The sequence below is a fragment of the Salmo trutta genome, chromosome 33 (genome assembly GCF_901001165.1).
Source record: "Salmo trutta chromosome 33, fSalTru1.1, whole genome shotgun sequence".
NCBI lineage: Eukaryota > Metazoa > Chordata > Actinopteri > Salmoniformes > Salmonidae > Salmo > Salmo trutta.
In genome coordinates this window covers 10,378,828-10,523,006 of record NC_042989.1, presented here as the reverse complement: position 1 = coordinate 10,523,006, position 144,179 = coordinate 10,378,828, and the positions used below count along the sequence as shown (strand labels likewise).

Sequence of the window (144,179 nt, the reverse complement as noted above, 5' to 3'; positions counted from 1 at the left end):
TTTGTCAAGCTTGTGTACGGGGAGTTCAAGCCTTTGAATCAACACCTCTGAAATCTATCAACAGCCAAGAATCTTCCAGGCTTTCTCCTGGTGGCGAAGTAGCTAACACTTCCCCCAATCCCTTCTCACCCAGCACCCCATACTCAAACCCAGTCACAGAGTGTGACCAAGACGCTCGGCTCGGCAGAAGGGAGCACGCTGCCAATGAGTCTACGGTTCCCAGTTACAAGCAGAGGTATGAAAAGGAAATATAATGTGAGAATACGGCACAACAAACGTCAGCTGCCTGGTACGCCAGCGAGACAGAAGCGAGAGCGATGTTATTTTATGTTTCTTTAAAAATATGTATATTTTCTCAGGCGGTCTACCGAATCTCCCAACGCAATGTTCTTGAATGAATGAGCACAATGTTTGACAAACATGAATATCTACTGTGGACAAATGTATTTGTTCAAGTATAAAAAAAGAAGAAGCATAGTTGTGTCATGTTGACAATGGAAATGCATAACGGTAGGCTACTTATGTGTTGGGAAAGATTACATTTGGATCATACCAACCACATCAGTGAAAGCAAGGTGAAAATAATGCACAGCAAAACACAATGTTGGGACCTCCCCCAAGACACCCTCCAATCTTCCTCCCCTAATAAACGTCTGGTAAAGAAACTGCCCTTTGGGCCTGCCTCCCCCAGCCTTCCTCTGCCTCCCCAGCCTCCCCCTACCTCCTCAGCCTCTCCTGTCTCCCCAGCCTCCCCCTACCTCCTCAGCCTCTCTTGCCTCCCCAGCCTCTCCTGTCTCCCCAGCCTCCCCCTACCTCCTCAGCCTCTCTTGCCTCCCCAGCCTCTCCTGTCTCCCCAGCCTCCCCCTACCTCCTCAGCCTCTCCTGCCTCCCCAGCCTCTCCTGTCTCCCCAGCCTCTCCTGTCTCCCCAGCCTCCCCCTTCCTCCTCAGCCTCCCCCTACCTCCTCAGCCTCCCCTGCCTCTCCTGCGTTCCCCTGCCTCCCCTCGCCTTCCCTGCTACCCTCTGCCTCAACAACATACACTGGAGTCTTTGACTGACATCTGCTTATGTTGTTGTTGGTGCTGCTCAAAAATATATACGTGTGTGTTTATGTGGGCAGTGTGTGAATGGCAGTACAACTCCAGGAGCCATGGGACCAGAGAGAGAGCATCCTCAGCTCAGTGCTGAGGCCTCACTCTAATGAAGAAGAAGCGATGTCTCCATTATGTACTGTAACCCTGTGGAACTGTTGCCCTTAACGCGTGCGTCCCCGACGCCACTTAGCCATATCACTGGTGTTGAGGAAGTTAGTAGCATATGCTGTTGGGTGCCCTAGGATGGATGGGAGCTGAAGTAGTGTGAAGATCTGGCATTTAAAAGCGAGGTCTAATTATAAAAACAACGGTTCACTTCTCTCTGGGTGTAAGAGAAGTGGACCTCTTGCTGGTAATGGAGATGAGGGACGCCACTTAGCTTCTTGTTTGAGGTCAGGAAGGAAATTATGGGAGAGGAAATGTGTGGCTGGCTGCATGGGCTGCTTTGGTGTAGACTTTAATAATACTATGTAATTTCTCTCCTCTAAACCTGATATGTATGCTACCAAGTACCTAAACACAACAACAACAAACAAAATAAGAGACAATTGTATAGTGTCTCATATATGCTTTTATTATGAGCAAATGGCTAGACAACCTTCTTGCACTAAACGTAATGGAAGTCAGGGGTTAGCATGACTGCCCATGCATGCACAGTATATATATATATATATATATATATATATTCAAATGATACTGAGTTGAAAGATACACAAACCCATGGTTTATTTACTGCACATAATGAAAAAGGTATATATATCTTTATTCTATTTCCACAATTACACTAATATTCCAATATACTGTATATTGAACCAATATCCTGTTTACAAAAGCCCCCTATTGACCTAAAGAGCCTCTATATTCTACTACATTTTACACACGCAACTTCCTAACCCAACCAATCGACTGGAGCAATCCACACAATCTCACCTTGGAGACCTGAAATTCCACCAGTCCACTTACCAGGACTGGCAGACTGATACAAAGCCTGTTCAGTGCTGCTTGTCTCAGGGAGCCCGGACCAAGCCCAGCTGTTGACTGACAGGCCGCTCCAAGTGCCAAAGGGACTAAAAGCAAGCATGGCTTTCTTCATTCCTCTATGTCAGAACCCAGAAACTCAACTGACAGGGAACCACTATGTGTGTGAAAACAGTGGATATTTTGACATTGAACCCACTGTAGTACTATAGTACTACAGTGGGTTCACAGAGGGAAAACTGACTTCTGCTTGCTGCGTGCTAAAACATCTTGTTTGTTTTTTACATCAAGTTGCTGGTATACCTGTGTAGTAAGACAGAAATGACAACATTGTTAATTCTGTACTTAATTTTGTACTTAATCCTTAGTTACATGATAAGATCTTCAGACATATTCCACCATCATATCATGGAAAAGGACTCTCAGACTAAATAGTGTCAGTAGAGTATACAATAAACTGTAAATCAATAATCTATTCACTTCCGCTATGTGCATCACTCATGATGACATTTATTAAGATAGTGAAGAAAAATCAATATAAAGAAGAACAGTAGCTAAAATAATAGAATTAGGTCAACCACGTGGGAATTTTCATACTAGACTAGAGGATATTGACAGTTGGCCTCTAGCGTTCTCTGAAAAAACGAAATACTAATGAAACTAAGCTGAATGCAAATATGATTAAACTGCAACGTCCAATGGCTGCAAATAGAAGCTAGTCTAGCACAGGAGTTTTTCATTTAGTTTCCAAGTTGCAAGCAGATACGTGTACCCCTATAATCTCTAGTGGAGAGACAATATAACATAAATGGAAGCATAGATCAGTCATGATAAGATAGGACGTGTAAAATAACGAGTAGCGTTAGTTCCGGTGCTTTGGACAAATCCCGATTTCGCAGGTGTTAGCGTCTTTTGAATTTCGTACGAGAAGGGTACATTTGGCCCTATAGACTTGCCGTAACATGCAAAGAGAGAGAGTGGAGCTCTTCGTTTCTGTTTCCGATCCTCGTTCTATCTCTTCTCATAACACGTATGGACCCCAGAACTTAATCGAGCATCTGACCAATTACTCAAGACTTTAGCTACAGATTGTACGCCAGATATGTGATAACTATGTTTCCATTAGTGGGCGTTACAGGTTAGCTCATTCAAAATGGTGCCGTAGGAGGCTCTACAAAAACCTGAGAAAACTCAGAAAGATATTAAATCCGTGTTTTGCACTGCGTGAGAAGGTTCCTCGCCATCTTAGCTGCCGCACATCTAGCGTTTCCAAGCATCTTTGGAGGAACTAGTCCTTTCTATACGACGTGGCCACATCCACATTTAGAAGTTGATGACAGTGTCACACAGTTCAACCAAAACAAAGATCTACACACATGCAAGAGGCATTTCTCACTCAACACAAAACATGGTTTTAATATCTTATAGTTTTTCGTAGAATCACATGCAACTGGACACAGACATTTATAAAATAACCTTTCTCCCCCAAATTGAGATCAGAGAAAGCATTGCAAAGTGCTGGTCAATTGAAACATCTATGGTGGCGTTTTATATAAGTTCACCTGTTATGCCCAGTAATGGAAACACAGTTATCACATATCTGTTGTACAATCTGTAGCTAGCGAGACTTGAGTTCTGGGTTAACCAAGATTAGTACACCTATGGCAACAGGAACTCATCCAAGACCAAATGTCTGCCATGGTGTGTGAAGGTAGACACTCGGGCCTTATTGTAAACAGTCATCATTTATTTACAAAGACATCTCTTAAACAAGCAAGTGTTTTGAATAACAGTACTCAGTGCTGCTCGGCCTAGGCTCAATGTTTCTCCTTGAGAGTCAGGCAGCCGCACACAAACACAGAGGTGTCGCTCATCACAATTTAATGTAGGGTGAGAAATGGTAGCGATGACACGGTCGCCTGTAAGGACGAATCACTCTCGAGTATTTTCATAAACACATAAAAATGTCAGAGGAATTTGGAGAAACTCAAGCTACTGAAGACTGCCAAAGAAACATTGGCTAGTAGAACAAAAGGAGAGAGAGAGAGAGAGAGAGAGAGAGAGAGAGAGAGAGAGAGAGAGAGAGAGAGAGAGAGAGAGAGAGAGAGAGAGAGAGAGAGAGAGAGAGAGAGAGAGAGAGAGAGAGAGAGAGAGAGAGAAGGAAGCCTGCAAAGACAGGTCCAAGAGACCGATGTCACTTACTAAGAGGCCTTCATCCATCCCTTGAGGGGCCAGGAGAAATCTTTCAGTTGAAGGAATTGAAACATTTCTGTCACAGACTGTGGCTGGAACAGGCTTGAGGCTGGTGTTGTCTATGTATGTTTACAACAACTGTCATTAAAGGCACAAGAAACAAGAGGGGCTAATGTAATTTGATCCCTCCCCTTTGTTGAATATTTAATGCCAGGCTGAAGGGAAGAAAGGCACATATACTCTTCCTTCCCCATCGCTTGGCTCTCTTGCCCTCCTCTAAATGTCTCCAGGGATGGATGGGTTTCCTTGCTGGTCACCATGAGTACCCATTTGCTGTCTGATCTCTGCTCCTTATTTCCCCACTCCCTTCCTGTCTCCTGAAACCAAATTTGCTTCGTTTTAGCCACCTCAAAGCAGACTTGTGTGTATATATTTTCAGGGGAAATTTGATTGTCGATATGGATTTTTAAATCAGTTTTCAGATCAGGTTCTAGAAATATGTAAACTGTTGTGTTATTTTATCAGGCCCGGGCCCAGTAGTGGAACACATACCTCAGATGGGGAAGATCCAATATGGAGGAGAGATCTTTAAGCAAGACAACTCAGACATAAATGGATTAAAGAAACCATAACGGGAAAACAAGTGCCCATTTCAAGTGCAGTTGGACGAAATTTAAGACCAGGAAAGTTGCATTATAATGTGTTTTTATCAAATTGAGGATATTTTCACACTCACTGATGCCTGAAACATGAACCTATATTTTCTGTCTTTGGTTTCCTTTCTTGAAGTACCCTTAATGTGCCAAAGATGTAATACTTAAGCTCGGGTTACTGTTGTTGGTTTGTAAGTTAATGTCTAAAAAGTTCTGATTGGATTTGAATCGACCAATGTGCATTAAAACCACCGTTCTTTAAATCAAAATCGTATGATCTAAAAGTGAATGTAACAAAACCTTCCCATTCTTTCAACATCCTGCTCATTTTGGCCAGTCTAATTCAGTTGTGGACTGAAGGCATACTGTCTTCTATTACAGCAGTAGAGAGTTGCAGTACTTTGCGAGACGGACACATTAGCTTGCACACCTCTCTCCTCGAAGTGTTACTGAACATTGCTGCACAGACAGTGGCTTATTATATGGACTTGTACAAAAAACGGAAAAGTTGAACACACTCAACTTCCCTGTTTCATCCACGATACTGAACAGTTGACAGTAACGTGGATACAATGACACAGAATGATTTTTATAACATATAAGGACATGTAAACGTTCATTTAAAGTATCCTAAGCTAAGTCAGGTAAGTATCGATAAATGTGAGTAGAGTGGTCTCAGTATTCTTAGTACAAAATGTTAGAATAAATGTATTGAATAACCTGTAATCATAGGACTGTATATCTACTGTGAAGGCATGTACCACTAACACGTGAACACGGAGTACTGTATACCGTTCATGACAGATTATTCGTTATTGTGTTAATCAGAGCTAATGTTATTATTTTTGTCATCAGAAATACACAGAATCTGTTAAGTAGTGGGAACATCAACGTCACTGAAGACACGCTGTCATTTTCTGTGACAGAATACTGAGAAAAATACCACTGACAAAAGACAAAGAAATACGATGCCAGACAAAGTAGCAGTGCTAATTTCTATCATTACTTTTTAGAATAAAATAACTTGAGCCTAGATAATATTAAGATTGTATTGCGATTCAGAGCAATTTGCCTTATGAAATAATCCTTCATCTGTGACACACTACTGAACACCAATACTGTCGTGCAGGCTGGTTAACAATCAATATTTAGAAATAAACTTTCCCCAAACAATCAATCATGACGCGTCCCAACAGCACTTCATTTTCATAATTTGACCGCCCTTGTCTTGCTCTGAAGTCAATGTTTTGGTGTCGGGGCTTGGATGGCAATATAAGTGTGTTTTCTCTCTGACAGATGGGGAGTGTATCATATTGGGAACACTTTGTGCATTAAGCACAAATTCCCCATGCAGAATTCTAAATGAACACGGGGCCCTACAGCAGCCACAGCAAGACACTTAAACTGACACACAGGAACTTGGAGAGATTACTTAACGGATCGGTTACATCTAAAATGATTGAATCAATATCAATATTTTCCCTTGGACCCTATCTCACTGATAAGCAAAATCCGTCCCCTTAAAAGCCTTACATTAAAATTTAATAGCGAGCAGTTTGCTTGCCGAGATGTGTAATATCTGGACAGCTGTCCTCTGGTGTGTTCGAAACTTGTTTTCTTGGCCGTTTTAGTGTCATCCACTAATTGCCCCTTCTTTAGGACATATGATCCTATTGAATTGAATCATAGGAGTATAAAACAGGAAAAGGCTTTCTGGAGGTCAGAAGAAAACAAGACGTCAGTTCTAAAGCACTTTCTTCTGTCTCTCTACATTTGTCTGTGCCATCCCCAAGTGGCTCGGTTAAGCATCTGATTTCAGCCCATCAAGGGCTGCTTGGTCGTTGGTGGGCTAAATTAGCAAGTAGAACTCCATTCTGAGTGCATGGTTGCAAAAAATTGCTTTTCTTCTTCATATACTCAGTGGCATCTTTCTCTTGATCACTTGAGAACATTTCTGCAGTTTTTCTCTTTAATTCATCATAATGGGGGGCACTAAATCATTTTAGATTAATCTATTTTGCAAATGTACAGTACCAAATAGATAAACACAATGAATGTATACAGCAGTCTAACAACAGGGAAAATACATTCTAAAATAAATAAATACATGTATTGTATTTATTGTTTAGTTTTTTTACAACTGGAGAAAATATAGACTGCAGTCCTTCCAATCACTGTTTTCATGAAATACAATGAGAGTCTGTCAGCGCCAGAGGACCAGCTCTGGATGGAAAACACCATACATCCACTAGCTCACACAGGCAACCCAATCAGTAACTGTATTTGCTTGAAAAGCAAAACTCAAAGAGAGCTGGCTTTGCCATCTCCTTCAGGCTCAGGCCAATGAGGCCATGCAAGCCCCTGATTTCACAAGTGCAACCCGAGCAATCACTGTAGTTCTCCTGATCCTGATTGCCTGGCCTAGCTGCCTGCATCTCCATCTCAGAGCGAGGATGCAAAGAGCCAAAGATTATCTTTCACTGTGAACTTGCTCTGATTACTGACTTGGAGAGGAATACAGGATAGGCGTGTAGCATGCCCTCATCAGCTAGCTACAGTAACATGTCTGTAGTCAGAACAGAACCCTGCATTCATAATGTAGTATTTATTAAAGACAGGCTGTTCAGACAGATAAATATGTTCAATCTCTGCTTGCACTGCCTGCCAGTGTCTCTGGGTCTTTGAAGGTAAGAATAGCTGACACAGTAGATATAATATAGTGGCTTGTGGTTAATATCCTTTGCTGGGCGTTTTAATGTTTGTATCCGAGCCAATACGGATTGCTCCATCTGCAAGAAAAGCCTGTCAAAAATGTATTTTGCCCAGTGGAGCTGTGTCTATCAGAATGTTCACAATATGAATTATTTAAAATGCTATTTGATCAGTGTTTATGGCCTAACACAGTGATTCACTGTAATTTGAGCTCGATACTTTAGCAATAACTAATAGCCTTCCGGTTGATATGTTATTATTAATACACGGCTCAATATGAATCTAGAAGAAGGGCCAAATTAAAAATATATATAAATAATTTGATCACTCTTTTGTTAATGAGAATTTTCCTGCACCACAGGAAATGGAGATGAACTCACTGAAAACCCACATTAACACACGGTTATATTAACAGTATTGCACTTTTCAGGTAGCCAGCTAATAGCATAACCACCGATCAAGCAACATTATGGATTAAACGTCATATTCTGTTTCTGCAGTATTATTTTGCTGTGACAATACTGGTCAAATTAAGATCCTACATCTGTACTGTGATATCCCCTTAGTGGGCGAAGCTATCCATGCTCCTTCGTGGGCCATCCAGGTAACCATATTTCTTGATTACCATCGTCTTTGTTTGTACCTGACAGCTGTCTTTAATAAGGATGTTTTTCCCTATTCCTGTTCCTATATCTACCTTATGGCCCTCATGGTCCTTTATGAGGTTATCTCTCTGTATCTAGCCTTTATCTGCTAACTTTGGTTGAGAGTATAACGTTTCCCATACAGCCCAGAATTCCCCTCAGTGCAAACCTCAATGGAAGCTCAAATTGAAGTACAAATAGGTCTAATTGGTCCTAATATTTCGCCTCTATTTTGACTCTCCCCCCTCTCTCCCTTCGGAGTGGAGCTGATAGATCGCTCTCTCTACCTGTCGACTCTTGACTGCTACTCCAGCTCCAGCCAGGTATGAAGATCTTATCAGGCCTCAGTGCCATCGCCCCAGGGCCCCCTGAGAGGAGTGAGACCTGCTCTCTCTCCGGAAATATCCACTGATATGTGTCAGTGTATCAGTGTGCAGCAGGAAGGGAAAGAGACTGTTCTCAAGGCCTAGTGTTCAAATATATTTTTTTAAATATATTTTTATCATGTATTTTTTTTAATCATGTATATTTTTATCAGTTCTGAAAGAGACAGTTATTTTATTACGAGATTGACAATGCTCTATTGTTGATTCATTAAACAATAATATATCATAGATATATTTGAAGACTAAGCATAAATATATTGCAGAAAAGCTAACTACTTCAATGGCAGAAATCGTTTAAATATCGTATTATTAATCATATAATTAGAAATTAATTAGACATTCTAATATCGCTTCTGTAAAAATGTCTATGGTTGAGTGACTCTGCTTGTCCATAGCTTTAGGCCAAACACTCAAACTCACTCAAATTCTTGTCACAGTGGTCTTCCCAAAACTCCTGCTGCATAGCTGAGCTCACCTGCTATAAACCCAACGGGAACATATCAATGAATCTCTCTCAGCCCAGCTCAAGTAGGGGGAATCCTCCCATTGGACTGTTTGAACTTTCCAGCTGTTAAACAAAGGGCCGGGATAATGGCTTGTTAGGAATTATCTTGTTTTGATGGAAGATCTTCAAGAGGTTTAGGCCCAAACTCCTTGTAGCTGCTATTTGTCTCTCCACATAGCCAATAATCCTGGCATTTGTCAGGCCATTAGTGCTTGATGACCATATTCAGATGCTTCAAGTGCCGGGCCTCTTTCCCTCCCGTCACCTGCACTTGAGATGTGACTTTCAGTAAGTGTCTGATGATTAAGTTGTGGAGGGGTTCTCTCTAAGTAGGCCCTGCCTCCTGTCATCAAGGTGTAACCTGAGCTGCAGTATAGTTAAGTACAACCCAGCTAGCTACAACAAGCAAGGTAACCCCATCTTAACCTCTCATCATGATCACAAACAGAAATTATCAAATTTCCTGCAGGAGCTCTCAGGAGCTTCGTCAGAGTCAAAGGGTTTTGTTTTCAACACGCAACAATAATGTTGAATCCTCCTCCTCCTCAGTCATGGCACTAGCTGCGTTGCACAGTACACTGTTGGCTGTCGGCAATTAACTGAGAGTTTAACACTTTTTTGTCTGGTGGCAAATTAGTATTCGCAGTGGTTTCAATTGACATATTTCTTCTTGTCTTGGTGTGTGTGATTCTAATAGTAAATGAATGATAGAAATGAACGAAGAAGCCCCTTGGTTCTCCAGCTGTGTTTTTTAGGATATACACCAATACATGAACCCAGCCAAAGCTTTTTACTGTTAAAGCTGAGAGGCAATGAAGTAATTAAAACACCAGGGGTTCAAATATTCAATATCATTTTCCAAAATGTGTTTAATTAAAATTAATCATCAGCTGCATTACATTGCTACCTGCGGTGAAAAGTGGTTCTCTCTCTAGTCGAGCTGTTTCTTCCAACTCAATGTAAAGACCTTGCCAAAGAAGTCGGATTGCTGCAATCTCTCACTTTAACCCCAGAATGGGGAATTCATTCATTCAAATGCTTTACATAAAAAAAATATGAAAACCACTTGACTTGAACCAGCACTCTCATCAAAGTTTGGCAGTACACATGATTTCTATGGTAAATTACATTCATCATCAAAGTCTTGAAATGAGGGGTTTTAAGTCTCCTTGTTTGAGCATTCTTGATAGGGTTTGAAACACTGATGTTATTTTCATGTCCTGTTTAAAATGATTTCATATTATAATATTTGTCATGGTATTGGTCCAAAAAGGTCTGTCTCTACCCACCGTCCCTCTCTCTCTCCCTGACACCAGACTGATTAACAACATTAAAGGAGATTCCTCTGCTTTCTTCACCTCTGCCACTGACCTCATGGGATCAACCCTTTAAAGTAGCTCTCTATCTGGAGAGGGAACCTATTGTTGAGCCCTGGCGTGTCCTGTGGTTTCCCAGACCCTGCTCTGTCCCCTGCCCCCCTGCCCCTGTACGCAGTAGCGGTGCGTGGGTAAATCACTGGGGAAGCCAAGCCCCCCCCCCCCCCCCATATGACAACCTATGTGTTGTGATAATTGCATTTTTTTGCTCTATAACCTGTTAATTCACATGCCTTGTGACGGTGATATATTGACCAAAAGGCAGAGACAATAAGAAGACACAGAATAAATTCAACGACACCTTTGTTTTATCACAAAACCGGTAGCACCCCCTGTCCAGTGAAGTCCACAAAGCATATTGCATGTACAGTTACATGACCTACAGCATGGTCAAGAAAGTTAATGTTTCTGACATTTTCGGACCAGTAAAAAACGATTGATTTAGAAACAGAGTTACCGCAGATCACAAAGAAAACAGGAGCTGCCTCCACTATTCCAGCACCATTTCAACATCTTCAAATCACCTCTGCTTAGTCTAATACAGTGACAACTAAAAGATACCAAAAACAATTTAGCCCAATCAATGTAAGCTAAATATGATGTGGCTGTCCATGGTTCTGATTTCTGTGTGCGTGTGTGTGTGTGTGTGTGTGTGTGTGTGTGTGTGTGTGTGTGTGTGTGTGCGTACCTGTTCGTGCAAATCAGAAAAACATGTTGACTCACCCTACAGCAATTGCCATCCTCCTCTCTTTCATGTTGACGAAACGGTCTATCGCTCTGTCATACAGTACAGTACCCCCTTTTATTTTTTGTTGTCCTAGGCCACCTGGCTGAGAAGCTTGCTCGCTAGCCTAAATTCCAAAGTGTTTTTATTTATTTTATTTAACTAGGAAATTCAGTTAAGAACAAATTCTCATTTAAAATGACAGCCTACCAGAAGACTAAAGGCCTCTCCTACCGGGATGGGTGCTGAGTTTAAAAATAAAATATAATTATAAGACAAAACACACATCACTACATACAGAGAGACCTAAGACGACAACATAACAAGGCAGCAACACATGAAAACACAGCATGGTAGTAACACAACATGACAACAACATAGAAGCAACACAGCATGGCAGCAACACAACATGGTAGCAGCACAAAACATGGTACAAACATTATTGGGCACAGACAACAGCACAAAGGGCAAGAAGGTAGAGACAACAATACATCACGCGAAGCAGCCACAACTGTCAGCAAGAGTGTCCATGATTGAGAATTTGAATGAAGAGATGAGTTACTTAGTTAGTTAACATTAGCCTTATAGGCCTACATCTAGCTAAATATTGAACTTCCACCCTTTCAAGCCAAAGGCACAACAATGTTTGAATTACTGGTTGGATCAGAATCGCCATTATAATCATTGGCCAGTACGCAGAATTAAGTAAAATCCCTATCTCCATCCATGGCTAATTTATGAAAGGGAAAATCTTAGCTAGCTGGGTTGCTAGCCAGCGGAGGACAACAACACAACAAGATGCAACAATTCATGTTTTTCTGTCAATGACGTATGCTCTCATTGGGATTTGATAGGAGTAACGCCACTCCTGGTTTCCCTTGAAGGGGAGGCCAGATGCTCGCTGCCTTGCCTTGCTTTCAATGCTACGGGCAGAAACAATGTCAAATTCGTTCGGACCAGACAGCATCAGATAGATGGCCTACACAGAGACACAGGGCGCTGTTTCGCTCGCTCAGATACTTTCTCCTTTGAGATACATTCAGCCTCTTGCGAATTGAAGGAGAATTATGAAACACAGAGAAATTAAAGATAAATTATTATATATAGATATTTTATCTTGGTAAATTTTTGGGGGGAAGCATTGCTTTCCTTGGCATACATGAATACATGCCACTACCTGTACCACTTTACCTTACCACCTGGTCCTGTCCCCTGCCCTGTGCACTACTAATTACACCCATTGTTTCCATCCCTAAATAACCCGTGTGCTACTAAACAGCTACAACAATAACAACAAAAACAACAAAATATAACACATTCAAATACTATATTAATTTATCAAAAACAAAGCTGCAAAGCTGTTTGGACATTTGACATAATAGTATATTTGTGGCCATACAGTATAATAGCCAGGTGAGCATTACCAAATAGATTTTTACGTATACAATTGAACAGATCAAGCAGTATAAGGGCAACTGGCCACACAGTAAATAAAAGCCTCTTAGAGAAGCAAGGAAACCTCCCTAAACCTCCTTTCGCGTTATTTGTAACTTATTTTGTACATAATGTTTCTGCAACTGTATCTTACGGCAAAAAAGAGCTTCTGGATATCAGGACAGCGATCACTCACCTCGGATTAGACAAAGATTTTTTCTTCAACAAGCAGGACGCAAAGGACATTCTCCTAACACCCGACAAGGCCAACTTCCCAGTTATTGGCAAGAGGAAGAGACGCAGGTACAGAGGACACAGAGCGGGATGCCTCGTGAGGATCCACAGAAGGCGAGTGGGAAAGCTGCCGTTACCGTCAATATTACTCGCCAACGTGCAATCATTGGACAAAAAATTAGACGAGGTACGATCGTGAATATCATACCAACGGGGCATCAAAAACTGTAAAATCCTATGTTTCACGGAATCATGGCTGAATGACGACATGGATTTTCAGCTAGCGGGATATACGCTGCCCCGGCAAGATACAACAGCACACTCTGGTAAGACGAGGGGGGGCGGTCTGTGCATATTTGTAAACAACAGCTGGTGCACGAAATCTAAGGAAGTCTCTAGATTTTGCTCACCTGAAATAGAGTATATTGTGATAAATTGCAGGCCACACTACTTGCCTAGAGAGTTTTCAGCTATACTTTTCGTGGCTGTTTATTTACCACCACAGACAGATGCTTGCACTAAGGACTTCGTCCCCACAGTGACTGTACGTACATACCCCAACCAGAAGCCATGGATTACAGGCAACATTCGCACTGAGCTAAAGGGTAGAGCTGCCGCTTTCAAGGTGCGGGACTCTAACCCTGAAGCTTACAAGAAATCCTGCTATTCCCTGCGACGAACCATCAAACAGACAAAGCGTCAATACAGGGCTAAGATTGAATCATACTACACCGGCTCCGACGCTCGTCTTATGTTGCAGGGCTTGCAAACCATTACAGACTATAAAGGGAAGCACAGCCGCAAGCTGCCCAGTGACACGAGCCTACCAGACGAGCTAAATCACTTCTATGCTCACTTCGAGGCAAGCAACACTGAGGCATGCATGAGAGCATCAGCTGTTCCGGATGACTGTGTGATCACGCTCTCCGTAGCCGACGTGAGTAAGACCCTTAAACAGGTCAACATTCACAAGGTTGCAGGGCCAGACGGATTACCAGGACATGTGCTCCGGGCATGTGTCGACCAACTGGCAGGTGTCTTCACTGACATTTTCAACATGTCCCTGATTGAGTCTGTAATACCAACATGTTTCAAGCCAACCACCATAGTCCCTGTGCCCAAGAACACAAAGGAAACCTGCCTAAATGACTACAGACCTGTAGCACTCACGTCTGTAGCCATGAAGTGCTTTGAAAGGCTGGTCATGGCTCACATCAACACCATTATCCCAGAAACCCTAGACCCACTCCAATTTGCATACTGCCCAAACAGATCCACAGATGATGCGATCTCTATTGCATTCCACACTGCCCTTTCCCACCTGGACAAAAGGAACACCTATGTGAGAATGCTATTCATTGACTACAGCTCAACGTTCAACACCATAGTACCCTCAAAGCTCATCACTAAGCTAAGGATCCTGGGACTAAACACCTCCCTCTGCAACTGGATCCTGGACTTCCAGATGGGCCGCCCCCAGGTGGTGAGGGTAGGTAGCAACACATCTGCCACGCTGATCCTCAACACTGGAGCCCCCCAGGGGTGCGTGCTCAGTCCCCTCCTGTACTCCCTGTTCACCCACGACTGCATGGCCAGGCACGACTCCAACACCATCATTAAGTTTGCAGACGACACAACAGTGCTAGGCCTGATCACTGATAATGACGAGACAGCCTATAGGGAGGAGGTCAGAGACCTAGCCGGGTAGTGCCAGAATAACAACCTATCCCTCAACGTAACCAAGACTAAGGAGATGATTGTGGACGACAGGAAAAGGAGGACCGAGCAGGCCCCCATTCTCATTGACGGGGCTGTAGTGGAGCAGGTTGAGAGCTTCAAGTTCCATGGTGTCCACATCACCAACAAACTAGAATGGTCCAAACACACCAAGACAGTCATGAAGAGGGCACGACAAAGCCTATTCCCCCTCAGGAAACTAAAAAGATTTGGCACGGGTCCTGAGATCCTCAAAAGTTTCTACAGCTGCACCATCAAGAGCATCCTGACTGGTTGCATCACTGCCTGGTACGGCAATTGCTCGGCCTCCGACTGCAAGGCACTACATAGGGTAGTGTGTATGGCCCAGTACATCACTGTGGCAAAGCTGCCTGCCATCCAGGACCTCTACACCAGGCGGTGTCAGAGGAAGGCCCTAAAAATTGTCAAAGACCCCAGCCACCCTAGTCATAGACTGTTCTCTCTGCTACCGCATGGCAAGCGGTACCTTAACGCCTGCTCAATGTCCGTGTCCAGCTCCCACACGACCGGCGCTACCAGGCAAGAGGCCGGGAGTATGGGAGTCTGATCCATGGGCCACTCCTCTGTGTCATACAGCTGGGACAGTGCATCTGCCTTCGTATTCTGGGAACATGGTCTGTAAGACAGGGTAAACACAAAACGGGTAAAGAACATGGCCCACCTTGCCTGACGAGGATTCAGTCTCCTCGCTGCCCGGATGTACTCCAGGTTGCGGCGGTCAGTCCAAATGAGAAAAGGGTGTTTAGCCCCCTCAAGCCAATGTTTCCACGCCTTCAACGCCTTAACCACAGCCAACAGCTCCTGGTCCCCCACATCATAGTTACGCTCTGCTGCGCTGAGCTTCTTCGAGAAGAAAGCACAGGGGCAGAGTTTTGGTGGCGTACCCGAGCGCTGTGAGAGCACGGCTTCTATCCCAGCCTCGGACGCGTCCACCTCCACTATGAACGCCAAAGAGGGATCCGGATGGGCCAGCACGGGAGCAGAAGTAAACAGAGCTCTTAGCTGCCCAAAAGCCCTGTCCGCGTCAGCAGACCACTGCAACCGTACGGGACCCCCCTTCAGCAGTGAGGTAATGGGAGCAGCCACCTGGCCAAAACCCCGGATAAATCTCCGGTAGTAATTGGCAAACCCTAAAAATCGCTGCACCTCCTTTACCGTGGTGGGAGTCGGCCAATTACGCACGGCTGCAATGCGGTCACTCTCCATCTCCACCCCTGATGTGGAAATGCGATACCCTAGGAAGGAGACAACCTGCTGAAAGAACAGGAATTTCTCGGCCTTGACGTACAGGCCATGCTCCAACAGTCGTCCAGGTACCTTGCATATCAAGGACACATGCTCGGAGTGTGTAGCGGAGTATATCAGAATGTCATCAATATACACCACTACACCCTAGCCGTGCAGGTCCCTGAAAATCTCATCTACAAAGGATTGGAAAACTGATGGAGCATTCATCAACCCGTACAGCATGACTATGTACTCATAATGCCCTGAGGTGGTACAAAACGCTATCTTCCACTCGCCCCCCTCCCAGATACGCACCAGGTTATATGCACTCCTGAGATCCAGTTTCGTGAAGAAGCTCGCTTGTTATAAGAGGTAGCGGGTAACTGTACATCACTGTGATTTGATTTAGACCTCTCTAATCAATGCACGGGCGTAGACCTCCATCCTTCTTCACAAAAAAAGAAACTCGAAGAGGTGGGTGAAGTGGATGACCGAATGTACCCCTGACGCAGGGATTCAGAGACATATGTCTCCATAGCCACCGTCTCCGCTTGCAACAGGGGATACACGTGACTCCTGGGCAGCGCAACGTCTACCAGGAGATTTATCGCACAATCCCCCCGTCGATAAGGTGGTAATTGAGTCGCCTTCTTTTCAGAAGGCGAGAGCCAAATTGGCATATTCTGGGGGGATGCACACGGTGGAGACCTGGTCAGGACTTTCTACTGTGGTAGCACCAACGGAAACTCCTACACACCTTCCCGAGCACTCTCGCGACCACCCCATGAGAGCCCTCTCTTGCCAGGAGATAGTGGGGTTATGCTGAGCTAACCAGGGAAGGCCTAGTGCCATGGGAAACGCAGGAGTCAATGAGGAAGAGACTGATTCTCTCCTCGTGACCACCCTGCGTCACCATAAGATGGTAACTTCCCTGATTAGTCCGGACCCTAATGGTCGACTATCTAGAGCGTGAACCGGGAAAGGTCTAACTACAGGAATAATGGGGATCCCTAAACTAAGGGCTAACGCTCTGTCGATAAAATTCCCAGCTACGCCTGAATCGACGAGTGCCTTATGCTGGGAATGCGGCGAAAAATTAGGGAAACAAACAGGTACAAACAGGTGGTCAACAGAGGACTCTGGATGAGTGTGGTGCAGACTCCCCTGGGGTGACGCCAGAGTGCCCTGCCTGTTGCCTCTACTCCCAGAGGAACCGACACGGCACCAACCAGCAGTGTGCCCTCTGCAGCCACAGATGGTGCACGTGATGGCTCCTCCTCCAGTCTCCCTACGCGCAGCCTCTCGCAACTCCATGGGCACCGGAGCGGGAGTGCTGGAAGATGGCACCGACAGAGCCTCCTCTGGACGTCCGCGGGTGACCAGCAGGTTATCCAACCGGATGGACAAATCCACCAGTTGGTTGAAGGAAATGGTGGCATCCCTGCAGGCCAGCTTTGTCGGACGTCCTAGCGTAGGCTGCACCGATAGTGGTCGATGAGGGCCCTGTCGTTCCAGCCTGCTCCGGCGGCTAAGGTCCGGAATTCCAGGGTGAATTCCATGGCACTCCTTGTCCCCTGCCTCAAATGAAAGAGCCGTTCCCCCGCCGCTCTACCTTCGGGTGGATGGTCAAAGATGGCCTGGAAGCGACGGGTGAACTCCCCGAAGTGGTCCAATGCCGCGTCTTCTTCTCCCCACACGGCGTTTGCCCACTCCAGAGCTCTCCCCGAGAGGCATGAGACGAGGGCAGACACTCTCTCCCTTTCCGAGGGAGCTGGGTGCACAGTGGCCAGGTAGAGGTCCAGTTGTTGCAGGAATCCCTGGCACTGTTCTGCCGTCCCATCATATTCCCTGGGAAGGGAGAGACGCATCCCACTGGGACTGGGTCCGGACGGGACGGGTAGAGGTAACCCCGGTTGCGCTGGTCGAGGCACTGGGGAGACTTCCTGTCTCTCCCAGCGGTCCATAGTCTGGACAATGCGATCCATCATGGCACCAAGATGATGTAACATAGCAGAATGTTCTTGGACGCGCTCCTTGACTCCTCTAACCGGGGTCCCTGCTCCTGCTGACTCCATAGTTTGGTGTGTAATTCTGTCAAGGGTGTGTACGGGAGGCGAAGTCAGGTGCAGGAGAGCAGAGTGCAGTGAACAGGCGCACTTTAATTCCGTTCCACAAAATACAGCCCATAAAAACAATAACGTGCCAAGAACACGGAACATGGCAAAAGTAAAGCGCCTGACAATAATCCACATCACAAACAAACATTTACACGCAAAGACTTGGAGGGGAAACAGAGGACTAAATACATGCAGTAATTATGGAATGAACCAGGTGTGTAATGGAACAAGACAAAACCAATGGAATATGAGAAATGGAGCGGCGATGGCTAGAAAGCCGGTGACGTCGATCGCCGAACGAACAAGGAGAGGAGCCGACTTCGGTGGAAGTCGTGACAGTAGGATCTTAATTTGAGTCAGTTTGCTACAGCAGGAAAATAATCCTGCAGAAATAGGAAATGTTAATTATTATGTGGATTATAATTAATGGATTTTTTTGGTAGGGGTTGATACATTTTACGTTAGGGCAAATCAAGTCTGACATTTGAAAGTGGAAATTATAAACTTTAGAAGCCTTTTTAAACCTTGAATACATTACAAGTTTGCATTTCCTGCTAGGAGGAAAATTCTCACATACAAAAGACTGATCAAGTTAAGATCCTACATCTGTATTCTATAATATGCCACTTAGCTACATAATCTAAACTGCTCTATGGCATGCAGCTCCATCCCATCTATATGGCACAGCGAACTGCCTACTAGTTTCGCTTGTTGTCCCTCTATGCGCTCTCCGCTCCATTTAACCTATTGCTCTCCCCCGTATCCTCCTTTAGGAGCACTTTAGGAGTAATATGGAGGCATGGAAAATTACATAGCATTTTAGTTATTTAACTTTTTTTAATGTTTATTGGAATTATAAGGTGAAATACTAACCTCATATTGGTTGTAAATCGCGTGCTATGGTCTTTGTTCTAAATACAAAAGTATTATGAAAGGAGATTTGGTGAATGTGGAGTATGTGCACAGTCATAAAGTGGCAGTAAGCACTGAGCAGAAATCAGCACAGTTACATAGTGACTAATCTCCACAGCATCATCCCTGTATTCCTGATGTTGGAGGATTACAAGAGGTTTTGTAGGAGAGAGGCGAGGGCGAAACAATCAACTCAAACCAACACACAACCATGAGTCAGTCGGCCAGTCAGTACTAACCTCAGTACTAACCTCCTATCTCACTGTGTGAACTCCTCTCAAGCAATGACAGTTGTTTTCATAGACATACTGCGCTAAACACAAAAAGATTATGTGGTAGAGGTAGAACAAAAAGTAAATAATTGATTTTCCCCACTTCCTCGAGTCATTGACAGAGTAGAGAAAGAAAAGAGTGGCTGGCCGTTTGACCTTCTGTGTGCATTAAACAAACAGCAGATGGTAGAGATTCAGAAGCTCCATTATCTGGTGACCAGGAGTGCTGTTCCTCACAGAGCTTCCCACAGAGTCCCTCTCTCTCAAGGCAGCATACCTAGTTCCTATCCCTTTCTTCCCTTCCCTTCTTTTTCTTTCATTTCCTTTCCTTTCTTTTCCACTGCAGGCCGCATACCTAGTTGCTTTCCTTTCCCTCCTTTCGTTTTGTTTCCTTTCCCACTGCACCCATTCACTCCCATTCATACCTGTAGTCTAACCTGGCTACCTCACCCCTTCCTTACAAACAATTTATTAATGAGGGGAAAGACTAATATGGTCCAAAGATATTTTGTTTAATACAACTGGAGAGCTCAAGTAATCATCTGAATCTAAATGAACCAATCAGAATCAGAGTCTTGAGCTTGATGAATGATAGGGGTGACATCGCCGTGGAAACATTCCAGTCCTCCTCGTAATGCATTTTTTTCTATGACAGCCCATGTCAACCAGACAGGAAGGAATGTGTATTTCACCTTTATTTAGCTAGGTAAGTCATTGAGAACAAATTCTCTTTGGCAATATTGGTGAGGTCCTGGACATTCAGGTTCCAAGGAGAGGACTATTTCCATGCTGGGTCTCCGTTGTAAGGGCTCCAAAGGGAGAGGAAGGCCCAGGGTAGGGATGAGAATACTGGGGTAGAATAGAACAGCGGGGTGCTACTGGGTGTGGTGAACCAGCCAAGGCCCTGGAGAGGAAGTCTTTAGCTAGCTGCCCTCAGGAAGTTACCTCTCTGCACTTAGATGTTAGACACCTTCCATCTACTACAGCTAGTTTGTGTAAGAGCTTTTTCTGTAAGAGACATTTAAAATGTACACAACAACCATAACAAAGTATTATAATAGGTATCAATGAGCAGTCAGGAAAAAAATATTTCAAAAAATCATGGTGCATATCAGTCATATTACAAACTCAGTCATATTGTTAACGAGTAACTAACAGGTTGCACGGGTAACTAATTCATTTCCCATGACTACATGTTCTGTTTGGTAATGTCACACCTTCATGAATAGTCTAACTCTGATGTATGTATAGCCCTCCTATTTTACTTTTGCTGATAAAAAGTCTGAATAAGAGCAAAAAAAATATCAGCAAAGTTTCTATGGTCCCTGTCATTAATAGCACTTTGATTTAGCCAACCTTGTCCTCACACTCTCTTTTAATTGCACAGTGACCTCTGCAACTGGCTCTCTGTGTTGTTACTTTTTGATAATAATGCAGGGATTCACTGGACATTTGAAATGGCATACTGGTAATTACAGAGCTCTAATTACACAGCACCAGATGCCTGCCTTTCAGAGGCTACTGCAGAAAGCCTACTGACCCAGCTACAGATGTAGGAGCTTAATTTGATCACCCTGTTACAGGATAACTTTCTTGCAATGCATGACATTCTAAATGTGTCGTGTATTTGAGGTCTAAAAAGGTTTCTGAAGTTTGTAATTTCCACTTTGAAAGGATTTTTCCTTTTTCCGAAAAATGTATCAACCCTGACAAAAATGTCCATTAATTATAATCTACATACTAATTCACATTTCCTGTTGCTGCAAGATTATTTTCCTGCTGTAGCAAACTGGCTCAAATTAAGATCTTACATCTGTACATACCCTTTAAACATGGACAGAGACAAAAGTGCCAGGTCTATGTATGGGTTTAAAGTACTGTAAAGAAAGGCAGACCACTGAGCCACATAATTCGACTGACTGAATAAATAAATAAGATAACACTTAATTTAGATAGTCACCGATAGCTGAGTTGCATTTGATAGTTTGACCATCTATCATCTGTTGGGGACTATCCAAATAATGTATTACGGTAATTAAAGTATACTCTATATTGATCCTCAGTTATCTTCTTCGCATCTTCTTTTGATTAATAACTTTAAATCATCGTTACCAAGAGAAAGTGCTAGCTACGCAGTTCCTCGAAAGGCTGTGTGAGGAGAAGTGATCAACGGTGATTCAGTTGGCCCAGTTTTCTGTGGAGCAACAATGGGGGTTTGATCTTTATGCATTGCTGCAATCCTCCATCAATCCATCAACCCTTTTCATGTTCAGAACAGTTCCCAGTAAGTCGTGATCAAAACATTACCACAATTACATTTTTTGTCTCTCACTTCCCAGCGAGAGGCTGTGGCTGTCAATATAATTTTTGGCCTCCTTTATTTAAGGCAAACAGTAGGCGGTTCGTTAATTACTTCGACTTGAGTTACATCTGAAATCGTTCACTGTCTGTTATGCTGCTGATTTAGAAAATGAAAATGTTTTGCCAGTAACCCCAGAAACCACATTTAAAGAATAAGTCACTATGGCTGCATTTACAAAGGAAAAATACCATAATTGGGTATAAGATCAGAATTGGGCTGCCTGTGTAAACGCAGCTTATGTAATCACTACAGTGTATACTACTTTTTGAAGGTATTATAAAGCGCTTCTCTAAACTTCAAATCACATTATAACTTACAGGAGAGTAAAACAGATGTGATCTATGGCACTGAAAATCACTCTCTTACACAACATTACCCTCTTCGAAATAAAATGACAGAATTACTGAAGTAAATATGATTTAAGGATTCTCAAAATGACCATAGGAAACCATCTACTCAAAAACATTTCCATTTATTAGGGTGATGTATCATTGTGAAAAGCAATAACTCCTGATTTCTCTCAGGTTTCTCGCATTTGGAGCTTGTCCATCAACAGAGTCAAATTATCCCCTAGCCCGGCCACTCTCTGTTAAAACACTACGATGTTTACATGACTTTGGGTGCTGTTTACACTTGAAGATGCTGGAGACCCAAACATAACAGATATATATATAATTATACATAAGAAAATGTAAGAAAACTATTTCTGGATTGTGGAGCAATTAAAGGAGCTGTGGTTTGACTGTTGTTCTACCTTTTGTGGGGTGGTGATGCTGTTGCTAACCTCTTTCAAAGTAAATGGTGTCTAAATCTCTTTTTCCGCTATTGCTCCAGATTTTTCCCCTGGGAAGTGGATTAGTATGGAGGAAGGTTGCACTGACGGATGGAATTGGCTTAGATAGAGTTTCTCACTGAGAGAAGGAATGGCCCTGAAAACTCAACACTGAAAACAGACGGATTACCAGCAGTCATGCCTGCCTTTCTTTTTTACTACAATTTCTAAAATGGAGCTTGATTTAAGCCCCCCAAAATGTGTAAACAACATCTTCTTGAATAGTACTGGAACTGGAACATATACAAAACATTGTTTTTAATGTCTATGATGCTAGATGGACTATCTACAACAACTCTGAAAAGCTAAGAGAGAAAATCAAATGGCACTCATATATTGACGTGTCCTCTCAATTACCCTTAACATACACATTGGAATGATTGAGGTCACCCAGCTTGGACTATGGCCAGTATCAGTAATGATTGTGATTCTCAGATATCCTGTATTGCTTTTTAATCGGTATGTGTGATAATTGTGACCATTGATGTACATCGTAGGTCCATCTGCTTGGCAGAGAAGTAGATCCTAAACCATCTGTGCTCCCAACACATTGCTAGGGAAGTGATATGGATAGGTATTGTCTGGGAAAGATCACCTCGGGTGGTACGTTACTACTACTCTTCATCTGGGCTCAGGCACACACACACACACACACACACACACACACACACACACACACACACACACACACCCACACACACACACACACACACACACACACACACACACCACACACACATGCACACACGTACACACACACACGTACACGTACACACACACACACACACACACGTACACACACACACACACACACACACGTACACACACACACACACACACACACACACACACGCACACACACACACACACACACACACGTACACACACACGTACACACACACACACACACACACACACACACACACACACACACACACACACACATGCACACACGTACACACACACACACACACACGCATACACACACACACACGCACGCACGCACAGCTTCAGTAAAGTTTAGTGCTCTTGCACCATTAAAAATATACACTGGAGGTGAAATATTGTAGACAAAGAGTCTGTCAGTGTTTTCTCACTCGCCCTGATAAGACCAACAGGGACTAAAGTTATGTATTATTCATTTTTTCTGTAATAATGAACAGTCTGTTATTCTAAAATGTATATAAATGAACTAATCTGATCCTTCTAAAACAGTGTTTCAATTCCTCTTCTATTGATGTACTGATACTTTGATCATGTTGTAGTAAATTAAATAAAAATGTAGACTCTTTTCAATCACAGCTTGTGCAGGTATCTTCCAACAGCTGAGAGAGAGAGAGTCTTTGTTTTATTCCGGCCCTGCAGGAAACCTAGCAGCTTGAGTGGGCTGAAGCCCTCAAGGATGTTGTGATAGTAACACATACTTAATAAATAAAGAGCGTCATTAGTGATTAACATTGTGTCTATTTTAATAAATGCTTTGAGGATTTATTTTCTTAAGGATATCTAAGATGGTGTAAGTTTTGGCCGATGCGGAATGTTTGGAGAAGCACGAGCCAGCTGCTCTACAGGGATACATAAGCACCCAGGGTTGTTTATTCACAAGGCTATAACCATTAAGCATCGGCCCTCTCAGCTTCTCCCTCCCTCCCTTCCATACAGCCATGTTTGGGAAACCCATGGTTTCTTAACCTCCCAGTAACTCTCAGCCATAATCTCTCAGTCAGTCAGTCACTACGCCCGATTCTGTCTGAAAACGGATCATAGCTTTGACATGACGGTTGAACTACTCTCCAGACTCCGACATCCTGGAGTACATCAGTAAACATGAGGTAAATGGACCTGCGATAGTGGGGATCTCAAAAAAAACTATCCTTCCCCCTCCTCCACCAGCTACCTCCAGCAATTTTCCTGAAGACTGAAGACATCAAATGGATGTGCTAAAATCCCTGCTGAGCCTGGTCCTTTAGCTTTGGGTCTGATACAAAGCCTCACACCTCCCGATCTGCTCTGTGGCTCAGCGGCCCACAGTGGCTCTGGCCTGCCTGGCCCATCTCTGGCTGGCATCTCCCTCTCCTCTGACATCTGCTCGGGGTTGAGGTTTCATTCATGAGGGGGGCACGTGGAGTCAATCTGCTCTTTGGGAGCAGAAAAGGAGGCTTGTAGTTGCCTTCCAGGGTGGGGATAGGGATGATAGATGTGCAGAAAACACCACATTGCATCCTTCTTCTTCTCTTTTTGCTGGCAGCACCACCGGGGTGCTATATCTTCAACCTCTCACAGCACAAAACAGAAATTGAATGTTTTCTTTCATATCATCCTCCTTCCACCCCTCCTCTTCTCTCCAGATTGACAGACAGGCCTCAGACAGTTCAGGTGACGAGGAGGAGAGAGTGAGAATGGAGATCGAGAAGGTGCCATGTTGAACACTTCCTAAAGAAGGAGGCACCATGATGCTCTAGTCAGTCTCAGTGCAAAACTCTGGTCTCCCAGGCTATGTTGGCAAATCACTGGCGGCGACTATTTAAGGACATGACAGATTGTGTTAATGTGTCTATTTTGCCCATCAAACTTGAACCAGTTTTCTGAGTCTTTATTTATGTCTGTGAGGAATAACACATTTATTGATAGAGGAGAGCAACATAAATCATGTTCTTGTCATATACAAGATAATGCATGGTTTTGGTTTGAGCAATGCCTAATGCTGTAGATTCAAATCTTGGTCCTCACATGAGGGAGAAAATGTATGTGTTTTAAGATTTTTGAATAACATTGACCATGAACCGTTTATGATCATTTGTACAGTATATTAATTTTTTTAAATGTAGGTACACGAATGATTGAAGAAAATGCATCTTCAATAATGCAACATTTTGCACTAGTTGAAGTTCTTTTGGCCTAGATTTGAAGCTATTCAAACGTTTAGCCACCGTGCTTCTACATCGGCATTGCTTGCTGTTTGGGGTGTTAGGCTGAGTTTCTGTATAACACTTTGTGACATCGGCTGATGTAAAAAGGGCTTCATAAATACATTTAATTGATTGATTGATATCCCCAAAATACCCTCAATAAGAGGAAATAACATATTGGATTATGGGTTTATGGAAGACAGTCCCCTTCTTTGTATTTCTATAAAATATCAGTTCTCTTCCACAATTAACTTATCTTTTTGATGAAATCATTAAGCCTTTTTAAGTCGTTAAGTAGCTTCAGTAACTTGCTCCACTGGCATGTTATCGCCGGAGGGGGGGGGGCGCACAGAACAAGGATTGTTTCATCCCCATGTAATTCCAATCTAAGGCACTACTTCTAACCTAAACACAAGTGGCATTATTCTTCAAGATGAAATCGCTGTGAAACATTTGTGAGGCATGTTGCAGATTACAAGTGGAAAGAGATTAAGCATTAGTGAGTGACTTTTAGGAGTTAGTTCAGTTTTCTGTTCTAATTCTACTTCTCTGGATGGGGTTCAGATCAGAGACACAAAATTATTTCGTTTTAGAATAATGTCCCAACTTTCATTACTGCATTATTACTGTTCTTACTTCTACTAGAACTAAGATGTCCCCCTCTTTTTTTCCATATAGAACATTTATGTTTCTAGTTTCCGCTTTCACCATGTTAATACCTTTATTCCATTTTGAAATGTTAAGTGCCACCCATACATTACATGGTCATGTTCCTATAATATTAAGACTAGAACTTTAAAAAAGCACTTTGTCATTTTTTGATTCATGTTATTTTAGGTGTCCATTTCTATGATCTGAAAAGATCACTATGGCAACATAATGTCTACATAAAAGGATTCAGTCTGGACAAGCTGTGAAGCAGTGGTTGCACCAACGTTGCTACTTTACTGTAGCATTGCTTCATTAATGTGGCTACATCAAGACTCTTCCATGTTAGGGTGGAAACAGCTCCAATCCTCATGGTTCCACCTGCACAGCAAAAACAGCCGGGCAAATCCATTAGATAAAGATAGTCAACTACTGTAGCTAATTATTCTCAAGATAGAATTATCTAGGCAACGTGTTGATTACATGGGGAAATATCTTACAACTGCATTCATTCTAATTGACTTCTAAGTAATTAGACCAAAGGGCACGTCAAATCCAGTTATGATTCATTACAGACCAGTTAGTAAGTACATTTGCTTCCCAGTAAAGGATGTATGCCTGGGATATGCAGTTGCAGATATTTTATTTACTGCAGGGCTGTAGGCTGCAGTTTTACGATTGTTTGTTGGTGATCAAATAGAAGTACAATATAGGATAAACTTATTGATGCTTTTAACAGTACCATACTATGAGTGGTCACAATAAATTGTCATGCAGCTGCTATAGGGACACAAACAATCACAAGCAAGTCAATATAAAATCTTCATTAATGTACAGTAGTGTACATCGGCATCATCAATATACACCCTTATTTCAGTTTCTAAAATACATGGATAATAATATGGAGTTTTGCATGGATTATTTTGTATTTTTTAATGGTTGTTTGTTGAATTGTTGTTGTTCTCAAACTCTTTAAAAGTAAGCTAGATTCCCTCTTTGTTGAGGTCACTCGCTATATTTATATCACCCATCATACGGGGAGGCAGGCAGCCTAGTGGTTAGAGCGTTGGACTAGTAACCGAAAGGTTGCAAGATTGAATCCCCGTGCTGACAAGGTAAATATCTGTCGTTCTGCCCCTGAACAAGGCAGTTAACCCACTGTTCCTAGGATGTCATTGAAAATAAGAATTTGTTCTTAACTGACTTGCCTAGTTAAATAAAGGTTTTTAAAAAATCATGTTTTCAACAGGCATATGTTGACTAAAGTGAATAACATGTCACCTCCAGAAAATCAACGAGGCTCTATAAATATTCCTCATCAACCTCGTCAAGAAACTGAGAAGGCCAAATGTAAACAGAGTTGTTAGTGCTAAATCCTCTCTCTCTCTCTCTCTCTCTCTCTCTCTCTCTCTCTCTCTCTCTCTCTCTCTCTCTCTCTCTCTCAGCAATTTTCAGTCCTTCAACAAGGTACTTACCTGGAATTGTGTTGGTAAATATCCAGCTGCGTCTAAGGAGGCATAAGTCATATTAAACATAATCAATGTACGTTAGTCAGGGCTCTGGTATTTTGAAAGCAAGTTATTTTATTTCTCTGAGATGTGCCAGTTTGATATACTTTTTATATATAATTCCATTGGAACTCAATAGAAAGACATAAATGAACTGATTTTGAGGTAATTGATAATTGTATCCTTTTGTTTATTAGAATCTTAAATGGTTATTATATTTCATTCATCACCGTCAGAATTAGACGCTCATCCATGTTTCTCAAATGTCACATTTCTAAGTTGTTGCAAACGTCAAATTTCAAAGTGTTTAAGGTTAGGCATTAACTCTGAATGGGTTAAGGTTTGGGATAGGCTGAAAATACATCTCAAAAACAACTTTCTATCGCTGGATTCGAACAGGCAACCTTTGGTCCCAGAGGCAGATGCTCTGGTAACAGAGCTCACTGTTGCCTCTAGTGGCCAGTTTCAATGTCATCTCCTGACGTCCTCAGATATGGATGGACGTTTAATACTGACTTGTATCACGGGCGACCTGGCTGGTTTTCTCAGCTATACATCGTTCACCCTGAGGACTAAGACTCTTATAAGGGGATTTCATGAATCACTTGCCACGAGGAAGTGATTTTATGAATCCGTTTACATCGTCCCTAAACCACAAGATATTTGTATTTGCCCAAGAGTGCTTTTGGAAGATTAAATATTTGTTTTAATCCATCAATGATGGCTAAAGCTGACAACATAACCACACGAAAGTGAAAATAAAGACACACAAGCCATGCACTCTGAAGATTAGGCCCAGCCTCCATGCAGCTACCCCTCTGGGATTATGGAGTTGTAATCAAAATACAGAACGGTTATACTGAACATATCTGCTTTTAAAGCTGGAATCCGTAATGGTGAAACTGCCACGTCTGTTTGCGATATTACAACAACAAAGAAGTTACTTCAAACAACGGACAATGGTTTTTTTGCACATAATTGCAGTCACAATAGAACAGCAATGTACTGCAAAAATGTTTTACCACGATGCTGGATGCTCCTCTCCTCTGTTTCGTCAACAAAATAAAAACAATAACAAATGTGCTGGGGGCGAACAGTGGCGCTATTTTCCCTTGTGCAGATTTCAGCATTAGCATATTAATCGCACAAATTTTGCTTCTTGTTTGATCTAGGAATTTGTCTTTTAGAATTTGAGGTGAAACCATGAAAGTAAAAATGTCACCTCAGTATAATAAAAAATCTGAAGGTTTGTGTTGTAGTATTAATTGAAGTACTGTATCTTGTCATTAATAGGAGCAGTATGTAGCCGCTGCACACATCATAACTGGTTATTTTGGAGCTGCACATATAAACATGTTGTAGCCTTTCTGCAGACCTCGTGGCCTCATGGGTGGAATGTTATTCATCTTTTTCATAATTCATAAACATTCTTTTTTTAACAAAAATCTGGTGTTTATGTCAAACGGTTTTGTTATATTTCAGTCTTCTGTGATGTATATAAAGTGTAATATTGGGATGCAAACTCAAAATGTAATACATTTCATCTCTATATCTGACATGGTACAGGTGTCTTCTCTTTTGAAGCCCATAACCATGTGTGTGAGGTGCATACTTGGGTTTCAGAGTAGATTTGTTTAAGACTACCAAGAAACAATCTGTGTGACCCTGATTTAGCCCACTGCAGTAAAACGTTTTAATGGCACCTTATAAAAACAAACCCACTAGCTTACTTTAGATCCACTACCCCAACATTCATGGATCTGTCTCCACTCTCTTGTTTTAGAGATTGAGACAGGATCCCTGTGAAATATGTACTCTTTCCTCCATGCAATATACAGTATATAAAATAAGCTGGCTAGCTCCTTTGCAGTCAGCCCGATTCAAGTCAACAATATATTATCACTATAATCATAACCGTTTGCATTTAAGACCCACTCCAGCCTAGAACCTCATTTATCACCTGATTGACTTAACAAAAGTCACATCTCAATAGGTGGTCCAGGTGTCCTCTGACATGGCACAAGTGGGGGGGTGGGTCTTTCCTCTTTTGTCCTCAATTACTCCTCTATTGTTCCCCCGGGGGGGGAGGGGGGGGCGATGACATCAGAGAGCGCCATCAGACCAACTCCTTGAATTGCCAAAACCTTGAATTTTGCAATTGTGTCTAAAAAAACAACAAGATTTTGCTCAAAACATGTTTTGTTTACCCTTAAGCATGCGTACTTCACTGTACTTGGAATATATTTTTTCAACGGGAAAAGTTCAGAAAGACCTGGAGTAGGACTTTAAACTCTACAGTATGATCACGCTGGTAGTTTATACAGGTAGAAGACATCTATCCCTCTCGATCTATCTTCCCGTGCCTATTCCAAATCATACAGCCAGGCACCTGTTGCCCTGAGCACACAAACACTTCATTAGAACAACTGACAAGCCAATGGGGCCCTGAGGTTTGATGGCCTGGCTTGCTACAGCTCTGGTAGCGGTGTGGTAGTCTGGCCACGGCTGGGCCTATAATAGGCAGAAATTCAGCATGGTCTTGAAGAGCTACTGCCCCCTAGAGTTCATTCTGTCTCTGATGGTCACTTATAATATTGTTCTGTTGGCCCACAAAGACATTTTAGGTCCACTTTGATTTTACAAGAGAAATTGTAAATACTAGTGGTTCACTGTTATGTGTTAGTCATTACCAACTAATGTAGTAGCGCATGGAATAAACAGAGTCAATGATACTCTAGGTTCTGTGATAGGAAGGTCTTTCTTTCTTTATTAGAATCTGTACATGAAAAGCCTCAATGTACTCTTCAAGGTGTCGAAAGCGTTCCACAGCAATGCTGGCCCATGTTGACTCCAATGCTTCCCACGGTTGTGTCAAATTGGCTGGATGTCCCTTTGGGTGGTGGACTATTCTTGATACACACGGGAAACTGTTGAGCGTGAAAAACCCAGCAGCGTTGCAATTCTTGACACAAACCCACGTGCCTGGCACCTACTACCATACCCCGTTCAAAGGCCCTTCAATCTTTTGCCTTGCCCATTCACCCCTCTGAATGGCACACATACACAATCCATGTCTCAATTGTCTACAGGCTTAAAAATCCTTCCTTAATCTGTCTCCTCCCCATCATCTACACTGATTGAAGTGGATTTAAAAGGTGACATCAATAAGGGATCATGGTTTTCACCTGGATTCACCTGGTCAGTCTACATCATCAGTTCTTAATGTTATTTATACTCAGTATATGTAAATCGTTTTGAAGTTGAAGGGATATCTTCCTCCACAGAAATGTTAGAAATCTATTAATGCTTGCTCAATGAAGAATCCAATCAGATTTTCTTGACAAACCAGAAAGAATATACAACGAAAAGTCAAATAATTTCATTTTCATGTGTAAACAACAACCAGTCAGTGCTTTGTATGTTGGGGCCCCGTGGCTGTGCTTTGCTGTGTAAGTAAAAGAAGAGGCCTTGGTGCAGATGCCAGAGGAGAGAGGTGTCAGAACAGGGGCAGGAGGAGAGGAATGGAAGCAGCCGGTCCTTGTTTAATTAGTGATGGCTCCTTTACAATTTACCAGTAGAGAATTTGCCTTGTTTATAAACCAGATCCTGTTTTTCTAATTCTCCCCTCTAATTTTGTTTCTTGGACAGGGAGTGGATCTGGCTCTTTTTGGACATTAACTAGAAAGCTCTCTCTCTTTCTCTCTCTGGGCCCTGTCTGCCTCCATGCATAGCCTTGGCCAGACTCACTGAGGCCTTTTGTATCCTAGCCCTCACTACATGTGTCTTGCGGGGACGGATAATCGGCTTGGAAGAGTGCAGTGTGATGTGGTGGGAACTGGGGCTGCTCGAGGGTCCTCTCTGAAGGTGTTTGTTGTTAAATAGAACAATTCAGCTAGCTCTTTAGAAAGCCTGACAAAAGCAAATACTCCCTGCTGAACATTTTCTTAGCCCGTCACACAAAGGCTCAAGTTTGTTTAAGAAATTGCCGCTAAAGAAAGCGTCAACCCATTAAGGTAATTATATGGAACCTGTGTCGTATAAAGGCTTAATTGATGTTAATGTTTGTCTAATTGGGGATTCAGGGAGAGCAAAGGACTAAAGGTCTTCATAGCACTTTCAGGCGAGTCTCTGAAAAGGGTCCTTCTGGTTTTCACACTTTCCACAATGGCTGCCCGTCTTTCTCACATTACGGCCTGTTTTCAGCTCCTTCCAGCATTCTGCAGTACTACTTAGAGCACAAAATAAGGGTGAAGAGCCATTGTCTAGTGCAAGCACTTCTCAAAGAGTGTTCCTGACAGGGATTGTTAAGGGACTCATGTAGGAGACAAGGGGGTGTGAGGGTGAAAGCCACTGTCATCCACTCCTGTCATGTCTCCACTGCTGCAGCAATAGGCTCCTAATTGCTGCATCAGTTTTTTTTTCTCCCATTCCTCTATTCTTTTAAACAAATACTTCACCCAGGCTCCTCGTGTTCTTACACTCATATTGCACAAGTTATCTATTGTGTCCGCCAATGTATTTACATGTTTTTGTACAATGTTCATGTGTGAGTGAACATTTGCTTAATTAATTGAACGTTTTTTTTTCTCCTCTCCATATCTTCTAATGGGGAATGAGATTCCTGTAATCTAACAGAACAACAAGTCACAGAGAAGAACTCTCCACACAAACCAATTATTTTCTCTGATTGTTTATTTAAGTCTGAGACATTATCTGGCATAATGTTTATCTGCCTCTAGTTTATGACTACTCCATAATTGATATACACACAGTTATAGAGTGATTAGTGGGGGTATGGTTGTTCACAAACAACATACGCATCTTCCATGTGAAATATGTTGAATAGAAATAGTAGAGTGGGGCTAGAACTGAGAATTAGAATGCTGAACGGAGATAGAACCGTGAGTTTCGACCCAGAATTACAACCCAGAGTGGGGGTACAACCCATATTACACCTTACTCTTGTCTAATTAACCAGTTTCATAGTCTGTTATGATTGACAGAGCTAGAAAAGACAAAACAGATAAATGTTTCCCACATTTTATCCTAGCCTGTCCTCCTGATTCTGAAACACCTGCATGGCTAAATCCAAGACGCTAGCTTTGTCTCTTTCAAATATTTCCCCTCGGTCTAATTGCTATAGCATGTGTAAAAACCAACGCATGCCTTTCTATGTTAAGCTAAAATAGGAGCAGTGGTGAAAGGACAAGTGATTGTGCGGCTGTCAGACTCCCGCAGGAGTCTCTCTTTGCAGACGGGGAGGAAGTGTGAAGGGGAGGACAAGGAAAGGCACTTCATTTAACTTCCACCAAGCTGATTGGAGTGGAGAAGGCAATTCAGATCTTAAGTGGAGTTCCCATCACAAACCTGCCCCTCTTACCCAGCCGCACCCCTACCTCCACTCACCCCTCCCACACCCATTTCTGCACGCACAATGTCAGTCAAAGCTCACAAGGCAACCCTGGCCATATTCAACAGTCCCTCTACCACCACCACTAGTGAGTAATGAATGGCCACCAAAAACACACTGGGTGCTTCCCAAATGGCACCCTATTTCCTACATGGTGCACTACTGTGGCCAGGGCCCACAGGGCACTGTGAAGGGAATAGGTTTGCCATTTGGGACATAACTCCTGCCATCGAGGTACAGTAACCCTAGGCCCAGGCATGATGTCTCTGTTCCCCTTCCTGATTAACTCCACCCATTCGATGAAAGAAGGCGGTTGACAAGCAGCTTCCTTGACTCTGTGTGTTTGACTCTGCCCTTCCCCCTCCCCGTCCCTGGCCTTGCTGCTGGGCTGGCTGGCAAAACTCCATCTCCAGCCGAGGAGGGAATTAGAGCTCTCTTTGCATTGGCTGGCTGCCTCACCTGCGCCACCAACCCCTGTATTAGAAATATGTCAACTGCCTGACACCAACACAATGACCAAATAACCACTATACCTCGGAAGAAAAATACACTCAACTTAAAATGATTTTTTCCATCGAAAAAAGAGATTTGGTTCTTCACAAGTGTAGGTTTATAATAACAGGAACCTACTGACTATAAGTGACCGCTATTCATGCTGTACTTTTTCATTTGTCAACAAGCAAATGGGGCACTATATCTACATGTACACGGTGAGGACAATCTCTTGCCATGAAATGAATGAAAAACATGGAATTTCATCACAAGTAGTTTGCCCAATTCTGTGACAACAATGAGCCTTCTGATAGGGGCAGGCGGTGGTTTTACATGACATATTATTAATATTCCTTGATTGATTTGAAAAGTAATATTAAGTAAGTACTTAATACAAGTACTGTAGTTCACTTCCCCACCGAAAGAGTTTCTATCAAAATGTCATCCCTGGCAACGAGGCTTAACATAATCACAGCGTTTTGTTCAGACCAATTATCTGCAAACCCGTCTACAAAGGGTCATGTTACTCATCAAAGTACTCTGAGGGTGAATAATGACCACAGTTCGCGACCCTTGACCTATCTGGATGACCTCTGAGAATATGTGAGTCAATTTCCCCCCATCCATGCTGCTGCCTTCTCTCCTCTCTGAGCCCTACTGCACTCCGGCAGAAAGAAACTTGACTCCACAGCAGCCCTGTAATCACTTTAGTACTGTTTTTGTTCATGGTAAGTGGACAAAATATTTGGATAATCTTAAACAAGCATAATAATTGAATATGTGATTTGGGTAGTAGCAGGTGTTTGGAACCTCAAGCTTGTCTCCACATAATGAAGCATTCGGTAAACAAAAGCAGAGTTGTTATGTTGCTTCCAGCATGCTGGGGGATATGCTCAAATGAAACAACAACTTTTGTTGATAGCATACCGTAATCATGCCGTTCCTCTACCACGCACTGTGCTGCTCTGGCTGAGTGGAGAGAAAGCATATTAATTCCTTCTCCAGCAGCTCTCATGTAAAGAGAAAGAGGGCCCTCCTTCTAGGGCTAAGCTGCTATTAATCATTATACACCAACAGGAAGGAAGTGAACAATCAAGTTGGACTGGGAAGAATGAAATTATTGTGATTATTTATTTATTATGCTCACGCCCTATATGGGTTTGTGGGGGGGTTGCAGTCCACTTTTGACTGGGCAGTCCCCCTGATCAAATGCTATTTAGTAATGATCAACGTTGTGGAGCAGTAAACACGTTTGATTTAATTCAAGGTTGGTCCGAAGGTAATATTGTGGCTATTTATTTACCATGTAATTACAATCCAAAAAATAGCATTTAGAAACCGAAGAGTGGGCTGGTGCATATTATTAGTTTAGGAACACTTAGAAAAAAATTCTATTAGCGTTTTCAGATTTAGCGTTTTTTTATAACTGTTTTGTAGCTAAGCGATAATTAAGTCATCTGAACATAACAAATATAACTCATTATAATGTCAGTGATTGATTTACTTACTTGGACCAAGTTACATTTTTGATATGATATCAAAAGTGCATCTTTGGATTATTGTTTTTTAACTAAGTGATAATTAAATGATCTGAACATCACAAATATAACTCACCATAACATCAGTGATTTATTTACTTACTAAGAAAAATGTTGATTTTCTACAGCTATAAGATACCAGAATTTTCCATTAATCAAAGCCAGGTAGCCGAGAGTCATCTTTGAGAGATGAATGGAGTAGAGAGGGTTGATTATCTCATACTTCTACTTCTCTCCCTGTTTCCCAGTCTGTCCCCTAGTCCATAGCCGCCTGAGCAATGGAGCAAATGGAGCAGCTGCACCCCCACTTTCCAAATAGCAATGTTTTTGTGGGGGAGGTCCCCCCGTCTCCCCCCACCCCCACTTTCAGACAAAGTCAGGCGCCCATGCCCTATTCCCTCCCATGTCCAGTCTTTTGTTCCCCAGTCATACTGATGTCCAAGGGAAGGCCACAAGACAGCAGCACAAACTATACCAGTCGCAAGAGCAACATGTCTGCCTCTTCACCTCGGCTTTAGGATGTAGTTTAGGGAGATAACAATAACTCTGTGGCCACTTAGTACCTCCCTTGTCTTGCTCTTTGTCCTGCACCTGTGGAGAATGGCCCTTGTGAACCAGCGAAGGAACAAGAGTCAGGTCAAGGGTCAAAGGTTGGGTCACTGTCAAGAGGAAGTTGTCTCTCAGAATAGAGTCACTTATCATTCTCATATAATGTGACAGCCATCTGTCAATCAATGAATTTCCTCAAGCACTTGTTGTATACTTAATGTAGCTTTCTCACAATAAGACACACTTCCACATAGCTGTAATTCGCTACGTTAGCTCGACAACGTTTCATGCAACATGAAATAATGAATGTAATTTTTTTTGCTAATTAAAGATCCTCTTCAAACAACCGTAATATATTTTTCTAGCTAGTGTCAAATAAAATGTAATAAACTGATTAAAAAAAATCATCATCAATATATAACTAATAACCAATTTTCAATCCGAAGAATTTAGTTTGGAATAGGTGACCAACAGATGACCTCTTGGTGTTTCAACAAAAGGTAATACCCCATGTGGCAGGCTGTTCATCTAGATGCCCAAAATGTGATTTATTTGACCTTTAGTCTCACCAGGTAAGTTGATTGACGACAACACATTCTCTTTTAAAACAACGACCTGGGGTGTGGGTGCCAGTGGAGAGGTGAGGGTTGAATCAGCCAGTTCTAAACTGGGGGTTGATTAGACGGCCAGGATCGTATCAGACTTAAGGTTAACAGCACCTGGCAGGCTAACTCCGGAGTTATCACCCTTTAGCTAGTATGCCTACTCTTCGGATCCAATCTTTTTGAGACTTATTGACTACTGAGGACTACCCAGAGTCAATCAGGACCTCGGTTGGTCCTCAATCTCTGACGTTCGCCTGATGTCAAATACTGTCTGAACCCAGGTCTAAGGGGGAAGCTGTCCTGGGAATAAAATCCCATGTTGAGTGGAGTGCAGGCCAGTGGCAGCACGGCATAGCGTCAGGGGGGCCGTGGGAAAGCATCTGACTTGCCCACTCCCATCAGACAGCCAGTGTGACTGCTGTGACAGACAGGGGCTGAGGCTCGTTGAGGTGTGTGTGACCAGCCAGGTGTGTGCGTGACCAGTCAGGTAGACAGGAGAAGACAGATCAGCAGCTGGGCCTTCCTCCCTCCCTCTCTCTCCTCCTGTATTTGCTCAGGTGGCATGCTGGTGTCAGGTATCACCTTCACAATGCACCGTGTTTGGAAACAAACATGACTCTCCAGCTTCTCAAATGAACGCTCATTCAAAACAACCTCTGGTTGGGTGAGACGTGAATGAGAATCTGGGCATGCTCGTCTCGCTCTCAGTGCTTGTGAAAACCAGTGATGTGGATTCTAATACATAAATAGGAATAGAATAGTGGTTTTCTATTATCTTTCATACTTTCCATCTCACTGGGACCAAGAGACTGATAAATAGCTTCTATCTCCAGGTAACCAGACAGTTAAACAGTCATCACTAGCAGGCCTTCACCCATGACCCTGCCCAGAACCTTACTCACTGTTCTAGCCGGCTACCACCCGGTACTCTACCATGCACATTAGAGACTGCTACGCTATGTACATAGTCATTGACCACTGGTCACTTTAATAATGTTTACATAGTGTTTTACCAACTTCACATGTATATACTGTATTCTATTCATGGCTCATCCTATATAATTACTGCTGTACACACTGTCCATACTGTCTATACACACAATATATATATATATTATTTAAACATTTTATACACACCATACAAACACATATATACACCCACATACATATATACCTGCATACATACAGTACATATATATATTTAGAATCCAGACTCTGACATTGCGCATTCGGATATTTCTTTCTGATATTATGTGTGTATTGTTATTGTATTGTTAGATATTGCTGCATTGTTGGAGCTAGAAACCTAAGCACGTCGCTGCACCTGTGATAACATCTGAAAAACTGTGTATGCGACCAATACACTTTGATTTGACATTGGAATGAGAGTTGAATACTGAAATTATTAATCTCCCTTTGCTGGCATTTTTTTAATCGTGTTTTTACCAAATGCTCCTCAATTACAAACTATTTCTGCTCTCATCTCAATACAAATAGTTGATTAAAACAGGCACTAGTGTATTTATTATTGACGGCACCCATTGTCTGAATTTACATTCGCTGTGTCTCTGGAAATCAGAGAGGGAATTACTGTGACGTGTGATAATAACATGCAGATGTGTTTTCCCTCCATGCAGTCACTAATCAGAGCATTGAGAACACAGCTCGACAGTGCACACACATACACACACACTGCATCAAAACAAGCAAATAGCTAACTAAAATTAAACAGGTGATACTTTATGTTCTTGGCTGAAAGCGTCAACATAGAAGGAGAGTGATAATGTGTTATATCATGTCACATTGTTTTCTGCTTTTAATAGATTTCCGCAAACCCTGGATGTGACCCAAATGGCACCCTATTCCTGATTTAGTGCACTACTTTTGGCCAGGTTTCCTATATAGTGCACTAGTTTTGACCAGGGAATAGGCTGCCATTTGAGCACAAGCCTTGTCTTCCGAGGATCACAAAAACAAATTAGCCAACAGGTAAAGCAGCTCTACGTGTTTTAAATGAATTCATCTCACACACGAAATAAAAATCTGCTGAGTGTCATACAAGACACATGCATTATATTTGATCCAATAATATATTCTCGTATTTTCCCATCTGATTTAATTGTTACATTAAATTCTCTATTAATCTACAAAAGGGTGGGATCCGAATTGGGAGAGTGTGGTTTGGTACACCGACTCTCCCACCCATATCAGTCACCTTAAATTGCAGTTCATGAGGGAATATGTGGGGGGAGATCAGGCAAACACTTGCCCCACCATTATTTCACTTTCCCTCCGTTTTTCCACTATGTTATTCCATGTTGCTTGACAGCAAATGGAAGGAGGGGTGGGAGGTGGGGGGGGGGGGGGGGTGGTAGTGATGGGGGGCTTGGAGGGCTGTGACACCTGCAGCTCGTCTGAAAGGCATGCTGTTTCAGTGCACTGTGGAGCCTTCTGCAGTACATTGTGTTGAGGCGGAGAAAGGATCTGACCCCCTTTACCTGACCAGCTGAGGCATTCGGGCCGCACAGGGACCCTGCCAACAGATTGGTAATGAGCGCCCTGGCTGTATCTGGGGTTTGCTAAGGCATCGCAGGTCCCCCCCCCTCACCTCCCTCATCTAAGGGGACTGTGGTCGAGGATAATGAGAGGGCTGGGACTTTCAATATGTCCATGATTCACAGAGACCATCCGTGCGGATTACCTTTCTTACCATGTACACAATGTGGACGTGGATTCCCAGGGTTAGGAACAACAGCCCGATTGGCATGGCTCGGCCCCCGGGGGGAGAAGGTCCTTTCCCAGAGTACAAACACACACCAGTCAGTGGGCCCATGTAGTTTGATGGTAAACCATAAATACCTGTTGGCCCACCAAAATGGGACATGACAGATTCATTGGAACACAAACACAAACAGTACCTGGTAGATTAGTACAGCGGAGGGAACAATGGCATCACCTTGCAAGGCGTTCACTCTCAAGTTAATTTAAAAGGATGGTGAGAAACAGTCTAGTGCAGTACGTCAACCAGCTGTTAAGGCGTCATCCTTGTGTCTTGAAGTATTAGAAACATTGTCACTGTAGTGTTCATCACTCTTTTCTCACTAGCTTCTCCCACCTGATTTTCTCAAAGAAGTGCCAGCAAGAAAAACACAAGGAACTGAAGGTACAAAGGAATGTATAGGATTAAACATAACTCAATATGCCCCTTAGAACAATATGTTTAGCGTTTGTATTTTGTAAATAGAGGCATGTATTATCAAGGAAATTGCTTGTGCCGATTCTGGCCTTTGCACTCTAGCTATTAGAGTCGTTCCTCTAGACATTGGCTGCAAACTGTCATTATGTTTGAGATAAATTGGACTGTCGACCATCCATTGCTCTCAATTATGTCCACTTTCTCTGGGCTTCGATAAATGACTTGATTACCTTTACACAAATGTTTTTTTTGTGCGTGGAACATTTCACTTTGAAAATCTGGAGCAGGTCGTGTAGATCTGTAGGAAACAAATCTAATGTAATCCCTTTTTTGGATTGCATTTTAAGGCAGCAAAATGTGAAGACCGCAAGGGGTGTGTAGACTTCCACTAGGCAATGTAATGACCCTCCACCTTATATCATTATGCAAGCAGTGGAAAGAGAGAAAGCTATGAATAAATCTATGAATAGAATTACTTTGCATTAATCGTCAAATCTTCAGATAATGACAAATATCCACAGAAAAGCCCCAACCCATCTATTTATATTGAGCATATCGTTGAGAGCTATCCATATTTAAAACATGTAAAAAGATTTCCCCCTTCTCACAACAAATATCAAAGTGGTATGATATTCCAAGTAGTTAGAAGTATGAATGATAATAATGAATAGCATTTTCTCAGATTTAGTATTGGCACATTTGTGTATGCACAATCAGTGACTATCTAATGTAACAACTTCTTTAGCCCTTCTTGAATCTGTTTAGGCAGTATATCTTATGCATAAATACAATATTTCTCACAGCACCTTTTATTACGAAATAAATCAAAAGCCCCATTTCAGTTTTTACATACTTCAGATACAGTGTGATGTGATTGCATGGTGGTTTTGGCACTCGTTGTGACACACATTTGGTGAATGTGTAATAATTTACCAATCTACCTCAAGTAGGAAATGGACTCTTTGATTAGCACTGATTCGCACAGAAAGCACAGACAAGGGGCCAGTGTAATATTATGATGTTCAGACTACATACTCCAATCATTAAATAGCCCCTTACAAGACTGAGATTGGATTACTACCCTCCTCTCACAGTGCAAATTTCGGCCACATACAATACCTGTTTTGATCACAACACTTGGAATAACAATAATTCTACCTTGCAAGACTCTATCTACTACCTCCTTCTAACCAGCTCTCCTCTCGATGCAGTTCTAGCTGGACTACAACAGGTCTAGGCTAACCATTACAGCTGCTAGCTGAACTAGAGTAGGTCTAGGCTAACCATTACAGCTGCTAGCTGAACTGGAGTGGGTCTAGGTTAACCATTACAGCTGCTAGCTGAACTAGAGTAGGTCTAGGCTAACTATTTCAGCTGCTAGCTGAACTGGAGTAGGTCTAGGCTAACCATTACAGCTGCTAGCTGAACTAGAGTAGGCCTAGGCTAACCATTACAGCTGCTAGCTGAACTAGAGTAGGTCTAGGCTAACCATTATAGCTGCTAGCTGAACTAGAGTAGGTCTAGGCTAACCATTACAGCTGCTAGCTGAACTAGAGTAGGTCTAGGCTAACCATTACAGCTGCTAGCTGAACTAGAATAGGTCTAGGCTAACCATTATAGCTGCTAGCTGAACTAGAGTAGGTCTAGGCTAAACATTACAGCTGCTAGCTGAACTGGAGTAGGTCTAGGCTAACCATTACAGCTGCTAGCTGAACTGGATTAGGTCTAGGCTAACCATTACAGCTGCTAGCTGAACTAGAGTAGATCTAGGCTAACTATTTCAGCTGCTAGCTGAACTAGAGTAGGTCTAGGCTAACCATTACAGCTGCTAGCTGAACTGGAGTAGGTCTAGGCTAACCATTACAGCTGCTAGCTGAACTAGAGTAGGTCTAGGCTAACCATTACAGCTGCTAGCTGAACTAGAGTAGGTCTAGGCTAACTATTTCAGCTGCTAGCTGAACTAGAGTAGGTCTAGGCTAACCATTACAGCTGCTAGCTGAACTAGTGTAGGTCTAGGCTAACCATTACAATTGCTAGCTGAACTAGAGTAGGTCTAGGCTAACCATTACAGCTGCTAGCTGAACTAGAGTAGGTCTAGGCTAACTATTTCAGCTGCTAGCTGAACTAGAGTAGGTCTAGGCTAACCATTACAGCTGCTAGCTGAACTAGAGTAGATCTAGGCTAACCATTACAGCTGCTAGCTGAACTAGAGTAGGTCTAGGCTAACCATTACAGCTGCTAGCTGAACTAGAGTAGGTCTAGGCTAACCATTACAGTTGCTAGCTGATCTAGAGTAGGTCTAGGCTAACCATTACAGCTGCTAGCTGAACTAGAGTAGGTCTAGGCTAACTATTTCAGCTGCTAGCTGAACTAGAGTAGGTCTAGGCTAACCATTACAGCTGCTAGCTGAACTAGAGTAGGTCTAGGCTAACTATTTCAGCTGCTAGCTGAACTGGAGTAGGTCTAGGCTAACCATTTCAGCTGCTAGCTGAACTAGAGTAGGCCTAGGCTAACCATTACAGCTGCTAGCTGAACTAGAGTAGGTCTAGGCTAACCATTATAGCTGCTAGCTGAACTAGAGTAGGTCTAGGCTAACCATTACAGCTGCTAGCTGAACTAGAGTAGGTCTAGGCTAACCATTACAGCTGCTAGCTGAACTAGAATAGGTCTAGGCTAACCATTATAGCTGCTAGCTGAACTAGAGTAGGTCTAGGCTAAACATTACAGCTGCTAGCTGAACTGGAGTAGGTCTAGGCTAACCATTACAGCTGCTAGCTGAACTGGATTAGGTCTAGGCTAACCATTACAGCTGCTAGCTGAACTAGAGTAGATCTAGGCTAACTATTTCAGCTGCTAGCTGAACTAGAGTAGGTCTAGGCTAACCATTACAGCTGCTAGCTGAACTGGAGTAGGTCTAGGCTAACCATTACAGCTGCTAGCTGAACTAGAGTAGGTCTAGGCTAACCATTACAGCTGCTAGCTGAACTAGAGTAGGTCTAGGCTAACTATTTCAGCTGCTAGCTGAACTAGAGTAGGTCTAGGCTAACCATTACAGCTGCTAGCTGAACTAGTGTAGGTCTAGGCTAACCATTACAATTGCTAGCTGAACTAGAGTAGGTCTAGGCTAACCATTACAGCTGCTAGCTGAACTAGAGTAGGTCTAGGCTAACTATTTCAGCTGCTAGCTGAACTAGAGTAGGTCTAGGCTAACCATTACAGCTGCTAGCTGAACTAGAGTAGATCTAGGCTAACCATTACAGCTGCTAGCTGAACTAGAGTAGGTCTAGGCTAACCATTACAGCTGCTAGCTGAACTAGAGTAGGTCTAGGCTAACCATTACAGTTGCTAGCTGATCTAGAGTAGGTCTAGGCTAACCATTACAGCTGCTAGCTGAACTAGAGTAGGTCTAGGCTAACTATTTCAGCTGCTAGCTGAACTAGAGTAGGTCTAGGCTAACCATTACAGCTGCTAGCTGAACTAGAGTAGGTCTAGGCTAACCATTACAGCTGCTAGCTGAACTAGAGTAGGTCTAGGTTAACCATTACAGCTGCTAGCTGAACTGGAGTAGGTCTAGGCTAACCATTACAACTGCTAGCTGAACTGGAGTAGGTCTAGGCTAACCATTATAGCTGCTAGCTGAACTAGAGTAGGTCTAGGCTAACCATTACAGCTGCTAGCTGAACTGGAGTAGGTCTAGGCTAACCATTACAGCTGCTAGCTGAACTAGAGTAGGTCTAGGCTAACCATTACAGCTGCTAGCTGAACTAGAGTAGGTCTAGGCTAACTATTTCAGCTGCTAGCTGAACTAGAGTAGGTCTAGGCTAACCATTACAGCTGCTAGCTGAACTAGAGTAGGTCTAGGCTAACCATTACAGCTGCTAGCTGAACTAGAGTAGGTCTAGGTTAACCATTACAGCTGCTAGCTGAACTGGAGTAGGTCTAGGCTAACCATTACAGCTGCTAGCTGAACTGGAGTAGGTCTAGGCTAACCATTACAGCTGCTAGCTGAACTAGAGTAGGTCTAGGCTAACCATTACAGCTGTTAGCTGAACTATTGTAGCTCTAGGCTAACCATTACAGCTGCTAGCTGAACTAGAATAGGTCTAGGCTAGTTTCCTACTGCATGGCGAGGAGTTCTGTTATCCCAGAATGACTTCTTACGCCCCAAGGTCGAGGTTATCAGAGGTTATGAGACAGAGGAACAGCCAGCTCCTACACGACTCTTTATTTCTGTCTCTCTCTCTCTCTCTCTGTCTCCCCCCTCTCCCTCCCATTCTCTCTCCTTCTCGTTCTGTCTCTCCCGCCCTCTCTCTCTCTCTTCTCTCCTCAGGCTGAACTCATCGTGGGCCACCAGAGTGTTGTTTATCTTCTCTAGCCAGGGAACCAGTCTCTTCAAATACCTCTGCTGGCTGTTGATTAATACTGTTGGACCACTGGTATAAACAACCATGACCAAGTCAACATGCCTTGGATCAGAATATTTGTAAACAGTCGGGCATATAGATGACATAGCAGGTGAAATCCAGTCCAGTTGTCAGCAGCAGTGTCAGTTCACCTCTAGCTCAGTCAGCTGGGGAGAATATGGCTGCGCACTTCTCTTAGGTGAATAAAATAGCTAAAATATTTGATGTTATGCTCAGGTCAAATATACTTATTATTCAAAGATGCATGAGCAAAACCTGTAATGTCTACAATGATTTGATGTTAGATAATGTCAAATATAGCGTACTTGGTTCATTATTTAAAGATGCAGAGACTAAACTGGCAATCATGTGAGATATTCCTATACCATTATCATTACTGTAGGCAAATCATACCTACAACTATCAAATAAATATTTACAGACTAATAAGAGTCCATCGGAATATAACCCAGGTCACTTCGAATCAACCTGGGAAACTACTACAGGGAGGTTGTCAAAGCAGTAATTTGAAAAGGTGTTTGATGTGTTGAAACAGTCACAAAGCCCTTAAGTCACAAAGCCCAAATAATGTATTTTTCTGAGCCATGTGACGCTGCTTTAAATGAGGAACACAGAGGCTTACTTCATGTGACTGTCTAATTAGATTCCTCTAGGCAGAAGTAATGTCAGCTAGGCAAACTATTTGTGACACTTGGTTGAAAAAGAATGTGTTTCATGTAAATAGTCTGAGGACAATTACTTTGGCCAATTACATTGTCCTTAATTCATTTTCTTTTTTAAACTTTTCTCCTGAACATAAAATACAGAACGGTAATGCAGTACATAACAATAATAGAATGAGTAGTACAAACTGTAGCTCTGTAGCTTTAGCTCCCACCAGAGTAATGTAATGTATGTCAGTAATGTAATGTAAGTCAGTAATGTAATGTATGTCAGTAATGTAAATCAGTAATGTAATGTATGTCAGTAATGTAATGTAATGTAATGTAAGTAATGTAAGTAATGTAATGTATGTCAGTAATGTAATGTATGTCAGTAATGTATGTCAGTAATGTAATGTATTTTATTTTATTTTTTATTTTAATTTCACCTTTATTTAACCAGGTAGGCAAGTTGAGAACAAGTTCTCATTTACAATTGCGACCTGGCCAAGATAAAGCAAAGCAGTTTGACACATACAACAACACAGTGTTACACATGGAGTAAAACAAACATACAGTCAATAATATAGTAGAAAAATAAGTCTACATACAAAGTGAGCAAATGAGGTGAGATAAGGGAGGTAAAGGCAAAAAAGGCCATGGTGGCAAAGTAAATACAATATAGCAAGTAAAACACTGGAATGGTAGATTTGTAGTAGAGGAAAGTGCAAAGTAGAAATAGAAATAATGGGGTGCAAAGGAGCAAAATAAATAAATGAATAAATACAGTAGGGGAAGAGGTAGTTGTTTGGGCTAAATTATGACAGTAATGTAATGTATGTCAGTAATGTAATGTATGTCAGTAATGTAATGTATGTCAGTAATGTAATGTAATGTAATGTATGCCGGCCAGCCACAGATCATCTGTAGGAACTCAAGACAGGCTAAAGAGACATGGGCTTATGGGGCTGAATAAAATGATAGTGATTTTGTGAGGCAGACACCATCTCTTCTTGGAAAACACAGTATGGCTAAATAAACAAAATTCAACTGAATAGTGGCTAGCAATTTGCAAACAAATGCACTTTACATCCATTTCTACAAAGACAAGGTCATGTTACTAGGTTTTTGTGTACCCACAGGCAACCTACAGGATGTTATATTGCATTTACAACCAGACCTGGTTTCAAATACTATTAAGGGTGTTTCAATTACTGTCAAAAACATTTTGAAGTAAGATTTTGGATATTTCTTCTTAAAAAATACAAGTAGTTGAATATTGTAATGTATTTGGAAATACACTTGGAAAGTATTCTGCTGTAATGGCAGGTAAATGGATGTTGGAGATTAGTTAGTCCCCTACCTCATGGACAGTAGCCTCTACACCAGGGTTCTTGTCACTGTAAGGTAGATTTTGGGGTAGTAGAGTGTGCAGTGTATAGTGCCCCTTATTGGCCCCCCGCAGAAGTACACATAGATACTCCAGTAAACTTGATCCAGGCGTCTAGCCTCTCCTACAGTATATACAGTAATCCACATGGATGGTAAAGCACACTACAACCAGTAAGGGACAGATCCTGGAGGAGGGTTCCAAAATAGGGGAGGGTTGTCAAACTCTTTCCTTCTGCTTTGGGGAGGGTTGTGTGTATTTTTTTATTGGGCACAGGAGAGGGTAATGCATTTTTTCCCCTGGTTTACATTCACTCTTTTGCAGGTTTTACTATATAATTTCTTCCATCCTAGACACATTCCCCCATCTGCTTCATGCACCTCCCCTATATGAAGGTGTTTTGGTACATCCCTTATGCAATACACTTTTCCATATGCTAACTTTTACTATACCACAGGTCAATATAGTCTACCAGTCTAACTGTCTATCCTGCCCTCTATCCACCAGTCATAGCGACAATAGTGGTAGGTGGATCGTTTGTCCAGCTCAAAAAGCTCCCCTATTGGACTCGTATCCTACCTACGCTAGCCTACAACACCACAATGCAATGAATAATTGCATTATTGTTTGCAAAAGTGAGTATATAATTCTACTCTAGGCTGCAGTGGACATTTTATTTGAATACTGGTGCAAAAGCCCTGTGATATGAATGTTTCATTCCATTTGGATCAGTTTTGGGTCTACTCTGAACAGTTTGTGAAAGGCACAGTAAGTCATCCTATAATAATGTGGCCACTTGCAGTGAGCTCCAAAAGTATTGGGACAGTGCATTTTTGTTGTTGTTTTTGACTCTGTACTACAGCAACTATGGATTTGAAATGATACAATGATGATGAGGTTAAAGTGCAGACTGTCAACTTTAATTTGAGGGTATTTTCATACATACCAGGTGAACCATTTAGAAATTACAGCACTTTTGTACCAAGTCCCCCCGTTTTAGGGGACCAAATGTATCGGGACAAATTCACTTATATGTGTAGTCAAAAGTTTATTTGGTCCCATATTCCAAGCACACAATGATTGCATCAAGCTTGTGACTATACAAACTTGTTTGATGCATTTTCTGTCTGTTTTGGTTTTGTTTCAGATTATTTTGTGCCCAATACAACACATTACTGAGTACCACTCTCCATATTTTCAAGCATAGTGGTGGCTGCATCGTGTTATGGGTATGCGTGTAAATATTAAGGACTGGGGAGTTTTTCAGGATAAAAAATAAACGGAATGGAGCTCAGCACAGGTAAAATGCTAGGGGACAACCTGGGTCAGTCTCCTTTCCACCAGACACTGGGAGATGAATTCAGCTTTCAGCAGGACAATAACCTAAAACACAAGGCCAAATCTACACTGGAGTTGCTTCCCAAGAAGACAGTGAATGTTCCTGAGTGGCCGAGTTACAGTTGACTTAAAATGGTTGTCTAGCAATGATCCGGAACCAATTTGACAGCGCTTGAAGAAATTTGAAAATAATAAATGGGCAAATGTTGCACAATCCAGGTGTGGAAAACTCTTAAAGACTCTCAGCTGCCAAAGACTTGACTCAGGGGTGATCTTTATCGGCATTTCATTTTCAATACATTTGCAAAAAAAATCTAAAAACATGTTTTCACTTTGGCATTATGGGGTATTGTGTGTAGATGGGTGAGGAAACAAAAACGTTTAATCAATTTTGATTTCAGGCTGTAACAGAACAAAATGTGGAATAAGTCAAGGGGTGTAAATACTTTCTGAAGGCACCGTATATGTATAAAAGAAATCAATCAATCCAAACTGTGCAGCGGCCATTTGATGAATGGAAAGAGACATCTGTTACAAAACACCAAAAAGTTGAATGACATTCGGAGAGATTGTCTAGCCAAGTCTTCGAAACTGGGTAAGTCTACAAGGTAGGGAGGTATGTATATTCTATTTGTCAAGATTGACATAGTCTATTTATTTTGGTGTTGAAAATGTAAACCATGATAATGAAATGCCCGAAGTTGGTATGCTTTGTTTATTGGTTGTCTGGTGCATTGGCACAGAAACCTGTTAGTGGAAAATTCGATGCATATATTTTATATAATTATAAATATGGCATCAAAATATTTCCCCCTAGTTGATCATTGACGACAACTGGCTCTGATTGTATAGTAATGAAACAGCCAGTGCGAGTGAGCTCGTCCATGGTGGTCGGCGAACCCTCAACCTTCTGGCCCATAACCCTGCGTGAAATCACCCGTGCCACAAAAGCATGCTGAAGTGGCAAAGTCGATATCCATGTTTATAAACACAGGATTGATACAGTTATTATTACTTGTGGCCGTAAACATTATTTTGAGTTAATTCTAAGGGGGGAGGGGGGTGCAATTTATTTTACAGTACAAGGGGAGGGTCATGTGAAAATATTGTAACATTGGAGGATTTTTTTTTAATGACACCTTGAGTTGGACCAGCCGTCAATATATATATTTTTATTTAATCAGAAAGAGGAATCCCAATGAAATCAGTCTTGGATGACATTAGGGAAAAAAATGTTTTACATATATGTAGAATTACAGGCTGTGAGACTGCAATATGTCTTTCATATCGAACATTTACACATTAGAGGTGATAAAATCTAAGATTAAATCACAAAATCCACTTGCTCTCAACACCTCTAAAATGTCGTGAGAATTTTCTTCTCTCTCTGATTTAGGTCAAAGTAATACTCTCTCAGTCAGCCCTACTGTGAGAAAGTAGAACATTACGAAATCCATCATATACTGAACATTGAGATTATCATTCAGAACTATACAAGTTTGTTGCATGCCTAACAGGTATTTTACCCCGAAACCTCTTTATCCAAAGGACACGTGAGAGAGAAACCAATCAAGGGACTTTATTATTTTTCCTTTAGTTCCTGTTCAAATTGAAGCTATCCTGGGGTCTCTGTAATGGACAGTTATCCAATCTCCCTCACTCTGATTGAGATGATGATGCTCATATGAAAGTAACTCTCATTTCATGCCTTTAGAACATTGGTTTGTCATAGGGGCCCTTATTAAAGCTCTGGACTCTAATTTTCTCTTTCTCACTTAGGGGTCTTTTATGATTATGGTTACCAAGGTGACGTTATACACGGCTTCAGCATACACCACTGGTGTCACCGTTGTGAATAACAGAGAGAGCAAGGTGAGTAAGACCAGGAAAATTGCATGCCATTACTGTTAATATTTACTCATTAAAAAATCCAGCAAACTGGAGGGATGCTTGCACAATTCCTAATTCTTTAAATCAACCACTGAACATACCCTTCATTATGACCCGGCCACTCATTTTCGTATATTCCCTCTCTCTCACTCTCTCCCTATATATCTTTTTAAAGGACATTAAAAGTAATACGGAATTAATTAAGGGCATTAAATTAGGATGAGAAGAACTTTCTTTAAAAAAAGATTTTTTTTCCCCCATTGCTTTTTACATAGAAACAATTACTTTGATGGTGTTTTACTTGCCATCTAAATGATACAGTTTAATGGTTTTGGAAGAAGCTGGTTTAGGAGAAAATGTTACATCCTTTTTAAGAAATGTTATTGTGAGTCTTGTGTTTGGAGTCCATGCATTACTTGACAGCTCACTGTATATATACACTATAGTGTAAAATTAACATTCCACTAGGTACAAACTGCTTAAATCAATGTTGTTTCAATAAAAATGTTCTATGTATTGCGACATGGAATCTATGTGGAAAATACATTGGCTTTGAAAAAAGTAATACACTTTTGTTTTGAGGGTAAAATTTCAACCACAGGATTAGGTCATCATTGTAACCAGGGTTGGGGAGTAACAAAAACCCGGTTACATTACCAGCAAAAATATTGTAATCAGATTACAGATACTTTTGAAAAACTAGATGATTACTTGGAGGATTACTTTTGAATTCAGAAAGGATGTTTGTGAAAGAAAATCTGACACTTCTCTGTTTTCTCAATGACATTCAAATTAGCATTGAAAAAAAGGTGGAAGTTTATGTTTGTTCAACCGGAGGGAGTTTGACCACAAGTCAGAGACCACTATGATGACACACCAAATGTGTTTGATGGATTGCGGATAGGAGCAGGAATAGGCTTTTGTAGGCTACAGTCATTTTTTTACTAATAAATTATATATACAGTACCAGTCAAAAATGTGGACACACCTACTCACTCAAGGGTTTTTCTTCATTTTTACTATTTTCTACATTGTAGAATAATAGTGAAGACATCAAAACTATGAAATAATACATATGGAATCATGTAGTAACCAAAAAAGTGTTAAATAAATCAAAATATATTTGAGATTCTTCAAAGTAGCCACCCTTTGCATTGATGCCAGCTTTGCAAATTCTTGACATTCTCTCAACCAGCTTCAGCTGGAATGCTTTTCCAACAGTCTTGAAGGCGTTCTCACATATGCTGAGTACTTGTTGGATGCTTTTCCTTCACTCTGCGGTCCAACTCATCCCGAACCATCTCAATTGGGTTGAGGTCGGGTGATTGTCGAGGCCAGGTCATCTGATGCAGCACTCCATCACTCTCCTTCTTGGTCAAATAACCCTTACACAGCTTGGAGGTGTGTTGGGTCATTGTCCTATTTGAAAAACAAATAATAGTCCCACTAAGCTCAAACCAGATGGGATGGTGTATCGCTGCAGAATGCTGTGGTAGCCATGCTGGTTAAGAGTGCTTTGAATTCTAAATAAATCACAGACAGTGTCACCAGCAAAGCACCCCCACACCATCACACCTTCTCCTCCATGCTTCATGGTGTGAACCACACATGAGGAGATCATCCGTTCACCTACTTTGCATCTCACAAAGACACAGCGGTTGGAATCAAAAATCTCAAATTTGGACTCATCAGACCAAATGACAGATTTCCAAAGGTCTAATGTCCATTGCTCGTGTTTCTTGGCCCAAGCAAGTCTCTTCTTATTATTGGTGTCCTTTAATAGTGGTTTCTTTGCAGCAATTCAACCATGAAGGCCTGATTCATGCAGTGTCCTCTGAACAGTTGATGAAGCATTTATTTGGGTTGCAATTTCTGAGGTTGGCAACTCTAATGAACTTCCTCTGCAGCAGAGGTAACTCTGGGTCTTCCTTTCCTGTGGCGGTCCTCATGAGAGCCAGTTTCATCATAGCGCTTGATGGTTTTTGCGACTGCAGTTGAAGAAACTTTCAAAGTTCTTGACATTTTCTGAATTGACTGACCGTGTCTTAAAGTTATGATGGACTGTCGTTTCTCTTTGCTTATTTGAGCTGTTCTTGCCATAATATGGACTTGGTCTGTTACCAAATACGGCTATCTTCTGTATACCACCCCTACCTTGTCACAACACAACTGATTGGCTCAAACGCATTAAGAAGGACATTCTACAAATGTACTTTTAAGAAAGCACACCTGTTAATTGAAATGCATTCCAGGTGACTACCTCATGAAGCTGGTTGAGAGAATGCCAAGAGTGTGCAAAGCTGTCATCAAGGAAAAGGGTGGCTATATTTTGATTTGTTTAACACTTTTTGGGTTACTACATGATTCAATATGTGTTATTTAATAGTTTTGATGTCTTCTCTATTATTCTACAATGTAGAAACTTTTGACTGGTACTGTATGTATGTATGTGTATATATATATATATATCCATTGATTCTTGAAGAATATAACTTATAAATGCTTCAGGAGCTCAAATCAACTGTCACACTCCATAAGAACCCAAAATATAAGCTTGTTTTACTCCAATGTTTGTAAACATTGTAAATGTAAACAAACATTGTTTAGCCTCATAAACAATCATGTTGATATCATGGATGGTCAGTCCTTGCATCCATAGCTCTGTCTATTAATCTGAGAGTGGTTACATTTCTCCAGGCCCATCCCTCAGCTTTTTACCAAAACAGAGGCGGGGTGAGCGTTTTGTTATTGTTTCATCTGTGGATTTGCCCTTTAAAACAGCTGCATATTATCAAGATATTAAAGTGTCACTAAAAAAAAGGTAAACAATTGGCCTACAGCAAATGCAGCATATGGCAGTCCTTTTTCACATGTAAATAGCACTTTTCAGTAGCGCTCAAAGCATGCCATTCCATGAGCACAGTATTTATTTTCAAACTCGAATCAATGAGCCCAATCAGTCCTCCATGACAACAAAATCATAATCAACAGAGTAGGGCTGGCTAAACGGTCCTTAGTTTGGGGCTATGCTCAGGTAAAACAATTTGGCTAATCTATACTTCCATATTTCTATGTCCTATTCTTGAAGATCAAGAGGTATAACATTTATTGGAATGACTGGAATTCTGATAGACATTGGTTTTTAATGTTAAGATATAATGTAATCGTGTTATTATATGTAGTAGAAAGTGATAGTTTAGAAGAAGCCTACATAACCAACCCATAAAGTAACATTTAACATCCATATATGGCCAGCTATGTAAACTTTAACATTGACTTATCATACAATAAATGTTGTTCAATTGGTAACATACATTTGTGTCTTCTTCTAATGCCACTTATGGGGAAAGTAATCTAAAAGTAACTGAATGTAATCAGATTACGTTACTGAGTTTAGGTAATCCAAAAGTTACATTACTGATAATTTTTTTTGACATGTAACTAGTAACTGTAATGGATTACATTTAGAAAGTAAACTACCCAACCCTGATCGTAACCAATTTTCAACCTAGACAAACCTAGTATAAAATATTTTGAATTTGTACCTTTGAAACAATGTCAGATTTTCAACGTAATGCTCACTATAAGAAAAAAATAACAATAGGCTTGGCAGCACCTCCTACTGAAGAGTTGATCTATCTACAAGCTAACACTTCGGTGTCCCATCCAGGATTTTAACCAAGCCCAGCCCTGCTTAGCTTTACATGTCACTGACTATTACCAATGTGCTATCATGAGAATAATTGTTGAGAAATCTCCACTTAATAGACTGTTGCTATCCAAGCATTACAAAGGACAGGTTCAAGAGATCAAATGAAATGTAACCATCCTTTATCAATCATGTATAATCAATGATGCTATTTAGGCCTATATAGCATTTGGGAAGTCATCAACAGCTATTGTTGCAATTCAGCCCAGGATTCAACTAAAAAATGGACAATACATGTAGGCCTAGGGATTCAAGCTCTGGTTGATTTTAAATGGAATCTACAAGTTAATGAATAAATATGTTGGATTTACTTCTCCATCTCAACCAAAAATAAAAATTAAACAATATGATAAAATCAAATTAAACTGTATTTAAAGTTAATTTGAAGTTTAATTTGATTAAATTTAGTCTTATTCTTTAATTGAGATTTTGGTTGAAATAGAGATGTGAATCCAACATATGAATTATTAATTTGTAGACAAACTGGAATTAAAGCCAGACTCAGTGGCAGAGATAGAGCTATCCAAGAAGAACATACATACTTCTAAAGTTGATATTTGGTTGTGTTGTCAACCAAACACAATTCAATATTACTTTTGTAAGACAGTAAATAGCCTAACGTTAAGGTTATCTTACAAACTAATGTAACAGTCTTTAATCAACCTTAAAATGAGTAACACATCCAGGGCCACATTTTGAGGTTACTGTAACAATAAATGCCTTACGTAATCATAGATGTTCAGGGTCCCCGGTCTGTGGAAATCTTTACAATTGCTATAATAATCTGCACAGAATCTCAAACGACACTGATCACTTGCACCATGTACTTTAATGTAATCTCAACTAAGTGCAATCCAGGCCATTTGGTTGCACTGTTAGATCAAGCATGGTGATAACACATTAAGTTGTTGTAAAAACAAACAAAATATCTCACATTGTATTCCCATTTCAACTTTGGCGTCCTTTTAAAATGGCTGAAAGTGTAGTGATAACACATTTATGTGACAACTAAACCAAAGATCTGACATTGTTTTTCCATTGGAATTTGATTGTGCTTTTAGACGGTTGAAAGCATAGTGATAACACATTGGGAATTCAACAAACTTTTGTCTGTCTTTTTAAGTGGGTGAAAATAGGTTGGAATCTCATTGATTGTATCTACCAAATATTACCCAGTTCTCCATTTTAAAATGACGTGGTGCACCCAGTAGGATAGCTGTTATTGAAAAACTATTTAAGGAATCAAATAAACGTTCTAATATTAATGTCAAACTTTTTAGGGGGGAAATTCCTAGGCAGTCAAACATATTTGCATTCATCTGAAGTCTGAGATACAAAGGAGTTCCTCCATCTTATTTAGGTAATCACACACAGGTCAGTCAAAAGCCTGTCAAACGCGGTGGGTAGGGAGAAACTAAACTAGCACTCAAGAGCAAAAAGAAGGTCCGGAAAATAAAATGGATATGTTATTTTGTATTTCCAAAGCATTCTTATTCTACACAGGATATGACATATTTTCATTTAACTTTTGATTCTACAGATTATTCTCATAAACTCTCTTTTACAAAAGAGACATGTTCAAATGTTCCATGAAAAAACAGAAACTGTACTACTGTACATGATAAGCTGATGGTATGTTTTTGCTTCTTTTTTCCTTCGGACAAATTCACCTAGGTCCAGCTCTCGTCAACATTCTACTGTCTGTGAAACCAAACCAGTATCTGACCTACATTCCCAGCAACTGGCACACAGACGGATAATTCATCTGAATAAAATAAATCCATGATATAACCATTGACTAACTGAGGAAGGAGATAGAGTGGGTGGACTGACAGACAGAAACGGCACGTCAGTGACACAAAGAAAGCTGCTCCGAGTACTAAGTACGCATCTTAACATGAGCAGGCCCAGCCCAGTTAGAGTTAAGACCAATATTTACATTCCTCTTAATTGCTAATTACAAGAATAACATGCTTTGGAGAGGAAGCATGATCAACAGACAGCACTAAGGGAAGATCCGGGCAGACCCGTGTGGCGTAGAAGAACACTAACATTGACCTGCTGTGTCGATGCATAGCCAGAGAGGAAGGTTTGTTAAAACCCTAAACCTGACTCCCTCTGCCAAGCCTGTAATCCCACTAATCTCCACCATATTGCCCAAGAACAAGCAGAGACTCAGCAGCTAGGCATCCAATGCCTGTTTCCCTCAATCCCAGCCGAATGCACCCACTCGCTTGGTCAGTCTGGCAAACCACGCTTAACGCAAACACACAGGGACGTTGCAGTGTTAGTGGTGTAACTGCACAGAGTTTGCTGTAGTGGTGGTGGACGGTGTTGGTGGGGGAAATAAGGGAAATGCTTCCCTGCTCGACCACTTCTGCTCTTGGCCCCTTGCGTGCAAGGCAGGTTGTGCCCATTGATGCCAACTATTACATTTCAGACACAGAGGGGCTTCTCGCTCGCCGGGTGGCTCTGCACTGGCAGCCGGAGAGAGAGAGAGAGAAGTGATGACCCAAAATAACTTAGTCCAACAACTTCTAGGAGAGTACGATGGAATAATCAGGGTTTTTTATCTATAGGCCTATCTCTCTCTCTCTCCTAGCCAGAGTCAGAAACAGAGACATTTTGCAGCAGAGTGAACGTTGAGCGATCAGCACGGAAATTCTATGTGAGCCTCTTAACTACTCTGTTACCAAACAGCTAGCAGTAACATAACAAACAATCATATGAGCATAAACAGGCAAAGTGTGAAATCCCAGGCAAACAGACCTTGAGGGAGACGGGAGAGAAAAGCCTGTGAACATGCGTATGTGAATCTGTCTCAAGATGAATTGACAGGAAAATTGCTTCATGACTTCAGATTTTCTCTACCCGCACAAAGACAATAGCCTGCAGTGGATACAGACAACAGCACATTTGTGTTTGGCCTAAATAAGTTCCCTTGATGCTCTCTGACACAGTGCGGTGCAGCAAGGTTGATACCATCCCAGCCCCTATCCCGGGACCCAGCATTCCGCACCGCTAACTCCCTGACACTTCCATGAACCATGCACTTGAAATGTTGCACAGTAATTGATGTTGATCCTAGCATGTGTTCAGACTCCACTGCAAATTAAGACGGAAAAGGTTATCATAATATTTAGCTATCCTAATTTGTAGAACTTGAACTGCTCCCTATGGGGCATCCAGAGGATACATTTATTGATTTAAGTTTAAGTTTTGACTAAGGGGATGGCAATATTGCCGAAATATTAAAGAGAGTAGACACTCCAACAATCATTTGGCAGCCTAGCTGTCGGGACGGAGGACTGACCAGGATGTGGAACAAAGACTTCAGCCCTCCAACTCCAATATCTGAAGGGCTTCTCAGTGGGTGTGAAGCAAAGTGCAAGGTTCAGCTTAAAAGAAAATGTGCCGTTGTGGATTGTGTGCCCCTCCCCTTACCCAACCCCATTTAGCAAACCTCAGGCTCCCTCTAATGGCATTAGGTATTCCATCTGTGTATGCTATAAAGTTCTACTAATTCTAATAACTGATTGTCGTTATTAGATTAAAAACTATTTGCCACTCTTTTTCCAGAGCTAGGGCACAAATTACACAAGCATTGAGAGAGTAAATGTGATTCAGGGCCATTGGAGGAGTCATTTTATTTAGTTGATTCTGTTGAATAATTGGAATGGATGGAATGTTTAATTGATGTAATATATTTTGATTAAGAACATCCAATGTGGAGTGTGTGATTTGTAGGGTTATTCATTCAATTCGTCTCAATGTCAGGTTCTTTAGTTGAACTATTTCTGGTTTCAATTGGAACCCAATGTCTGTAATACTTTAGATATGTATTTAGACATTCCTTGTGCACGACCTAGCCACATCTAGGGCTATAGTTATTGGAAAAGTATGTTTCATTTGTGAAACTTATATTAAAATATATTTCCTCTTCTACAGACAGATAAATAAATAGGCCTATTCCATGCAAGAATGTGTGTTGTCATATTGTACTTAATATTTCAAATGCAAACAGATTAAAACATATTTTTGTTTCCCAATAAAGTGGCAATGAGTGTATTATTTATAAAGACAGATCCCTATCAAATGTCGGCATTTTCAGGAAGTTATATGCCGATGGGTATAATAAAAGCTTAATTTATTTAACTAGGCAAGTCAGTTAAGAACAATTTCTTATTTACATTGACGGCCTACCCCGGCCAAACCCGGACAACGCTGGGCCAATTGTGCGCCGCCCTATGGGACTCACAATCACGGCTGGTTGTGATACAGCCTGGAATCGAACCAGTGTCTGTAGTGATGCCTCTTGATGCGGTGCCTTAAACCGCTGAGCCACTTAATGCAGAGAACGGGGTTAACTTTTAATTTGTTCAAATGTAAGCACCGTTCTGATTCAAGTGAAAAGGAAATAATTAGACCAACCAGCTGACGGTTTTAGAGCCTATATCTAACAAAATGACATAGAGTAAATAAATGTATAGCAGACATCAACAGATGCAATCTATGACATAGGCTAATAGCACAGGCCTACAATCTTACAATAGGCATACAGTGAGCTCCAAAATGATTGGGACAGTGACATATTTTTTGTTGTTTTGGCTCTGTTCGTTACCCGACCAAAAGTAACTAACCTCCCGTTATTGTAATGGTGAGCATGATACTTTCTCATTCATCATATTCACGATTCATTCAGGATTATCCGTCATCATGGTAGCATCCACATTAATGTAGAAGTGTTTAGAAACATATTCTATTCTTATTTACAATAAAAGTGACTCGAAAATGACACAATACATTATTTACCATTTATTTCTATTGGGCCAAAGCAAACAGCAAATACATCCAACAAGTTTGTAGTCACAAGCTTTATATAATCATTGCATGCTAGGAATATGGATCAATACTAAACTTTTGACTACTTTAATACACATAAGTAAATTTGTCCCTAAAATTGCGTGTGGGGGGGACAACGACGACGACTATGTACAAAACATACTGTAATTTCAAAATGATTCACCCAATTTGGTTGAAAATCCCTCAAATTAAAGCAGACCATCTGCACTTTAACCTCATAGTCATTGTATCATTTCAAATCCAAAGTGCTGGAGTACAGAGCCAAAACAACAAAACATGTGTCACTGGCTCAATACTCCTGGAGCTCACTGTATGTACGTCCGAGTGCAAGTTGTTGACACGAATTAGGCCTACAAACTGAAAAGAAAGAAGATGAAAAAAACGTTCATTAGGCTAAATAAATATATTTGCTCCCTGTGATAGGCTATTTAAAGAGTGTGGTTTAAAACTCAGTGTTAGCTGCAGGCAATGTTTGTGTGCGTTAAAGGTCTGTTTATAGCGGAGTTAGTTTCGCTTGAAAAGTTGTCTCATGCTGCCGTTGCTCACTGGCCGCTGCAGCCACGGTTGTTGTAAGGAATGTGTTTGGATTTGCAGAGTGACAGAGGGCAGAGTACAACTGCAGGTGTACATTCTTGAGACCGCAACCTGCTATCTACTCAACACCACACTATTCCGCGCGCTAATGGGTTCGCTTCGTCCGCATGGGCTCATGAGCCCAGGCGCTATAGTCCCGCGCTCATAGGGAAACAACAGATCTATAAATGTACCTGTGTTGTTGTGTCAAATAAACACCAACGGACGCGTTAATGGTCACCAAGCATTCTATATTCAAAGTTGAGAAACTCTTTTCAAATTATCCTTTGGGACCGACATGGAAAGGAAAACAGTCCTGACACAAAATCAATATCAGACGAGGAATCAAAGCCATCACTAAACGGTGCAGGGAGAGAAAGGCAGACCACCTGCTGTAGTTCAGTGTAGCCTAGCCTACATGAAGAAGTGTCGTTTGGTTGGTAGGCTATGTTCTCAAAATGGACATGCCCTCCTCGTCTTGCAAATGGATGGTTTATTATAACAATTCCACATTTGATGATAATGGCGTTTTGTGGCTATTCATTTACTTTATGCACGTCGAGTCTTTTATTTAGTTGTTTTCTGTGTGCAAACATGGAATTGGGTGGAGTAGGAGTATTTGTCTGTTTTCTTTATTGTCGTCTAACAGAAGTACTAAATAATTTAGATGTGGTAAACTGTTCTTCCATTTGTTTTCCTTTTGGCAGAATTATTTGTGCCAACAGTGACAGGATGAATAAACGAGTTACTAAGGCAACAATCCCATGTTTTCTCCGGAAACAGAACATATGGTTTATCATCGGTAGAACTTGTGATTACTCATTAGCATATCGACTACATTTCTTCTCCTGAAAATCCATCATACAACCCGCTAGAAAATAAACGTTGTCGACAGCTCTCTTCTATTTTGAATAAAATGTGACAAACCTCTGCAGTGCAAACAGAATATGCAGATTAAGCTAATACATGACTTTTATGTGATTTTGATTGATTTATGTATTTTTGCAGACACGGGGCCATTACAGATGAGGGCAATTCGACGTGACATTTTCAGTCACTAGTAGGGCCTATAAATTGTTTCCATTCTTTGCATCGTTTTTTCCCCCGGTTTGATTTGATTATCATTATTGAGATGTCTGTTTGGTTCTCTTTTATTTGGTTTGCGCGCGCGCTGTGATTAAGACTATGACACAATATTACAATTATTGTTTATTTGTGGCTTTTTCCCGCCATAGAAATATAATTATCATGTTATAATTGTTAACTAGTAAATCTTATTTAAAAATAATAGTATGAATATTAGGATATTTAAATAACAATAATAGTATTCTAATAACAGCAACCAAAATAACAATGTTAATAATAATGTAGCCTAATAATAATAAATACAATCAGTTACATTATTATTATTTAGAAATAGTAACACTAACGATAATACAGTTGCTAATAAGAACCATAGTAGACAAGTACAATAAAAAATGTCATACTGAACATTTCGGCGCTTAATTAAATCCTCGGGAGACCAGTGCTTGACTTGGGCAGGAGCTCACCGGAGCTGAGTACCGGCACCTCACATTTTCTACTGCTCGAGCTCCTGTTCCTCTTATAGAATATTAGCTCAAAAGTAGTGTGGCGCTCCTGCATCTAAATATAAACAGCAACGGCACCCAAAATGAGTACCGGAACCTATTTCAGTCCAAGTCAAGCACTGCTGAGACTAAATTGTAATTTCCGTTGAGTTATACAAGAGAAATCGTGCGTAGTGCACACCCAAAGTAGGCTATAGTCTACAGCTATAACGAGTGAATATCCTGCCTTTCCAAATATGTATTGCTGTATTTCCATGGGCTCTTATTGGATATAGGCTACAGTATGCTATTTGTGATATGTTTGTAATAATGTTCTTAATAAGTCAATGATCCTAATTATTAATGCGTTCAAAAGCCAACCTTATCTTATAAAGAGAAGAGGGCTGCTGCCTTTTTCTCTCTCTCGATAGGCCACATAGCTAATGATGATTTTGCAAATCTTTAATCTAATCATGCATCTATAGCTTTCAGATGGCAAGGTGTGAAACCTCTTCCGCTCTTTGGACAAATATGCGAGGAAGTGCACACAGATTGCCTACTGCATTCGTTTATGTTCAACAGAAATATGAAATAAAGCAAATGAATTGCGCTGCATGGTTATCATACTCTCAAATGAATTTGGTAATTTAAGTTTATGGTAGTTTCAGTAGACTAATATTACTGCAAGTAAAAAGGATGCACTTCGATCTTGTTGAGTTAATAATGCTCTTTCGATAGAAATATAGGCTACATGGCGTAGTGTTTGCAAATTATTTTACTTGAAGTATTCACTGCCATTCTTATTTTTTTTGCAGTTGGCTATTTGAGTATAGCCTACAATAGTATGCTATGCTACGCAAATCAGGGGCTAAATCACAAGGCCGGTACTTGTTTTGTCAAAATAGAATATTGTTTTTGTCATGCATGGAATGCATGTGGCTAATATCAACACATATTTGTTTTCATTTAGTGTATTTCTTAATTTTGTATGTTTTTCTTGTGGCCCTTGTTGTCCAAATAAACACATAATAGGTATACATGGACACTGATCCATTGGCTAAAAGGGGAAACATTTTGTATTGAGCGCCATCTCCTGGTAGAATAGAAATGGCTGTACATTCAACAGTGCGTGTAACTTCTAAATGTGCCTGTATAAACCACCTACGTATTCTTTGCCTTCGTCTCTACAGTATGAAATGGATAACTTAAATAGTTCAAATAATACAAAAATAACATATCTTGCTTTTTAACGTGATTATGAATCAGTCCCCCCAAATGAATCACCCAACCGACCTATAGGCCTTTGTCTATACATCAAATCAACCATCCAATTTTGATTGTCCTCCCTCTCAATCAGATAAATGCAATCTCAACAGGGATCTCTAAGTGAATAATGCTTTCGCTCACATCAGCGCCATTCAGATAATGTACATATGGTTTGGCTCACCTTTAGCTTGACTTTCTCTTCCCAGTTTGTGTGTGTGTGTGTGTGTGTGGGGGGGGGGGGGGGGGGGGTCTTATTTCCTCATCTTTCTCCATGATTCTCCCATTCTCATTCTTCATGCAGTTCCCCTAAACTACGGATGAAGATGCAGCGTGAGTATGGGTGACATGTTTTAAATAACTTGCAATTTGTTAACAATGTTCTTAAAAACTCGTGGCCAGTGTCCTCAAAATGTTGGGCAGAATATAAGGCATTAGGCGATGAATAAGGGTTTATACTAAAGCAAACTCACAAACCATTAAAACAAATCTGAGTTAGTAAACACTTACATATCTGCTTTGAAACATCTTTATTTAAATATGTAGCCAGAGAAAATAATTTCTTCCCTGCAGGCAATAATGCATTAAAGGCTGGTTGCAATTGCGCAAAAAGCACAAGCATACTGTACAGTAGCCACATACATTCAACATTCAGCATCACATCATGAACAGTATCAACACTAGACTAGAAAAGCAGCTAGCTGGTGATGAAGTCAGATGCTTACAGGTATTCTACCTTCACTGTTTCTCTGTATCCAGGACTCAGGATTCTGTCTCCACACACTTCCAGCCTACAATGGGGTATCTATCACCCCCCCCTCTCGGTCTTTGTTTTTCCACCATCCAGCTTTACTGGTTTTCGGTGAATTTTCATCATACTTTAGTAATAATACTAGTAATAGTAGTAATAATAATAATATCTGTTCTCACTCTGAGTAGCACAGGTTTGTCCTGAGCACTCTCGTTGGGTTGCACCCAATCACATCATTTAGTTTTGACTAAATCGTTTGGCTTTTTGGAGGGATTGGTTGCTGCTGTTGAATTCAAGTGGAAATCCACTCAAAAACTAGTCCCAAAATGTTTCGGATGTCAGCAGTCAAGTTTTCAAGATACTGGACATTCAAGAAGCAAAGTGTCACCGGCCACATCATCATGAAAAATGCTTTTTGAAGTGATTGGTTGCTGCTGTTGAATTAATATGCAGTACACCTGGATGATCACTCATACCCAGAGTATTACAGTATTAGTAATTAGATTCACTTACATTAAGCAGTTAGGCAATACACCTGGTTAACTCCTATACAGACTATTGGAAATTCGATTCTTTGTTCGTTAGGCAGTTAGTTTAAAGGCGGGGTTTGGATATCGAGCTCCTAGTTCCTGGCTGGGAGTGGAGGGGTCAGTCAGTTGTGCTGTGATGTGTTGTGGAGGGAGTGAGCAGGCTCTTAAGGGGGCGGCAGCAGCAGTGTACAGTACTGCAGCATGCCGACTCTTAATGGGGTAGCAGCCCAGCGTTTACACTATTGACCCTAACGCTGAGGGCCGTCATGGTGTCCACCTCCTCCGACTCAGGCCCCACCCCCTCGCTGACGTCGGCGTGCGGGTTGACCAGGTGGGCAGGGTACGTCAGGCCGTGCTGCTCGGCGTGGCGTTCCCAGCGGGTGTCATCGCTCTCGTGCGTGATGTAGCGCTGGTGCATCTTCCACTCTAGGCTGCGCAGATCCAACCACATTTGGTAGTCCTGAGAAGGACATCATTAGCAGAGGGGCACAGTAGTTAGCATTAGCCTATGGCATCAATTGTTTTCATGTGATTGTGTCAATTGGGTTTTAAATGCGACTTTTTGCAGCTGTTGGAGGACAAACTCCTTTCTCACATCTCTCTTCCTGTAGGGCATACGTGTAACCAGGGATGCCTGAGAGACTTACTGAAGCCAGGACTTGCTGAGAGACTTGTCCAAATGTATTAACTCTTCTTACTCCTTTGTGATATATACAGTACCTTTTTTATTTGCTACATTGTCTTTTAAATCTCTCATTTAGAGATGAGGGGTAGCTTACCTGTAGTCACAGATGGCTTAGAGACTTGTTTCCATATCTGTAATAATGTCTGTTAAATGTCTAGTTAAGTTCAGAGTAAGGTTTACCTGTAACCACGGATGGCTGAGAGACTTGTCCACGCTGTAGCGCTTCCTCATCTTGACTTGCAGCAAGTTATTAATGAGGTCAATTGCTGGAACAACAAAGCAGGCTGTCAGAGGATAACTCATGGTGGGAAACCTGGAGGATTTAGCACAGGCCCCTTTCAGAGCCATGTAAGGGCTAATGAGCAAAGCAAACATCATGTTAAGATTATTTCAGGGGTCATGGCTCTCTGAGCCCCAGTTGGGATTCTTGACCTTGAGGCCCTCCTCTATAGTACCAGGGATCGCTTGGCATTATGCACATGAATAGGCAGCAACAAGAATTTATTCTCTCTCTCTCACACACACTCTCACACACACACACACACACACACACACACACACACACACACACACACACACACACACACACACACACACACACACACTCTTTCTCTCTCTCTTTCACACACACACACTCTCTCTCTCTCTCTCTCTCTCACACACACACACACACACACACACACACACACACACACACACACACACACACACACACACACACACACACACACACACACACACACACTCTCTCTCTCTCTCTCTCACACACACACTCTCTCTTTTTTTTATTTTCTATGGTGGAGGGGTAACACACTGTTAGTTTACACACTGTTTGTTTTTCCAAAGTTAGGGAGAAAGAGGACAGAGTTTTAGTTTCCTGTGGTTTGGAAGGTGTGGTGTGCGCGATGGCTTCGCAGCCTAGCACAAAGGAGACGCTGTCGTGACGGCATGGATTCAGGTGTGTTCCTGAGAATGGAATTAAGGTGGAAGAGGTTCTGCTCGCCGTCGGTGAACAGGTAAGGTTCTGCTCGCCGTCGGTGAACAGGTAAGGTTCTGCTCGCCGTCGGTGAACAGGTAAGGTTCTGCTCGCCGTCGGTGAACAGGTAAGGTTCTGCTCGCCGTCGGTGAACAGGTAAGGTTCTGCTCGCCGTCGGTGAACAGGTAAGGTTCTGCTCGCCGTCGGTGAACAGGTAAGAGCTGAATTTATACATTCCGTAACTAGAACGAACAAAGCTGTGGTTGTGTTCATGAAAAGAGTGAATTTGGTGGGTAGGCTGATGGCTAGCGGAATATTTGTAAGGAATGTGTTGGTGCAGATTTCTCTCCTGTCGAGTCCTTCCACTAGAGTGGTAATCGCTAATTTGCCTCCGTTTATTACGGTTGATCAAAACCGGAAAGAACTGAGACGGTTTGATAAGTTTGCTAGCGGGTTTCGTGTACTGTCTGCAGGTTTTCAGGCAGATGCCGTTAAGCACGTTGTTTCGCTCTGGAGGCAAGTTTTCATGTTTCTGAATAACAATGAGCAACAGCTAAATGTGCATTTTAAAGTGAAGCATGGGGAGGGCCTCAACGCATGGTTTGTCAGCACAGATAGTCTACGGTGCTTTGAGTGTGGGGATTTGGGACATAAGAGCCTTGGCTTTTATGCCTCCGCTAAACACAAGTCTCAAAGTCAACAGTGAAGAGGCGAGTTGCAAAGAAAAAGCCATATCTCAGACTGGCCAATAAAAAGAAAAGATTAAGATGGACATAAGAACACAGACACTGGACAGAGGAACTCTGCCTAGAAGTCCAGCATCCCGGAGTCGCCTCTTCACTGTTGACGTTGAGACTGGTGTTTTGCGGGTACTATTTAATAAAGATGCCAGTTGAGGACTTGTGAGACATCTGTTTCTCAAACTAGACACTCCAATGTAATTGTCCTCTTTCTCAGTTGTGCACCGGGTCCTCCCACTCCTCTTTCTATTCTGGTTAGAGCCAGTTTGCGCTGTTCTGTGAAGGGAGTAGTACATAGCGTTGTACGAGATCTTCAGTTTCTTTGCAATTGCTGCATGGAATAGCCTTCATTTCTCATAACAAGAATAGACTGACGAGTTTCAGAAGAAAGTTCTTTGTTTCTGGACATTTTGACCTTGTAATCAAACCCACAAATGTTGTTGCTTCAGATACTCAACTTGTCTAAAGAAGGCCAGTTGCTTCTTTAATCAGCACAACAGTTTTCAGCTGTGCTAACATAATTGCAAAATGGTTTTCTCATGATCAATTAGCCTTTTAAAATTATAAACTTAGATATCTAGCACAGCGTGCCATTGGAACACAGGAGTGATGGTTGCTGATAATGGGCCTCTGTACGCCTATGTAGATATTCCATAAAAAATCAGCTGTTTCCAGCTACAAAAGTAATTTACAACATTAACAATGTCTACACTGTATTTCTGATCAATTTGATGTTATTTTAATGGACAAAAAATTAGCTTTCCTTTCAAAAACAAGGACATTTCTAAGTGACCCCAAACTTTTGAACTGTAGTGTACCTGTCCGTCCACGAAGGACATGGCCTGGTGGAACTGAAGAGCAGGGTGGCTGCATTCCGGCTAAAGGCAGCGCAGAGACTGCTGTACCATACTGATGTCGGCTGGAGGGAACCAGCATGCACGCTGCTGAGGAGAGCTGGCGGATTAGAGTTGGACTGGCAGCTGTTCCTCATGGAGCTGGAGAGGCTGAGTACAGCAGGTCTCTCAGACTTTTACTCTGCAGTGCTGAGGGCCTGGGAGCTATTAAGGCCCACACGAGAAGGGGGTGTGGAGCCTGGGCTGTGGGTGTGGGAGGAGCCTATCTTCCACAACCCAGCCATCCCTTTGAGATCAGTTCAGTCGGCCACCCTGCAGAGGCAACTGATGGCAGCGGGTTTACTAAGGCTGGGTGACCTGAGACTGCTGGGAGAGGAGGGGTGGAAAACCCCGGAAGTCCTGGCACAACAAACAAGAATAAAGTCTCTTAGGCTGCTGGAGAGATTCCTGGAGGAGGTCCAGGAGGCACTGTCTGAGCCGGTAAGGGGGGTGTTTGAGCGGCCAAAGGGGGAGGGGCCACCAATGTTTGCAGAGACTGGGGACTGGCAAGGGGGTCTGGAGGACTTGTTAGATTTTAACACTGAGCCTGGGGGAATTTGAGGGGGTGGGAGGTAAAGCCCTCTACAACCCCTGCATTAAGGTAAGGAATATTAGGAGCCTAACAGGAGTGAAGGCACATCAGTGGTAGGGGGTATGTGGGGGTATGTGGGGGTATGTGGGGAGGAGAGTATGGTGGGTTTTAGATGGAGGGGGCTCTACAAACCCCCAGTACCAAAGAGGTCAGGGGACCTCCAGTGGAGGGTTCTACATGGAGCCCTGGCCACTAACAGCTGGTTGGCACGGGTTGAACCGGGAGTTGGACAGGTGTGTCCTTTCTGTGTTATGAGTGAAACTGTGATTCATGCGTTTTCTGTGTGAGCCAGGTTAATGTCATTAATATCTGTGTGAGAGGTTTAGGGGTGGGTTTTACTGTCGCGATGTTTATAATGAGATACAGGTATTCAAATAAGGAGAAGGCCAAATGTGTGTTGTTGAATTTTCTGTTTGCTCAGGCAAAGTTGGCTATTTGGCTAACAAGGAGGAACAGGGTCAAAGGTGGAGGGATAACAGACCCTTTACTATTATTTAATGGGATGGTCTCTACGTGCCTTAGTGTGGAATTCGAGTTCTATAAAATAATAAAAAGTGTGGAGATGTTTCAGGAGATATGGTGTGTTGGGGGGCTGTCTGTACAGCTGGGGAAGATGGTTTGGATATACAGTTGTAGAAGTGGTGAGGTTTTTGGTCATTGTGATGTGTGGTGTTGTTTTGTAAGGCGAGTATGGTATGCAGTACAGGAGATATTTTAGTTTTTTGTTTTTTGGGGGGGTGAGGTTTTAATGAAAGGAGAATGTTTCATTAAAGAAAGACAAAAAGTCAAAGAGTCTCTTTCTCTCTCTCTCATACAACTATATAAAATGTTAGTTTACAGTAATACAGTTATCACAAGTAATGCATGAGTCATTGCTGCTCGACAGACACCCACCTTCCTGGGACACCTTCTTCCAGGGGTTGGGTGGGTACATGAAGTCAGCGTTCTGGATCTGGTCGTGAATGTCCTCGTCCTCGTTGAATGGGAAGGTACCGCTGAGGCTGACGTAGATGATGACCCCCACAGACCACATGTCCAGGGAGCGGTTGTAGCCTTTGTTCCTCAGGACCTCAGGGGCCAGGTAGGCCGGAGTGCCCACCACTGACCGACGGAAAGACTTCTCTCCAATGATGCGGGCAAAGCCAAAGTCGCACAACTTCACCTGAGACACAGATAAGGTGCGCCTCAAATGAGGTGCGTCCCCACTCTATTTGGAATAAGGTGCAGTTTGAGACACGGCCATGTTTGACAGTCAACTACCACACAACCTCCTGCTAGTCAATCTTACGCTGCCAAAGTATTCACTCAAACACGGTGGTAATCCAGGGTTCCATACTAGAGGAACAGTACTGTAGTTGTCTAGCCAAACTTAGACTTGTTATAGAAAGCTAATTCATAACATCCTGTATTTTATCCACCTTCACAGTTTGTTCCAGACATTATAATGATCAGCTGGCAAGGTTTACGCAAAAGGCAAATTATCACTGTCTGTTTGACATGGACATGATATGGTCTACAGTCGATTTACTGTTGCTACAGAATGTCATCAGAAGGTTAGCAAAACAGTGACTTCGGCAAGACTGCACAAGATGGCAGTTCTTAGCAGTGTGATGATGCCAGTGATGTTGGCAGAGCATATTTTGGGAAATGAACAACAGATATACAAGAACTGACTCCTTCCCTTTCAGAAAATATTTGCTGTAAATAACACAAATGTCATATATGTTTTTACACCCATCAGATGCCTGGAAATTCCTAAAAGGGCAGTGACTCATAGTCCTCTTCCGCCTGGCAGGGAGGATACAGTACAGTACAGTAGAGTACAGTACAGTACAGGACGATGTAGCGAAGGGGACCATCATTGGAAGTGTATCATTAAAATCAAGAGGATAGAACATTGTAGAGGCACTGAGCGTGCAGTAGCCATAATCAGCCACTTTATCTTAGAGGAGAGATTACGTCTGTTTATGTCTGTGAAATTGATGTTTCTGTTTTGGCTTGTTTGGAGGCTGAGCTGGAGGTTTTCTTACCTGTGGAAAAGCGTCAGAGGACGCCAGTAAGACGTTCTCTGGTTTGAGGTCACAGTGGACGATGTTCTTGAAGTGGAGATGATGAAGAGCCTGAAGAATCTAAAAAAAGAGGTGAAATTAAATTATTTCTACACAGTGAATGATTACTTTTATTAGGGATTATAAAAACTAAAAAATATTATCTGGTTATTTGCAATTATATACCACAAAACGTGAATAAAAATATATACATTACATATCATAATTAAAATGTGCAACGACACATGATTAAACACATATTATCATCAGAAAAATACATTAAGCATTCCTGTAAGCCACATACATTATAGTCGTTTATCAAGAGCAATTTACAGGAGCAATTGTGGTTAAGTGACTTGCTCAAGGGCACATCAACAGATTTTTCACATAGTTGGCTCTGGGATTAGAACCAGCAACCTTTCAGTTATTGGCCCAACACTCTTAACGGCGAGGCTACCTGCCGCACTTCACTGACTGTGTTTGTATACAGTATGTGCGTGTGTCACTGCTACTGCACAACTGTCCATTGTCTGCAAGCAACAATGCTTGTCAGCCAGGCTTACCTGTGAGACAAAGAATTTGGTGATGCGTTCAGGCAGCTTCCCCTTCTCACTGGACAGGATCATCTCCAGCATGTCTCCATGGAGCTTCTCCATGACAACGAAGACGCGCTCCGGCGTCTCAAACATGCACTCCAGGTTCACTACCCCAGGGTGATGCAGGTTCTAGTAAGGAAACACAGAAACCTTTTAAAAGGCAGCAGACCGAGAGCTTGACAGGCTCTCCAAACACCCACTGTGATGTCATGATAACTACCTCATTATTTACATTATCTACGTACTGACAAAATATCAAGAGCCTCGCTCTATTTTTGTCGTTAGGTGTTGTTTTGTCATGTGCTCAACATAACGTGTGTCTGGCAAAATCTGATAAAAATAGTAATGTTTCTAATAAAAATGTTTCATAGGAGCACACTGGGCCATGCGTGCTGATGTGTGTTTACCTGAAGGATGGCGACCTCATTGCGTAGCTGGCTCTCCTGCTTGGTGGGGAAGCGTAACTTGTCAATGATCTTAATTGCTACATCCCGGCCAGTTTTTCGGTGCTTTCCTGTGGTATGGAGACATTATATTATGGAGAAATAAAAGCCAAGTTACATGTTTATGCAGGTGTGACTTCTTATAATTAATGATTATCTCAAATACTTTTTTAAAAGATGACATTTGATCTGATTAATAGCAATGCACTATATGTATGACTCAATACAATACACACCTCATTGGTCATGCAAATATTTTGCTAGGATAAGATCAGGAGAGAACTGATATCAAGGATGTGTTCCTCATTTATTTTTTGTAATTTTTTTTTTACAGGTTATCGGTGTGACATGGTGGTACAAATGCATCACCTCCATAAACTATCCCAAATTGCCCCGATCCTAGGACTTCATCCGGGAATATCTGATACACTGAGCTGATATCCTGTAGGTGTAAAAATCCAGTCAATGGTTTAAATGAAAGCTTCAAGTGTATACTGTCAGAAATATTTGTCTACAATCACTTTTATCTCTTCTCATCTGGCAACTTAATACCCACTAATCCCATACACGACTGGAAGACTTTCCCAGAAATACAATTATAACCAGTGGTACTGTGACTAATTATTGACAGTAGCTATGGCAACTGCTTCGCTGAGTGGGTAATCAAAATAATCACCATTTGAGCTACTTAGGGGATGATCTCAACTCAGAAATCTAACTATGCACGAGAAGCAGACATGAACTAGATGTGGAGCCAATGTGACTATAAATGTACCTTCCATTACGGCAATATTATACTCACTAAATCTGAGTGAAAATGAAAATATACCCAAAGGCTCGTTCAAATAACGTAAGACCAAATCCTACTTACCACGTTCTCTTGAATCTGGCAGTTGGACACTGAAATGCTGACGGAAACATCATCTGTTGGTGTAAGAGATGTTAATCATATCTTTAAGAGTATTCCATATTTTAACCTTGAGAGTATTCCTCCCTAGTGCTGAGTAGGTTTGCCAAATTCTGGGAACTTTCCCAAAATTCCCAGTCTTTGCGGAAATCCAGTTTTTTTTAGAAAGTTACCAGAATTTTGCAACCCTAGTGCTGAGTAAGACAAGGTTGCTTCCATTCAAATCCATTCATTTCTATTAGCTTTAATCTATCCCAGAATCTAACCAATTCATTCTGCTTATACGTACTGTGGCCACCGTGGCGTGACCCGTGAGACGGTCCTTTTGAGATGGCGGGCATGAGGGCGTGCTGGATGGCGATCTCCCACATACGGGCCACGTCCGGCCCGACCCCACTGACCAGCATACTGCCGTGGGCCGACATGCTCCCCGGGCCCTCCGGCCTCGCCAGGTTCTCCCCTACGTAGTAGACCAGACTGGCTGTAGCGATCTCGAAGCAGTGGGCGTTGGAGCCCTCAGACAGCAGATTGAAGGTCTTGGCTGGGTCCAGAGACAACACCTCTGACAATGGAATTTCCTGGCACACAGCAGAGGTAGTATTGCTCTTCGCTGTTTGAGGTCTAGGTCAAGTTACTGTAAAGAGCTTTGTGACAACAGCGGTTGTAAAAAGGGCTTTTTGAAATAAATGTGACTGATTGATGTAGACACTTAACAGTAGTGGTTAGAGTACTTATATTTCAATCTGATCAATGTGTTGATGGTCCAGGCTGCCTATTTCTTGCCACTACAAATGACATTATACCGTAAATCAATTCTCCATCAATGTTTATATGACAAAGTGATTGCAACCTGCTTATCTGTAGGGAGTACAGTGTAAAACTGCATGTGCTTGTGCATGTTAACCTTGTCTTATTCATACCCTAAATGACAGTAAATCTGTTCGCATAAACTTCAGTTCTTGAATTTCATTCACTCCTTCACCCATAATAATGGTCTCGTGTGGCTCAGTTGGTAGAGCATGGTGTTTGCAACACCAGGGTTGTGGGTTCGATTCCCACGGGGGACCAGTATGGGGGGAAAAAATGTATGAATATGTATGAAATATATGCATTCACTACTGTAAGTTGCTCTGGATAAGAGTGTCTGCTAAATGACTAAAATGTAATCTATACAACAAACAATTTCAATTGATCGATTTCAAAACAGTTGATTTCCAACCTTGTAGTATTTGCTTCCTGTGTCATTCTGGAAAAGCGTGATGCATTTGCTGTCCAGTCTCCAGTAGTGTCTTTTCCTCTGTAGTGGAAACAGATCGAGAGCGTTGTTAACTACCGCTGTCACAGACTGGGACAACATTCCATATGTTCATGGTGCGTTCCATCTCTGGGGGTTCCCATCTATTCATAAGCATCTATTATACCGTAGGTCAGTGCCCATAGCAGATTGGAAGTACTTTTTTTGCAGGTACTGGAGTTACAGGTGAACTCATGAAAAACATGGATGCCTGGTGAAGACCAAATGGTCGAAACTTTGTATCAATAAAATCACCATGAACAACAGATTTGAGAGGTGCCCATGTTCTTGTATTACAATTGAATTTGACACTTTACCGGTCATTATTTATCAAACAATCACACACACTAATGGAGCATGTATTAAACATGGGCTGTTGGTCGGCACATACTATGCAGTACTCTATAGACCTACAGTAACACAGTGTTGGCTCACAGTACAAATACTGTCTTGTTAATAACCCTGTAACAAGTACCACAGTGTTGGCTCCCAGAAATAACACTGTCTTAATAACCCTGTAACAAGTACCACAGTGTTGGCTCCCAGAAATAACACTGTCTTAATAACCCTGTAACACAGGGGTTCTTAAACCTTTTCAGCCTGGGACCCAAATGAGAAATTCTGTGTTTTCCTGGGACCCAAGCTTAGGAAAATACATAACTATATGTAAATATCGATACATTTCATTGCCTTTATGCCTAAAGAAAATGCAATATAGACAAAAACAAATAACGAAATACCCATAAATATCTTTTCATGTTTATTTAAACACTCTTACATACCTGTCTAGGTTGAAACTGTTGCTGTTAAAATCCAATAAATAATTTCATTCTGAACTGGAATAAACAGATACTCACATCACACAGAAGTAGACCAGAAAACACACACACACAGGCTTTTTGATCATGCAACCCTAACAGTACAGATAAACAATTCTGGCCTACTGTACATCTTACTGTATAAATTATTGTTGATAGAATGTCTAGGTTGGAACTGTTGCTGTTAAAATACTATTTTTTTTATTCTGAACTGGAATAACTGATTGATCACATCACACAGACGTAGACCAGAAAACACACACATACACACAATCCTAATGAGGTGTGTGGCTGGTTGAAGTTTTCAACAAGCATGTCTATTCTGGGCTCAGTTTTTGACATTGACACTGTTTCTGTACTTGAGAACTCTGACTTGCATAGGTATGTGGTGCCAAACTGGATCGGAACATCTACTGCTTTCTCAGTCAGGCAGGAGACGCCGCTGAGAAATAGTACTCCCTTATTTCTGCATATCGTCACCTGTTATAAAATGACAACAATGCCTTGCTAGTTGACTTACTTTTCCACTTTCGAAGCACTGTTTCCTGAAGCATTCTGCCCTGTTCTGAAAGAACTCCCTGGGTTTACCGTCATGTTGTGCCTGGATGTTTGGTCGTGTCGTTTTATTAATTTGTTCGTTTTGAGACTCATTTCTAAGCACTTCCCCACACAAACACATTGTGGGCGCTCATCGTTATTTCTAAAAGTTTGTATGAAAGAGACAAAAAGTAATCACTGTATTTGCGTTTCATGACGATTGAGCTCAGTCAGAACTTGTGGCCAGCATGAGTCCATTTCATGATGGCGACTGGGAATAACAAGTCAGTGGCTTGAACCACAGCGCTGCAGCGTGTGGGTCGCGGAGTGATCCTCAACCAAACTGCAGAAAAAAGATCTGGTAAACCGCGAAGCACACCGGCATCTCCATCTACCTCTCCCACTCGCACAGCTGCCAAACTGAGCAGAGAGCGCAGTTGCACTTGGCCAAATAAATTCCAGTAATTAATGAAATAATTATACATTTGCGTCGCCCACCATTAACAGGTGGGTCGCGACCAATACTTTAAGAAACGCTGCTGTAACAAGTACCACCGCGTTGGCTCACAGTACTAATACTGTCTTAACCATGTAACAAGTTACACAGTGTTGGCTCACAGTACTAATACTGTCTTAACCCTGTAACAAGTAACACAGTGTTGGCTCACAGTACTAATACTGTCTTAACCCTGTAACAAGTAACACAGTGTTGGCTCACAGTACTAATACTGTCTTAACCCTGTAACAAGTAACACAGTGTTGGCTCACAGTACTAATACTGTCTTGCAAATAACCCTGTGAATAGACATTCACAAAATACACATAGACAAAACATACAAGACATTAAAGAAAAACAGCACAGAAAAGATTATCAAGTCTATAAAATGTTGTCAGATTATTTTTGCAAAATTCCAGTAATTTCCCCCAAATTCTGGTTTTCCAGAAATCCTGGAATTTTGCCACTCTACAGCAGATTGATTAGTTGATGTGACAAAAATACATTAAGACAATCAGACTTACCAGAGTGTCTTTACTGGTGAAGTGCACTAGCCAACCTTCCTTCATGACATTACTGCTTTTCCTCTTGGTGTGTTTGACTGACTGGACCACTCGCATCAGCGGGATATTGTTGCTAGTAGATGGGCTTTGGAATGAAGGGAGTCAAACATAAAACTCTGGCGGTGTGAATGCTTTTCTTAACATTAGGACTCAGGTAGGGTTATGACCAATGGTCCCTCTAATTTTTTCGGCACTGAGCAAATTTCAGGTCTGATGAGCACAAACTGTGTTTACTGTGAACACTGAGGTTGTACCCGATTTAGGTTACAGTTTAACTGTGAACACTGAGGCTGTACCCGCTTTAAGTTACAGTTTTATCAGCGGCCAAGTAGGCTACTGTGGCTATTTGATCATAATGTAGGCCTACCAGAGTGGCCTGCCTTAAAAAACAATGGAGAAAATGCATCACATAACATTTGTCACGGATCCCCCCGGTACTGCTGCTCATTCTGTTCACCAGTTCCGGAGGTCTATGTCACCGGCTTTCCAGGCTTCACTGAACGGATTCATTATCATCAACCCCGGACTGTCTTGTCTGATTACACACACCTGGATCCCATTTCCCCTGATTAGTATGTTATATATATGCCCTCTGTCTTTGTCGGTTATTGTTCCCATGTCCGTTGGTTGTGTGAGTACCTATGTGTTGGTGCAGCTGTTATGCTTTATATATTTTGTATTGTCCCGTGTCGTTTGGGAACAGCCCAGTGTTTTTGTATACGTGTTTGTTTTGGGAGTATTAAAAACCCCTATTGTGTATTCCTGCGCCTGTCTCTAAATCCTTTATACCAGCGTGACAACATTTTAACATGGAAATGGCTGTTCTATCATTCAGCCAATGTGTGGTGTTCAATGTAGGCCTACATTGAAAAGAAACATGCAGCGTTTGACATGAAACTGTTCATCCACTTGTCCTTCAGACAGAGGTGACTGAACATGTTGTGTTTGATGCAAGAAACCGGCTTTACAAAATAAAATGCATTTTTATTCCAATTATTATAGAGAATCAGACAAATTATGCTACCCTCTGACTATTGGCTACTTAACACTCGGGAGCTTGGGGTTAAAGGGGAACTTGGGCTCCCGAGTGGCGCAGCAGTCTAAGGTACTGCATCTCAGTGCTAAAGGCGTCACTACAGACCCTGGTTCGATCCCGGGCTGTATCGCAACCGGCTGTGATCGGGAGTCCTATAGGGCGCCACACAATTGGTCCAGCGTCATCCGGGTTAGGGGAAGGTTTGGCCGGGGTAGGCCGTCATTGTAAAATAATAATTTGTTCTTAACTGACTTGCCTAGTTAAATAACGGTTAAATTATTCAAGCTTGTCTCAAAATACAACACTACCCATTTGTTACAGGTATCCTGTGTGTGTATCCTGTATGTTTATTTTCTCTCCTTCTCCCCTCACAGGTGACAATCATCATTCTCCAATCAGTCACTAATCAGAAGACACCTGCACCTTTTCATTTACCCTATCACAGCCCCTTTCCATTGGTTTAAAAACCCATTCAGTTGTTTTCTCCCCAGATCAATCTGTGTTCATTCTCTCTCAATCTCTCTCTCTGGGTCCCCAGCTCTCTCTTTCTGTATTGATCTCTCTTTTGTATTGCAACTACATGTCACTTTGTCCGTCAACCTGTGAGTATTGTTTTTGGTTAGTGTTGACTGTTTGTTTGTTGGTGGGAAAAGGGGGTACCAAGACAAGTTGCCCATGGGCATACACTACCCGTAGGAATACTTTGTCTAAGTACCCTAGTTAGAACTGGGCGGACCACACACTGTATTTTTGGTTAGTTAGCTAGCTGTTATTGAAGTAGGCAAGACTAGCTTAGGGGTGTTTTTGGATTATTGTTTCTTTGCTTGGGTCCAGCTTAGCCCCTTTTCTCACACCCCCATTACCGTGTGTTTATAAATAAACCATTAGAGTTTGACGGTAGATTGTAGTTGTCTGTGGTTACTTGTTCTCACTGTTACTTTTTCACTTATAATTTGCATGATTTATGTTACGGGTCTCGTTGCCATCCCCCCTAGACTGCAGGGCCAAAGAGTATTCGTAACGCCATTTAAGACAAAAAAAAGCTCTTTACCTGACTCGCTTTTCAAATGTCTAGAAATTTACATATTTTGTGCTCTTGTAGGAAGCAATCACTCCTCTACTGCTGCCTACAAATTATCTATAACTGGGCTGATAACTCACTAACTAGCAAAAGATATTAACAAAATGTGCACACGTGGATACATGCAGCTCTTGCTTTTATCTCCAAACAAGCGCATCTACTCACGACCGCTCATGCTGTAAACACAGTCCAGTTCAAAGTAAATGGTGCAGATCCATATATAGCAATGGTTTATTTGCATATAGGCCTACAGTAGCTATGATTTGGTTGTGTCACACCGGTCTGCATAGAGTACAAGTCACGTATGTCAATGCAATACAATCCTACTCTGATGCGTTCTGCCTACAACAAAATCTCTTGCGTTCGTTTTATTTCGGTATGTTGCATTGAAAGTGGCTATTGTGTTGATTCGATCACAATTATAACAGTAAAGAGTCAAGATCACTTTCTGAGTCAAAATGCAAGACGAGAGCTACCGCTCAGATTTTTTTTTTGACATTACTTAATAAACGTAAGCCTATGCAACATTAACCAATTAAAAACAGTACTGTAGCAATGAGGTTTGTGCAGTATGCTATAGGCCCAATATATTACCAGGGCATATTGGCTTTGCTTGAATTGCCCTGCCAATGCATTGTTTGGTAATTATTTTGAAATATATTTCAAAATTGGAGGTAGGCTATATGATCACACCGGTAATAGATCCGATGTATTACTTGTGAGGCACAGCGGAGTGAGTGAATTTAAATAATTCGCTTTTTATTTTTATTTTACTGGGCTGATGGTGCCTGCATCTGATGGTCAGTCTCAGTGGAGGGAGAAAGCAGCAGACTGAGGGTCTGTCTCTCAACATCCCTCCGCTCTCTCTTTCCTCCACTGACACTGACAAAATGTCTGTCTTCCAGCTGATAGTGAAACTTGAGTCGCACCTCATGTACAAATTCATGTTACTCCTATGAAAAGTGAAATATTCCTCAATATTAAAAAAGTCCCAAGCCACTTATAATAACAATGCAAACCTATCGATACACTTTCCTACTCATTCATTACTGCTTGTTGTAGCGCTGAGTGGAAATAGGAAGAACACGCATTTTATGGTTTATAAAAGTGTTGAATACAAAGTGTTGACATGGCTGAGTAAGAACTTAAACATGAACTCACTCATAAAAGCAGCAGCTCTTTGCTGTATTCGTTGACAGTCTCTAGTCGTGGTTTTAAACATTTTGAAATCTCACAGTATCAATTTTTCTGTAGCTTTTATGCCTGCTACGTTACTGCAGACACGGTAATCATCCGATTGGCCAGCGGTAGGCCTTATAGTGCACTTGATTTGCTCTCCGGGCCCACCTACCCGGTGCGTAGGGCAGCTGAATTGGGTGCACCTACCACCGACAGCCCGAGACAAAAAATAAAAAAAGGCTTTATCATTGGCTTTTTTACAGAAATGTTTGGAGATCGACCAGTCGATCGCGAACGACCGGTTGTTACCACTGCTCTAAAAAGTTGAGTGAACTTCAATCTCGTGCTTTTCTCTGTGGACTGACATCTCTTCTGCTCGGAAGTCCCGGGGAGTTGCACAGCAGTCACGGGGCTACTGCGTGCAGCTTAGAGGGAACATTGTTTATGGTTATGGTTAAGCCGTGGTGTGGACATGAAGCAAAGGTAAGGATAGAACCGGGATGTGGACATGAACCAAGGGTTAGGGTTGTGATTGAGGCTAAGGTTAGGGTTGAACCGGGATGTAGAAATGAAGCAAGGGTTAGAGTTGTGGTTGAGGCTAAGGTTGAACCGGGCAGTGGACATGAAGTTGTGGTTGAGGCTAGATGATTATCCTTCCACTCCTGAGAATAAGGTACTTTCCAATGCCCATACCAGCATACTAATTCCCAATACATTGCTTCATTCTAAGTAGTATGCTAGAGTAGATATTGTAAGAGGAACTATGACCATTGGGGTGTCCCTCTGGCCTAGTCCTAGGCCCAGTCAATCACCTTATAGCCCTGTTGGAGTCATCCTCTGGGTCGTGGAGATCTCCCATTTCCCCATGGCCAGCCTCCAGCAGACCACAGTCAGTCACCATGGCCTCCTCCATGTCATCCATGAGACCACTGTTCCTGTCGTGGTCGTCACAACCCTGCCCCATCACCAAATCAGACTCCGCCCCTGGGCTCAGTAGTTCTGGAGGAGGAGGAGCAGCAAGTGGAAACACACACAAGGAATTAGAAAAAAATTAAGTACGCCAAAGAATACCTGTTTTTTAAAGAAGAAGAAAGAAGGAACCAAAAGAGGCCAATACTAAGAATATCAGAATGGTAGTGTGGAAGAGATTTAAAAATAAAACAGTGAAGTTATTTCACAGTCCTAATTTGGTCAATATTTACAAGGAACATTCTGGTACTTCCAAGAATTCAGCTGGTATTCTATTTGATTAACTTTCTACAGTCTCTGACAACTGAAGTAAATGCTGCAGAATTGAAAGAAAAACATCTCAATCCTGTGACATTTCTGTTAAAAATGTATGAGATGGACTACCACTTAGTTGGAAAGATCTGCCACACTTAAAGCAAAATAATGACTATCTAAAGTGAGACTTGCCTCCATTTTTAGACACTTCTCCAAGGCAGTTGTTTGGCACTTTGGGTGCACATCGTTTATGACAGTTGAATTTGCAATCTGTAACCGTGAGAGAGAAACAGAGAGAGTGTGAGAGAATGTGTGTGAGAGAGAGTGAGAGAGAGAGACAGAGAGTGTGCTAGAGGAGAGGGAAAGAGATAAAGGAAAGAGAGAGATAGCTGGCACATCCACATGAAACCTGTATAATAGCACTGTGACTAAAAACATCTGTCAGCTAGAGTACCTAATGAACAGTCTCTCATATGATACTATTACACCCTGTTCTGTCGTATATATACAGTACAGCTCTACACATACACTAACAACGGCTGCAAAAAAATATATATACATTTCCCAGCCATCATTTCAGGGACAACTGTTTTTGGCCGCAAAATAAATAAAAGCAACATGACTGCTTGTCTACACTGTAGTAACCATAGAATTACAGTACAGAGTATCTGTGAATTATGGATCTCTACGGTAGTAACAACACTGTTGCTGCATTTGTGATTACCATGTAATTATACAGGTTATAGGGCTATCTAAAAATCAGACCATAATCGTTATTCAAGATGTCACAAATAAAGCTTGAGGGAGAAACAACTGCCATCTGTTAGCTTTGCCAACTCTGTGACAATCAAATCTCGACATACCCCAAAATAATACCACCTGAAAATATTGAGCTGGTAAAAGCCCACAAGTTAGTCACACAGTATTACAGCATCACCACCCCCCCCCCCCCCCCCCCCCCCCCCCACCAGTCAACCGTTCATGATCTCAAGTCTCTCTCTCCAGGCCCTACTGTACCTTTGCATTGCAGGCCTTGACGGAAGAGGCCCTTGAGTAGCTTCTTACAGTGCTGGCAGACGGTGGGGCGTGTGTAGGAGTGGACGACGAAGGTATGAGGCACCTTGACTTTGGACAGGAGGATTTTGTCTAACTCTATGGGCCGGCCGGTGTAGGAAGAGGACCTTCTCTCTCTGCCAGGAAAGATGTCTGACTGTGCCTTCTGCTGTGGAGGGTAGCAGGGAAAGGCACATGGTAGACATGGAGGTAACAGATGACAAGCAACAACTACGTAAACTACAATTATATTATTCAATCCCCTTTCTTTGTCTTCTTTGTCTTATTTGGGCATATTACACTTTAGGGAAAAACAGAGAAAGAGTGCTTCTGGTGAGAATAGGCATATTGACTCTGCAGTAGGTGATGGCAGGGTTTAATACAGGAGTAAATGGGGACAGGGTATTGGGGTACCTACCTCCATGCCGGAATTGACAGAAGACTGAGCATGCAGCGAGGAGAGGACAGGGACACACACAGGGAGGAGAGAGTTCAGAGTTAAACCTAACAGATATTCACACACATGACTGACTGCTGCTTGAGTAAAGAGCTGCTCCTACAGAATTCATCACGAACACAACAAGCAACAGGCCTTGCAGAATCACATCAAGTCCTTTATAGTAGGAACATGACTCTCATTGTAATCCAACAATTTGTCATTGGGAGGTTGGGAATGCATAGGGCATGTAGTAATCTATGGTGTGTGTGTGTGTGTGTGTGTGTGTGTGTGTGTGTGTGTGTGTGTGTGTGTGTGTGTGTGTGTGTGTGTGTGTGTGTGTGTGTATCTGCTGCCGTGCCCATGTGAGCTTGGGCATGAGTTAGTGGCTCTTCCTGATGACCCACAGTAACCAGGGGTAAACTCACCAGTAAGGCCTCGTCGGAGGTGAAAGGCGAAGGCTCATTGGACCGTGTGTTGGTCAGGGTGGTCAAGCCGGTCAGAGAGACATTGGACAACCTCCGCTTGCGTATACCACTGCAGTTATTTGGGATTTTAAACGCACAGCGCTTGTGATAGTTCAGACCACAACCTTCGGTGAAAAACAGATGGTTTTCAGAGCAAAAGTGAGTTCACGTGCAATGTGGTCATTTTTATACTTGCATCAAACTGATGAGAGACTGTCTTTATGGAACTAAGTAGGAATCATCTGATGGACCAAGTCATTCATGGATTGTTGAAACTTTGGGAGAGTTTCCTTCATGAGCTGGCCACCATTCCAGTCAGACATAAGTACTTGCTAACTGTTATACATGTTAGGCTATTGTGTCTGCCTCCATCCACTCTGCACTACCTATCCACTCCTTTTCAACTACCACTTCAACCTGACAGAAGACACATTGTTCTCAAGCAGGGGCTTTGTTGCTCATCATGAACCCCGAGGAGACCTCTTCAGACTAGAGTACACCTGGTGGCCTGTATCCCATGTACCCTAATTCTCTCTTACAGAGTTCCTTAACAGTGTTGGAGTGGCTGGAACTTAAAGAAATGTGTTCAAATAGGCCCAGGGCTGCATCCCAAATTGTACCCTATTACACTACAAAGTGCACTACTTTTGACCAGAGCTCTGGTCAAAAGTAGTGCGCTATATAAGGAATAGGGTGCCATTCGAGATGCAGTCCAGGGCTCCTACTGTAAAGTACCTACCTTCACACTTGAGGCCCTGTCTCACCAGGCCCCACAGCATCTCTCCACAGTGGTCACAGAAGGCAGGGGCCCGGTAGGAGTGGACAAACAAGGCATGGGGACGGATCTGGAAGTCCTCCACTGTTGCAGAGGCTAGAACAGGTCAACAACAATAGTCAATGGTTCAATTTCAACAGTTCCTCACATCCCCAGATGTAATCAGTACTCAATAGCTGAGTTGTATTCTGTGAATAGTGATATAGTAGTGAAGTAGTGTAGTGGTACCATGTTTCCAATGGATGTAGAATACAAAAAAATGATTGGCTGTTGGCTGGTACAGTATTTGTATATTTTGAGGTAAAGGCTTTTTGCTGCAGTTAGAGTTGTGGTTTTTGGCTGACGCTGTTAGGCTGCATTGGGCAAATGGGATAGAGTGGAGAGCTCAGCATGAGACTGCCTCATCAAACTCGCATCTTCCCACCAACATGCTTGTCTCAGCACGCTGAATACATTCTGATTAGCCATTCTGCTTGGTAAATTAGTTACATTTATTCAAATTATTGTTTTGCCTTTTGTTTAAAAGCAAAACTATGGTTGGAAGTTGAACAACCCGTAGCTGTCATGACATATTTCAGAAGATGAGTGTGGATGTGAATGTGGTACCTAGGTAGGCTTAATCTAAATAAATACCTATGTCTAATTAGTGGTTCTAGTGACATGTCCGCTTGCTGAGTTCTGCTTGTACCGCTACACAACTTTAAACACTAAAATAAAACAAACACTGACGAATATAAAGACACACTGCGGTGGTAAAGACAGCTCACATGATACACAGTATATCTGCATTCCAGCACGGCACAGCATTGATCATTCTACTGTTTCACAACGGCAAACGGTGTTACAGTATTACATTCCAGTGTACAAACCGTTTCAGTGTACAAATCATTGGATAGAGTTAAAGTTGCCTTCTTCCTCACTCCCATTTTTCTGTTTACAGATTGGGGTGCACACCCGTTTTGCATCAAGTAGCATCCATCCTGCTCCAGCCTAACAAATTCACGTTGTTCACACCCTCATGCTGGTAACAGTAAAAGTGTTCTTGGCATCCTATCCACCTTCACACTCATTAAGTTGCTCCAGAAGTCGAAAAAGATCAAACGAGGAAAGACAAATCGTGAGATCTTTGACAGGAAGACTGGCTGGTGAAAACAACTCTCTGGGATAGCGTAACACACCATAATGTTCATTTACCAACCATTACCATTTTTTTTTCTGTGAAGGGAATTGATGATTTTATTGATGAGTTCAGTGGAGAACAAGTGTTCTGGCATTTGGCCCCTGTGGTGAACCTCCTATCGTAGCTGCTCTATGTTAGCATGACACTCTCTCCATTCATACTTCCTGAGCTTATCAAGAGTCAAGAACAGAACAAGATTATAACTTGTTTTGATCTTCTACCTCAAATGTGAGTGCTAGCATAAGCTGAGATGAACTGAACAACGAGAGTAATACTGCAGACAGACAGACACAGACAGTGTTAGCGGCAATCTGTGCAGTAAGACATACCCATGTGAACCTTTACATCACGTGACCTCTTATAATGTAACACAATAGCCACACATTAGAATCCATGCAGTTCTCTGTTATGATTCACCTCGCGCAGCCTCCGATGCTGAAACAGTAACAGAACTAGACAACAATTTACACACCACAGTCAACCGAGGACACATTTTGTTCAGAGCAGCCACACAGTGGGAATGATCACAATTAATAATCACAGACAGTCTAGCCTTCACTGCTTCTTTCTGACAGTTGTAAGGTTCTTCCTGTGTTACTTTTACTCTGTGCTCACTGCTCTCTCAGCTGTCGAGTGTGTCATTAAAAAGTGTCATGAGAATGTGTTCATCTGGGCATGTAAATCACTAAATCACCTGAGCCCTCTCCTTCCCAGCGAGGGGTGCAGCCAGGGGGTAGTGGAGGTGTCAATCTACCCAATGTCTCCCCCCGTCTCTGTACCACAGCCACAACTAAATTACCTGCCATACTGTAACACACAGAGGGGGAAGAGAAAGCCTGCCAAGCGTTTGTAAAAACACTTTAGCAGTGTCAAACGCGATACTTCGATCACTTCCTACTCCTGGGCTAGGATAAGCACACCCCTGATTTTTTGCCAGGTGCGGCAGCCAAACAACTGGAGGGGGTGGAGGGGAGCAGAAGACTGCCAAAACAAAGCAGATCGACATCACTGGTTCAATACACAAAGATGATTAAAGACTTGAGTGACGACTTACTATTTGGTTATTTTTAATAAATGCTTTATTACTTCACAAGAGACGGGCATCTGAGATAGAACTTACAGTAATTGGTTAATTTGCATATTGGCATAGTTCCAAATCTCCAGATCCTGACTTGTGTGTTGTTGTTTCTGATTGGCAGCTAACGCTATGGTGGATTTAAGATATTATCTGAATGAATGATCTTCTGTAGCTGGCTATATCAGCTAGACACCAACATGCCCTCAAGCTCTGTGCTTGTCATGCAGCCAGTTATCCATGTTCTTGTCTGTTGTGATGACTGAGTAAAATTAACCATACAGTAGCTATTAGCTAAGCACAAAGAAAATATACACGCTTATGCCACTTAGATACTATGAAATGTAACATTACGTCCTCACTATTATCATTGTGTCGTCTGATTATTCCATTAAGCTGGGTAACATTGTGTCTCTCTCCTCCTTTTCAAGCTGCTATTATGGAGATGCTTTGTACTCTGTTCACAATCTGTATGAAGCTTGAACACGTTCTGCATTTAGAACAAAAACAAAAGGAACCTTCCACTTCCTGCTATTATTCAAAATCAAGGGTTCATAGGAGAGTTCACCCCTCTTCCATATATCAAATGGTATATTCTAGTGGCTACATAACTAACAGAAAAAACTGCTGAAGAGAAGCAGTGAATGCAATAGGCCTATGTTCTATGGCATTAAAACACTGTGTGGAAAAAGGTCATATGAATGTATACGACATATGCTAACAGAGATTAGCCTATATGCAAACAGAACACAGGTGAACAGAACTCACCTTCAAACAGGAGCATGCTACATATTCAAATGCGTAGGGCATGGGATAGAAACACCTCAATCCAGAGGAAGACATTGTGCCATGTGTGACCTAAGGAGGGCCTGGGTCGTTTTAAATCATGGCAGCCGTAACAAAATGTTGCAACAGAAAACCACAATCAATGTTTCTTATTGGTCAAGTTTGGGTAGTTCCTCCCCATTTCAGTTTATTTTCTTCCGTTTGATGCCTAACAAACACAGCCCTGTTCCAGTGTGTACTATAGTCTTACCTGATAGCACCACCTCAACCAGGTAGTGTGTAGTGTGTAACATGTAGTGTGAAGTGAGCACTGGTTTTACCTGATCGCACCACCTCAACCAGGTAGTGTGTAACATGTAGCGCATACTGGTCTTACCTGATAGCACCACCTCCACCAGGTCTCCCTCTGTGATGTCTGTAGCACATTTCACCAGCTGGAGGATGTTCTCTGAGTCTGGGACGTGGCGGAACAGCAGGATCTTGTCATACATCCCATAGAAGCCACACTCAGGTAACTGTGTGGGAGAGAAAAAAAAGAGTAGCTGGCATTGGTTAACATTTGATAGGTTTTCTTGTTTGGTTGACTATAGCTCTGTCCAAAACAGATCCGTTGTTCTATTGCTTGTTGATTAAGTGGAAAGAAATGTACAATCGTTTCCTTTCAGACAATTTAAAACAATATCTTAATAGTCAAATTAAAGATGTCCTTCTCTGCTTTTTTTTCAGGCAACACAAGAAGAAATCTGTCTCCATAGAGACCCTTCTGGAGGCTGCTCACACAGCAGACTAGGGCAGATTAACCTAATAACATTTAGAGGAACAATGATGTTGTCTCTAAATTCAATTTACAGAGCCCAGGGTTCAACCTTTCACAAATGATGATACAGTACTAATACCAAACTGCCCATTGATAATATAGCTCCAAAGGATCTTCAGAGATATTTACAAAGCTGTTCATCACAGCCTCCATTCAGTAACAATGTAAGTTATAGCAAAGTAATATGCCTCTTCAAATGGAATTGCATTGGTGCTATGCTGCTGATTAAGGAGCCCCATAACGATGGACTGTTAATAGCCCTTATGATGCCTTATTTACAGCTTATATGTTATAGACAGTTGAAGTCGGAAGTTTACATACACTTAGGTTGGAGTCATTAAAACTAATTTTTCAACCACTCCACAAATTTCTTGTTAAGAAACTATAATTTTGGCAAGTCGGTTAGGACATCTACTTTGTGCATGACACAAGTAATTTTTCCAACAATTGTTTACAGACAGATTATTTTACTTATAATTCACTGTATCGCAATTCCAGTGGGTCAGATGTTTACATTCACTAAGTTGACTGTGCCTTTAAACAGCTTGGAAAATTCCAGAAAACGATGTCATGGCTTTAGAAGCTTCTTTTTTTGTCAATTGGAGGTGTACCTGTGGATGTATTTCAAGGCCTACCTTCAAACTCAGTGCCTCTTTGTTTGACATCATGGGAAAATCCAAAGAAATCAGCCAAGACCTCAGGAAAAAAATTGTAGACTTGGGAGCAATTTCCAAACACCTGAAGGTACCACGTTCATCTGTACAAACAATAGTACGCAAGTATAAACACCATGGGACCACGCAGCCGTCATACCGCTCAGGAAGGAGACTAGAGAGACACTGTCTCCTAGAGATTAACGTACTTTGGTGCGAAAAGTGCAAATCAATCCCAGAACAACAGCAAAAGGACCTTATGAAGATGCTGGAGGAAGCAGGTACAAAAGTATCTATATCCACAGTAAAACAAGTCCTATATCGACATAAGCTGAAAGGACGCTCAGCAAGGAAGAAGCCACTGCTCCAAAACCGCCATAAAAATGCCAGACTACGGTTTGCAACTGCACATGGGGACAAAGATTGTACATTTTGGAGAAATGTCCTCTGGTCTGAGGAAACAAAAATAGAACTGTTTGGCCATAATGACCATCGTTATGTTTGGAGGATAAAGGGGGAGGCTTGCAAGCTGAAGAACACCATCCCAACCGTGAAGCATGGGGTGGCAGCATCATGTTGTGGGGCTGCTTTGCTGCAGGAGGGACTGGTGCACTTCACAAAATAGATGGCATCATGAGGAAAGAAAATTATGTGGATATATTGAAGCAACATCTCAAGACATCAGTCAGGAAGTTAAAGCTTGGTCGCAAATGGGTCTTCCAAATGGACAATAACCCCAAGCATACTTCCAAAGTTGTGGCAAAATGGCTTAAGGACAACGAAGTCAAGGTATTGGAGTGGCCATCACAAAGCCCTGACCTCAATCCTATAGATTATTTGGGGGCAGAACTGAAAAAGCATGTGTGAGCAAGGAGGCCTACAAACCTGACTCAGTTACACCAGCTCTACCAGGAGGAATGGGCCAAAATTCACCCAACTTATTGTGGGAAGCTTGTGGAAGGCTACCTGAAACGTTTGACCCAAGTTAAACAATTTAAAGGCAATGTTACCAAATACGAATTGAGTGTATGTAAACTTCTGACCCACTGGGAATGTGATGAAAGAAATACAAGCTGAAATAAATAAATCATTCTCTCTACTATTATTCTGACATTTCACATTCTTAATAAAATAAAGTGGTGTTCCTAACTGACCTAAGACAGGGAATTTTTACTAGGATCAAATGTCAGGTATTGTGAAAAACTCAGTTTAAATGTATTTGGCTAAGGTGTATGTAAACTTCCAACTTCAACTATACAATCTTTACCAAGAGGCAGAAGCCTATAGCCTACAAACAGACTTGACAATTGTCCTTCTCTGGTAAATGTAAGGTAGGTGTTTAGCCAAACAGGCAACAGTCTGTTGCAAAAGAGCCCACATTAACAGATGCAGACTAGGGGCCTATTACTTTCTTTTAATGCAGTTAGAAAATGTATTGTGCTTAATTAAATTAAAGACCCAGGATACTAGAAAACAGCCCAGAGCAAAGATACAAAACAAACCTGTGGTGTATTTAGTGAGGTTAAACATTCAGAATTTTTCAGATAGAAACATATCGGATAGAGCAGCACATTGTCACGTTGCACCAATGCTATTTAGAAACAGTAAAAGGAGAATGGTCTGTTTCACCATGTTCTGTTGTAGAACATCATTGGATTTTTAACTGTCCGTTTCACTAATCTATCTAAAGTCTGAGGTCAAACTATGGTGTGCTTTAGGTCAACAAGCACAATGCCAGGGCTGGGCGGTAAACTGTGTTTTGCTATACCGGTATTGATCCAAGGACCGGTTTGTATTTTTGTTATACCTCACATAACAGTATTTCAATGTTTGCTTTGTTAAATGTAATAATTGAAAGATAAAACTCAAACAAGCAGAGCAGGTGCCAAAATGAGCCTAGAAATCTGCACACTGCCCTTTGTGGTGAAAGTATGAACTGCCAATAACTACATAAAAAATACCTGCCAATTATCAGCCTGAAAACGTCATCCTGGCAGGTTGACTTAGCTGACTTTTTCTCAATATATTGCAGTCAATTGGAAAAGATGAGTGTCACAAGGTTGATGTTTTTCTCAATACATTGCAGTCAATGGGAAAAGATAAGCATCAATCAAATTAACCTTATGTCCATAAATTCCAGTCAATGGGAAAAGATAAGCATCAATCAAATTAATCTTATGTCAATAAATTCCAGTCAATGGGAAAAGATGAGTGTCACAGGGTTGATGCCTAAGTGAATACATTGCATCAATGGGGGACGATTAGGATCACAACATGATTTTGAGCCGGGATGTGGAAATGAAACTAGGGTTAGCGTTAGGGTTGAGCCTAGGTTTAGAGTTGAGCCAGGAGTTGATATGAAACTAGGGTTAGGGATAGGGTTGAGGCTAGGTTTAGGGTTGAGCCGGCAGTTGATCTGAAACTAGGGTTAGGGATAAGGTTGAGGCTAGGTTTAGGGTTGAGCCGGCAGTTGATATGAAACTAGGGTTAGGGATAGGGTTGCGGTTTAGGGTTGAGCCGGCAGTTGATCTGAAACTAGGGTTAGGGATAGGATTGAGGCTAGGTTTAGGGTTGAGCCGGGAGTTGATATGAAGCTAGGGTTAGGGTTAGGGTTGAGGTTTAGGGTTGAGCCGGGATGTTGACATGAAACTAGGGTTAGGGTTAGGGTTGAGGTTAGGTTTAGAGTTGAGCCAGAAGTTGATATGAAACCAGGGTTAAGGATAGGGTTGAGCCTAGGTTTAGGGTTGAGCCGGGAGTTGATATGAAATTAGGGTTAGGGATAGGGTTGAGGTTTACGGTTCAGCCGAGATTTGATCTGAAACTAGGGTTAGGGATAGGGTTGAGGCTAGGTTTAGGGTTGAGCCGGGAGTTGATATGAAGCTCGGGTTAAAGATAGGGTTGAGCCTAGGTTTAGGGTTGAGCCGGGAGTTGATATGAAGCTAGGGTTAGGGATAGGGTAGCTTCGAACTGAACCAGGCTTCCCTAAAATGGGAAGCCTGGTGAAGTTCCATGGCAGAAATCAGCTAAAGAGGGGTCGGAACCCATTGTAAATCAGTTACGCCTCGCAACACGTCAAACCAATCAAATGCCTTGCTTGGCCGGAGCTCCAAAGGTGATTACCGGATTAGTGACGTAGGAGCAACGGTGCATGAGGAATAAAAATGTGAACAAAACAAGCACTGGTGACATAACATTTTATAAGGTTTTAAGATGAACTAAAGCGTCAGCAAGAGGGGAGAAATGGTCTAAAATGCTGGCCATATCAATATTTTTACGAGCTAGTTCTCTCACAATTATAAAGCCAACTAAATGTTAATAGAAACAGCATATTACTAAACTAAAAGGTTAGCTGTGTTAGACCAGTCGCTAGCTTATTCAGGGTTAGTGATACATAGAAGCACGTACTGGCTATACAGTGAGGGAAAAAAGTATTTGATCACCTGCTGATTTTGTACGTTTGCCCACTGACAAAGAAATGATCAGTCTATAATTTTAATGGTAGGTTTATTTGAACAGTGAGAGACAGAATAACAACAAAAAAATCCAGAAAAACGCATGTCAAAAATGTTATTTGCATTTTAATGAGGGAAATAAGTATTTGATCTACTCTCAATCAGAAAGATTTCTGGCTCCCAGGTGTCTTTTATAGAGGTAACGAGCTGAGATTAGGAGCACACTCTTAAAGGGAGTGCTCCTAATCTCAGCTTGTTACCTGTATAAAAGACACCTGTCCACAGAAGCAATCAATCAATCAGATTCCAAACTCTCCACCAAGGCCAAGACCAAAGAGCTCTCCAAGGATGTCAGGGACAAGATTGTAGACCTACACAAGGCTGGAATGGGCTACAAGACCATTGCCAAGCAGCTTGGTGAGAAGATGACAACAGTTGGTGCGATTATTCACAAATGGAAGAAACACAAAAGAACTGTCAATCTCCCTCGGCCTGGGGCTCCATGCAAGATCTCACCTCGTGGAGTTGCAATGATCATGAGAATGGTGAGGAATCAGCCCAGAACTACACGGGACGATCTTGTCAATGATCTCAAGGCAGCTGGGACCATAGTCACCAAGAAAACAATTGGTAACACACTACGCCGTGAAGGACTGAAATCCTGCAGCGCCCGCAAGGTCCCTCTGCTCAAGAAAGCACATATACATGCCCGTCTGAAGTTTGCCAATGAACGTCTGAATGATTCAGAGGACAACTGGGTGAAAGTGTTGTGGTCAGATGAGACCAAAATGGAAGCTCTTTGGCATCAACTCAACTCGGCGTGTTTGGAGGAGGAGGAATGCTGCCTATGACCCCAAGAACACCATCCCCACCGTCAAACATGGAGGTGGAAACATTATGCTTTGGGGGTGTTTTTCTGCTAAGGGGACAGGACAACTTCACCGCATCAAAGGGACGATGGACGGGGCCATGTGCCGTCAAATCTTGGGTGAGAACCTCCTTCCCTCAGCCAGGGCATTGAAATGGGTCGTGGATGGGTATTCCAGCATGACAATGACCCAAAACCCACGGCCAAGGCAACAAAGGAGTGTTTGAAGAAGAAGCACATTAAGGTCCTGGAGTGGCCTAGCCAGTCTCCAGACCTTAATCACATAGAAAATCTGTGGAGGGAGCTGAAGGTTCGAGTTGCCAAACGTCAGCCTCGAAACCTTAATAACTTGGAGAAGATCTGCAAAGAGGAGTGGGACAAAATCCCTCCTGAGATGTGTGCAAACCTGGTGGCCAACTACAAGAAATGTCTGACCTCTGTGATTGCCAACAAGGGTTTTGCCACCAAGTACTAAGTCATGTTTTGCAGAGGGGTCAAATACTTATTTCCCTCATTAAAATGCAAATCTATTTATAACATTTTTGACATGCGTTTTTCTGGATTTTTTTGTTGTTATTCTGTCTCTCACTGTTCAAATAAACCTACCATTAAAATTATAGACTGATAATTTCTTTGTCAGTGGGCAAACGTACAAAATCAGCAGGGGATCAAATACTTTTTCCCTCACTGTATATGGAAACAACTGCAATCATTTAGCAAGCAACATTGCTAAAATGAATAAAATAAAATAAAATTAACCTCAAAGAGTTACCTGTAATGCTCTTGCAGCCTAATTGACATCTCCTTATTTTTATGCTGTACCTAAATTACAAGGGTTGAATTGGCACTGAACCACTTTATGTCTGCAACATCTGGTACAGTTGAAGTCGGTAGTTTACATACACCTTAGCCAAATAAGCTAAGGTGTCGTCTTTTGAGCTTCTAGTCATGAAATCTATGCAGCCTACTCACTCACTTTTTATAGCTACTGTTTACAGGCCTCCTGGGCCATATGTACTGTTCCTCACTGAGTTCCCTGAATTCCTATCGGATCTTGTAGTCATAGCAGATAATATTCTAATTTTTGGTGACTTTAACATTCACATGGAAAAGTCCACAGACCCACTCCAAAAGGCTTTCGTAGCCATCATCGACTCAGTGGGTTTTGTCCAACATGTCTCTGGACCTACTCACTGCCACAGTCATACTCTGGACCTAGTTTTGTCCCATGGAATAAATGTTGTGGATCTTAATGTTTTTCCTCATAATCCTGGATTATCGGACCACCATTTTATTGCGTTTACAATTGCAACAAATAATCTGCTCAGACCCCAACCAAGGAGCATTAAAAGTCGTGCTATAAATTCTCAGACAACCCAAAGATTCCTTGATGCCCTTCCAGACTCCCTCTGCCTACCCAAGGACGTCAGAGGACAAAAATCAGTTAACCACCTAACCGAGGAACTCAATTTAACCTTGCGCAATACCCTAGATGCAGTTGCACCCCTAAAAATTAAAAACATCTGTCATAAGAAACTAGCTCCCTGGTATACAGAAAATACACGAGCTCTGAAGCAAGCTTCCAGAAAATTGGAACGGAAATGGCGCCACACCAAACTGGAAGTCTTCCGACTAGCTTGGAAAGACAGTACCGTGCAGTATCGAAGAGCCCTCACTGCTGCTCGATCATCCTATTTTTCCAACTTAATTGAGGAAAATAAGAACAATCAGAAATTTCTTTTTGATACTGTCGCAAAGCTAACTAAAAAGCAGCATTCGCAAATGGAGGATGGCTTTCACTTCAGCAGTAATAAATGTATGAACTTCTTTGAGGAAAAGATCATGATCATTAGAAAGCAAATTACGGACTCCTCTTTAAATCTGGGTATTCCTCCAAAGCTCCATTGTCCTGAGTCTGCACAACTCTGCCAGGACCTTGGCTCAAGGGAGATACTAAAGTGTTTTAGTACTATATCTCTTGACACAATGATGAAGATAATCATGGCCTCCAAATCCTCAAGCTGCATACTGGACCCTATTCCAACTAAACTACTGAAAGAGCTGCTTCCTGTGCTTGGCCCTCCTATGTTGAACATAATAAACGGCTCTCTATGCACCGGATGTGTACCAAGCTCACTAAAAGTGGCAGTAATAAAGCCTCTCTTGAAAAAGCCGAATCTTGACCCAGAAATTATAAAAAACTATCGGCCTATATCGAATCTTCCATTCCTCTCAAAAAATTTAGAAAAAGCTGTTGCACAGCAACTCACTGCCTTCCCGAAGACAAACAATGTATACGAAACGCTTCAGTCTGGTTTTAGACCCCATCATAGCACTGAGACTGCACTTGTGAAGGTGGTAAATGACCTTTTAATGACGTCAGACCGAGGCTCTGCATCTGTCCTCGTGCTCCTAGATCTTAGTGCCGCTTTTGATACCATCGATCACCACATTCTTTATGAGAGATTGGAAACCCAAATTGGTCTACATGGACAAGTTCTGGCCTGGTTTAGATCTTATCTGTCGGAAAGATATCAGTTTGTCTCTGTGAATGGTTTGTCCTCTGACAAATCAATTGTAAATTTCGGTGTTCCTCAAGGTTCCGTTTTAGGACCACTATTGTTTTCACTATATATTTTACCTCTTGGGGATGTCATTCGAAAACATAATGTTAAATTTCACTGCTATGCGGACGACACACAGCTGTACATTTCAATGAAACATGGTGAAGCTCCAAAATTGCCCTCGCTAGAAGCCTGTGTTTCAGACATAAGGAAGTGGATGGCTGCAAACTTTGTACTTTTAAACTCGGACAAAACAGAGATGCTTGTTCTAGGTCCCAAGAAACAAAGAGATCTTCTGTTCAATCTGACAATTAATCTGGATGGTTGTACAGTCGTCTCAAATAAAACTGTGAAGGACCTCGGTGTTACTCTTGACCCTGATCTCTCTTTTGAAGAACATATCAAGACTGCTTCAAGGACAGCTTTTTTCCATCTACGTAACATTGCAAAAATCAGAAACTTTCTGTCCAAAAATGACGCAGAAAAATTAATCCATGCTTTTGTTACTTCTAGGCTGGACTACTGCAATGCTCTACTTTCCGGCTACCCGGATAAAGCACTAAACAAACTTCAGTTAGTGCTAAATACGGCTGCTAGAATCCTGACTAGAACCAAAAAATGTGATCATATTACTCCAGTGCTAGCCTCCCTACACTGGCTTCCTGTTAAGGCAAGGGCTGATTTCAAGGTTTTACTGCTAACCTACAAAGCATTACATGGGCTTGCTCCTACCTATCTTTCCGATTTGGTCCTGCCGTACATACCTACACGTACGCTAAGGTCACAAGACGCAGGCCTCCTAATTGTCCCTAGAATTTCTAAGCAAACGGCTGGAGGTAGGGCTTTCTCCTATAGAGCTCCATTTTTATGGAATGGTCTGCCTACCCATGTGAGAGACGCAGACTCAGTCTCAACCTTTAAGTCTTTACTGAAGACTTATCTCTCCAGTAGGTCCTATGATTAAGTGTAGTCTGGCCCAGGAGTGTGAAGGTGAACGGAAAGGCTGGAGCAACGAACCGCCCTTACTGTCTCTGCCTTGCCGGTTCCCCTCTTTCCACTGGGATTCTCTGCCTCTAACCCTATTACAGGGGCTGAGTCACTGACTTACTGGTGTTCTTCCATGCCGTCCATGGGAGGGGTGCGTCACTTGAGTGGGTTGAGTCACTGACGTGGTCTTCCTGTCTGGGTTGGCGCCCCCCCCTTGGGTTGTGCAATGGCAGAGATTTTTGTGGGCTATACTCGGCCTTGTCTTCGGACGGTAAGTTGGTGGTTGTTGACATCCCTCTAGTGGTGTGGGGGCTGTGCTTTGGCAAAGTGGGTGGGGTTATATCCTGCCTGTTTGGCCCTGTCCGGGGGGGTATCATCGGATGGGGCCACAGTGTCTTCTGATCCCTTCTGTCTCAGCCTCCAGTATTTATGCTGCAGTAGTTTATGTGCCGGGGGGCTAGGGTCAGTCTGTTACATCTGGAGTATTCTCTTGTCTTATCCGGTGTCCTGTGTGAATTTAAATATGCTCTCTCTAATTCTCTCTTTCTTTCTTTCTCTCGGAGGACCTGAGCCCTAGGACCATGCCTCGGGACTACCTGGCATGATGACTTCTTGCTGTCCCCAGTCCACCTGGCCATGCTGCTGCTCCAGTTTCAACTGTTCTGCCTGCGGCTACGGAACTCTGACCTGTTCACCGGACGTGCTTGTTGCACCCTCGACAACTACAATGATTATTATTATTTGACCATGCTGGTCATTTATGAACATTTTAACATCTTCACCATGTTCTGTTATAATATCCACCCGGCACAGCCAGAAGAGGACTGGCCACCCCTCATAGCCTGGTTCCTCTCTAGGTTTCTTCCTAGGTTTTTGGCCTTTCTAGGGAGTTTTTCCTAGGGAGTTTTTCCTAGCCACCGTGCTTCTTTCACATGCATTGCTTGCTGTTTGGGGTTTTAGGCTGGGTTTCTGTACAGCACTTTGAGATTTCAGCTGATATACGAAGGGCTATATAAATAAATTTGATTTGATTTAATTTGAAATACATTTAAACTCAGTTTTTCACAATTCATGACATTTTATCCTAGTAAAAATGCCCTGTCTTAGATCAGTTAGGAACACCACTTTATTTTAAGAATGTGAAATGTCAGAATAATAGTAGAGAGAATGATTTATTTCCGCTTTTATTTCTTTCATCACATTCCCAGTGGGTCAGGAGTTTACATCCACTCAATTAGTATTTGGTAGCATTGCCTATAAATTGTTTAACTTGGGTCAAACGTTTCGGATAGCCTTCCACAAGCTTCCCACAATAAGTTGGGTGAATTTTGGCCCATTCCTCCTGATAGAGCTGGTGTAATTGAGTCAGGTTTGTAGGCCTCCTTGCTCGCACACACTTTTCAGTTCTGCCCAAAAATTTCTATAGGATTAAGGTCAGGGCTTTGTGATGGCCACTCCAATACCTTGACTTTGTTGTCCTTAAGCCCTTTTGCCACAACTTTGGAAGTATGCTTGGCGTCATTGTCCATTTGGAAGACAGATTTGCGACATAGCTTTAACTTCCTGACTGATGTCTTGAGATGTTGCTTCAATATATCCACATAATTTTCCTGCCTCATGATGCCATCTATTTTGTGAAGTGCACCAGTCCCTCCTGCAGTAAAGCAGCCCCACAACATGATGCTGCCACCCCCGTGCTTCATGGTTGGGATGGTGTTCTTCGGCTTGCAAGCCTCCCCCTTTTTCCTCCAAACATAACGATGGTCATTATTGCCAAACAGTTCTATTTTTTGTTTCATCAGACCAGAGGACATTTCTCCAAAATGTACTATCTTTGTCCCCATGTGCAGTTGCAAACCGTAGTCTTGCATTTTTTTTTGCGGTTTTGGAGCAGTGGCTTCTTGCTTGCTAAGCGGACTTTCAGGTTATGTCGATATAGGACTTGTTTTACTGTGGATATAGATATTTTTGTACCTGTTTTCTCTAGCATCTTCACAAGGTCCTTTGCTGTTGTTCTGGGATTGATTTGCACTTTTCACACCAAAGTACATTCATCTCAGAACGCGTCTTCTTCCTGAGCGGTATGAGGTGTTTATACTTGCATAGTATTGTTTGTACAGATGAACGTGGTACCTTCAGGCATTTGGAAATTGCACCCAAGGATGAACCAGACTTGTGGAGGTGTAAAAAAAAAATTCTGAGGTCTTGGCTGATTTCTTTTGATTTTCCCATGATGTCAAGCAAAGAGGCACTGTGTTTGAAGGTAGGCCTTGAAATAGATCCACAGGTACACCACCAATTGACTCAAATTATGTAAATTAGCCTATCAGAAGCTTCTAAAGCCATTACATCTTTTTCTTGAATTTTCCAAGCTGTTTAAAGGCACAGTCAACTTAGTGTATGTAAACTTCTGACCCACTGGAATTGTGATACAGTGAATTGTAAGTGAAATAATCTGTCTGTAAACAATTGTTGGAAAAATGACTTGTGTCATGCACAAAGTAGATGTCCTAACCGACTTGCCAAAACTATATTTTGTTAACAAGAAATTTGTGGAGTGGTTGAAAAACGAGTTTGAATGACTCCAACCTAAGTGTATGTAAGCTTCCCCTTCCGACTTCAACTGTATATGGTTTGCCTCATATACATTGTCTACTGGTATCATTTTAAATTGAGAACATTCAGCTCAACATGTAAAAAATATACTTCAGATGACAGATGCCCATAAGGCCAGTAATGCCATCATACTGTAGGCCTATGGCTGTATTGGCGATGCCTGCCATATGATAAGCTGCAAAATGGATTCACATAGCTGATACACAGAGAGATCTTACAAATGTTAATTTGAGAAGACAACACAGACAGAGAGACAGACAGAACCCCTCCCCCTCTTTATTGCAGGACTGTGATATGTGATTGATCAACATTAACACTAGTTCATTTTGAATAATAGTTTAACAATTAAAACAAGTTTAAACGCTTCAATTCAAATAATCAACACTTCATTACTTCAAAAATGTACAAATAAGGTAACTCGTATGTAAAGATTAGACTTCTTAGTCTAAACAACAGTAGATAATTGAGTAGCAACAAGTATGCTATTATTACTAAAGCATCATTTCAGGTGAAATGTGGAGCAAGGTTGCCAACCTTGCTCCACTGATCCCTGATTTACTGGGTGAGCAGACTTCTATTCCAGCCCACGAGATTATCAACTCATTAGATAAGTTGAATCATGGTTGGCCTGTTCCAATCGTAATATGTTTATACATTGTGTGGGATGTTTAATTGTATTTTTGTATACAACATTTGCTAACATACACCGCCTTCAGAAATAATTCATATCCCTTGACTTATCCCACATTTTGTTGTTACAGCTTGAATTCAACATTGATTAAATATTTTTTTCCTCACCCATCTACACACAATACCCTATAATGACAAAGTGAAGACATGTTTTTAGAAATGAAGCAAATTTCTTGAAAATGAAATACAGAAATCTGATTGACATAAGTATTTGCACCCCTAAGTCAATACTTTGTAGAAGCACCTTTGGAGGCGATTACAGCTGTGAGTCTTTCTGGGTAAGTCTCTAAGAGCTTTGCACAGCTGGATTGTACAATATTTGCCCATTATACTTTAAAACATTCTTCAAGCTCTGTCTGTTGATTGTTGATCATTGCTAGACAGCCATTTTCAAGTCTTGCCATAGATTTTTAAGACGATTTAAGTCAAAACTGTAACTAGGCCACTCAGGAACATTCAATGTCGTCTTCCATCATTTGTAGAACAGTCGATTCTTAACGTAAAGGCTTGAAACTCATTAAAGAGTGTCCCCGGGAGGACATACAGTACATTGAATTTCAGCTTGCTGCGATTACAGGAAGTGACTTAATTTGGGGTAATAGGGCTGGTTTTGAAGGTTTAAAAAGGTTTAATCTTCACAGATTTTACATATGAATGACCGGGGAACCCGGCATATATAATTTGAAGTCAACCAACCCAAAGCATTTTTGCCCTCGATTGGACACAATGGTCTTACAGTTCTAGAAACTAAGAGCCTTCTTATGAATTCTTGAATTAATACTGAAGAGGATATTGGTCTTTTTTTGTTGTTGATTGACTTGAAACTGTCTGTGTCGGTCAGCCTGCTTATCAGCCTGCCTGTGTCTGCCTGTCTGTCAACCTGTCTGTGGAAGAGAGGGAGAGATGAGAGGAGGGGGAGGCAGGGAAAGAAGGAGGGACAGAGAATGAGGAGGGAGCAGAGAGAGAAAATGGAGAGAGTATCAAGGGGGAGAACGGGGAAAGAGAGGGTGAAGGAGGGATAGGAGAGAGAGAGTAGGGAGGGGGAGAGGGTAAAGGAGGAATGGGGAGAGAGTAGAGGGAGAGAGAGATGAGGAGGTAGAGGGAGGGAAAGGAGGAGGGAGAGAGAAGAGGGATAGTGAGGGAGAGGGAGAAAGGAGAAAGAGGGTAAAGGAGGGATGGCTGAGAGAGTAGGGAGGGGAGAGAGTGAAGGAGGAATGGGGAGAGAGTAGAGGGAGAGGGAGAGGGAGAGAGGAGGTGGAGGGAGAGAATGGAGGGGGGAGGAGGGAGAGAGAAGGGGGATAGTGAGGGAGGGGGTGATAGAGACAGAAAGGGTGAGGTAGGGGGGAGTGTAGAGAGGGTGAAATAACGGGGAGAGAGAAGAGAATGAGGGGATAAAGAGGAGGTAGAGAACGAATGACAGACATGAGATAAATTAGAAATACATCAACCCTGTGACACATCTTTTCCCATTGACTGTATTAAGAAAAACGTCAGCTACAAGGGACCATTTACCCTTTTTGCAATAACGTGCCAGGATGATGTTTTCCTATGATATCATGTTGAAAATACATGGTCATTTAGGAGAAGAATTATTCTGACAAAGAAAAAGTTACTTTTTGACTAAATTAAGGCATACAAAGACAAAAAACAAATGTGGCTCTTTGTGGAAATTATTACAGTGTGCAGGAGATTCCAAAATTGATGAAAATGCCACCCCCCCCCCAAAAAAAAGTCATAAACCGGGTTTGAAATTTAATTGAATAGTATAAAACAAATCAGAAAAACGCCCCATAGGATCATAAACTACTAATGAAGCATATTTAGAGCTTTTATTATTCAAAAACATAACCTACCGTTCAAAAGTTTGGGGTCACTTAGACATTTCCTTGTTTTTGAAAGAAAAGCAATTTTTTTGTCCATTAAAAGGCCTCCCACTCCTCTTTCTTTTCTGGTTACTGGTTAGAGCCAGTTTGCGCTGTTCTGTGAAGGGAGTAGTACACAGCGTTGTACGAGCTCTTCAGTTTCTTGGCAATTTCTCACATGGAATAGCCTTCGTTTATCAGAACAAGAATAGACTGATGAGTTTCAGAAGAAAGCTCTTTGTTTCTGGCCATTTTGAGCCTGTAGTCAAACCCACAAATGCTGATGCTCCAGATACTCAACTAGTCTAAAGAAGGCCAGTTTTATTGCTTCTTTAATCAGCACAACAGTTTTCAGCTGTGCTAACATAATTGCAAAAGGGTTTTCTAATGATCAATTAGCCTTTCAAATGATAAACTTGGATTAGCTAACACAACGTGCCATTGGAACACAGGAGTGATGGTTGCTGATAATGGGCCTCTGTACGCCTATGTAGTTATTCCATTTATTTTTTTATATCTGCCGTTTCCAGCAACAATAGTCATTTACAACATTAACAATGTCTACACTGTATTTCTGATCAATTTGATGTTATTTTAAATCAACAAAAAAAATGGTTTTTCTTTCAAAAACAAGGACATTTCTAAGTGACCCCAAACTTTTGAACGGTAGTGTAAAATTGGCTTCAAATATGTCATACAGTCAAACATTCAAAAAATATTGTGATATGATATTTTGGCCATATCGCCCAGCCCTAACTTGCACTATACGTCTAAACACGATGTACGTGGTTACTAGACAGTTTTAGGAATAGCATCCCCCTTATCAATCCAATGTCAAAGAAAAGAGCAACATATTGACTGACCTGTGTACTATGGTGAGGGAACCACTGCTGTGCATTACCCGCTATTGATCTACTCTGCTGAGCTTGGTTACAACAACATGTAGCCAATCCCACTATTTCACCATCTAGTTAAGCTCACATCACACACACACACACACATGCCAGAAAATGGTTGGGGGAGGGAGGGGGTGCAGAAGAAGAAAGAAAGAAAGAAATTGCCCGCGCTACAGACGTCTATACCGGTCTGCTAATACAGGACTAGTAAAGGACCAGTGTACTACTTAAAAAGATCATATCTTATTTCTATTCTGATTTTTCAGGGGGTGCTGTAATACCCTCAGGACCCCTACTTCCCGCAGCTATGCGCACACACACACCACACATTTGACATTGTCGTTTTCATCTGTTAATCAAATTAGAACTCGTTACTACCACTGAATTGATTTGTATAATATTTTTATTGTAACAACTCTGAGAGATAATTCCTGGTTTTACAAAGGTAGCACCTGAGGATAAGAAAGCAATAGAAACAGCTAGAGGAGGAGAAGACCTAGTACATTTTTTACAAATCTATGAGAATGAGCAATGATAATCCCTACCAAATATTGTCTAAGGCAAAAAGAAAGCAAACTTCAAGTGGCATGGAAATGAACATAGCTCTATCAAAGCTGATGTATTGCTGTGCATGCCTCATGTAGTTTTGCTAGCTTACCTCTGTAATATTCTGTCAGCAATGACTCCATCCACTAATAAATGAGACAGCAATTGATCTGTTAAGTCACATGCTCTAAATCCCCATGAGCCTTTGCTCTGCTCCAGTCAGTCAATACAGATCACACATGGCGCTGTGTCTGACAGCAAATGAACATTAACACTCAGTAGGACTAATGGAATAATTATTGCAGGAGGAAAGGTTGTCAGAGTGTTGTGGATCTGTATTTTTATTGACATTGAGAAGGCCCAGCTCTAATTCCTATTTATTGATTGTAGTTAGTAATCAAAACATGGATGACATATTATTAGTTTGAACTGATATAAATCTAATATTATCTTGGTGTATGGAGCATTCCAACTGTATCCTGTGGTGAATGATACACCTTAATAGCAATGCAGTAATATGTTGGTCAAGTTGAAATTCAAACAGCTCCAGGAACAGGTATATCTCAATATTCTCTACCTAGTTAACAGCAGTAGATTTCTGCCCTGTCAGCCTCTAATGAGGTCTGTACAAAAATATATACAGACATAGTACTAAATGTGGTACTGACTCTTAGGTCACCATGACAGCAGCCCCAATGTAACAGTAGGGTTGTCATGGCAGCGGAACCCAAGGCTCTATTCCTGATTGATCGCTATTCATTTACTTGACACAACGGATGCACATAAATCTGCTGAATGTCCTTTCCAGCAAAAGAGAAGCAGAGAGACGCCGATCCTTGTCATTTACCCCCCTATGGAGAAGATATGATACTTTAAAAACACAGGAATTCCACAAGCATTAGTTACTAGTTATATTGCCTCACTGGGGAGACTGATGAGGCACTTTCAACTAAAGTTGGCCTTTCAACACTTATTTTCCTGCTATACATGTATATGTTTTTTATGGATAAGTGTGATGTACAAAGAACATCAATTTGAAGGCCATCTTTTCCCTCAAACAATAGGCACAGTCAGTGTCGTAGCTAGCTGACGTTGTGTCATGGATGGTGTAACAAGCAACTGTTTTTAACACTGCTAGAAGCAGCTGTGGCTTGGTCCGCTGGCTGAGTGGGAAATAGCCTCTGAAAGCGCTTCAGCCTGTGTGAATCCCCGATACAGCTGTAACTGCCGTTCTGTCCTTTCACGCCTACGCTCTACACTACAATCTCGTTGTGGTGCCCTTCCTTCCTTCCGTTCTGGAACATCGACCTCTTCTTTGCTTTCACCCTGATGGCTGCAGCATCCACACTGTAAAGCTCAACATTGTCAGTGATTCCTGACTGAGTGACCCCATACTATAAATGTCTCAGTCGAGTTCAAAGTGCAAGTATTCTCAGGCCAGGTAAATTTATTTTAAAATGTAATACGTATGTGCCTGATAAAATTACATGAACAGAGAAACATGTAAAAACATTAGTAGCACTAGCAGCTACAGCTGAACAACAAGTGTCTTAGGGCGTTTTCACATATGAAATTCGGTTCCCTGGTTCGGTTTCCTGGAGCGTTTGTGAGAATTCTACCGAATACGTTTTGCTTTCACAAGACCTGAAGACCTGAAAATGCTTTATAGTGAGGATCAGGGTATCAAGCGCTCCAGTAGTAAAACAACAGCATACTTTCAGAGGTGGACTGAGAGAAGAATATTCTGGTCCTTTGTTGCTAGTGGGGATGTGAATTTGTTGTTTTCATAAATTCATCAACTACATTTAGTGTTGAATGCATGAGGAATTAAAAAAAAAAAAACTATGAAAGATGAATTCCAAGGCTAACCATGCATTCACAGGAAAATTGTATTATGTTTCTTCACATACATTTTTAAACATCTTATCCACACAAAAAGGTCAACCTTGAAATTATGTTTGGCTTCAATTAGTGTGTAGCCAGAACAGCGCTGTTCAAAAATATTGTGAGGTGATGGGAAATTCGTTTTTAAATTACACAGCTTGGACCATGCCTAAAGTCACATTGAAATTAAAAAAGTAGCAGAATTCGCAGAGGAAATTCAAGCTTAATTTTGATGAAAAACTAAGTTCAGTAACATTATGTTCTAAGAGTAAACTAATACACTTTGTTAAGAGGAAGTTTTGTTTTATTAATCTGGATTATTCAAACCCTAAATCACCACTTCGCATGAACACTCAAAGCAAACAGAACATTTTACGTAAATAATTAGCAGACAACCTCCATGCAGCATACTTCTGCTCTAGGCCCATATCCACGCAGCCTACTTCTGCTCTAGGCCCATATCCACGCAGCCTACTTCTGCTCTAGGCCCATATCCATGCAGCATACTTCTGCTCTAGGCCAATATCCACGCAGCCTACTTCTGCTCTAGGCCCATATCCATGCAGCATACTTCTGCTCTAGGCCCATATCCACGCAGCCTACTTCTGCTCTAGGCCCATATCCACGCAGCCTACTTCTGCTCTAGGCCCATATCCACGCAGCATACTTCTGCTCTAGGCCCATATCCACGCAGCCTACTTCTGCTCTAGGCCCATATCCACGCAGCCTACTTCTGCTCTAGGCCCATATCCACGCAGCCTACTTCTGCTCTAGGCCCATATCCAAGCAGCCTACTTCTGCTCTGGGCCCATATCCACGCAGCCTACTTCTGCTCTAGGCCCATATCCACGCAGCCTACTTCTGCTCTGGGCCCATATCCACGCAGCCTACTTCTGCTCTAGGCCCATATCCACGCAGTCTACTTCTGCTCTAGGCCCATATCCACGCAGCCTACTTCTGCTCTAGGCCAATATCCATGCAGTCTACTTCTGCTCTAGGCCCATATCCACGCAGCCTACTTCTGCTCTAGGCCAATATCCACGCAGTCTACTTCTGCTCTAGGCCCATATCCACGCAGCCTACTTCTGCTCTAGGCCCATATCCATGCAGCCTACTTCTGCTCTAGGCCCATATCCACGCAGTCTACTTCTGCTCTAGGCCCATATCCACGCTGCCTACTTCTGCTCTAGGCCCATATCCACGCAGTCTACTTCTGCTCTGGGCCAATATCCATGCAGTCTACTTCTGCTCTAGGCCCATATCCACGCAGCCTACTTCTGCTCTAGGCCCATATCCATGCAGCCTACTTCTGCTCTAGGCCCATATCCACGCAGCATACTTCTGCTCTAGGCCCATATTCATGCAGTCTACTTCTGCTCTTATTGTAAAACCAAAATTGTGCATTTCTGTCAATGAGCCTCTACTCTCCAGCCAGGGTATTATCCCTGCGTGGTATGAGCACCGGTTTCTCACATGTCTACCACTCCAAACTGTTTCTCACGGTGCGCTCTGCAGGCTGGCTGTAGCTGGCTGTGGTGTGACAGACAACCACTGGTCAATACTGTTAGACGACCATGCTTTTGTTTCTCTGCCTCACTCTGCGCACACGCATGCACACACGCACACACACACACTGACTGGCGGCCATAGAAGAGCTTTTGCTGCAACTATTGCTATTCTTGTAGCCCTCAGAACGGTATACAGTACAGAGAAATGCTCACAAAACACACAATTGCAAGCCGAAGGCTCTAGTCTAGACTAACCCTACCACAGTTCATATTGCTAAATTGCAAAATAATGGATGTGATTTATTGAAAGTGTCAGGGATACTGGTGTATTGAACAGAGTTGCAAAATTCCAGTAACCTTCCCAAAATTCCTAGGTTTTCCAGAAATGCCAGTTGGAAGATTCCTGGAATCAGGAGGGAATAAGCAGGAAATCCAGAATCCTCCAACCAGTATTTCTGGAAAACCTGTGGATTTTGGTAAAGTTAACATAATTTTACAACCCTAGAATTGGACACATGCATTAAAAGAGAATGTCTCGTATGAAAGCTAGAAATGATTCTTCTATTAAGGAGCTGGGAAATAATTGGTGCCATGGGGTATAATGGGTGGGCGTCCATGGTCAGTAAAGAAAGTAAATAATTGTTTGTGACTACTAATTACTGGAACAAAATCAATTAACGTGTTTCACTGTAAGTCAAATTCCTAACTGTTACCATACTGTACTTGCACCTCAGTTTACAGGGAATAACCATGGTATGGAGTGCTCACTCACTTAGCTAAACAAGTACGTATACTGTATGCATACGAAACTGATCTTATGCAGTATACTGTACTCATTAACAAGCATTTGAGATGTTTAACACCTGAATCTGACATTTACTGTACTCTAATGTACTGTATTCTTAACCAGCTCTCACTCTCACACCTATAGTCGACAAAGAGAATAGGTTCTTTTTGAATAATTTGACTTGTGCACTATATTTAATGATAGTTTTATTTTAGGACTGTTAAGTTTCTCATCGTTACCTTAATAGCTGTATGTTCACACTTTATTAGAGACTATTTTGCAGCTCTTTGAGTACTGCTGGCATGCCCACACCACCGCAGTGCAGTCTCTCAGTAACTCTACTCTACACTGGCTCTGGTAGGCTCTAGTCCACAGTGTGCTAATTAAAAATGGCGGCCACAGAGGGAGGGACGTTTAAGTTCTAACTGTGAAGAAGGTTTGTATAAAAATGTTCTGTACTGTAACCTTTGGATGCGTCCCAAATTGCAACCTATTACCTATAGTGTACTATAGTGTACTACTTTTGACCAGGGCTCACAGGGTGTGTTGTGAACAGTTGCGGTACATGGGTAAAATCACTGGGGAAGCCAGAAAAGATCATTGTGTTGAGATAATTGCATTGTTTGCTCTATAAACTGTTCGTTCATATATCTTGTGACCGTGATATATAGGCCGAGACAATAAGACACAGTGGCAGAATAAATTCAACCGCAACTCTGTTTTATCACAAAACTAGAGATGAACCTCTGTCCAGTAAAGTCCACCAAAAAAATTGCATGTAACAGTTACAGTTGAAGTCGGAAGTTTACACACACCTTAGCCAAATACATTTAAACTCAGTTTTTCACAATTTCTGACATTTAATCCCAGTAAAGATTCCCTGTCTTAGGTCAGTTAGGATCACCACCTTATTTTAAGAAAGCTTCACGGTTGGGATGGTGTTCTTCGGCTTGCAAGCATCCCCCTTTTTCCTCCAAACATAACGATGGTCATTATGGCCAAACAGTTCTATTTTTGTTTCATCAGACCAGAGGACATTTCTCCAAAAGGTACGATCTTTGTCCCCATGTGCAGTTGCAAATCGTAGTCTGGCTTTTTTATTGGAGTTTTGGAGCAGTGGCTTCTTCCTTGCTGAGGGGCCTTTCAGGTTATGTTGATATAGGACTCGTTTTACTGTGGATATAGATACTTTTGTACATGTTTCCTCCAGCATCTTCAGCATCTGGGATTGATTTGCACTTTTCGCAAGAAAGTACGTTCATCTCTAGGAGACAGAACGCGTCTCCTTCCTGAGCGGCATGACGGCCGCGTGGTCCCATGGTGTTTATACTAGCACACTATTGTTTGTACAGATGAACGTGGTACCTTCAGGCGTTTGGAAATTGCTCCCAAGGATGAACCAGACTTGTGGAGGTCTACAATTTTTCTTCTGAGGTCTTGGCTGATTTCTTTTGATTTTCCCATGATGTCAAGCAAAGAGGCACTGAGTTTGAAGGTAGGCCTTGAAATACCTCCACAGGTACACCTCCAATGAGCCTATCAGAAGCTTCTAAAGCCATGACATCATTTTCTGGAATTTTCCAAGCTGTTTGAAGGCACAGTCAACTTAGTGTAAGTAAACCTCTGACCCACTGGAATTGTGAAATAATCTGTCTGTAAACAATTGTTGGAAAAATTACTTGTGACATGCACAAAATGGATGTCCTAACCGACTTGCCAAAACTATAGTTTGTTAACAAGAAATTTGTGGAGTGGTTGAAAAACAAGTTTTAATGACTCCAACCTAAGTGTATGTAAACTTTGACTTCAACTGTACATGACCTACAGCCATGACCTAAAAGCGTGTTAATGTTACCGACAATTTAGGAACACTAAAAAACTACTGACCACTAAAACTAAAACCACGAAGAGTTACCGCTAGTCGCAAAGAAAACAGGAGCTGCCTGCACTATTCCAGCACCATTTCAACATCAAATCACCTATGCTTAGTCTAATACAATGAAAAGATACCAAAAACAATTTAGTCCAATCAACGTAAGCTAAATCTGATGTGGCTGTCCATGTTTCTGATTTCTGTCTGTGTCTGTGTGTGTGTGTGTGTGTGTGTGTGTGTGTGTGTGTGTTCGTGCAAGCAGAAAAACATGTTGACTCACCCTACTTGTAGAGAAACGCCAATGCCATCCTCCTCTCTTTCATGTTGACGAAACTGTCAATCACACTGTCATACAGTACACGCTTTTATGTTTGTTGTCCTAGGCTACCTGGCTAAAATGCTTGCCACAAGTCCAAATCCCTATCTCCATCCATGGCCAATTTAAGAAAGGTGCAATTTTAGCAAACTAGCTAGCCAATGGAGGACAACAACACAACAAGATGCAACAATTCAAGTTGTTTCTGTCAATGATGTACGCTCACGATGTGATTTGATAGGAGTGACGCCAAATCCAAACTGGCTTCCCTTGACACTTTTTTTTGGTGCACCAGAACCATTCACTGTTGAGCTCACTCAGTTTAGCTCAATGCTGATTGGCGATTATGTTACATTTTTAATCAAGGGAGGCCAGATGCTCGCTGGCTTCTCTTGCATTCAATGCTACGGGCGGCAACAATGTCATTCTCTTTTGAACCAGTCAGCATCAGATAGATGGCCTTCAGAGACAGCGGGGTGCTGTTTGCTCGCTCTGATGTTTTCTCCGGTGAGATACTTTGAGCCTCTTGAAAGTTGAAAGAAGATTATGAAACACAGAGAGACTAAATAAGTTATTTCATTGTTTTATTGTTCAGTTTTTGGGGTGAAGCCTGGCCCTTGGCATCCATGAATACACGCCACTGGTTGTGAGAACGGTGAAGAATTATAGTGCCTTCCTTCTCACAGAATGTCATATTCATGATCAACCGGAAATATGCACAGAGATCACTGACATTGTAGTATAGTTTTGAATAACAAGACAATTATATACCATTATATTTTACTAAATGTGATGATCTTTAGAAAATATCAAGGAAGTGACTAGAGTGTTATAAAACTATTGTCACGACTTCTGCCGAAGTCGGGTCCTCTCCTTGTTCGGGCGGCGCTCGGCATCGCCGGTCTTCTAGCCATCATCGATCCAATTTTCATTTTCCATGTGTTTTGTCTTGTTTTTCCTCACACCTGGTTTTAATTCCCTCAATCATTTGTTGTGTATTTAACCCTCTGTTCCCCCCCATGTCTTTGTGTGGGATTGTTTATTGTAAGTGCACGTGTTGTTTGGTGCGCAATGAGTTTTTGTACCCAATTATTCTTGTTATTTTTATGCCGTGGGTTTTGTTATTAAACTGCTCCGGCTATTACCAAGTTCTGCTCTCCTACGTCTGACTTCCCTGCCACCGATTACGCACCCCTTACAGAGTCCCACACCACTATATGGAGTCAGCAGGAGCAGGTGCCCCTGGAATAGGGGTGGAGGAGCGGGTCCGGGAGCATGCGGCGATGCTCCACCATCTCGGCGCCGCCATAGACCGCGTTGTCCAAACTATGGACCGCTGGGAGAGACAGGGAGTTCCTCCAGCGCCTCCACCAACACAACCAGGGTCTCCACTACTCGCCCCCCCCCCCCCCCCTTAACCCGGTCCCAGTGGGATTCGTCTCGCCCTTCCCCGGGAGTATGACGGGACGGCTGCACGCTGCCAGGGTTTCCTGTTACAGCTCGACCTCTACCTGGCAACCATACCCGGCTCCTTCAGGTCGTGAGAAGGTGTCCGCCCTCGTCTCGTGCCTCTCTGGGAAAGCCTTGGAGTGGGCCAACGCGGTGTGGGGAGAAGGAGATGCGGCGCTGGACCATTTGAACGTCTCTTCCATCTGAGGCAGGGGACGAGGAGCGCCCAGGGGTTCGCCATGGATTTTCGGACCCTGGCTGCCGGCGCGGGATGGAACGATAGGACCCTGACCGACCACTATCGCTGCAGTTTGCGCGAGGACGTCCGTTGGGAGTTGGCCTGCAGGGACACCACCCTCACTTTCGACCAGCTGGTGGACCTGTCCATTCGGCTGGATAACCTGCTGGCCACACGCGGACGTCCAGATCGGGTTCTATCGGTTCCATTCCCCAGCACCGCCGCTCCGGTACCCATGGAGCTGGGAGGTGCTGTGCGTAGGGAGACTGGAGGAGGTTCCGGCTCGTGCACCATCTGTGGCCGCAGAGGTCACACTGCCGGTCGGTGCGGGGTTGGTTCCTCTGGGGATCGAGGCAGCAGGCAGGGCACTCTGGCGTCATCCCAGGTGAGCAGGCACCCTTCTCACCCAGAGCCCTCTGTTGCACACATGTTTTTTCCTGTTTCTTTCCCTGAGATTCCCCGCATAAGGCGCTCGTCGATTCAGGCGCGGCTGGGAATTTTAGAGACAGATCATTCACCCTTAGCTTAGGGATCCCCATTGTTCCTGTGGCTGTGCCCTTCCCCGTTCATGCCTTAGACAGTCAACCATTAAGGTCAGTGTTGATTAGGGAGGCCACCGCTCCACTGGGTATGGTTACGCAGGGGGAGAATTAGTCTCTTCCTCATTGACTCTCCTGCGTTTCCCGTGGTGCTAGGCCTACCCTGGTTAGCTTGTCATAACCCCACTGTTTCTTGGCAACGGAGGGATCTCACGGGGAGGTTGCGAGAGTGCTCGGGGAGGTGTTTAGGGGTTTCCGTTGGTGCTACTACGGTGGAAAGTCCAGACCAGGTCTCCTTCGTGCTCATTCCCCCTGAATATGCCGATTTGGCTCTCGCCTTCTCCAAAAAGAAGGCGTCTCAATTACCACCCCATCCACATGTATCCCCTCTCACAGGCGGAGACGGAGGCTATGGAAACATATGTCTCTGAATCCCTACGTCAGGGGTACATTCGGTCCTCCACTTCACCCGCCTCCTCGAGTTTCTTTTTTGTGAAGAAGAAGGAGGGAGGTCTGCGCCCGTGTATTGACTACCGAGGCCTAAATCAGATCACGGTGAGGTACAGTTACCCGCTACCTCTTATCGCCATGGCGATTGAGTCAATGCACGGGGCGCACTTCTTCACCAAACTAGATCTCAGGAGTGCTTACAACCTGGTGCGTATCTGGGAGGGAGACGAGTGGAAGACGGCGTTCAGTACGACCTCAGGGCATTATGAGTAACTCGTCCTTCCGTACGGGTTGATGAATGCTCGATCAGTCTTCCAAGCCTTTGTAGACGAGATTTTCAGGGACCTGCACGGGCAGGGTGTAGTGGTGTATATGACATTCTGATATACTCCGCTACACGCGCCGAGCACGTGTCCCTGGTGCACAGGGTGCTTGGACAACTGTTGGAGTATGACCTGTACGTCAAGGCTGAGAAATGCCTGTTCTTCCAGCAGTCTGTCTCCTTCCTAGGGTACCGCATTTCCACCTTGGGGTTGGAGATGGAGAGTGACCGCATTTCAGCCGTGTGTAATTGGACGACTCCCACCACGGTAAAGGAAGTGCAGCAGTTCCTAGGGTTTGCCAATTACTACCGGAGGTTTATCCGGGGTTTTGGTCAGGTAGCGGCTCCCATTACCTCACTGCTGAAGGGGGGCCCGGTGCGTTTGCAGTGGTCGGCTGAGGCGGACAGGGCTTTTGGTCACCTGAGGGCTCTGTTTACCTCGGCTCCCGTGCTGGCCCATCCGGATCTCTCTTTGGCGTTCATAGTGGAGGTGGACGCATCCGAGGCTGGGATTGGAGCCGTGCTCTCTCAGCACTCGGGAACCCCACCGAAGCTCCGCCCCTGTGCCTTTTTCTCGAAGACGCTCAGCCCGGCTGAGCGAAACTATGACGTGAGGGACCGGGAGCTGTTGGCTGTGGTCAAGGCTCTGAAGGCGTGGAGACATTAGCTTGAGGGGGCTAAACACCCTTTTCTAATCTGGACTGACCACCGCAATCTGGAGTACATCTGAGCAGCGAGGAGACTGAACCCTCACCAGGGAAGGTGGGCCATGTTTTTCACCCGTTTTGTTTTTTCCCTTTCCTACAGACCAGGTTCCGCACCCCTTACAACTATTGACGTTATTTTTAGGGTTGCAAAGGGTCGTAAACTTTCCTGTAAATTTCCAGAATTTTTCCATGGGAAGTTAAGCCCGGGAATTTAAATTCATCAAAAAAGGTAACTTATTACAGTGAACCTTTTTTTGTTGGATACACACAAGGCAATTCCAGGTCTTGTGGCATATTTTGGTTAAACTATCCCCAATTCAGTGGAATTGCAACCCTCTGCATGCACAGTGCAGTGCACTCTTCTATCGCGTGTACAGCTGATTCTCAAGATCTTGCACACTAATGAGATGCTATTGAGCCACACTACTACACTGTCTGAGCCAAGGACTACATGCTTTCTGGTAAGTTTTGATTACAATACTGGGTGGGTGAATATATTTACATGACATGCATGATTTTTTGTTAACTAGTAAATAGCAGCCTACAGCAAAGTGTGTTTAAATCATTTCTAACTTGTTAACAATTTCTGCTAGTTAGTTTTTGCTACCATGTGGGTTTTAGCTTGCTTGAGCCTGCTAATTGAGTAGGGTTAATTCACCTGTTTCCATACATTTTTTTTATCTTACAAAGGAGTTGTTTAATCTAACTGCTTAACTATTTATCTGTACATGGAATTGTATTGGGGGTTTTTTACTCATTTTTTCCTAATCTTTACAGGAAAATGCCACGGGCGCAATCTGATGTGTGGAGACATTTCACTGCAGCTAACGTAGAAGGAAAACCTTGTACATTTGCAAATGCTGTGCCAAATCATTTGTGAAGAATGCAACAAAGATGCAGAATCATCTGGCCAAGTGCATAAAGTTCCCTCAGCGCTCACAACAAGCAACCTCTGACAAAAGTCCCTCTCTATTCAAGGTGAAAATTATGAATCAAACACCTTATCGATAGCAACAGCTCATGGTCCTCCTGGAATCAGAAGTTTTTTTGACTCAATGGAGGAACGTAGTCAGAGAAATGCTGATGAATGTCTTGCTCAAGCTGTGTATGCAACTGGTTCATCTCTGATGCTCACAGGCGATGTGTATCGGACGTGATTTCTGAATGATCTTCGCACAGCATACACCCCTCCAACCAGACATGCTTTATCTACTCATTTGCTGGATGCAGAGTTCAACAGAGTTCAAGTGAAGGTCAAGCAAATCATAGAGAAAGCAGACTATATTGCAATCATCTCTGATGGGTGGTCGAATGTTCGTGAGCAAGGAATAATTAACTACATAATCTCCACCCCTCAACCAGTATTCTACAGGAGCACAGACACACCGGTCTTTACATTGCATTCAGCTCAACTGCAATCATCAATGACCTTGGACCACAGAAGGTATTTGCACTGGTGACAGACAATGCTGCGAACATGAAGGCTGCTTGGTCTAAAGTGGAGGAGTCCTACCCTCACATCACACCCATTGGCTGTGCTGCTCATGCATTGAATCTGCTCATCAAGGACATCATGGCACTGAAAACAATGGATACACTCAACAAGAGAGCCAAGGAAATGGTTAGGTTATAGCAGCAATCTACCTCACCAAGCAAAGTGAGAAGAATAAGAGCACCACATTGAAGCTGCCCAGCAACACCCGTTGGGGTGGTGTTGTCATCATGTTTGACAGTCTCCAGGAGGGGAAGGAGTCTCTCCAAAAAATGGCCATATCACAGTCTGCCGATATGGACAGCTCCATCAAGAGGATCCTGGATGATGTATTTTGGGAGGGAGTGGTAAGCAGCCTGAAACCTATAGCAGTAGCCATTGCACGGATTGAGGGAGACAATGCCCTCAAAGTGCAACTGGTCCTTGTTTGGGAACACACACACCAAAGCACGCAACAGGCTGACCAATACAAGGGTTGAAAAATTGGTGGCCATCTGGGCAAATTTCAGGCTTTTTGAGCCTGACAACGAGCCATCCTCAACAAGGTTGGAAAGTGACAGTGAAGATGACGCCTCAGAGTCTGATGTTCAAGAGGTGGACATTGAGGAGGTTGAGGGAGAAGACATGGAAGCCTGAGAGGAAGACAACAAAAGCTTTAGTTTCTAGACTATGATTTTACAGATTTTGGGGGAGATGCGATGGATCATTGGGGATCATTCAATATTCCCTTTCTTTTGTTGTTCAGTGAATTAATCCATGTGAAGAGTCAACTCATTTAATTAAAGTTCAATTCATAACTAAATTGTTTTATTTATATTGGAAGGATTTAATCATTTGTAATTGTTTACTTATGATAAGGTAAAAGGTTTATGTTTCTGTCTCCATATGACATGGTAAATATATCCAATGCAAAAAACATCTACATTTAAATGGTATTAATATTAATGTGCATATATTCCCGTTAATTCCCATGGAAAGTTTCCACTTCTGAATTTTCCCCAATATGTGCAACCCTAGTTATTATACATAGTACAACTAGATTAACACCTAACATGTACTACAAAAGAGGGGTTACCGCCACAACACAAGAAACACATGAATAAAAAAGGTATTACATATTTTTCATTTTTTTTGTATTTCCAATTAGCAATGTTTTCTTCCTATTTTTCTAATCTAAAAGAGGTTTCACCTTGATTTGTGTTTGTTTACAGCGTTTGACTTTTGCAAACATGAAAACTTCACTTTTGATTTTTTTTTACAAGAGATGTTGTTTGTGAGAAAACATTCACAGCATCGCACTGTATTTATATTTGGAATGGCAGCAGTGGCAACATCATTGCCACGCAGGAAAAGATAATTGTGTTTTCAGAGCTTTTTCTTTCCACAGACATCATAATGAGCTAACCTTTCAGCTCACCACGTTAACACCGACAGAAACCACAGCAAATTTTTTGTCATTTCAATAATTGAGCTGTGCAGTGTTTACTTAATCACTAAAGTAATTAACAGGCAGAGGCAGATTCTTTTGTTGTCTATCTCTACCTGTTCTCTGTGGTGAGGATCAGTACAATGCTCTGTAATGAGGGCGACTCTTGCATCTCTGATAGCAACTCTTTTAAAGGGGCAATCCGGGATTGGTACATCTATTTTTGGACAAAGTCGACCCTATAGGTTTATACATCCTACTGGTTGATTAGCAGATGAGACCAAAGATGGTTTTTATGGTGCTGACACTAAGGAGAGAGCACTCAGAGTGCTGGGGCAGAAATGGGCCATGATCCTAAAAGGGAATGGTGATCCTCTACAACATTTATCTTGTGCTAATGAAGGTGCATGGTGCTCTGAATGCTTTCCAAAACAGCTGCACCACAATGGCCTATGCACATTGTACAGCATTCATCTGCTGTTCTGTTCTGCCCAAGGGTAGGTAGGTGTGTGTGTGTGTGTGTGTGTGTGTGTGTGTGTGTGTGTGTGTGTGTGTGTGTGTGTGTGTGTGTGTGTGTGTGTGTGTGTGTGTGTGTGTGTGTGTGTGTGTGTATGTGTTAGTACGTGACCCTACCACACATGGCTCTCGTCAGGATAATGGCACTCAAATGGATACTTCACAGGCAATCATAATCAGTTGCCAAGCAACTGGGGCACCATTCTATAACTAGGAGACAAACGTTGGGGAGCTGACCACAGAATTTAATATCCGCTAATTCATTTTTAATACCTTGGGGAGACGTACAGTAAACTATAACTTGATCATGTTTGTCTAATGTTTCTCATTTGTAAAAACGCATGGGATAAACCTTCAGAACTATCCAACCATATACCGTACACAGCCATGACGAAAAAAGGAAATATAACTGGTTATTATCATGATATATAATTTACCATCTTTATCTTCATATATATCATATACATTATGTCTGTTTCTCCAACCGATTTCCAAGCAGTCATCTGTATCCACGACACTATGAATGTATGAAAGCATCCCAGTCTTGAATATGATTCAACTTTCTAGTGGGTGACGAAATAAAGCAAGGATTGGTGTGAAGAAGAAGAAATGGTGGTGGAAGGATGCGGTTGGTTAAAGGACTTGTGGGATGGATGTGTAGCCTATGGCTCAGCCAGGGGAGCTATCACTGAATATCTCACTTGGTTCAAGGAATCAAGCTGGCCATGAGCAAATGGAAAATAAACAGGAAGCGTGATATTCACGGTCCGGGAGGGCACAGCCCTACAGTGGAAAAGCGCCATAAGTGATCCTAACCCTGCTCACGTCACAGCTCTACTTACGGACTGACACTGACTGAACAAGGAGGTTAGCACTCTCTGTGACAAACCAACGTATTTCCAACTGATTAATAAGGACACTTGAAAGAAAAGAGTGGTAAAGAGTGGTAATGCAAAAAGGTGGTAAAACTTCAAACAAAGGCGCCATCCTTTTAATTAGTCCTTATAACGCTTGGCTCTAATGGATTCCAATGAGATGGCCTGTTAACAGTCTGTTAGATCTATAAAACAGCATTTTGATGGGAACCAGGACTGTGGTTGAAGAAGTGATGAAGATGTCAAGGGGTTGACAGCACACAGCCGCCCGTCCTCGTGTCATTGTCCAAAATCAGGCAAATGTATTAAAGGACTGTTCAAAATTCACACATACTGTAAATGTCAATAGGTATGGTTAAGCTGGTTCATGGTTTCAAGATCTTATTTGGATCAGGACTTGAATGTCAAGTGGAGGATGACACAACTATCCGTTATACATCATGCGCACATATCGATACAATATGCAGGTATTTGTTTAACTGCAGATAACTACTGTAAATCTTTGTTCAGCATGTAATTGCGTACCTGTAATTATCACAAAAGGCACAGTTTGACAGTATCAGCATCAGACAGAGACATCCATCTATGTTCTATAATAAGACCCTTTCCAGGAACTCCTCATAGGACATGGCTAACAATGTCAACATTAACCTTTGATGATCTAAGTCTCTCTTTGCCACAGTAAGATCCTCTATAAATTGGTCAGTGGCGGCTGCTGATTGGCTGAATACCCGGGGCACGAGGTGGTTGGAGTCAACAAAGCAGCATGACAGAAATATGATTCCAAGTTTTCAAACTACAGGCAGTTTCTTTAAGAAGATATGAAGTGATCTGTGCAATTGAACAGCATAAATACACCTATTTCACTTTTGTATGTCAAAAACCGAATGACCACATGCTGGCACTGTTTTGAACAGATTAGATTCTACTATTTAGAACATGCAGCCAGCTCACGAACGATCGTAAAAGGGAGAACACAACAAGCATGCAGATGCAATAAGTGAAAACACATTATCTAACTGGGTATAGCTAGCTAACATGTCACAAAGCATGATGCGCTAGCCAGTTAACATTCCTTTTGAAATAACTTCATATTTTCGAGTTAGTCAGATATTAGTTTTAAAAGACTTGAAATTGGCATGCTAGTTGCTTATCAAAAGGTAGATAACTGGTTAATTTGACCCAAACAAATCGACTAAACTATTTCTCAATGTTTCTCAAAATTACTGTAGCTGGGTAATTCATTTGATCATGCTTTGTGATACACCGGTGTAATGCTGTTTTAGTCAACACAACATGTCGCCCTGTCACCTAGAGTAAAACATGATGAAAAACACGGGGGGAAACAATAAGCCACCGTCATGCTTTTTGTCCTACCAGATCAGCGATGAAAAGGTTCTAGCTAGTGTATATATATTATATAATTCACTGCAACAAGAGTCGAAGGACAGTTCCTCCTCCTAGTAAATAGCTGGAAAACAATCCCATCAATGTTCGCACGGCCTAATTCACCCGTGGAGGCAGAACTGCTGCTGCTGGTAGTCACTGAGTGGCAGATTATTTTTCTTTTTTTATTTTATTTCACGTTTATTAAACCAGGTAGGCCAGTTGAGAACGAGATCTCATTTACAACTGCGACCTGGCCAAGATAAAGCAAAGCGACAAAAACAACACAGAGTTACAAATAAACAAACGTACAGTCAATAACACAATAGAAAAATCTATGTACATTGTGTGCAAATGTAGAAAAGTGGGGAGGAAAGGCAATAAATAGGCCATGGAGGCAAAATAATTACAATCTAGCATTAACACTGGAGGGATAGATGTGCAGATGATGATGTGCAAGTAGAGATACTGGGGTGCAAAAGAGCAAGAGGATAAGTAACAATATGGGGATGAGGTAGTTGTGCTATTTACAGATTGGCTGTGTACAGGTACAGTGCTAAGCTGCTCTGACAGCTGATGCTTAAAGTTTGAGAAGGAGATATAAGACTCCAGCTTCAATGATTTTTGCAATTTGTTCCAGAACTGGAAGGAAAGGCGTCCAAAGGAAGTGTTGGCTTTGGGGGTGACCAGTGAAATATACCTGCTGGAGCGCATGCTACAGGTGGGTGTTGCTATGGTGACCAGTGAGCTGAGATAAGGCGGGGCTTTACCTAGCATAGACTTATAGATGACCTGGAGCCAGTGGGTTTGGCGACGAATATGTAGTGACTAGTAAGTTATTGAATAGCTTGTTTAGAAAATATACACATTTACCACACTTTTATGAGAATTTAAAACATAATCCATGAATTATATATATATATATATACACAGTATATATATACACAGTGAGGGGAAAAAGTACTTGATCCCCTGCTGATTTTGTACGTTTGCCCACTGACAAAGAAATTATCAGTCTATAATTTTAATGGTAGGTTTATTTGAACTGTGAGAGACAGAATAACAACAACAAAAAATCCTGAAAAACGCATGTCAAAAATGTTATAAAATTATTTGCATTTTAATGAGGGAAGTAAGTATTTGACCCCTCTACAAAACATGACTTAGTGCTTGGTGGCAAAACCCTTGCTGGCAATCACAGAGGTCAGACGTTTCTTGTAGTTGGCCACCAGGTTTGCACAGATCTCAGGAAGGATTTTGTCACACTAATTTTTACATTTACATTTTAGTCATTTAGCAGACGCTCTTATCCAGAGCGACTTACAGTAGTGAATGCATACATTTCATACATTTAATTTGATTTCATGCATTTTTTTTGTACACTCCTCTTTGCAGATCTTCTCCAAGTCATTAAGGTTTCGAGGCTGACGTTTGGCAACTCGAACCTTCAGCTCCCTCCACAGATTTTCTATGGGATTAAGGTCTGGAGACTGGCTAGGCCACTCCAGGACATTAATGTGCTTCTTCTTGAGCCACTCCTTTGTTGCCTTGGCCGTGTGTTTTGGGTCATTGTCATGCTGGAATACACATCCACGACCCATTTTCAATGCCCTGGCTGAGGGAAGGAGGTGCTCACCCAAGATCTGACGGTACATGGCCCCGTCCATCATCCCTTTGATGAAGTGAAGTTGTCCTGGCCCCTTAGCAGAAAAACACCCCCCAGAGCATAATCATTCCACCTCCATGTTTGACGGCAGGGATGGTGTTATTGGGGTCATAGGCAGCATTCCTCCTCCTCCAAACACGCCGAGTTGAGTTGATGCCAAAGAGCTCCATTTTGGTCTCATCTGACCACAACACTTTCACCCAGTTGTCCTCTGAATCATTCAGATGTTCATTGGCAAACTTCAGACGGGCATGTATATGTGCTTTCTTGAGCAGGGGGACCTTGCGGGCGCTGCAGGATTTCAGTCCTTTGCGGCGTAGTGTGTTACCAATTGTTTTCTTGGTGACTATGGTCCCAGCTGCCTTGAGATCATTGACAAGATCCTCCCGTGTAGTTCTGGGCTGATTCCTCACCATTCTCATGATCATTGCAACTCCACGAGGTGAGATCTTGCATGGAGCCCCAGGTCGAGGGAGATTGACAGTTCTTTTGTGTTTCTTCCATTTGAGAATAATCGCACCAACTGTTGTCCCCTTCTCACCAAGCTGCTTGGCGATGGTTTTGTAGCCCATTCCAGCCTTGTGTAGGTCTACAATCTTGTCCCTGACATCCTTAGAGAGCTCTTTGGTCTTGGCCATGGTGGAGAGTTTGGAATCTGATTGATTGATTGCTTCTGTGGACAGGTGTCTTTTATACAGGTAACAAGGTGAGATTAGGAGCACTCCCTTTAAGAGTGTGCTCCTAATCTCAGCTCGTTACCTGTATAAAAGACACCTGGGAGACAGAAATCTTTCTGATTGAGAGGGGGTCAAATACTTATTTCCCTCATTAAAATGCAAATCAATTGATAACATTTTTGACATGCGTTTTTCTGGATTCTTTTGTTGTTATTCTGTCTCTCACTGTTCAAATAAACCTACCATTAAAATTATAGACTGATCATTTCTTTGTCAGTGGGCAAACGTACAAAATCAGCAGGGGATCAAATACTTTTTTCCCTCACTGTATGTGTATATGTATGCATGTGTGTATGGATATATATATTTACCCCCAAAATATATGGGGGATTGGAAATGATGCAGACAATTACATTGATGGAAGCAATATTCTTTCCGCAATATTAAGCTGATCCACCCCTAAAAAAAAATATATATATATATATACACACTTACTCATTGCAGGGTTTTTCTTTATTTTCTACATTGTAGAATTTTTGTATTGATTTTTCATTTTTTAATTTAACCTTTATTTAACTAGGCAAGTTAAGAACACATTTTTATTTTTCAATGACGGCCTACCCTGGCCAAACCTGGGCCAATTGTGCGCCGCCCTGTGGGACTCCCAATCACGGCCGGATGGGATACAGCCTGGATTCGAACCAGGGACTGTAGTGACGCCTCTTGCACTAAGATGCAGTGCCTTAGACCCCTCGGGAGATTGGTAGTGAAGACATCAAAACTATAAAATAACACATATGAAATCATGTAGTAACCAAAAAAACTGTTAAACAAATCAAAATATATTTTATATTTGAGATTCTTCAACGTAGTCACCCTTTGCCATGATGACAGCTTTGCACACTCTTGGCATTCTCTCAACCATATTCACCTGGAATGCATTTCAATTAACAGGTTGCCTTGCTAAAAGTTAATTTGTGGAATTTATTTCCATCTTAATGAGTTTGAGCCAATCAGTTGTGTTGTGACAAGGTAGGGGTAGTATTCTCGTTTGAAAATGGCGCTGTTGAGAATGGCTGCCATTTTACAGACTCGAACCAATTGTGCTATTGTGTGTTTTTTTTTAGTTATTTGCAACTTATTTCGTACATAATGTTTCTGCTACCGTCTCTTATGACCGAAAAGAGCTTCTATAAATCAGCACAGTGATTACTCACCTCATATTGGAAGAAGATTTTTTCTTTAATGAGTCAGATGTGAGGGATTTACTCCAGACACCCGACAAGGCCCTCATCCAGGTCATTCGCAGGAGAAAGAGACGAAGATATTGAGGACGAAGGTTAGGGTGCCTTGTGAGGATCCTGCGGCGAGTGGGTAATTTTCCTTTACCATCGGTCCTATTAGCCAACGTACAATCACTGGATAATAAAATAGATTAACTACAAGCACGCATATCCTACCAACAGGAGATTAAAAACTGTAATATCTTATGTTTCACCGAGTCATGGCTGAACGACGACATGAATAACATACAGCTGGCAGGTTATACACTGTATCGGCAGGATAGAACAGTAGCCTCTGGTAAGACAAGGGGTGGAGGTCTGTATATTTGTAAACAACAGCTGGTGCACGATATCTAAGGAAGTCTCGAGGTTTTGCTCGCCTGAGGTAGAGAATCTCATGATAAGCTGTAGACCACACTATTTACCAAGAGCGTTTTCATCTATTTTCTTCGTAGCTGTCTGTTACCCAAGAGTGGTAAAGTGGCCTTTACTGGTTTTAACAGTAGACCTATAAGCTTGCTGCCAGATTTTAGCAAACTGTTGGAAAAAAATATGTTTGACCAAATACAATGCTATTTCTCTGTAAACAAATTAACAACAGACTTTCTGCCTGCTTATAGAGAAGGGCACTCAACATGTATTGCACTGACACGAATGACTGATGATTGGTTGAAAGAAATTGATAATAACCTCTGCCATATTGTGGATTCAGAGCTATCTATCTAATGGTACTCAAAGGGTTTTCTTTAATGGAAGCTTCTCTAATGTCAAACATGTAAATTGTGGTGTACCGCAGGGTAGCTCTCTGGGCCCTCAACTCTTTTCTATTTTTAACCAATGAGCTGCCACTGGCATTCAACACAGCATGTGCGTCCATGTATGCTGATGATTCAACCATATACCTATCAGCAACCACAGCTAATGAAGTCACTGAAACCCTTAAACAGTTGCAGTCTGTTCTGGAACGGGTGGCCAGTGTGACAATAGTGCTAGTACAAATTTGGACCCAGGCGCAGAGAAACACAGCAGGCAGAGGTAAGGGTAAATCCAGAATATTTACTTAAGGTCTTCATAGCAAAACAACAAAGCAAGGGCACATGAGAACACTGAACAAAACATGAGACCTGAGCAACTGGCCCAGTCCACAGAGGAACCAAAATAGTCATCAAGCAGGTGATCCCAATAAGCCCAATCAGGGTCACCTGGATACTAGAGGAAACCCAAGGGTGCTCTCCAGTGGCAACCACAGGTAGTACACTCCAGGAAGAATCCCTGACCTGTGACAGCCAGGAATAAACTGGCCCTGAACATCTCTAAAACTGAGAGCTTTGTATTTGGTACAAATCCTTCCTTAAGTTCTAGATCTCAGCTGAATCTGGTAATGAATGTTGTCCCCATGTGCAGTTGCAAACCGTAGTCTGGATTTTTTTATTGTGGTTTTGGAGCAGTGGCTTCTTCCTTGCTGAGCGGCCTTTCAGGTTATGTCGATATAGGACTCGTTTTATTGTGGATATAGATACTTTTGTACCTATTTCCTCCAGCATCTTCACAAGGTCCTTTGCTGTTGTTCTGGGATTGATTTGCACTTTTCGTACCAAAGTACGTTAATTTCTAGGAGACAGAATGCGTCACCTTCCTGAGCGGTATGACGGCTGCGTGGTTCCATGGTGTTTATACTTGCGTACTATTGTTTGTACAGATGAACGTGGTACCTTCAGGCGTTTGGAAATTTCTCCCAAGGATGAACCAGACTTGTGGAGGTCTACAATGTGTTTTCTAACATCTTGGCTAATTTCTTTTGATTTTCCCATGATGTCAAGCAAAGAGGCACTGGGTTTGAAGGTAGGCCTTGAAACACATCCACAGGTACACCTCCATTTGACTCAAAAGATGTCAATTAGCCTATCAGAAGCTTCTAAAGCCATGACATAATTTTCTGGAATTTTCCAAGCTGTTTAAAGGCACAGTCAACTTAGTGGGAGTGGGGGCCCCGGTGCACAACTGGACAAGAGGACAAGCACATTAGAGTGTCTAGTTTGAGAAACAGATGCCTCACAAGTCTTCAACTGATAGCTGACAAACACCACTCTGGCCATTTTGAGCCTGTAATCGAACCCACAAATGCTGATGCTCCAGATACTTCTAAAAAAGGCGAGTTTTATTGCTTCTTTAAGTAGCACAAAAGTTTTCAGCTGTGCTAACATAATTGCAAAAGGGTTTACTAATGATCAATTAGTCTTTTAAAATTATAAACTTGGATTATAAACATTGGAACACGGGAGTGATGGTTGCTGATAATGGGCCTCTGTACGCCTATGTAGATATTCCATTTTTAAAAAATCTGCCGTTTCCAGCTACAATAGTAATTTACAACATTAACAATGTCTACACTGTATTTCTGATCAATTTGATGTTATTTTAATGAACAAAAAAAAGGTGTTTTTCTTTCAAAAACAAGGACATTTCTAAGTGATCCCAAACTTTTTAATGGTAGTGATTATATTTACAAAGAAAAAAATCAGGACCAATCACAAGTGTTTTTTGTTGACCAATCACAAGCGGGGCGCCGTTACTAACGCCTTAATGGGCTGGCCGCCGATGACTTTGATCTAAAACAGGAATTCTAATCAGCACACCATACTCCTCTATGTTGGCAAAGAAGACCCAGAGAACTCTCAGAGTAGTACTCTACACTTTGATTGGACATTGATGCTGTCAAACGTGATGCAACTACTGCATATTCAAAGAGTTAATTTAGCCTAGAAAGTGCAATCATCATGCCAAACTAGCTTTCAGTAAAGTTGCAATTAGATGACTAATCTAATTCTAGCCACTTTATCATAAGGCTTAGGGACAAATCCTAACTTCTATCAAGTCGACTCATTCCATTCAGGATATGCTGCTGTATATATCAAACTAATTTTCTCGTCATCCTCACAGTCTAGCTTTCTCACTTTACACAGAATATACACAAACAAACACACCCACACACAAATTAAAGATTTCACTTGGTACTATTTAAAGTGTTAAGTGTTCTGAGCAGCTATACACAAGATATCCTCTCTCTGTGATAAAATGTGTCTACAAGGTGTTGCGGTATAGCCTCCTATACCTGAAAGTTCATATAGGAGCTGTTCGTTACTTAATTAAGAACAATCTCATTTGCCCTCACACACCAATAACCCTGGGACAGAAGAAGGCGTTTCTGCTATCTAGTATCATGCCAGTATTCCTACTGTTCAGAGGATGACAGAAGTGCAACCCTGGCACTTTGTATGTATCACCCAAAACGTATAATACCAATTAGAATAACCTGGGGGGCCTGTGGTAACATGATCATGTTGAAACGGAAATAAACAAATGAAGTGAGACTATCAAGAGGTTATCCCCAAATGAAACTATGAAGTCACAACATATGTAAGCCTACATAAAACTGTCTGAGATATAATTTTCCATTTTGGTTTTAATGTACCGTGTTTTTTACCCCTTGCCCCTTTCAGATATGAACAAAAGCCAGTATAAGGAAGATGGAATGGTAAAGAAGACAGGTATATGTTTAGATATGAAAGGGGTTAATATTACCTAAGACTTACATTTTGCAAATACATTTTAGTTATTTAGCAGACACTCCTATCCAGAGCAACTTACAGGCGCAATTGGGGTTTAGTGCCTTGCTCAAGGGCACAGACAGATTTTTCACCTGTTGGCTTGGGGATTCAAACCAGCGACATTTCGGTAACTGGCCCAACTATCCTAACTGATACGGTACCTGCCTCTAGGCCACCAGCCGCAGCCTAAGGGTTAGAGCGTTCGGCCAGTAACCAAAAGGTCGCTAGGTCAAATACCCGAGCGCACAAGGTGAAAAATCTGTCAATGTGCCCTTTAGCAAGGCACTTACTCCTAATTTGCTCATGAGGCGCTGTACTACTATGGCTGACCCTGTAAAACAACACATTTCACTGCACCTATCCAGTGTGTGCCAATAAACCATCAGTTTTTATTTTTTATAGATGGTCATGCATACACAGTATAGGCTACAGGCCTGATGATTATAGGGAAAGGAGGTGGTGTAGTTCCCATGTTGTTGATAAGTGATCAACTACAACTTTATTAATTATGTGGATTCTCTATTTTTTACATTTACATTTTAGTCATTTAGCAGACACTCTTATCCAGAGCGACTTACAGTAGTGAATGCATACATTTCCATACATTTTTTTTTATTTTTTTTCCTGTGCTGGCCCCCCGTGGGAATCGAACCCACAACCCTGGTGTTGCAAACACCATGCTCTACCAACTGAGCTACAGGGAAGGCTATTTCATTGGCTTATGTTAAACTTTTCCTTTCTCTACATGATACCATATTTGTTAGGCCTACATCTTTCCATTATCAATAAATACAGTAACTTATAGAACTGTTGTCCTGCTTGTTGGCACAAATTATTGAATGTGACATCACGGACTTTTCTGAGTTGCTAATTGCGTGCAACATCAAAATGGAACCAACAGCGATTGAAAATGTTTAGTTCAGACCTAATTTACTGTATGGGTCAGACATAGCCTAATTATCAATCCCATATGGATTGTGTCACGCCATACAATAAACTGAATACTTAATACCCGAATGCAAACATGTGTGCAAAAGTTTATAAATCACTAAGAACTATATCTGTGCTTAATTTAAACGAATTAAATCATAAGGATGGCATTACAGAAGTGATAGGATATACTGTAGTTACCTTCTGGTCCACGATGTGACATGCCATCTCCCGGACCTGAGCGAGACTGAAGTCGACAGAGTCCAACAGAACGGGCTCGCGGCTCAGCCCGATCTGGATCTGGAAAGAGATGCCATTGGACACCGAGGACAGGGGACTCGGCGGTCGGATCACCGGCGGAGCACTCATATTAATCTCCCGGGAGTCAAAACAATACCGACTCGACATACTGTAGGTGAGTAAATCTACTTGTCTAATCGCAAAACAGCCGCCTGTTTTGAATATCAGACCACAACTTTAAATCTCCGATCGTGTCATGAATGCAAATTATGACGAGAGATTATTAGCCTAATAAAACTAATGATAGAAACCAAAGAAATGTTGAAAAATATCATATTTTGAGCGGTGAAATACGATAATGATGAAGCCATATACGTCAGTTACGTTTGAACGTTCGGATGTAATCAGAGCCCGCCTCCTGCCTGGCTGGCTGATGTTATGCCGCGTTCATGTGCTAGTCGGAACTCTGAAATGTCCTATAAACCATCAGTTTTTAGTTTTTATAGATGGTCATGCATACACAGTATAGGCTACAGGCCTGATGATTATAGGGAAAGGAGGTGGTGTAGTTCCCATGTTGTTGATAAGTGATCAACTACAACTTTATTAAATATGTGGATCCTCTATTGCATTAGCTTATGTTGAACTTTTCCTTTCTCTACATCTATCAGAAAAGCCCGTGATGTCACATTCAATAATTTGAGCCAACAAGCAGGACAACAGTTCTATAAGTGTTCCACCAGTTTGCAAGTCATAAATGTTTTGAGTTTCGTAGTTCCTACTAGGACGTTAACGTGGCAATAGCTCTCATCATTGAGACAGGGTGATGGGAGAAGAATGGATAGCTGAGCGAAATTGAGGGTAGGCCTACCCTTCATGCTTTCTTATCGAACGTTTATTAAGCTTGGGTACCACAGCTATCCTGCCAAACATCTGAAATATTGACTCAATTAAAATATAATTTCCCACCAACTAGACTTCTATTCTGTTAGAGACAAATATAGAAGTAATTTTATGGAAAAGGCAGTTGGACAACCTCGTTTAGGAATTCACCAAAAAGCTCAAGATTCAAAGTAACGTTATGGCTAATTGAGTGTGCGTTCGTAAATTCGAACTGGCTATCTACTCCGATTTCAGAGCACTCTCGTCTGAGTGCCAGAGCGCAGAATAGCTGACGAATTTACGAACGCGCAACCACAGTTGAATATGGCCGGTATCAGTAAATGTCTTGGAAAAAGTGTAAATAAAATGTTGCCAGCTGCACAGTTACAGTCACCAATGTTCTAGATAACATGAAAACAGCCTAACCAGCTCTGCTAGGGGAGTAAAATGGACGGAGTGAGGTGTAGTCTCATTTGTGTCTGTAAGTAGCTAGCCAACATTAGCCAGTTAGCTTGGGTGCTTGACTGCTGTTGTGAGGTCAGAACGATCGGATCAACCCTACTCCTTGGCCAGAGCGTCCAGTGTGCGCTCCGAGAGCGAAACACTGAATTTACGAACGGACAATCTGACAACGCTCTGAATAGAGGAACGCCCAGAACTCACTCCAGATTGAATTTACGAACACACCCTAAACCTAATTGTATACGTTTAAAAAAGTAGGCCTAAGTGTTCAGAAGAGCAATTCAACCAACCTGGTCTCAGGGCATTACGTTTCAATTGGTACGTAAATTTAGTAATGAATGTCCCATTCCCATCCCAACTTTGCAGTCTGTTGCATTTCAACCATTTCGACAAGAGTGGCATCGCTGCTCCCTTGGTCCGAGGCTCCATTGCGAAACGGGTGCAGCATACTTATAATTTTTCCAAACTCTGCATTGTCTTCCATCTGGCCAGTCCATCAATAGAACAGAAAGTTAGGCTACCAAACCACAGAATGTAGCCTACTATAAATGAGTAGGCTACTATTTTTAATAATAATGTTGAATAATACAACATTGGATGTCAAGACAATTATATTATATGACTGTAGCATATGGTTTTAATTCTGAAAAGTTTATTGTGACGGTAATTATTAGGTGTGGCTACAGTAACTTCCCACTGGGCACAGACGTCAATTTAACGTCTAGTCCATGTTGGTGCAACGCCATTTCATTGAAATGACTTGGAAACAACGTTGATTCAACCAGTGTGTGCCCAGTGGGTTCAACCTAGCCTAGCTTTCAGCTAGCTAGCTAACGTTAGCTGCTCTGTGTAAGCTAGCTTGAGTTAGGAAGTAAGCTCGGAAGTAAGACAAACAAGTAGAGGAAAAAGTAACTAAACAAAACATGTTTTATTATCACCTGAAACAATATGTTTCTCATGTTTTGAATGAAAAGGTTTTATCCCAAAATAAATGTGATCTCTGATGAGAGAGAGGCTCCATCTTGCGTTAGACACACTTGTCCAACAAGTAGTGGGTCAACAGTGCGTAAAATGGACATAAGGCGAACAGAATTCCATCCATTTTTGTACATGGCATTAGTATGATACATTGCGTTGCATTAGGGTATATCAGGAAGGGAATAGCGGTCGTATAATATCATACGAATTAAGATGTATAGTAGTAGACTATCATATGTCTTATCCTTTCGGTACAATAGCATACGAATTGGATGACGTAACTTATCAAAATCTTCAAGTTCCTCGGCGTGCACATCCCTGATAACCTGAAATGGTCCCTTCACACAGACAGCGTGGTGAAGAAGGTGCAACAGGAGGCTAGGTAACCTGTCTCTAGTAACCATACCAAACGTAAGATATACTTATTGCTGCAAAGATTTACGTAAAATACCAAACCTCTGACCTGTTCGGTCTGCAACAACACCGGTAGCTGGTCCCTGCTGTTCCTAAATGAATGATTGGAGAGGGGGAAACTGATCTCAGTTAACAGCATTACAGTAAAAAAAAAATATATATATATATATATAAATACATTGGATGCTGCAACTATAATTAGCCACAACAGATTAGGCCTACAGTGTTCAATCTTTCCTGTGAAATTTCATCTACCGGTCGGTAGGCCTATCATGTTTTACACAATTTATGTGATTTGTGCAATTACAAAATAAAAAAGACAGTTGTTAGTTATATCATGTTATACTGTGGGTTTCAACCCTGAAGATGACACCGTGTTGCCGAAACATTGGTTATTAGGTTTACCATTCAATTGTTGGGAGCATATACTGTATAGGCTAGAGTGTGTGACTTTATTTCTTTTTATACTGTGGGTTTGCTAAACAGTATTGTTAGAAGAGTAATACATTCTGTCGGTTTGCTAAACAGTATTCTTAGAAGAGTAATACATTCTGTGGGTTTGCTAAACAGTGTTCCTAGAAGAGTAATACATTCTGTGGGTTTGCTAAACAGTATTCTTAGAAGAGTAATACATTCTGTGGGTTTGCTAAACAGTATTCTTAGAAGAGTAATACATTCTGTGGGTTTGCTAAACAGTGTTCCTAGAAGAGTAATACATTCTGTGGGTTTGCTAAACAGTATTCTTAGAAGAGTAATACATTCTGTGGGTTTGCTAAACAGTGTTCCTAGAACAGCATGTGTGCTGGCATGTTGGTAACAGGCTGGGAGTGCTCAAGACTAGTGGTTGCTAGGAGCGAGAGGACAGCTGATGCTTTTCCTCCTACGCTTCAACCTTGTACACATGAATGCTTCAGCTGTAATACATTTACAACAGCAGATATCTGCTTTTACAACATGTCAGCTCATACTGTACCTGATTGAGGCATAAAGAAATCACAACAGATACATTTACTTAATTCCCCATTTTTTTGTATCGCTCTATCGGGTCTCTAAATAATGCACATTTAATCATTCTCTTATATGTTTAAAATGCAATTTGTATGGCTACAGTGGTAAAGTAAAACAAATAAAAGCTTATACCAAATGAAACAAACCTCCTCACCCCTGTGTCATGTTTTTAACTTTTTTTTGTATTATTCATGTGGCTGGTGAGATGACAAGTGGGTCAGGAAGACGCATCAATTACTTCAAGAGTGTAGAATGTAGACCCAATGACAATTGCCAAATGTCATTACACTTTTTGGTGTTTTGTAACAGATGTCCCTTTCTTTTCAGCCCATAAAAGATGTGCACACATAGGAGGTCCTGTGAAAACAATTGAGACCCCCCCCCCCCCCCCCCCCCCCCCCGAATGTCAAGGTATAATTCTCACACTTAAATCAAATCCAACTGTATTGGTCACATACACATGGTTAGCAGATGTTAATGCGAGTGTAGGGAAATGCCTGTGCTTCTGGTTCCGACAGAGCGGTAATATCTAACAAGTAATCTAACAATTCCCCAACAACTACCTAATACACACAAATCTAAAAGGGTGAATGAGAATATGTTACATATAAATATATGAATGAGCAATGGCCGAGCGGCATAGGCAAGGTGTGATAGATGGTATAAAATACAGTATATATAGTCGTGGCAAAAAGTTTTGAGAATGACACAAATATTAATTTTCACAAAGTCTGCTGCCTCAGTGTTTTCAGATATTTTTGTCAGATGTTACTATGGAATACTGAAGTATAATTACAAGCATTTCATAAGTGTCAAAGGCTTTTATTGACAATTACATGAAGTTGATGCAAAGAGTCAATGTTTGCAGTGTTGACCCTTCTTTTTCAAGACCTCTGCAATCCGCCCTGGCATGCTGTCAATTAACTTCTGGGACACATCATGACTGATGGCAGCCCATTCTTGCATAATCAATGCTTGGAGTTTGTCAGAATTTGTAGGTTTTTGTTTGTCCACCCGCCTCTTGAGGATTGACCACAAATTTTCAGTGGGATTAAGGTCTGGGGAGTTTCCTGGCCATGGACCCAAAATATCGATGTTTTGTTCCCCGAGCCACTTTTGCCTTATGGCAAGGTGCTCCATCATGCTGGAAAAGGCATTGTTCGTCACCAAACTGTTCCTGGATGGTTGGGAGAAGTTGCTCTCGGAGGATGTGTTTTTACCATTCTTTTTAGTCATGGCTGTGTTCTTAGGCAAAATTGTGAGTAAGCCCACTCCCTTGGCTGAGAAGCAACCCCACACATGAATGGTCTCAGGATGCTTTACTGATGGTAGCGCTCACCTTGTCTTCTCCGGACAAGTTTTTTCCGGATGCCCCAGACAATCGGAAAGGGGATTCATCCGAGAAAGGACTTTACCCCAGTCCTCAGCAGTCCAATCCCTGTACCTTTTACAGAATATCAGTCTGTCCCTGATGTTTTTCCTGGAGAGAAGTGGCTTCTTTGCTGCCCTTTTTGACACCAGGCCATCCTCCAAAAGTCTTCGACTCACTGTGCGTGCAGATGCACTCACACCTGCCTGCTGCCATTCCTGAGCAAGCTCTGTACTGGTGGTGCCCCGATCTCGCAGCTGAATCAACTTTAGGAGACGGTCCTGGCGCTTGCTGGACTTTCTTGGGCGCCCTGAAGCCTTCTTCACAGCAATTGAACCGCTCTCCTTGAAGTTCTTGATGATCTGATAAATGGTTGATTTAGGTGCAGTCTTACTGGCAGCAATATCCTTGCCTGTGTAGCCCTTTTTGTTCAAAGCAATAATGACGGCACGTGTTTCCTTGAAGGTAACCATGGTTGACAGAGGAAGAACAATGATTCCAAGCACCACCCTCCTTTTGAAGCTTCCAGTCTGTTATCCGAACTCAATCAGCATGACAGAGTGATCTCCAGCCTTGTCCTCGTCAACACTCACACCTGTGTTAACGAGAGAATCACTGACATGATGTCAGCTGCTCCTTTTGTGGCAGGGCTGAAATGCAGTGGAAATGTTTTTTGGGGGGATTCAGCTCATTTGCATGGCAAAGAGGGACTTTGCAATTAATTGCAATTCATCTGATCACTCTTCATAACATTCTGGAGTATATGCAAATTGCCATCATACAAAATGAGGCAGCAGACTTTGTGAAAATTAATATTTGTGTCATTCTCAACTTTTGGCCACGACTGTACATATGATATGAGTAATGTAAGATATGTAAACATTATTAAAGTAGCATTATTTAAAGTGACTAGGGATCAATTTGTTAAAGTGGCTAGTGATTGGGTCTCCATGTAGGCAGCAGCCTCTCTGAGTTAGTGATTGCTGTTTAGCAGTCTGATGGCCTTGAGATAGAAGCTGTTCTTCAGTCTCTCAGTCCCAGCCTTGATGAACCTGTACTGACCTCGCCATCTGGATGATAGCGGTGTGAACAGGCAGTGGCTCGGGTGGTTGTTGTCTTTGATCTTTTTTGCCTTCCTGTGACATCGGGTGCTGTAGGTGTCATGGAGGGCAGGTAGTTTGCCCCCGGTGATGCGTTGTGCAGACTGCACAACCCTCTGGAGAGGGTCTGCACAACGCTGGGCGATATGGCCAAAATATCATATCATATGGTATTTTTAAAATTGTTGACGGTTTGATGGTATTTTATGTTTTTGATTAATCAAAGTTCTAAATTTGCTTCATGAGTAGGGCGTGACCCTAGGGTGGCAACACATATATACAAAATTATTTAAATGGTCTTTCTCCATTCTGATTGTTTTATACTGTTCAATTCAACTTCAACCTAAAATAATTTCCTGCATTTCCATTAATTTCTGCATTTCCTGCACTCATTTGAGATAATTTCCACACTGCCACGATATGCAAAAAAATACTAGGCCTTATTTTTAACCAAATGTTGCAATTGCGATTTAGATCAAAACACTTGGGTGAACTTTTGGAATCATGGAAATATAATCATTATTCTAATTTCTATAGTTAGAATATAAATAATAGTGGGCACTTTGAATACAGTGTTGTTTTGACATGACAATGAATGAAAATACCACGAACGAGTTATTGTGACAGGGTAGGAACCAAAGTGATGTTCAGTGTTTCCTACGGGACCCTATAATTTTTGGCTACATTACATCTTTATTCATGTAGCCAACGTAATCATGCTTCGCCTATTCCTCTTTTGATTTAGAAGATACTGTTGCACAAACAACATGCTGATTTAAGCCTCCACCAGCATTGGTATCAGGCTGTTTTAGCTAGCTACCTTTTGGCTCTGACTCAGTACTTTTATTAGCTAACACGATTTAGCTTAACATGCTAAGAAAATACAAACTAGCTGTTTGCAGATGTTAGAAACACAAACTACTATTGTAATTATAGAACGCTTGTGGATTTATATTAAGATCAAATTGGGAACAACATCTATCATCAACATTGTTGCATGTGCTGCATTGGCCATACAGACTGAACGAAAGTGTCTTGTTGGTCAAGCAACAACAAATGCGCTTCTTGAGTGACAGGGTGGGACTAGGTCTGTGTGGAAGGCGGCATAGAGAGAGAGAGAGCAGAGAAGGATGGCTCAAGTAGGGTTGTAAAATATAAAAATGGACGTTACACACAGCGTATCACATTTAACAAACAAAACACGTCTGGGCCAGCAGCCCTGCGAGGGTTAACACGTTTAAATGTTTTACTCGCGTCGGCCACGGGGTGGGTGCAGTTCTTGTTAGCGGGTCCACGACGATGGCACTGTATAATCCTGAAAGCGGACAAAGAAGGTGTTTAGTTTGTCAGGAAGCGTGATGACGGTGTCCGTGAATTGGCTGGTTTTCTTTTTGTAGTCCGTGATTTCCTGTAGACTCTGCCACATACGTCTCGTGTCTGAGCCGTTGTATTGCGATTCCACTTTGTCCCTTTACCGGCATTTCGCTTGTTTGATTGCCTTTCAGAGGGAATAACTACACTGTTTATATTCAGCCATATTCCCAGACCTCTTTCCATGGTTAAATGCGCTGGTTCGTGCTTTCAGTTTTGCGCAAATGCCGCCATCCATCCACGGTTTCTGGTTAGGGTAGGTTTTAATAGTCACAGTGGGTACAACATCTCCAATGCACTTCCTTATAAATTCACTCACCGGGTCAGCATATAGATCGATTTTATTCTCTGAGGCTGACCAGAACATATCCAAGTCCACGTGATCAAAACAATCTTGAAGCGTGGATTCCGATTGGTCAGACCAGCGTTGAATGGTTCTAATCATTGGTACATCCTGTTTGAGTTTCTGCCTATAAGATGGTTGGAGCAAGATGGCGTTGTGGTCGGATTTGCCGAAGGGAGGGCTTTGTATGTATCGTGGAAGTTAGAGTAGCAGTGGCCGAGTGTATTACCCTAGTGCAATCAGAATTGATTGTGTAGTGCAATCAATATGTTGATAGAATTTAGGTATAGGCGCTGTATCCACAGTCACAGTTTGAACCTCAACCCATTTTCATGGTCAAGCTGTATAGAAATTTGTAGCATTACATTATTTAATAGCTTATATAATGCATAATAATATGGAACATAAGGAGATCTGACTAACTAAAGTATACACCGTACAGTATATGACAGAAGACAAAGTCCTGTTACAAAGTCCTGTTTCCACCATCATGTCAAATGTCATCTGAAAGCCCTGCTGGACTCTCATTGAGATGGATGGATAGATGAGTGGGTGGATGGGTGGGTGGGTGGATTCCATCCTTCCAGGCCTGCTCCTGACAGTGGCAGCAAATTACTCAGATTATTTTAAGCCTTTGGAAAAAATAGGAGAGAACTATTATGAATCCTTTTAGAGGATGTGTTTGTATGGAAGGCTGATACGGTGTGAGATTCTCTTCTTTTTGATGGAAATATATTCTGTCAGTGTATAAATCTGTAAAGTCTGTTGTCTGTAAAGCCTATTGTCTGTTTGAATCCCAGCATCTATTTATATGTTTAACAAAAATTGTTCACAAAAAAGGCAAAACAGGGAACAGTTAGCTAGAAAACATATTGATCTCATGCATACCTGTGTAAATATTTCAATCAACAGGTCGCTGAAGTTGACCCACTGTTCAGATGTAGGATCTTAATTTGATCACTATTTTGTTGCTGAGAATTTTCCTGCACGGCAGGAAATGCAAACAGTGTATTCAAGGTTTAAAAAGGCTTCTAAAGTTTGGAATTTACACATTAAAATGTCAGACTTGATTTGACCTAAAGACAAATGTATCAACCCCTACAAATAATGTCCATTTATTATAATCCACATAAATAACATTTCCGGTTGCTGTAGGATTATTTTCCTGCTGTAGCAAACTGGCTCAAATTAAGACCCAATATCTGTACATGATGCTGACCCTGGTGTCCCTTCTTACATGCAAAGCTCCAAAGAAAATGTCTACCTATACTCTTAAAGGGTTCTTCGGCTGTCTCCATAGGATAACCCTTTGAAGTACCATTTTTAGTTCCATAGGATAACCCTTTTTTGTTTCAGGTAGAACCCTTTTGTCTTCCATGTAGAACCCTCTGCGGAAAGGGTTCTACCTGGAACCTAAAAGGGGACAGCCCCAAAAAAAAAACATTTTGGAACCCTTTTTTCAAAGTGTACCCTGATCTAATGGAAAGATTAGATAATCATTTCTGCAGCTTCATAATCACAAATGCATTTGGATTATATTTATGGATCCCCTTATTGAAATAGATTACGCCAGAAGATAGTAAAAGAGACCAGAGATCTGCTGTTATGTTCAATGTTTTTCAGCCCTTGCACTTTACACAGAGCAATCGTACGTATTTCAAGAGATGGACGTTTCTAATCTGTTTTCTAGTTATAGCTGTGTGTTATTTTTGGCCATATTAACCTCTCCCAAACAGAAAAGGATCGTTGTTCTCTCTGTTTGTCTGGTGAATAAAGTTTTGTTATTTATCTATAATTGTGTGTAGTTAAGTTCTATTTTCCCGTCTTTGCTCATTGGTTTTTATACATTTCGTGGACATTAAACAAGATATAATTTAGTTTTATCCAAGTAAACAACATGTTTCCATTTCAGGTGGGTAACCTTTGAAATGACTGTACATCATTTCATGTTTGACTCCAAAAGTCTCTGTAATTAGCCCAACAAAGGGAACCAAAATGATTCCACTCATAAATCCGTAAAATAACATTTTTTCCAAATATGTCTAAATTACAGTAGATCAGAGTCAAAAGATTATCTTTGCATGTCACACAGGAACCAAATGCGATGTCAATCACCAACATTTGTCAAAGCACCTCTCAGAGGATAATAAGGCCTCTCTAAGTATGAGATATTACAGGTCAAGACCCCCTCTTGCATGTCATGGTGACTCCTAATTGCAATTTATATAATAACCAGGAGAGAGTTTTGGAAGCATGTAGAAAAGGAGAAGAAATTATTATGGCTTGTCAGGTATGACAGTTTTCAGTTAAGCGCCTCCTTTTTTTTCAGTGTTCTGTAGCAGTAGGACTACACTCCTCTCACTCAGCAATTAACTTGGCTCTCTCATTAATAAGCATGGTCAGACAAGGTAATCTCTACATTGTACATCGGAGGAGAGAAGACATGTACAGATGTAGGATCTTAATTCGATCAGTCTTTTGTTGCTGAGAATTTTCCTGCACAGCAGGAAATGCAAACTTGAAGTGTATTTGAAGTTTAAAAAGGCTTCTAAAGTTTGTAATTTCCACTTTAAAATGTCAGACTTGATTTGCCCTTATGAAAAATGTATCAACCCCTACAAAACAAGTCCATTAATTATGATCCACATTAGAATTCACAATTTCTGTTGCTGCAGGTTTATTTTCATGCTGTAGCAAACTGGCTCAAATTAAGATCCTACATCTGTAGCCAGTCTGCTGCTGCGAAAATCTATTGGAAAGTTTATGCCATCATTGTAGACGATGCCAACATTTCATGGTTGTTAGTAGATGAGTTGAAAGTATACATCAGCCCCTTACTAATTTTGGAAATCTGCCAATGTATTTAATTAACACATACTGATTAGAACCATGGCATAGGGTAGGTAACCCATGGACAGGAAGATAGCTAAGATCTGGACCCAGAAATATATTACAACTACAATAGTCAATACAGCAACTGCCATACACAGGCTCGGATTACTATAAGATGACAACAGTGGAGAAAGTATTAGAAAGTAAAGAGGTAATCAGAGTTTGCCTCCTTTGGCCATACCCTGTTATTGCAAGGCTGATGTTGAAATGACTTTAGCCTGTATGGTATGTACTGTACAGTATTGTATCCTCCTTATATGGCTACATTTTGGCTCTACTTAAATCCCTATGGTGAAGACACATTATCTGTTATGACACATTGGTGGTAACAGCGCAAACAGTTCCTGTTTGTAAGTTATCACTGTCTGCCATTGTTATTCCTACCCTGGGTGATTTTCAAATCACAATGCGAAACATGCATGTAGGTGTAAAAATGTCACAGCACTTGATGCCATGTTGTAGGAAAAATGTTTTGGGTGAAGTTTGTTTACTTTTTGTCATCAATTCACACAAGAAGCAAAGGGCAGCACAGTATTGAGGAACACAATACGCAATATCTGTGTATTCTCCATCTCAGATCATGGTCCCATGAAGATAGCACTACTTTTGTAGCAGACTAATGCTCAACATCAACCACAAAAAAAAATGAGACAGCTTTAGTGTGCTCTAGTGACTTGTGTGGGACTAGAAGCCTGATGCTTCCGTATGGTGCATATCCTTCCAGCCCAGTCACATATGTGCCCGTTTGGAACTGTTGGCTGACTTAATTTGCTGCGCTGGGAATCCTTCTCTGAGATGAATCACAACAATGAATTTCTCCTCCATCCGTGGTTGATGCCATATCTCTCTTAATAAGATCAGTAGTAAAAACGGCATACTCAAACACAGACACTGTTTATTATTATGGTCGCAAACCGGTTTGATCCACACGACTAAGGAGGTTAACGTGTTATTGTGGAGTTAAATTGGTGGCGGTAAGAATAGAACAATTTATGTTTAAACTTCTTATACTTTGGTTTCAGTAACACTGGTACATTGCTCAGCTACAAAGTGGATATGTGGCTAATGTAGCTTTTTCTGAGCACGGAAATGTGTAAAAAAATATTACATTAAGGGTGACATTTCCGTCATGTAAAAAAACAGATCTGTCATAAAACTCGTTATAACTCATTGCTATTACATGTGCAGACGTTGGTTGAGAGATTGGCTAGTGATACACAAAATTAACAAGATTCAAAAGGTTCCTCTTACTTTGAGATATGTGAATAATATTACCACAATTTAACAAATTAAGGGAGCACTCTCAGCCTTAATTAAGGTAAATGTACAGAAGTCCCAGATTCAAAATGAGTGTAGAAACCAACCTGCCGTTTCCTGACAGCTGACAGCGCCGTTAAAAACGGCACACATAGGACCTCCCGAGTGGCGCAGTGGCTTAAGGCACTGCATCGCAGTGTTAACTGTGCCGCTAGAGATTCTGGGTTCAAGTCCAGGCTCTGTCACAGCCGGCCGCGACCAGGAAACCTACGGGGTGGCGCACAATTGGCCCAGCGTCGTCTGGGTTAGGGGAGGGTTTGGCCGGCAGGGATGTCCTTGTCCCATCGCACACTAGCGACTCCAGTGGCTGGCCGGGCACATGCACGCTGACACGGTCTCCAGGTGTACGGTGTTTCCTCTGACACATTGGTGTGGTTGGCTTCCGGGCTAAGTGGGCATTGTGTAAAGAAGCAGCGCGGCTTGGTTGGGTTGTGTTTCGGAGGATGCACGGCTCTCCCGAGTCCGTACGGGAGTTGCAGCGATGAGACAAGACTGTAACTACCAATGCACCACTACCACGAAATTGGGGAGAAAAACGGGGTAATAAAGTAAAACAGCACACATATCATCTTGCTTCCGAACTACACACTCAAACTACACACTCATCACTGTTTACTGAAGGACAGTTGTAAAACATAAGAATATTGCTATCGCATCATACTTCTACATAGATATTTATAAACATTATGCCTTGTTTATCCCCCACCATAAACAAGTGTATGATGAAATGTGATTGGTGTAAATGTAAATAATTGCACCTCTCTCTCACATGAGGAATAACAACAAACTCCAGCTTTCATAATGGAAGGCAGTGAACGCGAGAAGCCTATTTTTGATACTTAAGAGGGAAATTGAATAGCAAACGGCACAAAACATATTGCAACAGTGAGTGCAGGGGCAACCCTCATTCAACCCAAATAAAAAACAACAAAGTGCACCTTTAATTATTTTGTGTCTCCCACAAACAACTTAAATTGGGTTGGAGAAGGCAGGGGAGGGACTGCCAACGCACTGGCTTGTGTTCATTAGGGATTTTAAAGGACTGCTACTGTCCCCTAACGGGTCTTTTCTGTGACTGCATAGTCGCAGGCGGCTAATGACCCTGTTGTCACCCCTCTTGTTAGCTGAGGCCAGGCCCCAACAGGCAGGCAGACACACTCTGCCCAGAGCTACTGAGAACATTAATTGGATGCTATGCTGCCTGGGTGTGGCTACAGGAGGGGTGTTGGTGGTGGGTGCGTGGAAGCCGCCATCAGTGCATGGGCCAGCAAACTTCATAATAGACCCCTATGGGACACGCTATATCAATCTACAGTTTCAAACCTGCTAATTGAACTCCTGTGCACTGGAGGGAGGCGGTCTCTACAGAGCTTTTAGAATTTAAGCCATTTATAATGCTAGCAAAAAGTTCCTTACAGAAAGGTTGCTAGAGGTAATACACCGTCTTTTCTCTGATCTTTCCTAAACCATATAGTTACAAAAATGTTGCATTGTATTGCGTCTGTCATTTTTTTGTCGAAACAATTGATCAACTGATCCAGGCACATTGAACTGAAGCATGTAGTAACGTAAATGCAAGTTGCGGTAGAGAGGATATTTACTGTGATAAACCAGCCAAATGAATGGGTTGGCAGCTGGACCATGAGTCAGGGTCTGCTTGTCCTTTGTTGATTGGATGTTGCCCTTGTGGTTGGTCCTGTTGCCATGGCAACCTGTAATAGTAACAATCAGGTGCAGTATCCTGACAGAGATTTTCTAATGGTGTTGTTAGGCCACTGGCTGCTACTGTGTCTACTCTAGCAACATAAGATAGAGGTGTGCAGTGGAGAGAGAAAGCTGTCTGATCTGATGGTCTCTCAGGTGTCACTCGCAGCAGTAACACATGCATCGGTCATGACTACCGTCCATGAGCCTCAGTCACTCTGATATCATATGATATATTGTTTCTCCTCCACTGGGCTGTCCACTTAAAGCCACAATCACTGAGTTTGTGTCTCAGCTAAACGGCAGCCCCGTCAGAGGCAAGGGGCTTGGGAAAATGTAACCGTTCTCAAATTCATAGATGAAGCTATTGATGAAAGTACTTACAGCCCATGTGATCAAAACCGCGCTGGGTCTAAGACAACAGAAACCTAACCCTTAGGTGAGACGCACACGGTTATGTATCATGTAAATTCTCCTCAATGGAACACGTGCCCATCTCACCACCTTCCTCCCTCCCCTCTGTTCTGTAACCCACCGCCCTTCAAACAGCCGGCACACAAACACATATACAGTATGAGATGTATCTGATTAATTACAAATCATCTGTGATGTACACGACTGCTTCACTAATTGCTGCTGGAAGCTGTGCTCATTAGCGATTCTCATCTGGCTTGGCGCAAAAGCTAAACAACCTGCAAACGATCCAGCAATTACTGCTATTTTACCACTCCGGCATCAGGCGAGCAAGTGTAGAATGAAAATAGCTGCAGTAAATAACAAAAGGGCGTTTGGCTTCAAATGTCTAAAACTGCCTCGCTCCACCGCCCGCCACAGACAAAGAAGAGAAGCGAAGGGGTATTTGTGTGGTTTTTAAAGGAGGGTACTCCTGAACTTTTTTTTTTACCAAGGCTGTCTTAAGTACAACGACACGCCCACAGATCATTTAATGACCAAACTAAGTTCTTATTTCTCAATAAAGTGTTGCTACATTGAGAGTGTGTGGGTATAGAGTAACGCCACGTGAATCGAAAGGCATCGGTCTCGACACAAACATCTCTAGGCTACACAGCTGGGTGAGAGATGGAACATGTGTTCGCAGATATAGGGCCTTAAAGATGAACAAACCAGACATACGGACAGACAGGTTTGATCTCTCCACATCTCAACAGCTTGATCAATCACAGATACTTCCTTTTTGTCTCTAACACCATCCAGGAGGGATAACTTATTATTCCTGGCCTGCGTGTCTTTTACAGCTTTTTTTTTCTTTGCTTGGCAGTTGTGTCCATTAGAGTTTTGTTAATGAGATGAATTTGACCAATGCAAGTGCATGATGTACTTAACACCTCAGTTTGCACAGAAAGTCGGCGAGCCTACGTTGTAACGCGTAAGACAACACATCAGCGAGGCTTGGTGGTTCATGGTAACAGACACTGCTGGGAGCATAGACTGAATAAGACAAAAGGAGACTACTTCTCATTGATAGGGTCAAGCCATTTCAGACAGATGCGATCGGGCTAAATCGTATTCATACCAAGAAATAGCCAAGCTAATACTACTATGTTTACAAAATCATGACTCACATTTAATGCAGGGAATTATTTTTGAATGCAACTTCATAATTAAATGTTATAATTCTACACGGCCGTTGTCATTCTATGAACAAAACCAAAACGGTGATCAGACTGGATGTTAGAGAACAATGAAATCAAGCCTCATGAATATTAGAGATGCGGACAACAAAAGCCTGTTTTCTTTGTAAAAGTGAATATCTAGACAGTTATTAACAAGTGTATCATTAATATTTTTGTGTTGGAAGAAGCTCATTGGCAAAATGTCTAAACAGTCAGAGGCTTTGTACTAAAAAAAACAAACAGCTCTCAAAACACATCTACCGTACTAAGCGCGAATGTGTACGCGTGCGCGCGGTTAATGCTGCTTCCTTCCTCTCTTTCCGTCCGTATCTCTCTCACTATTTCTCTCACATACACACAAACTCATTTTAATGTGTTTATCTAATGTTAGCCGTTCATTTCAAAACCCTACCTCTGAACCATTATTTCCTATTGTAAAGAGTGATGGGGGAGAAGATATTTTGTGTGGGAGGACAGCAGGCTTTTCTGTGAAATCCTCTTTTAAAAGAGATGAGAAAGAAAAGGTAAGCTGAAATTAATTTCAATAAAGGCACAGACTCTTGAGTATGGGAGTGGTGGAGGCCATTAGTGGGAATATGATTGGCAGATACAAGGATACTCTGTACCAAAGACCAGGGTAATTATCTCAGGTGTGTGTGTGTGTGTGTGTGTGTGTGTGTGTGTGTGTGTGTGTGAGCTTGCATACAAGCCAGTATGTGTATGGTAGAGAAAGTGAAATATAGACAGACTGCCCCTCTCCTTTTTACTCTTTGGATAGGTTTGTTATTAGTTATATTCACATGTGACTATCCACATGTCCTCACCTTTAGTAATTAGAGAACATGCAACATCATTGCCCAAAGAGCATGAAGTAAAAGCAGAAGACTTGGGAGTGTGGGTTTGAATCCAATCATGTTGGTTCTGTTCTGGGGTCCACACCTGGGTTCAAATACTATTTGAAATCATTTCAAATAATTTAAATGTGCTGGATTGAGCTGACTTAATGGCTCAATAGAGTATTCCCAAAAGTTCAAACCCCGCCCATCTTGCACTCCAGGCATGCTATAGCAAATGCTCAATGTATTTCAAAGATTTCTAATAGTATTTTATGGTACCAATACCACAGGGCTATCTGTGGTATTGGTACCATAGGCATTAGCCAGCCAGGGAGGAGCTAAGCTAACTAAGCCCATAATGAAGTGCTCCAGGCACCAGGTTTACATCACCACCACCAACAGCAGTTTTCCCACCTTTCCCCAAAACTCAGGGGAATCAATTTGAACAAATAAAGAACATATTGTAACTGGGCTCGTTGCAACGTTAATGAATGTAGCAGATGCTAAGAACACAGAGTCCCAATTACCAAGGGAACCGGCAAGAGCCCATTTGCCATTTGTTATATTAAGTATTTGGAATTAGCGCCCGTCCAGGTATAATTAAAAACGGTGCCACTTTCCCCATCGGCACGTGGAAACTTGTTCATTTACAACTTTTTTTCCTTTTCCCCTGGTGATTTCAACAGATGGCATGAGAAAATGTGAAACTAGAGGAAGAAAAAACATTTTTTACAAACATGTCGCTGTTGAAGGTAATGTATTGTAATGAAGCTGGTAAATCAGGTTTTGGCAACAGTAACGTGTTTGACATAACAAGACAGGGTACCGAACGAGGATGAGAGGTCCTTCGACACTTACTGCAGTTTGTGTTGAATCAAACCAGTTTTATCTGGAAACAAGTCAATGAAGTATAGACACTTTGAGAACCTTGTTACAGCACCATCTCCTGATCATTATATTTCATGTATGACTCTGGGTGCTTGTATTTCCTGCTGTGATTACCACCACACTATACATAGGGTTGAGGAGCAGGGTTTTCCATTCTGGACTACTTTGGCTGGAATTCAATGCAACCCACCATAGCACAATTACAGTCTGTCTTTGTCTACAACCTACTGGATAGTCTACATGTAATAATCTACGATGTACGCCTGGTTCAATAGAATTGAGCCCTTTTGTATTGTCCAGCAGTTGTATTTCTTGAATGGTCTATACCTGCTCAGTGCAGCCTCAGTGTTTGTACAGATGTACAGTGAGCTCCAGGAGTATTGAGACAGTGACACATTTGTTGTTGTTTCGGCTCAGTACTCCAGCACTTTGGATTTGAAATTATATTTATGCCTCTAACTTTCTCACTCATCATTATTCACAATTCATCATGGTAGCATCCACATTAATGTAGAAGTGTTCAGAAACATATTCTATTCTTATTTACAATAAAAGTGACTCCAAAAATACATTATTTACCATTCATTTCTATTGGGCACAAAATAACCTGAAACACAACCAAAACAAACAGCAAATGCATCCAACTAATGTGTAGAGTCACAAGCTTGATGTAGTCAGTGCATGCTATGAATATGGGGCCAAATACAAAACTTTTTAATACTTTAATACACATTAGTGAATTTGTCCCAATACTTTTGTACAAAAAGTGCTGTAATTTATAAACGGTTCAACCGATATGGATGAAAATAACCTCCAAATTAAAGCTGACGGTCTGCACTTTAACCTCATAGTCATTGTACCATTTCAGAAGTGCTGGAGTACAGAGCCAAAACAACGTGTCACCGTCCCAATACTTTTGGAGCTCACTGTATGTGGTGATTTTAGAGTAAAACAATTCCATTGACTTTCCCCAAATTTACAGGTTTTCTAGAAATTATGTTCGGAGGATTTCCTGATTATTTCTTCCTGATTCTGGGAATCTTCCAACCACAATTGCTGGGAAAACCTTTTTGCAACCTATACTAGGTGGTTGTACGTTTGTAATGACATCAGAGGGACACTGGGACGTGATGGCAGTGCTCAGTGTTCAGTTCTTAGTGCCTTGTTCTAGGGTCATTTGGCACAGTGGGCTCTAACAGACAGACTGCTCCTCTGAAACTGTGCAGCCATCCATGAATCAGACCTGGGTTCAAATAGTTTTGGTTTTCTTTAAAAAAAAATGTGAGTCTGCCTGGAGTGCCAGATGAGTTTGGGTTTGCACTTTTGGGATTATTCCATTGGTTCCATTGCGTTAGGCAAGCTCAAGCAAGCACAGCTAAAGTATTTAAAAGAAAACAAATAGGACCTACTATTTCAACCCAGGTCTGCTCCCTGTAGAGCACATTTCACCATCAATCTGTTTATAGAGATTACATTTTTCCTTTCATTTCTACCCCTGTGTACAATAAACAGACCTCCTGTACACGTGTACCCCACAGATTTGTGTTTGAAGTTAATAAAAAAAGACCGTAGAGACATCTTTCATATACTTAAGACCGTTGTTTCAAAACAGCCACACCAGTCCTCTTACATGGTAACTGTGAGGTGAGAATGGTAATGAGAGAAATAGCTAAGTGAAAGGCACATTGGCCAGAACATCACACATCTGTAGTGTAGACTGTAGATGATGTTCCTTAGGTCAGGCAACATGAGATTGTTTCTGACTGCTGGGTGTCAAACGTAAACGACAGGGGTGCTATGTACTGCAAATGTGGCGCTCTTGTCAAATCATCACAAATTCTACTCTGACCCTACAGGCAGGCAGACGGCAGTAGTCTGCCTGTGTCTCTCAAAGGCTGCCTGGCTCTCTCTCTCTCTCTCTCTCTCTCTCTCTCTCTCTCTCTCTCTCTCTCTCTCTCTCTCTGTGTCTCTCTGTGTCTCTCTCTCTGTGTCTCTCTCTCTCTCTCTCTGTGTCTCTCTCTCTCTCTCTGTGTCTCTCTCTCTCTCTCTGTGTCTCTCTCTCTCTCTCTCTGTGTCTGTAGTGTGTGGACTGACTGGAGTGTGTTTTCCCTCTGTTACCGTGACAACGGCTCCCTGTCTTTTAAGGGCTGTGTGTGTGTTCACAGTATGTATGTCGTCAGTACCAAGTTTGAATGTTTAGGATCTCTCTCTCACTCTCTGCACATCAGTATCCACCATGAGTACATTTACATGTTACCTAATTAGCTTGCTTAATTATTGTTTCCTGTCACAAGAGTGTGCACGTGGTATTGAGGCTTTCATGGACTTGTTAGATGAGGTAGTGTGAGATGAACTATAGCATGTCCATACCTGCCTCCTTGATATGCAGACTGACAAAATGAAGATACAGTACTGATATTGGACCAAGTCTGTTAATAGCATCGTCATACTGTAGCTACTAACTGGCAGTGATGGAAAAAGTATCCAATTGTCATACTTGAGTAAAAGTATAGTTACCTTAATAGAAAGTTACTCAAGTAAAAGTGAAAGTCAGCCAGTAAAATACTACTGGAATAAAAGTATTTGGTTTTAAATATACTTAAGTATCAAAAGTAAATGTCATTGCTAAAATATACCTTAATATCAAAAGTAAAAGAAAGTATAAATCATTTAAAATTCCTTATATTAAGCAAAGCAGACGGCACCATTCTTGTTTTTAAAATGTATGGATAGCCAGGGCACACTCCGACATTATTAACAAAAGATGCATTT

General features: G+C 41.9%; 1 protein-coding gene across 2 annotated transcripts; it reads right to left on the bottom strand.

Moving 5' to 3' along the window:
• Positions 1-61,438: 61,438 nt before the first annotated feature.
• On the bottom strand, positions 61,439-124,624 carry prkd1 (protein kinase D1). 2 transcript variants are annotated; one of them, XM_029729762.1, is made up of 19 exons: positions 124,171-124,624; positions 84,463-84,601; positions 81,010-81,141; positions 80,232-80,395; positions 79,786-79,809; positions 79,332-79,536; positions 78,507-78,584; positions 77,903-78,089; positions 73,756-73,879; positions 71,306-71,383; positions 70,376-70,664; positions 70,051-70,103; positions 69,549-69,621; positions 69,144-69,250; positions 68,704-68,865; positions 68,123-68,221; positions 66,987-67,299; positions 63,072-63,157; positions 61,439-62,666 (listed from the first exon to the last, which is right to left on the bottom strand). In XM_029729762.1, exons 1-19 carry the CDS (start codon positions 124,375-124,377, stop codon positions 62,418-62,420), a joined length of 2,769 nt encoding a protein of 922 aa, XP_029585622.1. In that variant the 5' UTR covers positions 124,378-124,624; the 3' UTR covers positions 61,439-62,417. The 2 variants fall into 2 exon arrangements, with proteins under 2 accessions (XP_029585622.1, XP_029585623.1); XM_029729763.1 differs by having other exon boundaries at positions 66,987-67,254.
• Between the last annotated feature and the right edge of the window lie 19,555 nt (positions 124,625-144,179).

Coding starts and splice junctions, on each gene's coding strand:
- prkd1 (XM_029729762.1), bottom strand. CDS start 124,377: ATGTCGAGTCGGTATTGTTTTGACTCCCGGGAGATTAATATGAGTGCT. Junction 78,090..78,506: donor AGAAGTGTCTAAAAATGGAG/GCAAGTCTCACT, acceptor CTCCTCCTCCAG/AACTACTGAGCCCAGGGGCG. Junction 71,384..73,755: donor TCACCAGTAAAGACACTCTG/GTAAGTCTGATT, acceptor TTTCCACTACAG/AGGAAAAGACACTACTGGAG.